The sequence below is a fragment of the Glycine max genome, chromosome 11 (genome assembly GCF_000004515.6).
Source record: "Glycine max cultivar Williams 82 chromosome 11, Glycine_max_v4.0, whole genome shotgun sequence".
In the NCBI taxonomy this organism is placed as follows: domain Eukaryota; kingdom Viridiplantae; phylum Streptophyta; class Magnoliopsida; order Fabales; family Fabaceae; genus Glycine; species Glycine max.
Genome location: NC_038247.2, coordinates 36,128,474 through 36,272,652, shown reverse-complemented (window position 1 = coordinate 36,272,652; position 144,179 = coordinate 36,128,474). Strand labels below are relative to the sequence as shown.

Genomic DNA, 144,179 nt, shown 5'->3' with positions numbered 1-144,179 from the left:
AATGTTGTCACTAAATAATTGTACTTTTTGTATGATATGGTTAATGTGGTGGTGAATGTGATTGGGTGTGGTGGGATGCAGGGTGCCTTGCAGGAAAGAGGGAGGGATGAGGTTCACGATCAACGGGTTCCGTTACTTCAACTTGGTTTTGATCACCAACGTCGCGGGTGCAGGGGATATCATGAGGGCCAGCGTGAAAGGGTCCAAAACGGAGTGGATGAGCATGAGCCGCAACTGGGGGCAGAACTGGCAATCAAACGCAGTTCTGGTTGGTCAGTCACTCTCCTTCAGGGTCACAGGCGGTGACCGACGCACATCCACCTCATGGAACATTGTCCCACGTAATTGGCAATTTGGCCAAACCTTCGCTGGAAAGAATTTTAGAATCTAGTTACTATACCGTGTTTGGATCATTTGCGTTTTTGAAAGTGTTTTCTTTTCTTTTGCCGCCTTTTTTTTTGTTTTGTTTTTGGTTGTTTGCTATCTACAATTTTCCTTCGAATGTGGATACATATGGAGAAAATGGTAGTGAACCTTTTTGACTTTTGATCATGTTTTCGGGAGTGGAGTGAAGGATCAATTATCAATTATCATGGGGCACAGTGTACATCTTGGAGAGAAAATGAGGGTAACGAAGTGTGATTTTTGTCGGGATCAAGCTGAAGTGGCTGCAAAGGCAAATTCATAAGCCCGCAGCAATGCTTACTGCATATTTATTAATACTACTATATGATTTCATCATTTGAGGATTCATGTTTGGCTTTTTCTTATATTATTAGTAATATTGATTTTTTAATCTTGTATAATTGCCATGAGACCCGTGAAGTAACTAATGATTTAATTAATCAGTAGCCATTATCAAGTATTTTCTTTTATTATAATTATCTATTGATTAATTTCATTTCTTTTGCCTAAAAGTTTTTCTTAACCATTAATTACCAAGTTCTCTGCATGTGTCTGCACCACATGAAGGTCTTCTGCTCTCATGGACTCGGGGTGAGGGACCCAATTATGGGAATATGGTTTTTCTTTTTTGGTACAAAAGCCAGGGATCAAAACACAGGGAACTATGTAATTAAAGTAGAGCATACAAAAATCATATTTGAGAATAATGTCTCAGCTTAGCATCAGTGACCACCTCTATATCCTCTAATGTTCAGCTCCCTGGTAACTCTTCTAAGGGAGTTAGGTCTAATTCCTTATCTGATTTTGGTATCCTGAAGAATTTCTCGGTGGACATTCACCCCAGGAAGGCCGAAATCATTAAGCAAGTTATTAAGTGAAATTGAAATTTTAGTCTAATCTATCATCCATAACTCAACCTGAGTTTGAACTTTTCATAAACTTAAAGCATAAAAAACTCAAGTTGATTTTATATAGTGCTTACTCATTTATAGGATCTGATAAGTGGCAACACCTATACATTAAATTGTATAAAAATTGGATGGTATTCTTATATTTTTTACAGTTTCTATTACCCCAAGTCCCCAACTAATAGTAAGTTCATAATATAGGAATCAAGGGAGTCAGCAGTGATAAATTTCTTATTAATGAGAGGACGAATCACATTTGGTGCTATCAGAAGCCCAGGAGGGTTGTATTGGGCCATTGTAGTTGGGATGTCAACAATCATTTGAAGTTGAGTCCTACCAATGATTACAAGCAGGCCTAGCAATTCAAGTTTTAGTACCCGATATTGAAGTTTAGTCCATTTGTCCTTGACCATTTATAGGGTGAGAGACGGAAAAAATACAAAGAAACTGAGAAAGTGGAATATCTTTTTCTTTTTAGTTGAGATGGAGGGAGGCAAAATAAGTTAGAAGACAAGTTTTTATTCCGCAAAGTAGAGTGAATTGAAGGATAAGTGAAAGGTTGCATTTACTCCCATTTCTTTTCTTTCTAACTTCAACACAGAATGCAAAGAGAGTGCAAGATGGTACAAGTATATCCAATGCTTTATATTTGTCACCTTGTCTTTGGGGAAGAGATCATTTCACCTTAAACTTTGCATACTCACTCCACTAATCAACGAAAACTTTCAAGTTTCAATTCAACAATTAATCATAAAATCTTATGTTCATAAAAAGAAATAAAATAAGTTTGGCAAGGAAGTAAATCTTCACCCCTGTATTTATATTTTTATTCGTTTTATGATTACAACTTCTTGCAGTATGTTCAATCCACCATTAACCTCTGAAATTTATCTACCACCAAAGAAAATTTGTGATAACATTTAATTCATTTGTGATTATTTAGAATAGCGCTGCCCTGTAACCCTAATAAACCAATCAAATTTGTGACTCATTAACATTTGCGATTGAATATACTCTAACAAAGTTCTCTCTTTGTCTCTTAATATTGATTTAAAGGGCTGAAAGGGGAACTTTCGAATTTGAATATAATAAATTAGGTATCTGGAGAAGCTTCGTTCAACTATTCAATCCCCAATCTAAATTGAACCTATTTGTCTTCAGTCGGTCAATGTAATAGATGGTAAATTGATGGCATCTTACAAGAGATTAGGGGATTAAACTTCTCAAACTTGCACTGGCAACTGCACTTAAGCAAACAACTTCATTGAAATAGATAATTTAAATAACAGACAACACTCCCAACCAGCTGCAAGCCTGCAAATCAGTCACAGGACCTCATGGAATGTTGAAAATTATGAATTGTCACAACTCAGTTGTAGCGATTACCAAATTTCACAGCAAATCCTTTTCATCTCCACAACTACAAGCAACACAATCTAACGTATGAAATGAAATTGATTCCAAATTTCCAATTACAACAAACAGGCAATCTAGCACATGATGTCTTCTTTCTTATCACCACAGTTCAAGATTCATGTCAAAATAACACAAATCACAAACTACAGTGATCTAACATTTGGGTGATTTATGTTATTTTGATTCATGTCAATTATTTCAACATTTAGGTGTCGAAAAGATTAGGCTGTAATGTAAAAAAAAAAAATACACTATTTTCTTATATCAATTGAATCCTTTTGTTATATCAACTTAGTACATTCACAAACTACATTGATCTGACATTTTCATTTTGAGAAAAAAAAAACAAAAGGACCAAAATAACATTCTCTACTCAACATAATTTGATTAGAGATTAAAACAAATTTAAATGTGGGATGGAATCAGTAGAGAATGAGGGGAAAAAAAGCCCATAATCTGTGGATACCATCCCTACGGTTGTCTGGCCGCTGCCCAATTACAACACACACACCATATTCCCCAAAACGCTTCCTTTTGCGAACAAAGGGAAAACCTCGGAAATAAGCAGTGTGGCTCTAACTGGGCTTTCTCTGTGCGCACTGAGATTTCAACGAGAAAACAAAATCAAAGTGTTTCCTCGTACATAATACAAACAGTGCAAAAATATAAAAACTACGAGATTGAACAGAAATTGATAAAATTAAATTAAAGAGAATAAGGAATGTGGAGGGCTCATATCAAGTGTAAATTTTGAAAGCAGCGTCACTGTGGGAAGAAAAGAAAACCGAATTCAATTTGCGAGAAAGAGATACCAAACCAAAAGAGATGGTGGCACCTTCAATCATCGAATTAGGTTTCCCACTCAAGCCTCTCTCTTTGTAATCACAGCCCTCTTGGGGCTCAGCGCAACCACAGATATATATATACCACCACGCTTTTTTTTAGGGTTTCACTTTAGTTGGGTTTTTTTTTCTTTATTATAAATTGACTGTTGCCAATTACTTTATTAATGATGTAAATATTTTATAAATTGATGACTTATTTTTTTTAAACATGTTCTTGCTATGAAAATATAAGTGAAATATGGAATGATATATATATATATATGTGTGTGTGTGTGTGTTTGTCACTATAATATCAATTCAAAGTTTTCATTAACTCTAAATTTTACTTCAGAAATCCTATATTTCTTGTTTTAAGTCAATTTTGTTTTAAAATATTTTATCAACTAATCTAATTTCATCAATTATTTTAAAAGATCAAATTTTAAAAATATAATTTACTAAAAAATATTACACAGGCATGAGATTTCTTAATGATGTATAAGTCACAAAAAATTCAATATTAGTAGGATGATAACGTTATATGTTAACGTCGTTACATAATAATAACAAAGACTAAAATAAAAATATTAAAATTTATGATCTTTGTAATTTATTTAACGTTATTACACATAAAATATACAAGTAATTATATGTAATAATGTTAACTGAACTACTTGATAACAATATTAAAAATAACAAAGGCTGTTACAGATAATTACTTGTATATTTGTTTTCAATATATTATATACATTAACATTTATTATTTTTAATATTGTTCTTTTTTTTAATTTAATAATTTACTTTTAACATTGTACTTGTTTTAAAAAATATATATAATTTACTTAGACACTAATTTAATTTTAGCAATAAAAAATTAAAAAATAGATTTTTTTATTGGTTGTAAGACTTACTTTTTTCATTATTATTTTCTTCATGTTATAGTTTTTTTCAAAATTAATTACATTTTATAATTTTCATATAAGTAAATCTAATAAAATAAATTTCATGGATTGGATAAAAAAATCAAAATCACTTAAGAAAATAAAAAAGGACCACGTTTTCCACAGAGGAACAACGATTTAAATTTAAGAGAAGGGATAAAAAAAAAGACTTAAATAAATCTTTTTAATGATAAAGACGAAAAAAAAATAAGAAAATGAGTAACTAAACAAATTTTGATGATAACTAATTTCTTTCTATGGTTTTTCATACCATGCCCAATCTACCCATGTAGATGTACTATCCCTTTTGATATATTTTCTTTTGTTTTGTTTTCTTTGATTCAATAGGAACTCGACTTCTCCTCAAGAATTTTGTAGAAAGTGGCTTATTATCATCATCATCATCGTCTGAACTCTCGTATAAACTGATTCTAGAGAGCACAAACAATTATCTAGAAATTGGTAAAACATAATGATCTGAATTCACGCATGCACTATCACTCGTTTGCTGTATTTGGCTATCTTTTGTTTTCCCTCAACTCCTTCTTCCAAAGTAGCTCTCCTTCCCTCTACTTTGTTCCATAATTCTGTGATCGTAAACCTTCCACTTGGATTATATTCATTAATCTCCTTCAAAGCTCTCACCACTGCATTGTACGCTCCAACACCCAATTTCTTTTTAGTCCTTTCAGCTTTTCATCTTCCTCATCCATACTTTCCTGAAATATAATGACAAGGTTTACATTCATTTTTGTCCTAAATATTCATTATCTTGTAAAACAAAATGCAACATACATATATTAACAAAATGAGACAAATTCTATTAAGGATTAAAAGATACATGACTAGTTCAATTGGTTAAATATAATGTAAGTTATTATAAAATTCATTTAATAGTTCCTTAATCCCTTTTTTTTCATTTAGGGCCTTTATATTTTAAAAATTTCATAATATTTATTTATCTTTTAAGATGGTTCAAATTGATCCTTCTGTCCGTTATAAACTAATACCATTAATAATTTATAAATATTGTCGGCTAAAAATGATTACAAAATTTGTTGTCGATTATTTTTGTTTAGGAAGGAATAGAGGAAGTAGAAGTGAAGGAAAAATAAGAGAGAAAAAATTAAGTTTTGTGATGATTTTTAGCCATCAATATATTTATCTAATTAATGACGTTAATTTTAGACTAAAGGAATGATTATTTTAAAAAGATAAAGAAGTAATATAAACCTTGGGAGATCTTTCAGGAGATCAATGTGTCTAACAAAGTTTCACCTTTGATTTCCCATCAGCTGTGATTATTTTGAAGGGATGCCAATTAGGTTCCTCCAGATCCTTTTGCCATAATGAACACATTGCTAAAGCTCTATGCTCTGCTTCCGCTTTATTGTTATATCTTCTCTTTGCACTCAATGCTTTATGAACTGGTTCAATGTCTATTTCCCCCATTCTCTTCACACCTATATTACCATGATGACTTGACATCCCCGCAATGCTCTGCAGTAGAGAAAGAGATTTTTAGTACATCATACAAACAATAATGAAAAGAGAAAATTAAAGAAATCATAAAAAAATGAGGATAGTTTTCATGAGAAAGAGTTTATTCATTATAGTAATTTAATAAATGGCAAATGTAGGCTTCTCTAAAATGACTCAGCAAAAAAAAAAAAAAAAAGCTTCCCTAAAATCAAATGAACTAGAAAAGAAAATTAAGTACTATATCCAAAGCAAATGAAATTTTTGTTTTTTCTGAAAATCAAACTGGACAAGATAAATGCACAAGACAAAAAAAATGTTAATTTATAAAATCATATTGTTTATTTAAATCAACTTTCGCTACCGCTGTTGCAATAAATCCAGTAGAATTTCATTAATCAAATAAACTTGTAATTCAAATTCAAATCAATAAAACTTTGGACAAAGCAAGCAAAATCATCATCAAATACACGATTAAGGCCATAATCTTCCAAATTCCAATGACAGCCAAATAATTCAAATAACTGATGGAATAAAGAATCCTTACTCCATAGCAGAAGATAAATTTTGCAAAAAAATAAATAAAAATACTTCAATCAATTTCTTTCGAGTTTTCTGAAGCTCATCATTGCTCTCATGCTGCTTAATGATTAGTGATTGGTTGAACTCTTCCAAGTCTTTAAGTAACCCTTCCTTTTCAATTTCTTTCATATGTAAAGTACCCACTGTTTTCATACATTCATCTTCCGTGTGCTTCATCACATCTAACTTCCCTTTAAGATGCTTATCCTCCAATTCCAGCTTTTGATTGCATTTTAATTGGTTTTCCAGCTAAACTACTTTCATATTGAGTTGTTCCTTTTGAGCCTAAATAGATAATAGATAATAAAATACAATTAATAATAATACACTATTTTGATAATGACCAAGATCCTTACCTCATTTACAAAGCTTAAAAACAGGTAACACAAACCTTTAACTCTTCCGTCAATTTGAAAACATTATTATTATTATTATTATTACCTTCTTGCAGCTTCATAGCTTCCTGAAGGGCCAAAATTTGCCTTTGTTTCTGCAAAAGCAATAAATGCCTTCAGTGTTGAACAAAGCCTTCTAAAATTATTTTAAGCAAACTTAAAATTCCTACAAATAAATAGACAATGGGTATACATAATCATGGAAAACCATACATCCAAAGGTACTGATTGCTACTGAGTGCTTACCTCTCGATTCTCCACAGTAATTTTCTTAATTTGCCTTTAATTCTGAAAAAGCAATAAATGCCTTCAGTGTTGAACAAAGCCTTCTAAGCAAACTAAACTAAAATGCTACAAATAAATATACAATGGGTATATATGATCATGGAAAACCATACATCCAAAGGTACTGATTGCTACTAAGTACCGACCTCTGGATTCTCTGCAGTAATTTTCTTGTGCTGAATAGCATTTAGGACCTTACTTTCTTTCAGTTCTTTTGCAATCAGCCCATGTTCTTTCTTTATACACTCCATCTTACGACTCGTATTAAAATTCAAGACTTTCATGTTTTGCAATTCTGAAAAGAATCAAAATAAACTAACGGAACATAATGGCATTGGAAACATAGAAAAGTGAATTCCAATAATAATCTACAAGAAACTCATAGTAGTACAGGTGAAAGTTTATATTGTGCCACAGAAAAGAAGTTCAAAGATGAAAAGATCAAGCCCTGATTCACGAAAAGTAGATACAATGCATATATAATCCAATGGTAAATTTTAATTTTAGTTTAATCTTCTGCATAAATAGTGGAAAACAATTCAATATTAGTAATCAAGGTATGGCTTCGAATTTGTTACATATTTTTGTAAGGATCAGTTCAGTAAGGTAAAGCAATGTGAACAATAGACATTTTTTATATAAATAAAAATTGATGACAATGCCATTAATCAATCACATTGACCGATAGAAAACAATTGAGCAATGTTTTCCAATGTAGCTATAGAGAAGACAAAATGAAAGAAGTAGCCAGAGCGAAGGCAATAGCAAAGAATGCATTGACAAAGGATATCTACATAAATATATGATCAGTGAGCACCATGCAAATAATTTATCAATGTGAAAACTATCAAAGTAAATTCAAATACCAACTGCATGCAGAATCTGCAAAAATAATAAAGAAAAAAAATTAAAATATACCAATATTTTTTTTGAACACATCACAAAATAGTTTTTTTTTTTCAGAATAAATATGATATACCTTTCTGACATTCCTCCTGCTGCTGATTTTCCTTCTTCATCATTTCCTTAACCATGTTCAAAGATTCATTGAGTTTGTTCATACAAACATCTTTCTCAATATTCTTATTTTCCACGCCAATAATGTTCTGTTTCTGGCTTTCAATTTCCTCCTTAAGGCTTGCAAAACCATTGCTTTGCTTACTCATAACCTCCTCAGAAATATGGTTCGCCATCTGCATATACAATTTCAAAGTACCTAAATAAAAAACTATCTAGTTTTTGGACAAACCAAATGACCTAAAACTAAATATTAAATTGTCAACAATTTTTTCCACCCTTATCTTTTACATTCGTCTTACACCCTTATTGCATTTAGTAGTATTTTTCTTTCTCACTTTTGTAAAGAGATAAACATAAACAGAAGCAAACAGGAATTACCTGAGGAAGAGTACAACGTGTTCAAGGCTTCATGCAAAGTTACAGTTTGTGAAAGAAAAAAAAAAATTAGATGCAGCTCTGTAGTTGTTGTTGGTGTTTTGGTCTTTTGGAGTCTCACCTTGGTAATAAGGGATGACATTTAATGGAATTCTTTAATATGTGTATGTGTATTATCGATGTGAAATTTTAATTCTGATTGTTCAAAGCACCAACAACAACACAACTATGATATACTGCATGTAAGTTTAAGGTTTTGTCCTTTGAGAAAGTACCAGAATTTATAAACGATGGAAAAGGAGTTGGAAACCGGAATAGTCTCAGTCGTTAAGATCGGAAAACACACTACAACTTCACATCACCACCCAATAGGGACTGTAAGGGGGGGAAATAATTTATATACTTTTGTTCTTAATATTTGTTTAGTCCATGTAATTTAGTCATCTAGTTTTTTAGTCTATAAAATTATTCCAATATTTATAATCTTTCAAACATTATTACTACTTTGTGTTTTCGTGGAAAATTTTGTTAAAAACCCTTCATGGAAACATTAGTCATCAAAAAGCAAATTTTATTTGCTTCTTAAAAAAATATTTATATAAAAAACACTTATTTTAAAGTTATTTTTTAAAAATTTAAACAAACGCATCCATTATTTACCCAGTAATCTCATTTTTTTATAACGAATATCAAGCATGAAAAACTAAAGATTCTCAACCCAAAAATTCTCATGAAACTCAAAATTCCTTCCCTATCAAACACCTTAGTAATGAAATATTTTTTGTTATTACAATGTCTTGCAATATGTTCAATCCACCCTTAAAACCTCTTATATTTAGCTACCTCTTATATTTAGAATACTGATGCCTTGTAACCATAAAATTAGTGACTCATCAATTATATATGCGGTTGAATATACATACTCTAGCAGAGCTCTCTCTGTGTTTATGTCTCTCAAGATAATATTAAGGATGAGAAGGGAACATTTGAATAATCCAAATTAGGCATCGGGAGAAGTTTAGTTCAACGATTCAATCGCGCCAAAAGCTGTCAAGATTAGGGGATTGAACATTCAAACTTGCACTTGCAACTCAGACAAAGGACCTCATACAATGTTGAAATTTTGAATTGTCATAACTCCAACTTGAATTTGAGGTCAATTGGCAATCCCACAACTACAAGCAACACAATCTAACATAAGCAGTCAATTGATTTCAAATATCCAATTACAACAAACACAAATCACACAAATTGAAGAAGAATATGTCAAAACTTAATTGAGTAAAACAATATTTAGGTGTCAAAAAGATTTGGCTCAAATGTAAAAAACCACTATTTTTTTCCTGAAAAAAAATTATAAATTAAATCCTCTTGTTATATCAATTTAGTACTACATTGATTTAACATTTTCTCTTTAAGAAAAAAATAAACTCAAAAGGACCAAAATAACATTATACTTAACATAATTTGACTAAAACAAAGTAAAATGTGGGATGGAATCAGTAGAGAACGAGGGAAAGAAAAGCCCATAATCTGTGGATACCATCCCTACGGTTGTCTGGCCGCTGCCCAATTACAACACACACACCATATTCCCAAAAACGCTTCCTTTTGCGAACAAAGGGAAAACCATGGAAATAAGTAGTGGCTCTAATTGGGCTTTCTATGTGTGCACTGAGATTTCAACGATAAAACAAAATCAAAGTATTTCCTCGTACATAATACAAACAGTGCAAAAAAATATAAAAACTACGAGATTGAACAGAAATTGATAACATTGAATAAAAGAAAATAAGGAATGAGGAGAGCAAATATATACCATCACGCTTTTTTTTAGGGTTTCACTTTTTTTTGTTACATTTTAGGGCTTCACTTTAGCGGTTTTTTTTTTCTTTCTTTCTTTCTCTTTTCTTATAAAAATTATTAGAAAGTAGTGTAAATATTTGAATAAATTACACTCGTCATCTCCCGGAGTTTAAAGCTTATTGTACTTACGCTCCCTCTTAATTTCATCCCTATACAAATCTGTTTTGGATTGTGTTACAGTAGCACCCCCCCTAACCTCAAACTCTGGTAGTTCGATTACAGCCCAAAAACATGTGACTTGAACATGCTTTTTAATGATTTTTTTTCTTCTCCAAAATACCCTTACCTTCTTCGTTATCCAATTTACATGTCACTCATGTCCTTCCCCAAAAGATTCTTCATAATTTTTATTATTTTTCCAATTTGGATTTGGCCAAGAATGTTACGAAAGAAGTAAAATTTAATTGAAGGAGATTTCACGTTCGGGAGTCTTAATTTAATTCTCAAAACTTTTACTTTTAGCAGGGTATATTCAATTAAGATTAGATTTTTAAATAATAAAAATAAATTTTGTAGTATTTACTCAAAATTATTAGGATTTTTAAAAAAATTAATAAAATTCGTTAGTATTTAAGTAAGATTTTATACAACTTAAAAGAAGTCTTGTGGTATTTAAAACTATATAAATTTTGATGAATTCGATGAATTTTAATGGATTTTATGAAATTTTTTTAATAGAAAATACATATTAAATAATTTCACCTTCATGAATTTTTTTTCTTTCTTTCTCTTCATGCAAATTGATATGTTTTTTTTCCACACATAATCTTTTGTCTCTCTATTGAAAATGATAAACATTCATATATTTTTTTTTACTTTTTAGATCAATGAACAACATGCCTAGAAAGTGTGATATGAGATATCTTTTCAATTTTAAATTTTGGACATCTTGATCTTGTACTTATACACATAATGAACGTGAACATATATATATATATATATATATATATAAACATGAAAAATATATAGTTCTAATAAATGTGAGAAATTAATTACTCGTATATAAGTACATAAATATATAAATAAGGTTTGAAATAATTATTGAACATATTTTTTGTTTGATGAGATCGTTATTGTGGGAATGACTATAAATATCCATTATATTGGAAAACATTATAGTATATAATTTTATACCATTAACACGATTGATGATTGAAAGAGAATAAACCTGGGTGTCTCTAAATATGTTAGAGAAAATTAACTTATTATGTAGCAGGTTTAGATAAAAAAAAAAATCGTGTAACATGTTTAGAGTTCTTTGCATAAGATAAATTTTATTTAAAATGTTATGTAGACAAAATTCATGAATCTTTATCAATAATTTTAAATTATTTTTTAAAAATTCACGTAGTTTTTTAAAATCTTAAAAATTTATATACCCTTTCAAATCTTATGGATTAACATTTTGTAAATCCAATAAATTATAAACCACAAAATTGTAATCATAAAAGTCTTTAAAAAAAATTAAAAATCATTACATTATAACAATATTTTTTAAAATCCACATAATATTATGCAAAAATAATCTTTTAAAATTCTAATTTAATATAATATCTGATTTTTTTTCCTTCCACACACACAAAAGCAAACCCTGTGTTTTTTTCACAAATCCATGCAAAATCTTTAGAAACTCTAACGCCCCAACCTGTGCACAAGCAAATACCAAAGTCAATTCATAGCCATAAGTCACACCTTGGAACTAAAAATAAGAATTTTATACCCGGAAAGAATGCAAATCCAGGTTGATCTGGAACAACAGTAATTAAGCCGAAAAGCATTGTAACAATTTCATGTTTTTGAACACTGCAATAACATCACTCCTAATAGATCCACAATTTCTGAATCTTCGTGTCCCAAATAGGGCCGGCCATCAGCGTCGCCCAGTGAGACGTTATTGGACCCACGACTAAAGGAGTCCAATTTCTTAAAAAAAATATTTATAGTTTTGTAATTTTTTTTTAAAATTATTCTATATTTTTTTATAAATAAATTAAAGTTACTATTTTATTTATATCTCTTTTTCATTCAAATTAAAATGTGAAATGCGATTAAAATATATCACTTTTTTAGTTAATTTTCCCAACATGTTATGATCATATATTCATGTTGAATGAATTTTCAGTTCTCTAATATATTAACGTATTGAAGGAATACAAACAAAAATTAAAATTATAAAGGAAATAAAATTAAAATTAGTATTAATAAAGAATAAAATATATGTAGGTTTTAATATGAAATGATATGTTGTCAATGATAGATGATAATGATGGAGGTAAAAAAATTTCTGAGAGTTTATTCAATTTCGATAAAATTTGACCGTGAATAAGTTTTAAAAATATAATATCACATTTTAAATCAAATGTTTCCTAATCTTATGAGGGAACAAAATTGGGAGAGTTGAACCTACATTTCGCTCTATCTTTGGGTCATGCCTACTTTATATAGATATTCATGTATATGTACTTTTTGTTAGAAATATAAATTGAATAATAGAAAATAACATACGAGTAAATTAAATAAAAATGTGATATATGTTTTTCATATTTGTTAAAATTATGAATTTACATGCATATTTTTAAATACTTGAATATAAGAGGGTCTTATTTATATTTCGCCATGTACCCATAAAATCTGAGGATCAACCTTGGTATCAAATCTTAGTTATTGCTTCAACTTGCTAATTTTTACACGATCTCGAGTTCGTCCTTGTCCCATGCGTGCAAATTAATAACTCTTAGATCAATTCGAGCAATGCCTTCAAGAATAGCTAATTTCAAGGAGCGACAATGAACATCGATGTACTCAAAATCATTGTCATCAATGTCTTACTAAAGTAAACAACAAGACCTTTCAAGATCTTAACACATCTCCTTGTTGTAGGGGTGAGATATGGTGGTGCGGGAGATGAAAGGGAGACGAAACTAGTGGTGGTTGTGGAAGGGACACAACACAAACGATGAAGGGAAGTCAGAGGGTTGTGGTGGTGGTTGTAAAATGGGTGACAGTGAAGATGGTGGTGGTTGTAGAGGGGGTGCGACAATGAGGGTGGAGGGTTAAGGAAGGGAAACAAAAGAGGAAGAGGAAGTGACAATGAGGGATATGGGATATTGTTAGGGTTAAGTTGAAGGATTTTTTTGACCTTTCACTACTTATTAAATATTAACATAGCCCGTTAACAATGTTAGCTTAGGGAGACTCAATGTAATATTTCAACACAAAGGATGTGAGTCAAAAAGTGGAAAACACAAGAGAATTAAATGTAATTTGCTATAAATATTTTATTAATTAATTGTTGACAACTAATTTATTGATGATGTAAATATTTTATAAATTGATGACTATTTTTTGGGTTAATTATGTTTTTAGTCCCTAAACTTTTTAGGTTTTCACTTTTGGTCCCCGAATAATATTTTGACTAGTCTTGATCCCTAAACTTTTGTCTTGTTAATGTTTTTAGTTCCTATTGTTAAATATTTCAGTTAAATGATGATGCGGTGACAATTTGTTAAGTTAAAAAAAATTTATGTCTTAAAGACGAATCAAGACTAATTATTTTGATTAAATGCAAATGAATGCAAATGATAAAAGTTATGTTTGATATGCTATCAGATCCTGATATGTGTCCGTGCGTTTAAAGTTTCGAGCGATGCATTCATAAGAGAATTTAATATTAAGTTGTGCATTTAAGACTTTCATTTAATATTTTATGTTAGAGATTTTTTTAGGTAGAAAACATTCTCTTTAAGATTTGTCAAAGTCCTGTGAAGAATAAATGAAGTTTACAATCTAAAAGACGTTGATCCTTATCAAAAGACGTGTTTTGTTGTTGCAAACCTGCTATGATGAAAGAAATGACTTTCCTGTTGGAGTACAAGGCACGCTAGCCTATCAACATAGACTTTGCATGAAGAAGTCCAATGGGCTTAAGACTTCATATGAATAACATAGTAAAGAATCCAACCGTTGTGAAATAATGAATACTTGAAGATGCATATTATATATAGAAGCATCTTTGAAGAAACAAGATACAAATCATCTAGGTGAACATATTCTTTCATTTTTTTAAAGCTTTCTATAAATTCTTGTAAAGTTACTAAGCTCTGAAAATACCTTATATACCTCAAGAGAAAAGACTAAAAATGTTGGGTGATACATGCGTCTGTACGGCAATCACATATTTAATCAGTGTGCAAACTTCTAACAAATCTTGTTGATTTGTTTAGAGCCAATAGTGTCTTGAAAGGATAAAGAATACTGGATTTAAGTCAAATTTGAAATAGAGCTTACAAGTGAAAGAACCAAATTGACAAGTGTAGAGGTGTTAACATAATTAAGTGAACTAGAAAAAAAAAATCAGTAATATGTAAAATAAATAAAATACAATTAAAATGAAATTTTCATTTTTCTTGAAACTAACTATAAAAGAGGGATTTGCTGCTATACAAAAATGTAGATGAGGTATCGGTTGGGATCAACATGAAAATTTACAATAATAACACACTCAATTCAATCAACTAAATTAGACTCCCTTAATAACTATTATTTGTTTAGGTAAACTTTTCTAAAAAAAAACTTCTAATAAAATGAAACACATTTCAATAAGTTAAAATTAGATTATACATAAATTAATGAGAAGAAGCTCTCTCATACTTACTCTGATTTTTAACTTCCGTATATGATAGTTTTAGCTTATAAACAAATTTATTATTTTTTTTCTTATTTTGTTCTCCTAAATATACTTTTGCATAAATTTATCCAAATAGTCTTACGAAATCAAGAGTGACTACATCATTCAAATAAAATCATATTCAAACCAGATAACACATCAAAACAAGGCAAGCAATATCATCATCAGATGAATGACAAAAGCCCCTAATCATCCGATGACTGCCAAATTAAAAATAACAACCATAAAACCGAACCTTATTGTACATATGCTCTACCAAATTCATTCAAATAATCATCACCCTAAAACCGAATATAAATAACACCTTACCAATAACAACGAAATGCCTTATTCCATTAGGAAAACCGAAGATATTTATAAAAGAAAATTCTTACCTCGATCAATTTCTTTCGATCTTTTTGAAGCTCATCATTGATCTCACGCTCTTTAATAATTAGTGACTGGTTGCAATCTTCTGAGTCTCTAAGTGACCGTTCCTTTTCCACTACATTTATATGTAAATTAAGCACACCAACCATATTCAGAAATTCATCTTCCATGTGCTTATTCACATCTAATTTCTCTTTAAGTTGTTGATTCTCTAATTCCAGCTTTGGAATGCTTTCTAGTTGTTTTTCAAGCTGAATCACTTTCGCATTGAGTTGTTCATTTTGAACCTGGGGATAGGTAATCAAATGCCAATGAAAATATACTATTCTGATACCAACATTGATGCTTACTTCATTTACAAAGCTTAAAAACAAGTAGCACTGACCTTTAGTTCTTATCCAATGCTGAAACATTATTATTATTTTTTAGCTTCAGAGCCACCTGAAGGGAGCCAATTTGCATTACATTCTGAAAACACAAACAACTTTAGTCAGAAACATCGACCTTTTACAAGCATCTTAATTAAACACACTTATAAACAGATAAAATAAATAGACAAATGAGTGTTTTTGATTAGGAATGTTATTAGGATGGATATATAATCTTAGTTCTTACTTGATTTGGAATTTTGATAGATCATTTTTATTTATAACTGAACCCAATCCAATCAAAGATTAGATAACATATGGCACAAAACTAGCCGCTGCCTCAATTTTTTTTGACAATCTTTACGTTATATTTGATAAAAAAAATAAACTGAAATTAAGGTATATTTCGAAATTCATATTTTAAAACAAGTAATATCAATACCAATATAATACTCCAGTACATCAAAACGTCTAATTAATAATTATTAATTCCATTAAAAGAATAAGTTAAAAAAGAACCAGTTTATTGGGACATGTCAAGTCATATAAATAACCCTAGATTTGATTATAGAATACACAAGCTTCCGTTGAGTTAACCATACATCCAAAGGTACTAATTAATAATTGTTACTAACCTTTCGAACCTCTTCAGTGAATTTTTGTTGTTGTATATCATTAAGTGCTTTATTCTAATTCAATTCCTTCATGATCAGCCCATTCTGCTGGGTAATTTTTTTTTTCAGTGCTTTGCTCTCTTCAAGTTCCTTTGTAATCTTTTCGTTCTCTTTCTTAATACATTCAATGTCACGACTCACTTTAGAGTTCAGAAATTTCATCTGTTTTAATTCTGAAACATATGAAGCTAAGTTTAATTTTTATGGTACAGTAAACATGTAATACAAAATTCCAATGATATTGTATAAGAAACTCAATCCAGAAAAGAAGCTCAAAGATGAAAAGATCATGCCTGAATCATGAAGAAGAGATGAGATACCGATACAACATATAATGCAAAGTAAAATTAAGAAGACAAGTCTTCTGGAATAAATAGCAAATAACAACTGAAGATTACTAACCAAATTATGGTTTAATTCTCATTTTATATTTACTTAAGGTTGAATTAACTACGGTAAAGAAATCGGCACAATAGACATTTGAAAATAGAAAGGAAAAAAAAATCAGTTTATGTGCATAGAACCAAAAACAGTTGTACGGCACAATTAACATAGAACCAAAAACTGTAGTATGGCAATCAGTTTATGACCAAACAGAGCTTACATCCATAATAGGTTATCTTTGACTTGATTAATATTGCAAAAATTTGTCCCATAATTAGCAACCTGTCTCTGGCTCCTAGAAACAGAAATCGAGGAAGAACATACCTACATCAGAAAGAAACAGTATCCAAATAAATTCAAATATTGCAAGAAAATTTCAAAATCTCCAAAGTTTTTCAAAAGATATAACACCTCACAAAACAATAACTTAATACTACTAAATTACTAATGATGACCACTATTTTAGAAAAAAAGATATCATATACCTTTCTGACATTCCTTATCTAGCATAGTTTCCTTCTTAACCATCTCCATAACCATTTTTAACGATTCATTGAGTTCTCTCTTGCAGTCAGCTTTCAAAATATTATTATGCTCCACATCAATAATTTTCTGTTTCTGGCTTTCAATTTCCTACTTTAGGCTCACAAAAGCTATATGTTTTGCTTGCTCATAGACAAACTACTTATTTTTTGGACAAACCAAAGGTATAGCAATTGGCACAATAGACATTTGAAAATGACAGGAAATTTTTTAATATTCAGTTAATGAGTATAGAACCAAAGTATTAAATTATCAACAATGTTTTTTTCACCGCCACTTTTTACATTCACCTCACACTCGTTTCTATCTCTATACAAATCTTCAACACATGTAGAGAAACACTAGTATAACAAATTACAAAAGGAACCGAAATACAAATACTTATGAAATGAACCTTGCATGCAGCATAAAACTGAAACGGAAAAGCCGTAACTCTGAATTAGAAATATATTTAATTAAAGATATTGTTTATTAACTATTTGAATAAAAATATATAAATATAATTATCAAGTTATAATTTTTTTTTAATAGTATATATTTAAAGATTTATATCTTAGAATATTTTTCATCATTTTAAAATAAATTAAAAAAAATATAGATGTAAATAGACATTATACTTTTATTATGTTAATTATCATAATAATTAAGATAAAGCGTCTAATATAAAATTATTTTAAAAAATAATTAAAAAAATATAACATGTATCATTGTCAATTTTGTTAAATATAATATTAAAAATAATAAATTAAATATTATAAAAAGTACAATAATTAAAATAAATAGTATAATATAACAAATGTGTAGGATGAATGACTACATGAATAAATAAATAATAAAACTGTTTTATTTAAAAATGAGAGTAAAGAAATTCAATAAATAATTTAAGGACAGAAAAATAATAGAATATAAAAAAATTAGAAATTAAAAGTTAGTGTTTTAAAAATATAAATATTTTTTATCTATAAAAATTAAAGATAAATATGTAGAGTTTATAATAACTCACATATCATGCTGAATTAAGATTTAATTAAGATTTAAGGGAGTTCAAAAACGAATTCAATTCAATAGAAGCCGAAAAAAATTGAATCGAAAACTGAATATATAAAAAATCAAAATATATTATTAGATATTTCAAATTTGATTTTGAAAATCAATCCAATCTTTTTTTTTAACTGACAATCAATCGAATCTAATTCAAACTAAACTTATAAAATATTATACCAGTCATACCACACATGTCTACATTTTATTCTTATTATAAAATTATCACATAAATTATATTTATTTATAAAAGACATATTTAATTAAAGATATTTTTTAATAACTATTTGAATAAAGATATATAAATATAATTATCAAGTTATAAAAACTTATTTTTAATAGTATGTATTTGAAAATTTATACTACTATTATTATTTTAGTTTATTATAATCATAAAAAAAATATCCATACAATTAAAGTACAGATTCCCACACACCCATGCAAACACACACATGTAAACCTAACTTAGATAAGGGATTCTGGAGAGAGAAAAAAGAAGAAAAAAAGATAAGATATAAAAGAGTTTGAATTAGGTAAGAGATAAAGAAATTTCAATTCATAGTCAAGTCAAAAAGAGATAAAGATAATTTATTCCCAAAGATAAGAGAAACCCCATGAATTATATAGATGACAAGGATAAATTAGTTTATGTAAAAAAGAAGAACGATAAATTAATTTAAATTAGGAGATAAATGAAGGAATTTAAATCAAGATATAAGAGAGGAAGAGAGATCATAGGAGAGAATTTTTTTAGAACGATTTTTTTTTTAATATAAAGTGAAATTAAATGTGAGAGAGTCGAGTTCTTAGTTCTTACGAGCTAATTAACTATTCAAATTTAGAAACATAAAGGATTAGTCATATAATAACTTAAAAAATTGGATATATATTTAAATTATTTTTTATTAGATTATTTTATATCTTACCAATTACTTTAATACTTATTATTTCAAAGAATAACAAATAAAAATATCACCAAACACATGGATTAACGGACGTAAAATAATTCCAACTTAATCCACCATAATGCTCCTACTAGTAATTTAAACATTTTACATCTGTTACGATAATTTTTTAATTGTTAGCCACTACATTAACAAAATAGACAAGAATTAAAAGTGCACTTTTTATGTACTTTTCGTATATTTTAAATTTAAATTAAAATTTTTACCTCAATAACCAACACTAACCTCTATTAAACAAATTATTAAAGTAAAACTCTACGTTAAATTAAAAAATAGTATTAAACGTAACTAAAAAAACCTATGGATAAGTTCTATCATAATAAAATTAATTCTCTTTGCAATACTCTGTGCGAATGGGCCAACTTGTTTGGTTACAAAGTATTATTATATACTTTACAAAAAAAAACATGATTATTTCTCAGTTTTTCCAAAACAAAACAACAGTTTTTACTATAAATTTATTCATCATCGGCAGCATCTTATAAATAATTGGTTTACATCTCATTAGAGCATCCATCCAGTAGTAAAGAGACCGTAAAAAATAAAATGAAAAAGAAAGAAACCGTAAAAATTGTAATATCGTACAACAAATCACTTTGTTGCCTTTAATTAATTAATTTTACATTTGCACAATCTTCATTAAAACATGACATAATAACTTATTAACCCGTGATTCCCTTCGAGCATAAAATGAATTTCCCATATCATTTTATTTAGCATTCTAATGATTTCAAATTTCTTTCAAAATAAGATTAAAAACAAACTAACAGCCGTTAAATTTAGTAAAAGGATTTTTTTTTTACAGAAAATTTAATGCATGTTTAATTTGGCACCGGAGAAGAATTCATTAATTTTTTGGCTAAAACAACTTTGAGTAATTTCTATATTGGATTCAATGTATCATTTCAAAATCAATTTTAATTAAAATTAATTTTACAAATTTTTTTCTCAAAACTCATCCAAACACTTAGTAAAAGGAATTAGTCCTCTCTAAAACACGTGAACCATAAGAGAGTGTGTTTGATTTTATTTTGGAAAATTGATTTATGTCTAAAACTAATTTTAGATTGATTTTATTTATTTATTTTAGGTAGCAAAAGATTTCAAAATTAATTATGGATCCATAATTAATTTTGATTTAAAAACAACTTTAAATAACTTTTACCTTAAATCAGAGAATTTATGCATAATTTTACTCTTAACTTAATTTTAAAATAAAAACATTCAAACATAAATTATATCATTTCAAAATCAATTTTAACCAAAATCAATTTTACAAACATTCATCCAAACATATTTTGCCAACGTTTGATATTATTTATGCCGTTATAAATATAAAAAATAAAAATAAAAAATGCTAATATATTAAAGTACATGTCTTAGAACATGCATTTTGAATACATATGAAGTGTTCTCCATTGCATCCTTCTGCTGATGCGATCAAAGTGATATTAAAATTGAAACCTATCTAAAATGGATTGGACCATGACCATCTGGCAAAATTATTTCGCAAGATTTCAGTTGTTTTTGTTGGAAAATAAACTGATTTAACTTGTGTGAAAATAATACAACAGACAGATTTTTATATCTAACAATAGCCTTAATTGAATCAAGGTGGAGGGACTGTAAAATATAATTTGTACCAAAAAGGCAATTACTCAAAGAAGCATGTTAAAATTAAAAGCCAAATGATATAGTCATATACAAGTTTAACTTCAATGTCTTCTGCCACACAAGATTACAAAGTGCCAAGTGAAATTAAATAGCTTGACATTATCATAAATCACTTAACCTAAAACACAACCGCTAGGTTTGCTGCTCTCCCAATACGGATGCATGCTACCAGGCTGCAATGCATAATTCTCTCGCCAAAACCAACATCAACCTTTCAGAAATACAATCCTTAGTTACACGACAATAATTGAAACAATAACACTAATCATATAAAAAGGTGGGAGTTGTGAATAATGTAAATTAACCACTAAGTTCAAAAGACAAATGCAATACCTAATATACTTATAAACAAACCTTCATGTCATTCCCTTCTTGCGTTTAAGGACTTTCCATTGATTCGATATAAATTGTACTCCTTCTTTCAGAGTTGCTCTTCTTCCTTGTTTATAGTTCCATAACACCGAGGTTAAGTATCGCCCACTAGGATTATGTTCATTTATTTCCAACAAAGCTTCCACCACTGCTTTATATGCCCCTTCACCCAAGTCATTTTTCAACCCATTCAGCTTTTCATCGTCATCTCTAATAATTTCCTGAAATGAAAAATGCACGAAGTCAGATTACAAAGTGCAAGAGTCCATTTTAATATAATTATAGACTAAAATGAATTAAAAACCCTTGTATACATCAAATTGTTGTATTAGAATAATATTTGTCATAAAGCAGTAGAAGAATAATTGGAGGGTGTACTTCTGTTCCTGCTTAAAACAAATGCTAGCAAGCAATACACTCTAATACACTATTTCAAACACACTCCACCATTTGGTCAAATTTATGGGATGCCCACTAAATGATGCGAGTCCTATCCCCTATTGAATGACTGCTATTTATTATTTAGTGGGACTCACATGAATTTTCACCCAATAGTGGAAATGTTAGAAAGATTATGTTATATAGGAACGAAGGCAGGTAATATAATTAATTTTAAGGTGGCATCCTGATTTTCCAAGTATCTCAGGATATGTTAAGAACTGGAGGAATCTGATATCAGTATCCCCCTCTTCATTGATATTATTAATCTGTTACAAGTATCAATGGAGGGATTACTGAGTGCAGCTCTCATTCTCTCTGATGCTGGAAAACAGAAAAAATACAAGGTAGAAGAAAATGCAACTTGGTCGAAGGACCTGTTTCCTCCCACCTAACTTAGGTGGGGCTTGGTTTTTTCATTTTCATTGAAAACAGAAGATAAGACAAAAAGTATTTTCAAAAAGAAGCACAAAATTGAAAACACAAAGGTCGTTTTCTACATTTTCAGATAAAATGAAAACACGATGACACTTACAGTAAAATAATCACTAGCTTTTCTTTTCTTCTTCAAGCCTTTCATCGATCTCCTCACCTCCCCGGAACGCTGGTTATTTCTTAATCTCTTTTCTCTTCTGCAACCTCTCCATCCAGTCCATCTCTGTCACTGGGAACTTCGTCTTGCTTGTCGCCATTGTCTCACAATCTTTCACCCCCTCTAATTTTCATCCCCTTCACTTAAACATGGGTACAAGACAAGAGTTTCGCTCGCATAGTCACATGCGAAGGCGAGTGAGTACAGATCGACTCTAGGCTGATGTTACCACATATTCTCGTATAGGTACCACACAACCACCCCTAAAACGTTTTTGACCAACACTCTCAATGACGAGGATGAAGGCTTCAAGTGAAGTCGGGGTGTGAACCTTGGTGGGTATCCTCGGTTTTTCAACGACAACAAGTAGATGATGGAGATGTAAAAGAGACGTTGAGATGGTGTTTCAATTTGAATCTGTGTTGATATTGTGTTTTGATTTTGATCAAATTTGTTTTGTCCAATAGTTGCTGATAAGGTGTTTGTTGAAATGCTTCAATAAATTTTTCAATATCTTTATATTTTGAAATCAGAAATTAGAAAAAACAAACCAAACACATTTTCTAAATCCTAAAAAATTGAAAATGAAAACTATTTTCAGAAAATGAAAATAGAAAATGTTCACTCAAAGAAAGCCTCACCTTAATATCCCTCACCGATCCTTATCAGCACGGTCTACACTTATGTTCTAGATTATCGGCATGATATTCACTTTATTTCACATTGTATTCTCCTTTATCACCCACCCTCTTCTTGTACAATACACTTAATAGGGATATATCAATAAAATACAAGTTAAATACTCGCCTCCCATATTTTACAAGCACCATCATTTGCATATTTGAACATAACATTTTTTTTGCAATTTTATTTTATACTTCAAGCCTTCCAGGCTTACAAATTTACACAGAGAAAATTCAATTCCGGGGGTGGAAATGAGCCAGGCTAGGCAAGGCTTGGCCAATTTACCAGACTTGAGTGTTTTTAGAAAGGCCTGACCTGGCCCTTTAAAACAGACTGGCCTGGCTTAAAAGGTTATTTAAAAATTTGAAACATCAAAATTGGCTGCTATTCTTAGTTGCCAGGTCATGCTTTCTCCAATTAAGATATATTCACCTATGACTCTTCTAAGTTCTAATCAGCACAAACCTTCCTCTACTCCATTAAACATCAGACCCTAAGGGTGCATTCTTGGGTTTCAGTGGGGAAGGGAGGGGAGAGCAATTTTTTATTTTTAATTAAAAGAGTCATGTAATGTTTATAATAATAGATAAAAGATTAGAACATTAAGTTTATGCCAATTCAATAATTTATTTTCTCATTTTAAAAAATTATCAATTTAGAGAATATGTATTAAAAAAACTGCACTCCACTCACCCTCCAAAACCCAACTTCCAAACATACCCTGAAGTGAAAGGATCAATATAAAGAATACCCTTAGATGACACCAGGTGAAACTACGAAAGTATTACAGGTTCAGAAAGACAAATAGTATTCTAATCCAGAGAATGGAGATTGTCAAAACATTTATTCTCATTAAGAGACAACAAAGATAAATAACAGAGAGAACCAAGTTTGATTGAGAGTGACAAGCAATGAAGCACATAGACTTCAGAATAATTTCAGGAGACCTATAAATATGTTTAACATAGACACACCTTTTCTTTTCCTTCAACCATGATAACTTTGAATGGATGCCAATCTGGGTCCTTTAGATATTCTTCCCACAATGAACACAGCTCTGAAGCTCTCTCTTCAGCATCCTCCTCATTATATCTTTGCTTCATTGCTTCAAGGAATGGTCTAGTATCAAGTTCCCCCATTCTCTTCAAACGAATATTTCCATGAGATTGTAACTCTTTAATGGCCTACAAGCGAGAGAAAAAGATTACTTATAAATCTTGAAAGCAATATTGGACAGTTAAAAAGTCCGAGAAAGCTTTAAAATTGCAACAAAAAAAAAATCAGTGCATAACACCCATGATAAAAGTAATGAAAATATAAGCAGAGAATATCCATACAATCATAGTTAGGACTCGTCTGGATAATCAAATGAACCATTAAAAACATTTTGATTTTATTCAAGTCACTTTGCTACCTTGCTATGAATCATAAAAAGGAATGCTCTATAAAAATGTAAATTTATAACTTAATAACTTATGAGACCTTCATATAACACTTTAAATGGGCAAGTAAAATCATCATAAAAAAACACTACCAGCCCTTCACCCAAGTGAAAGAATAGTTACACTCGACTCAACCTCATTGAGATGCTCTAGCAAATTAATTTGAATAATTAGGAGGAATAAATATTTGAAGAAAAACGCTTACATCAACCAATGCCTGTCGAGCTTCCTGCAGCTCATCATTACTCTCGCGCTCTTTAATGATTAGTGTTTGGTTCAATGCATCTAAGTCTTGAAGTGACTGCTCCTTGTCTCTTAAATCCTTTTGTAGTGTATCTACCTTGTTCAGAATTTCAGCATCTTCGTCATCTTCCATGTGCTTCAACACACTTAATGAACCTTTTAATTGCTGAATCTCCAACTCCAGCTCTTGTTTCACATCAAGTTGTTTTTGAAGCTGAATGATTTTAGCATGGAGTTGTTCTTTTTGCCTCTGTATAAAATATAAATAGCATTAATACTTTATACTATGCCATTCTGGTGCTGATGAGGACACTTTTGGTTATTAACAAAGCAAAAAATAGGTAACACACCTTTTGATCTTCAGCCAGTTTCATAACATTTTCATCAGCTTTCATTTGCTCTAAAGCAGCCATCTGAAGAGAGCTATTTTTCGATGCATTCTGCAAAACCAATAAATGCCAGCAGTGTTAAACAAAACCTCCACAAGCTTCATAAGCAGATTATTATTTTAAATGATTTTAAAGACACAGAAAAAACAGATTATGTAAAAAAATAAATTGATTTACAGTCATTAAGCAAAATCCTTAATGAGAGTAAACAGAATCATGGAAAAACAGAAAACCCATGGCATGAAATTCTTTGGCATACAACTCTAGAATAGATTGATCACTCTTGTCCAATTGTTTCTTCTCACTCCCCCAAAAACAGAAAACCCATGACCATGTTTTGTATTCATGACCTTCAACAGCATACACCTCAAACAGAAACCAGATTCATCAAATTCCCAGTGTTATAAGAATTCATTATCCACAAATTCAATGGAAAATAATTTTTCAACCAACCATTTCATGATCATCCACCCTAATAAATAAAAATGGGAAAACGATTGATCTTGGTAGCAAACTCCTTCCTTGAAAGCACTAAAACATCTATATATCAACCATAATAATCAATCAACCTAAAACAATAAATATTATTTCTTCAATCTTAATTTCACAGGAATTTCAATCATAGTATAATACAGGAAATGCAGCAAAAAAAGAAAAGCACTATACCTCCTCAATTTCCTCTGCCAACTTTTTCCTTTCACTTTCGTTATGTGCTTCGCGTTTTTCCAATTCAACTTTCCGCAACTCAAGCTCATTTTTGTGAGATTCCAGTTGCAATTTGAGCTTTTCATGGTCAGTAAAAATCCTTTGGAAGTGATCCCTGGCACTTAACTGTATTTTCTGTATCTCTGAAGACAAGGAATCATACCATAAAACAATGTGGTTACAACAGATCGCCAGCATTTTAAAATAATAGTCAATTATTAAGATACAAAATTGAATTACAACACAATATTCTTAAGAAAATAATTTAGCAATTGCAAATCCTACAGTGCCAACCACTGCAACGATTCAATCAATAAATGGCAATTTGGTCCTAAGGCTCAATAAAAATAGATACCTTCATTATAAGCTTGAATGAGTTGATCTTTATCCTTCATAACAAGGTTCATTTTGTCTGTAGTCTCGTGGCATCTCACTTCTATCTCTTTTAAGTGCTTATTTTTTACCTGAATAATGTTAGTTAAATTCGAGACAAGCTTATCTTGCCTTCGAGCTTCTTCTTCCATAAGCTCAGATATGGTTTTGACATCGCCCATCCTTCGCAGATGTTCTCCATAGATACTATTGATCTTGTAGTCATCTGCCCGGGCAACCCATGCATAAAGGCCAGACTTCAGCCCAGAATTAGTAAACCAATCCTTTTTTCCATGATGATCTAATTCATATGCTCTTTCAAATGCCAATGCATTATGTAAGCCTGGCCAGTTTTTATTGAATTCCACAAGAGCAGTTCCAGAGTGGCCACGGAAATTCCACAAAGGATTGACTCGAAATGGATTGAAACCCCTGCTTCTGTACTCATCCCTCAGCCTGGAACCGCTCTCACCAACACAGCGTCCATCTTCTGTCCGTCTAGTTGGAATATTAACTACAACTCCAATCCAAGGCCACACAAACTGATCATTAGAATTAACAGAAGGATCACTTTCATCTTCAGGTTTTGAATCATTTGATGGAACATCTACATTCATGAGATCCTTTTCCAAATATTTCAGTAAAGCCAAATGATTAGCCTTGTCTCTTGCTTTTCTCTTTTGGGAACTACTCTGACCCACCCCAGAAGCATGTTGAAGGAGCTCCTTGTATAAATAATCCCGTTTTCTCTTTTTAGGGCAGTAGGGACAAGTGAAAGTCTCATCCGATGTTTTCACATCCTGGCTTCCACTTTTCAGTTCTTCATAGGATTTATCTTCATACTCACTAATTTCAGATTCACTAATATCAGTATCCTCATCAGAGCTGCTGTGAGCCATTACAGTTCCTGCAAGGCTTATTATTATTATAATTATTACATCACCTGAAAGACAAATGTAGTGTTAGAACTGACTGTTGTTCTGTTGCAGTGCAGACAAATTTCATTAAGTATTGCATTCAGAGCCAGGGAAAAGCACTAAACTTGAACAGAAATTTTATTACAATCACTTCATCTAATCTAATCCTCCAGCACTAGAAAAATAAGAAATTATAAGGTTCCTACAAATGTGAAACTGGAACTGCACACTATTAAACAGATCAAGCATGAACATATACAGCCTGCTGGAACCACCGCAAATAAAGAAATAAATACAGTGTAATAAAAACAACACAAATAGCATTACAAACAAAACCGTTCAGATTAGCAAGCTGCACCAACTTTCCCACACTCAAAAAGGGGCATACAATATCCATATTCAGCAGCATTAAAACGGTTACAGTAGCCACAAAGTTCCACATCAACCAAGGATCGATTATAAACACCGTCTCCTCTCAACCCACCGAGGTGTGGACAAAACCGTGATGGTCCACCGAGCACTTAAGCTGACAATACAAAACCGTGATGGTCCACTGAGCACTTAAGCTGACAATACCTTGAATATAGGAACCTAATGATGTCAGCGAACTTGAAGTTGGAACAGAAACATTGATCACAGACAGTCCCAATTTCTTAGACATGCATGCATTAATCAGCAAACAACACATCAATCACTGTAAAAATTCAAAACAGCCGACAAATCAACGCCTCTAGCACCACAAAAATCAGTAAGTAAGCCCTGATTCTGTTTTCCCCTCTTCTCACTCTTAACACTACGTCCCACTAGTCCCGCATTGACCAAACCCCAATGTAGTTCAAAACAGCATTCAATCAAAACATTACACAGAGCTTTGGAAGAAAAAAAAAACATTTACCGCTAAAAATTAAGCAAACTCAAATATGCACCGATAACAGTGGAAAGTATGAGAAAGACATGCACGAGGGGAATCCAAGTATAGAGGAAAAACTAATGACAAATAGGGTAAAAATGCGAGAGAGAATTTGACCTTTGAAAAAGGGAAGTTCCTTAAAAAATATTTTCCCATTTTCCCCTCTATTCACTCTAACAACATATTACAGAGAGCTCTGGAAGAAAAGAAAGAAAAAACACATATCACTAACCAAATATGCACCGATGATAACAATGAAAAAGTATGAGAAAAACACATGCATGAGAAGAATTGAATGCAGAGAGAAATTGACCTGAGAAAAAGTGGAAGTTCCTTCAAAAATGGATCTAGTGTGTGAGACCTAAGATAAAGAAAAGGAATCAAATGAAGTGAAAATAATCGTAAATTCTGAATTTGGGGTTTTGTATTGTATTGAGTGATTATTGACTCTCAATTCTCAACTCAACAGTATTAGTATTAGTCAGTACTCACTCATTCACTGCTGACTTGGGCTTCGTGCTGCTATTGGTTCTTCAGATTATCCATTTCGCCACGCGCACCTATGACACGTGTGCGAGTTTGGGACTTCGAGTTGCTCATGTAACTAGATGACGTGGAGATTTTTCATTGGAGCGTGGATAGCATGGCCCTATGCGCGAGTGCGTTCGTACGTGAAAGGAAACAAAGTGCACTCTGCACAAAATGCGTTACAATTGTCGTTGCCGTTCCCCCAACACAAGCCAAATTAGTTATGTTTTTTTTTTTTTTTTGTTGATAAAAGTAAATGTTTTTTTTTATATAACAGTTACTAATTGTTTAGATAGGTCATTAAAGAAGAAGAATATCAGTATACTTTCATGTTATAATTACCTATTTCATACTGTAATATTTTATTTCGAGTGAATTTCACTAATTTTTTTTAACAAATCTTATTGTATACAATTTTATTTAATTTTTTGAAGTTTACAACAATTTCATTAGAAAAATATATGGCATAATGATTTTCAAATAATAAAAAGGATTAGTTTAATATATAAAAGATGTTAATGTGATATTTTTTAAACAATTAAAATAATTCATGTAAAGGTAAAAAAAAGAAAAATATCATAAGAAATTTGACAAAATCACAGAGTGTTAGTGTATTAACTTTTTTTTCTTTGTATTATAGTTAATTTTGTGTAATAAAATTATTTAAAATACAAATAACTATACAATTTTGTCATGAGGTTTATGATTTTTCACATCAAAATTCTATGTGATGAAAAATCAGCCTTTTGTATTAATTTTTTAGACTGTTTATTGTATGATTATAAATACATTATAAGAAACGAATAATAATAATAATAATAATAAAATATTTAGTATATTAAAAATTAACATTTATTCAATATTCATTTTTAAATAATTTAAATATAAGAAAAAAGGTTATACCGGTAAAAAATTTTACACACTCATCCAATCACAACCCATCATATATGGAAAGTTTTTTTACTTCTCAAATAATTATCTTAAACTTTTACGCACATTAAAATCTTTAAATATTTAATAAAATATATTGAATACTTTAATATCATAAAATAATAAACCATTTGCTTTTCAATGAAAAGGATGATAGCAAGTATTATGATAAATCCTTTATTTTGTAATAAAATGGTATTTTAAGTTAAAAATATTAGTAATTGTTTTAAAAAAGATTAAAATATATTTGATAATGTATATTAATGTTTTCAAAATTCAAAAGTACTTGTTATAAAATTCATTTCAAAATAAATATATACCAAATAAATTATTAAATAATATTTTTATATGTAAATATTAATTATTAGGACTAATATTAATAGAAAAAATTAAAATAAATAAGAAAAAAATCAAGGTTGTGACATTTTCCAGGAAAGTAAAATATAAAAACATTTAATGAGAATCCAAAAAATAATTAATATTTTCTCTTCAGGTAATAAAATAGTTAAAATATAAGTAATTATGAAAAAATTTCAGGTGTTTTATATTTTTTTAAAAAATTAATAAAATCAAGCTTTCACTTTAAAAAAATATTAATTCTGCGGTGAGCGTGGATCGAACACGCGACCTTCAGATCTTCAGTCTGACGCTCTCCCAACTGAGCTATCCCCGCAATTAACATTAAAACTAAATATAAAAGTATATTATTATAAGTACAACAATAATATTTAACAGGAAAAAATTATACTAAACCGCCGTCTGTGGGGATCGAACCCACGACCACGTGGTTAAAAGCCACGCGCTCTACCACTGAGCTAAGACGGCTTATTATTTTATAAATGAAAAACATTATATTTGTAGTTAAACACAGGCAGAAATTTTATTTACATGCATAAATACTAACGATGCTCGGTGTACTCGCGATAGCCTTTAGTGAAATATTTCAGCTTTGGAAATATAATTGGACTATAACTATTGAAGCTGATAAGCCTGTAAATTGATCCATTATGTTTCTAGTTCAATTATTTTTTTTCTTCATTTATTTTGTGAAACAATAACAATTGAATCACAAATAGACTGGTTGAATTTTAGATCATCTTATATTAACATGATAAATATTATGGCGAAGAAAGACATCAAAGCTAAAGTAGATGACTTTTTTGTTTTGGAATGGAAAGTAGGATGGCTTAATTATATCTTTTGTGGATACAAAAACGTTTTTTAACCAAAATGCTTTTAGCTATGTTATTTAAGGTGTGCTTGGATATAATTTAATTAAAGATTATTTATTTAATATAGGGGTATCAAATAAGAGTCTATTTATAAATTTATTGAAATAAGTTAAAAGCAATACTTATTTTGATAAGTATCTATATGAAATCAACTGAAATATTTTTTTAAAAAAAAATATATTAAACTTATAAATTATTTTCATAAATTTAAATATACTTTTATAAAGTTTTCTAAATTCCCTTAAATAAGAGGTGTATCCTCCCTTATTCTTTTTCTATTTATCTCTCTTGTTTCACTCATAGACTACCAAAAATAAAGTATTAGTAACAAAATTTAGTGACAAAAATAACTTTTTCGTTACTAGTATTAGACCCCACCAAAAAAATTAGTGATGAATTTCGAAAAATTACATGTGAATTGTTTCGTCACTGATATTAATTTTTCTTGTAGTTTCAAAAAATTGGGTATACCTTATCATTACTCTATCTTATTTTATCAAATAACATTAGTACGCTTTCATAATTTCTAACTAGATTTTAAACTATTATATTTTTAAATAAAAACTAATTAATATTACTACTACTAATTTAATTAATAAATTTTTAAAAAATTGAATAATTTTGTAAACACCCTTTTGAAAAAGAATGATTGGGATTAAATTAGTAATTTAAAATTTTATTATATGACTTACAACAATTATAATAATAATAACTATTATTATTATATGATGTATAACAATATTTAAAATTTGAATAAAATAAAATGAAAGATGTCATAAAATTAATAAACCATTTATCACCGTAGGAGGCATAACACTTACCTCGTATCAAGTTAGCACCACCCGAATCGGAGTTGTTGTAAGTTCAAAGGTCTTTTCGAACATCTCGCACTTTCTTTTGTGATGTTCCCTCACAAACCCCTTATGTAACCTCATCTTATCACCATGTATCTTTCTTGTCTTGATTATCTTCTATTTCGTCTTTCTATAAAAGTAGGTTTTGATCCGTGTGAAATATGGGATAAACAGGATTTGTGTATATTTATTTGAATCTTTTTTTTTATTTAACTGTGAAAAATGATTATAGACGTCCACTAAAGAATATGACACTCATTATTTGATTTTTTTAAAATTTAACTTATGATAAAAAAAATTATCTTAATTGTGATTTGTTTTTGTTTAGTGCAACTAAATAATTGAACAATATTCACTAAAAATATATTTGAAATATATAAAACCAAAACAAAATTAATATATTTGACATGGTATTTAACCTGTGGATAAATATACATAAAATTGATACATTTATTATTTTTTCATGTGATTAAGATATTAATCTTAAGTATGAAAACAAACATAGGGAATTGTAAAAAATTATGATAAATTTTACTTGATTTTATTTTTATAACAATTTGACGCCACAATTTCATCTTAAAATGTGATTATCTTTATTTAATAAAAAATGAACTATTGAGCAACATATATTAAAAATATGTTTAAAATATACAAAATCAACATAATTAGTATATAAGCATAATATTTAATCTGTATTATTCATCTAATATGTTTTGTCCAAATGTAAAAATAAGCATAGCACTTGCTAAAGAGTAAAAAAATTTAATTAAATTTTATTTATTTTTATATCCAATTGACTCCACATTTTTATGTTGATTTTTTTAACATAATTTACGTAGGTTAATAGAACAAGAAGTTAATATAGAAGTAGAACAAAAGGGTGAGAGACTGTACTGAAACCCAAGTGAATAAAAAAAGATAAATATTTTCATAAAAGCAATGAACTATAGTACTTAGCCAACCAATGTTATTCATCCGAGGTGTTTTGTCTAAGTGTAAAAATAGGCATGGCACTTGGCAAAGAGTAACAAATTTTAATTGAATTTTTTTTATATCCCATTGACTCCACATTTTTATGTTGAAGTTTTTTGTAAAAAAATTTTTTGAAACATAATTTACATAGGATAAGAGAACAAAAAATTAATATAGAAGTAGAACAAAAGGGTGAGAAACCACTTTTTATGTTCTAAATTTTTCTTCTTTCCTTTTTTAATTCTGTCCTATTATTTTGTGACTATTTATTTTTTCTTTAAAAGAAATTTGAGCACAAACCCACAATATAGTCTTATCACATTGCAAAAGCATCCGTCACGTAAAGGTTTGTAACAGTTTAACCGCAAAAACCATAACTAGGATAACCACGAGGGTTTTTTTTATTCTTCTCTGTTTTGAGTTTTTCTTTCCATGTGAAATCAATTAAATTGGGAGAGTTCAAGATTTGATAATAGTGAGTACTAAAAGATGTATGCATATCCTTCTTTTTTTTATCAATATAAATTTAAATTGTAACTTCTTAAACAAAAATCTTATTTTCTTTTTACCTTTGTGCTTGCAATTTTGATGAACAATTGTTCCAAAATCTTTTATTCTTTATTTTATTTTTCCTGTAAAAGCTTTCGTTTAATCAACCCTTTTCTTCTTTTTGTTTTTAGATACTCCAAAGGAAATCATTAATTTTTAATACTGTTAAGTTTAAAATGTTACCTATTTTTTTTAAACCTAATTTAAGATTTATATTAAAGGATTAATACAAAGACTATAAAACAAATGAGTTTAAAATTTATGAGTAAAATACACAAATAATAATATTAGTAATTTCAAAATATGTGTTAATTTACTTAATTGATATATAGTTGAAATAATTGATAAAATACTTATTAAATTTGTATATTGAATAATCCAATTAATTATGAATTATAATAGTATAGATAGATATAGATTTTTTAATATACGAAAAGAGACATGCATTTGAATCTATAATTTGTTTATTTATTCCACAAAAATCATATCTTAACTATATATAGTTTATATATAATTGTATGTTGCAAAACAATCATATTGAATGTTAATTTGGATGATCATGCTTGAATATATTGTTAAGTTGTTTGTATAGTTTAGTGTGTGCCTTTGAATGCATAGTTGTGGATGTTATGTTGTGCATTTGGATGATGTTTTTAAAAATAATAGGATTCAATAATTTTGATATATTTATATAATTTGTTTTTATTTTTAAATAGACGTGAAATTTTATGAAATTTGATGAAATTTCTTATGATAATAAATTTGATATATCTGTTTATTCATTTAAAAAATTCTAATTATGAACAATAAAATAAATAACTAGAGAGTGTTGTAAAAATTCCATTGTATAAATTTATTATTAATTAATGATATTAATCTTAGTAGAAAATTGATCAATAAAACATCAATATTAATTGTATTAATAATAGAATTTTTACTAAACACTTGCTTCTTACTTGAATCATTTAATTTAAATTGTAGCATATAATTTATTGTTAAGGATTATTAACGTATGATTAAATGATATTTAAGAAAATTTGATCATTTAATTCACATTTAAATATTTTCATAATAGTTAATTTATTTATTAAATCCAAAATTTATTTTAAAAAATAAATTAATTCAGTATGGGATAGGTTAGATTTTATTTGCAAATTATATTTCACTAATTAATGGTATTAATCATAAGACAAAAATGATTAACAAAACACTAATATTAAATGTATTAATGGTAGATTTTTTAATAGGTTTATTTTTACAAAACATTTGTTTCTTATTTATATCATTTAATTTATATTGTAACATTCAATTTATAGTTAAGGTTTGTTAACGTATAATTAAATAATATTTAAGATAATTTAATCATTTAATTCTTATGCAAATATTTTTATAACCATTAATTTATTTTTTAATTTCAAAATTTATTTTAGCAATTAAAATAATTAAAAAAATTGTATAGTTTAATGTTAAAATATATGAATAGGAAATGTTATTTATTTACGTATTTAAGTATGTTTATAAAATATGATTAAGAAATATTATTTCATCATGTATTGAAATAATTTAAATAAAATTTATTATTTTAAATAAAATTTATTATAATAAAGTGTGTGAGGAATATGTTAAATTTTTTTAAGCAATATAATTAAATTTTTTATATTTTCATTAAGTTGATATATATTGAAACCTAAAAATATAAAAGCAATAAGAGAATAACTCTTTACTTTCAAAATTTTAATTTAATTTGAGTATTATCATTATATGGTGTTGATCATGTTTATTACATGTTTAAGAAAGTATAATTAAATTTGATATATTTATTTAATCATTTGAATTTTTTATTCTAATAATTAAAAATAAAATATATAGTTAGTTACTGTTGTAAAAATTTCATCACATAAATTAATTATTAAATAATACTATTAAGCATATGAGAAAATTAATCAATGTAACATCAATATTAATTGTATCAATATTAGGATTTATACTTGGGTTTGTTTTTACAAAACGCCTCTTCTTATTTGTATCATTTAATTATACTAAATTATACTCATACCGTGTTTTTTTCTTCTTCAAATTACATTCGATACCCCTTCATTTTTGCACCCTACAAAAAAAAACTCATTAATTATTTAGCTCACATCACACCTAGATCCTCTCCCTCCTGAACACTGTTTAATAATTTAACAGAAAAATATACACGGTCATATGACTTTTAATGAAAATTTATGTTTAAAATATTTTCATCTTCTTTCTCTTAACTCCATAAAAAACATGACACAAATTTCAACATGAAAATATTTTAACACTCTTTCTTCTTTTTCTTTTTTCTCTAATTGGTCATGAACCCAATTTTTTGTTGCACATGAACTCACCTTGTTGGTATGTATGTGTTAACACCTTTTCTTCTTCTTCTTCTTTTTAGTTCAATTTTTTTGGTGCGCATGCGTGTTAGGTCGTTTGGTTGCTGCGTTTTTGTTTGGCGTATTCCCAATAATGCATATTGATTGAATTTGGTCATTTGCTTCAAATTTTAGTGTTTAATTGGCTCCCGCATTTGTGTTTTTAACTCTTTTCTTTGAAATATTTATTTTTGGTACGCATGTGTTAACACCCTTCCTTCCCTTTCTTCTTTTTAGTTCAATTTTTTTAGTGTGCATGCGTGTTGTGTCGTTTGGTTGCTGCGTTTTTGTTTGACGTATTCTCAGCAATGCCTATTGATTGAATATGATCATTTGCTTCAAATTTTAGTGTTTTGCTCCTGCATATATGTTTTTAACTCCTTTATTTGAAATATTTATTTTTTATGACTAGGTGTTTGATATAATGTTTCATTCAAGAGGTGCATCTTCTTCAAGTGTTAGCATTAATAAAGTAAGAGTCAAATATTAAAGGAAAAACTGATATTACCTTAAGAAAGGCCCATTCACAGGGTCAATGGTTAATTTGTTATTGAGTATTTAACAAAAATATTACAACAATTTCATCTGTTCACATATTTCAATTTACGGGGTGCGACTGTAACAAAGATGTTAAGACAATTTCATCTGTTCATAAGGTTAATAAAAGGGGGGGTAAAAGTAGTATAAAAAATGAGGGATATCAGGTGCAATTTGAGAAAAAACACAAGGGTGCAAGTGTAATTTCCTCTTTAATGTAAATTATAACATTTAATTCATAGTTAGGCTTATTAATGTATAATTAAATAGAATTTAAGCTAATTTAATGATTTAATTAATATTCAAATATTTTTGCAATTATTTATTTATTTATTAATTTCAAAATTTATTTTAGCAAATAAATTAATTCAATTTTTTTGTATATTCTAATGTAAAATAATATAATTAAGAAATATTGTTTTATTTATGTATTCAAGTTTGTTAATATGATTATTCAATCTTATTTCATCACTTTTACTTTTATTTTTAAATTTTTGGTACAGTAGAATAAGTTATATATCTATATTAATGGTGTGCTGTATTTTTATCTTGTTGATTTTTCTTTTATATATCATGCAAATTTAGTTTCTTTTTTATATTTTAATATTTTAAATTTATCTAAATTATGGACTATAGAAAACTACCAAATTACTGAAATGATGGTAAGTGTGTGGATGCTGCCTTTGAAGAATTTTAATGACAATATTAAGGTTGTTGACTTCTACTTTTTTTTTAAAAATGAATATTTGTATTTATGGATAACTTTTTTTTGTATAAAAAAGAAAATAAGACAAAAAATTATTAACGTATGAATTTTGTTGATATTTTAAATGTGATTTTCAAAATATATTTGGGTATAACTTTTATAACATATATGTGATTTTTTTTTGTGTTCAACAATTTTCCTAAAGCAAATATTAGCTTTAAAAAAATAAAAAACAAAAATATATATGTTCATAATTGTAACATCTTTATTATTAGAAACATACTGCAACAAATGTTTTCATTTTGTTACAATTCAAAATACAGTTCAAATCAAATATTCATATATATAAAATCATTTAATAATTTTATATTATATTATGTTATTAATTATTAATATTATTACCCAAAGATTGTGCGTAAGAAATGAATGGGACCATTACCTTGGTGGCTTGAACATCTTGGCTTCATGCATGTTGTTCCAGACCCGCACAAAGCATAAGCATAGGGACTATTGCATGCGCTTTCATGGCTAAAGGAGCAGAATGTAGACATTGAAATGGTGGACGCTAAAGCTGTGCTGGACCAAATAAACCATTCCTCAAATGGGTTGCTCTCATTTTCAGTTCTCATTAATAAATGTAAACATCTTCTTTATAGTTTTCCAAACTTTATTATGGTGAGTTTTGTTTGACAGAAAGCAAATCATGTCGCTCCCAAGTTAGCTAGGGTTTTCTAGCAAATTCCTCATTGTATCACTCCTATCATTATGAATGAAATTTCTTAGAGTGTTTCTTTAAAAAAAAATTATTACTCAAATTTTACATGTATCTTAATTTCTAATACAACACTAAATTATTTTATTATTATTTTCTTTGATCAATTGTTTGGTATGTTGAAGAATAAATGAAGAATTACATACATTTACAACACATTAATTGTAACAACAATAATTGTTTTGTTTACTTTTATTAGATTGAATTATTTATTTTAAAAATAATTTAAATTTGCACATAAATTATAAAATAAATGGTTTAATATCATTAATTTAATCATAATAGCAATTTTATTCAATCAATTAATGAAATTTTACACTACATTTTAAAAATAATCATTATTTTAATTTTTTTTGTTCATGTGTTAGAGATCATAAGTATTTCCCACCCACTGGATTAGAGACTAATCCTACTTGCAGTTGGTGGCTGTTGTTGACTCAAAAAAATCTCACACACAGTGGGAATCGAATATGAATTCTTCCATTAAATTGATCGTTCTCACTCATCTGAATGCAAGATAGTTTTACACCGGTACATTAATCCTTTGGGTTTCATTATTTTAATAATTAATCATAAGATAGAAAAAGTAAAAAAAATGTTTTAAAAATATAATTTTTAATGTTATTGATATATATGTACAATAATTTTTAAGTTAAAAATATAATTTTGAAAATAATTATGATTGTATGATTATATTTATGGACATTTTTTTAAAAAAATATATAAAAAGATAATTATTTTTTCTATTTAATAAATATATAATTTCTGTAAAATAATTTTTTGATTTTATAGATGATAATCACCAAAGATGCTTTAGTTTTACATATAGTTTGAGGCGATTATTTGACATTTTTGATACATTGAACCATGTTTTGACTCAAATGTAGCAAATTACACTTAGATACCTTAGGTTTATAAATTGTTAGGATTTCTTAATGTTTTGTAGAGTTTTTGCAGGAATTAAGTAAAAAAACTACAAGTGAAGATCTGTTTGCTTAAGTGCAGCTTGTTGTGCACTTAAGTGAGCCAAGACAGATTGAATTAGAGGAGCCATTGACATGCCTTGCTCAAGCGAGCCTTCCTGGACGCTTAAGCGAGAGGACTTAGAAGTTGTTAATGGAGCCAAGTTCGCTTAAGCGTGACATGTTATGCGCTTAAACAAGCTAAGTCAGTAAATACACTTGAAACCACAAGAGGTCCTCGCTTAAGCCTAAGCCTCAAGATGCTTAAGTGAGACAATTAAGGCCAATGGAAGGACACGAAGACCTCACTTAAGTGCAACATTTTGTGTGCTTAAGTGAGGAGATATAGTAGCTGAGTTATTCCAATTCATAAGACCTTGCTTAAGCACAACATTTTGGACGCTTAAGCGAGCAGATACAATAGCTAAATTATCCCAATTTAGAAGGCCTCGCTTAAGCGAGAAAGTTGGGTCAGGTCTTAGCCCATTGCAGTTTATGAAAACCTAGTGCGTGAATGAAAAATTATCTTGGCACAAAACAACAATTTTGTGTGAGAGAGTATCATTCTTAGGGCTCTAAGCTTGATTTGATTACACATTGTGTGATTGCTATTAGCCATTGTAATCAAGCTATGAACAACTAATCTCCTCATTTGTTGGGGTTGGAAACGATTGAACTTAATTTCATGTAATACTCCTTTTAATATAATTGTTCATGTTTTTATTCTTCTTCTTCTACTCTTAATGTTTGTTCTAGACTGATCACCTATTGCATGATCATATGAACCATTAATTTAGTTAACAAACACTCTTTTGGTTCTTGAACCGAGAAGAATACCTAATTGGGATTGTCACTAGACACGGGTCAATACCGATTAGGTATAGGCCAATACCAATTAAGCTCCTTTAATTCTTAAACGTTAATGTTGATTATTTAGATTAATTTGCCAAGACATTGAGAATAAATCTAAATAATTTAGACTATTCCGCCAAAGACATCAGGGTTAGAATATATTTGTGGATTGGGGATAAATTGCATGAATAATTAGATTAATTACGTTTATTATATTGAAAGAGGGGGAAACCAAGTTTAATCCTGGTTGTTCAAACCTCTCAATTCTCACAATACTAGAATCGTTTTAGTACTATTCTCTTTTACATTACTATTGTTCTTACATTAGTTCTTTAATTAATTAGTTTTACTATTCATTGTTCTTTATTATTCAAACACAAACCATTGAGAAAACACTTTTACAAAACCTTAGTCTTTCGATTAGAATTGCTTGAATAAACACTAATCCTTTGGGAGACGACTTGAACGCAAGTCCTAATATTATTTTGAAAATTGTGATTTCACTCGACTATATGAAAAATCCTTAACAATACATTAATGTTAGATCATATAGATTCAAATCAACGACTATTATGAAATATAAATTTTGATCAATAGTTGTAATAGTTCCAACTAAACTTGAGACTAATAGTTATTATGGAGATAAAATCTCAATCAAATGGCTCACAAAAGTTCAAACCCATATAGTATATAGATGTTAAGGAAGTACAAGATTGAATCATCAATGAGATTAATTATGGTGAAGATAAATTAGAAGATTAATAATGCATACTATTACTAATTTGATGGCATAAAATTTAGTAAATTTATCTATGCATTGATCCTACTTTCCAAAAGGATCATATACAACTAAAAAGATGAAACTAACTACATGATGATGATTCCAAAATCTCCATTGAAATCAATTGATATTCATGTTGGCCAACTGCTATTGCAAATACTATTTACTGTCCTTCGATCCTCGTTTAGCTTCTCCATTGAACTCTTCTTCCACCTATGCATTAATTCCCACAATTAACAACATTATTCAAATAGGCAACCTATGAATTCCATTACCACTACTACAGTATAAGATAGACACAAAACTTCCATTGCCATTCATCAAAGGTAACAAAAAAAATTAAGGTATTGATTTGCCTTAAAAAGAATAACTAACTAGCATGTCATTTGTCCATGTGCTTAAGGTATCTTCACTAAATTATGCTTGTAAATTTTATATCTTGTAAATGTAACATACATGCATTTGAACTTGCAAGCCATTGGTTCATTCGAAGGTTACCTTAAAAGTTATACCAAGATCAATTTCTCCACAATAAGATTGATCTGCACGAATTACTCTGTACTTTAGAGGTTGTAGCTCAGCCGCACCATCCTCTACCCCTATGGCTAATAAATCTTCCACATAGACTCTACACACAAAGAAAAATAGCTTCCTTAAAGCATGAACATTTATACAAAAAAGAGTGAGATTTGCTTGATTAAATAAATAATGAATCTATCTCCAATCTCTTGGTAGCATATATTTACTATATAATGAAGCTATTGAAGTCTTACATGGCTTGACCAACAAAGTCATCTGCAGATAAAAGATCCTTGTCCATGATTTTTAAGATAATCTTGTATGAATTACTCAGTGTAGGATATTCTACCTTGAACACAAATTTCTCATTCCATACCGGATTATTGCCCTGTCCTGCATTGTCAATTTGTCACAAGAACCATTAAATCATTTTTCTCTCTTGTATCCTTAATTATTTTCTAGAGATCATGAAAAAGATTTAAATGATAACATTTTAATAGTAGTTGATTGATTACATTTACAGGTCAAATTATTATACCCTATATACTGACTCTTTTCAAAATACATATTTTGTCTTCATCAATAGCCATCGATCAAGTCTATTTTCATAAGTCTATTTAACACAATTAAAATGAAGTTTAAGGAATTCCTCATATATATTATAAGAAAAGTACTCACAATATATTAATTTTATTTTCTATTTAACTTCTCTCTCATTTTTCTCTTTATTTCCATTACATCATTTTCCCCCTGTATTCCTCATATAAAGCTCTATAGTTATTTAAAACAACTGAATATGTTTAGTTTTCTTGTAATTCAAAGCAAAAAGAAGAGACTATACCACACTAATTTATCGAGTGATTTGAATTTCAACTCAACTATGATATACGATAGGATATAGAACTAACCCTTAGCAACACTACTCCTTTGCTCTTGGCCGTTGTATTGTATCACAACATACGGGTCCATACTACCTATTAACAGAAGAGAAAGACAAATAATAATGATATTGTTAGAATTGTTAAAGTATGAGTTAGGTTAAGACAGAATAACTTGAACATGAACATGCTAAAAAGAACAAAGAAGAAGAAGAATGCAAATCAAAGGAGAACCCGGTCCATAGTACATATATTGGTGTTTCATAATATTTTTTTGGTTTGGTTAAAGGGTTCATGGAATCAACATATATATATATGTTAGTTTCAAGAACATCATGTAGAAAGAAATTAAAAACACATTTGAAAACAAAATGAGGCAATATATACCAAAGAAATCAGTGTCACACAACTCCTTTGCTTTCACAAGCTGCACCTCCATGAACCCAATTGCCATCTCTTTCTCACTCTAACCGTGTGTCTTCGTCTCTGAAGCTTACAAGTCAGCAAAATTCTTACAATTTAATGTCTAATAAGTTTTTTCCTTCGACGTTGGAATGGGTGGTACTTGCTTTATGTAGAGGATTCATAATTAGTGGCATACTTTGGCATTCACGGGGGTGGTCAACCACACAACCACCCACCTTCATCTTAAGTCTATCCATTTCCTAAACCACAATAAACAATTGTCGATTGGCACTCGTAGATGATATAGTATAATAATATATGTCTCGGTAAGCCTTCATCTAGGGATGCTACCTTGGATAATAATAGATAATTGTCATTAGTCTTTTACTCACATCACGTGATAAATGTTTATCTTATTATATGAAGTTATGTTCTTGCTAGGACCTAGTAAAGTGTAATTTAATTATGAATATTTATATCCTATCTAGTGGTGGCTCAACTTTAACCATAGCTTCTTTTTTCAACAATATCTAAATTCGAAGGTCACCTACTCGGAATCTTATTATTCAATTCAGCAGTCCAATAAATGTATAAAGGTCATTCAAAAGGGACATGCATGTCAGTTTGGACGAACTCTCGTGGAGTTAAATTAAAATGGTTTCACGACTCAAGTTGCAACATGAATGAATAATAAGGTGATGTTATTATAATCGTGTTTATCATTTTCCCCACGTTGTTACCAACTTTAAGGGTGGTTTTCTAGATTCATGAATTTGGAAATTTGAGAACCAAGAGTCAAATTTTGAAGGCATTGGCACTCATGATGATGCTCGTGGATCGTTGCAGAATTTTGTTGAAAATGAAACCATTCACGTGCACGAGCGTACGTCGGGGCAAGCAAAACTTAAAAAAAGAAAAACGTTTTTATAAATAATGAATTGTATCACTTTATTTTTACTTCACTTCTTATTTTAAAATTTTATATAAGATTTAATGAAATTAAAAAAATCACCATTTCTTACACAAATATTTCAAAATAGGTAACACTTTTATAATTATTTACAAAAAGAAAAAAAAATCAAATCAAACAGTTCTTAATTTTTCAAACAATACCAAGTCCAAGCGACAATTTCTATCAATAGGTAGTGCATTATGGGGAGCATTCTAGAGCACAACTTGCAAACCTACGAAACCACGCGCACAATAGAAAGATGACGGAGATTAAGGTGTGAAACTAAAACATATTTCGCATCGTGTGGAAGAAAAAATAAATTCTTTTAACTCTTGAATTTATTAGTACTTGTATATCTACAATGTACGAAATAAATTATATTCCTCAATTTAATTAGCTGGTTATTAACTTTTTTTTAGTAACTGAAAATTTTGTTTGATCCTATTAGTATTATTTGTTGGTAGATTTTTTTTTACTAGCTTGTTGTAAGCAGCATTTTTTGAGACACTGACTTCTTATATTTTATTTTCTTTTTACTCTCAAAATATTTATATATTTACCTCACAATGGTATTTAAAAGTGTGCAATGATATTATCATACTAACTAGCATATATTCATTTTCTTTGTTGGTAGAGTATAAAAAGACTCATATAAAATTATGCTAAACACAAACATAGCCATCCTATTTTCTATTTTACACTCAAGTCTTGTTGATTATCTTCTATTAACACCTTTAAAATCTTGTTTTATGTTCAAATGATTAGGATTTAAAATTGATTTTGGTTGGAAGATAATTTGATTATTTGAATCAGAAGTTGGAAAATAACAAAAACAGAGAAAGGATCGAACGACTAAACTAAGTTCTTGCAATCTCAGCAAATTAACAAAGACAGCTGACAGATGGATCCAAATTGCATGGGGGTCCATCTTAGCCTTTGACACCAATGTTAGCCATGAAGAACACGTATCACCTTAACATTCCTTTGCCTTCTCAAAATATTGAAAGAAGCCTCACAGGGAGTTCGAGTCTCACAAAATTGATTATAATAATAAAAGCTGAAGGCCTAAATTTAATTAAAAAATATTGAAAAATTAAAATTATACATTGATGATGGTATAGGGGAAAAAATTGTTATTAATCTTTTAATAAAATAGCTTATGAACATTGTTGGTTAGTTACTTAGTTGTCAAGAACCAAATCTAACACGTGTCCGCGATTGATTCATTTGATTGTTGTTTATCTTCTGTTTCTCCTAGAAGAATACACAAGTTAGAGAAACTCATATTGCTGGAGTGTCCATAACAAAAGTATATGAGCTCCAGCATATACTTAGTGAGATGCCAGAATATGCAAGCTAAATATGTGCAAGATTTGTCATTAAAAAAAACAGATCAATATTAATGTCCTAGTATTAAGTTTCTTGATGCAATTCTCATTCAAATTTTGCCACATAGGCTCTTAGAATGATAGTTGAAAGAAATGTGAGGATGGAAGAAATAAATTTTCTTTACTAGTATAGTAGTATTAAGGAACCAAAATCTGTACAACAACCAGGCATGCTTTTCATTTCATGCTATACAAAGTGGCATCTCTATATTACTTCAAAACAATGCAAAATATGTGTAATATTACGTCCAATGTATTTCCTCTTCTCCTATGTATGAAGAGGAGAAGGAGATAAACTTGGATTAGGAGTACCGCTGCTGCTTGAGCTTGTGTCTTTGGAATCGTGAAGATTTTCCAATGATCTCACCACCTCATATATGTTTGGTCTAAGTTTTTGTTCTGTAGATAGGCATTGAATTGCAAGGTGAGCTATTCTCTTTGCTTCGCGCTTTGAGTATTGGCCTTCTATGCGAGCATCCATAACTTGGGAGATCTTGTGTTTGTTGGTGAGGAGTGGTTTGGCCCATTCAACTAAACTGTGCTCCCCGCTTGGCCTGTTGTTGTCCAGTGCACGTTTCGCTGACATGAGTTCCAGAAGAACAACTCCAAAACTGTATATGTCACTCTTTTTGGTTAGGTGACCTTCAACAAAAAAAAAAGACAATGGGAAAAAGGTTAGGAGTGCAATTGTTGGAGATCTCATATCGATTACTGATATGACAAAAATAGTATATATAAGTGCTCGACAACTCTCATTTTATGATACTCATTTAATAAGCTGTCATCTGTGATTAAATTAGGCCTAAACTCAAATTTTAAGAGAGTATCAGAGACAATGGGAAAAAAAGTCGGGAGTGCAATTGTGGGTTCTTCTTTTTTGGTTCTGTTGCTGTTGGCTTCTTTAGTGATTGCTGATTTAGAGACCTTACCATGGAGAGGTCTGAGGAGTAACAGAACAGCAAAGATGGGAAAGGGAAGTGTAACTCATTTACTTAAAATGGAAGGTTCTGGTCAAGCTAAGGTTTTGAAATTTGAAGTAACTTTCTGGATTTGAGTTGAATTATGGAGAGCATGTGAAATCGGAATGCAGTTATGAAAACTGCAATTTTTAATAGGTGGAAAGAACTAAATGATAAGCTGAACAGATGGAGAACAACTTAATTTTTCCTAGTAGTCTCAATTCAACATATTGGAACTGCCAGTGCAATCAAGATTTTGGATACACACTATTCAGGTTTCTGCATTAAACCTCGAGGTTTAAATGAATATCCACTAATGCAAGGTATGATCATAGGATGAAATGTGATACTGGCTTGAAGAAGAATTGAAATACCTGTGGCTATATACTCAGGAGCTGCATAGCCATAGGTGCCCATTACCCTTGTAGAGACATGGCTCTTATCACCTTCTGGTCCATTTTTTGCCAACCCAAAATCCGAGAGTTTTGCATTATAATTCTGTCATTGACAAAAAGAAATTTTAGAAAGCCTATCTAACTGATACTATCTAATCTCTTAAGCTTGTATGATCAATGTGATTCACTTACAGAATCCAGTAAGATATTAGAAGTTTTGAAGTCTCTATATATTACATCTACTTCATCACTGTGAAGAAATGCAAGACCCTTAGCAGCATCTAGAGCAACCTTCATACGGATGTTCCAAGAGAGTGGTTGAAAGTAAGAACCCCCTGATCCAGAAACATAGGTTGATAAGAGATCTTGAAGTGCTTAAGGTACTAAAAAATAAACAAAGTCAACCCACAAAGAAACTTACTCCTGAACAAGTGATTATCCAAACTACCCTTGGCCACAAATTCATACACCAAAATCCGGTGATCATCCTCTAAGGAGTAACCAATTAGTTTCACAAGATTAGGATGACTGAGCTGCCCCAGGTAGTTGATTTCTGTCTACACGGTACGAAGTTAATCAATCACAACATTCACAATAAATATCTAAGCTACCACCATTTGTTTTGCTAGAAGAAATGCTAACAACACATTCTCTAACACGTTCTTTTAAACATACTTGTTATTGTTGGTTGAAATTGATTGGAAATCATAAAATTTGGATGTCTCACTTCTCATTTAATGAGTTCTGCTCATAATTTTGTAATTTCAAATAAATTTTAACCAATAATAAAAAGTGCTAAAAGGACTGCATTAGAGAATGTGTTGCTAGTACTCCTTAATTTATCACATGCATTACAAAAAAAAAAACAAGGGTCACACTCACAAGAAACATATCTTGAAACTAACTTGACTTCCAAGCATTGAGCAAAGTTCCAAAGTGTAAAAGACCATGCCAAGTGAAAAGTGACACTCACCAACCATTCAATGTGTCCCTGGTTGCTTTCTTGGTTAAGTCTCTTCACAGCAATGACCATTCCTGTCCCTGGTTTAGTAGGGGCAAGTGTGTGCTCATCAATCCACCCCTTAAACACAGAACCAAACCCGCCTTCACCCACCATACTATCCGGACGAAAGTTCCTTGTAGCAGTTCTTAGCTCATTGAATGTGAAGTTCTTCAAATTGCTGGCCTGCAATATCTCATCCTCACTCTGAGGTGTTAGAAGCATAGCTGAAGAGGACACCTTGCTGCTTAAACCGCTCAAATCATTCTCTTCTTTGCTACCATCCTTTGAATTCAAACCTGCCCATATCAAAACAGAAACATGGATTCACTTCAGGCCATACATAAGCACTCTATAGACAAACTCAGAAAGGGAAACAATTTTTCTACCAATCATCTCAATAATGTTATTGCTGCAATTTAATTCATACACTTCTCTTTTTGCACTTATCATTTTTTTATGGTTGTGTAGAAAACTTAAAATCTTACATTACAAGAACTTTTTTCTTACTTAAAAAAAAGGAATAATCTCTACCATATTATTGAAATTTCTCTCACAACTTTCTTCTCTACTTTTCACTTCTAGAACCAACGGTTGGAGAGACCACGTTCGCTGAGTTCTCTAGTGAACTGCGTAAATTACATTTGTTAATTTTATCTTATTGCATGATAAACTTATCCTTTTAAACTAAATTTAATAATTTCCAAATCCTTAGCTCCTTTAAATGTGCAGGGGATCCAACTTCCAAGTTCACGGTTGAGACACTGCAGGTGAAAGAAAGACTCAATTGAAAGGTATTTATGGATAATGGGAGACATTAGTTTAATAAATTTTTAGACCAAGTTTCTCAATCAAACCAATAAACGGTGGCATTTGATATCAGGGTGTTTCTATTTTTACTTCTTTTTGGGATAATAACCACATATATCTTCACAGTTCTGCTATAGGATTATTATAGAGAACAAAAACTCGAATTGAAGACAGACTACTTATTAAGTTAGAACAGTCTCGTGTTAGTTGATCCAAAGTCTTTCTATTTTGCTTTGGATCTGCATAACTCATCATATATTATTCATCTGAAGCAAGTCTTCTGTGGTGTTTGTGAGTCAAACATTAAACACATACAATACAAGCAACACAATTTTATTCACAAAAGCACACAAAGGTGGAGCATTCAAAAGTGCAATATAAGCAAAGAGAGTTCAGAAACAAGCTGATCGATCAAGTTGAAAAAGGATGAAGGGAAGAATAGAAAAAAGAATGATACCATTACGTGGAGGACTCTCAGCTTTGATCTTTGAAGGTACACTAAAGAAGCAACCCATGAACACAGAGCTAAGCCAGAGAAGAAAAAAGTGTAACTAGCTGTGCTACAAGTTGGAAGTTTTCAATTTGGAAGAGAGAAGAAAGAAAGCAAGTATGTGTGTGTGGAAGCGTGAAAACAACAAAGAAAGTTTCCACGTGAAAAGTAGTTGTCAGGCGAGGACTTATGTTATCTGCAAAATTCAAAGGCACTATTGAGTTGTGTTGGAAAGTTATGGTGTGAATGATGTTATGGTATGTTATGGAGTTGTTTTCTTGGAAATTTCTTTCATTGCACTTTATTAGACCATCCAGAAGAACAAATCAGAACCGTGTTGTCCTGGCCGCCACCTTAGTTTGGTTTGAGAACAACTTGGAGGAAAGAGAAGCCCTCACATACATATTTAATTACTTATTGCCTTGCATTGACTTAGCTTTTTTTCCTTTTTAATCTTTTTTCATCTGAATTTATAGGAATGAAAAACATATACAATTGAGTTATATATTTTTAATATTTTTTAATAATTTTAAAAAAATTATATATCCAAGACTCATAAAAAAAAAAAGGTTACAACAGTCCTTCTCCAATTGATTTATGCATGGGTAGTTTTGCTTTGACTTCTTTTGAGCCTTACTAATTACTACTTTCTATTAAGCATAATTGGATTTTCTTTTTTCCAATGTTAATGTTTCAGTTGAATTGACAGAATAAAATTGTACAATTAAAATAATAAGAATTAAATTTGTGAAAAATATGGGAAATAAATTTAATTTTGAAAATAATAAAAAATTAAAGTATAATTATAAGTTTTTTAATCTTCTGTTTCTCTCTATGCTTGTGCAATGAGAAATTTTTTCAATATTTTTCCAAAGTTACTACTTTCTCTCAAAAATCATGTCTTGTTTGTGGATAAATTATTAATCTCTAATTTTTTTTCCGAATGACACGTTCGCTTCATTATTGTTTGGACACGTTTTTACAGTGTATTCTCTAACCAGTTAAAGTGAGTTTTTAATAAATTTAATTAAAATGTATTGATAATATACATTTTTATACTATCATCTGACTGTAGATTATTATACTGTCATCTTTGTTACATTAGATTTAGTGTCAATATAAAATACAAACTAATTTCAATAATTTTTTAGTTAAAAACCTTGAAATATGATACAAACTAATTTAAACTAAATACATAGACCATCATAACTATACACGCTTAGACCATTAGATTCGGCATTACATTTCAAAATTCAATACAAGAAATCTTAACGCACGTTTGTTTGTGTTTTTTTAATTATATACTTGTTAAAAGAATGCAAGTTACGCCAAAATGCCTCGACTAGACTATTTTACACTAAAATATCCAGGGGACAGAAAGATAACTTTTGGACGACATTGTGTTTTTAATTAAAATAATTAATATATGTACCTAGCCAAGCTTATCTTTTTCTTTATTTTCTTTAATGGGTTTGAAGTTTGAAGTCAAACCAAGACATTAATATGTCCCCTTCAGCCGGGAGCAATGTTATTATGACATTGGCATACTTTCCACGTCCTTTATAATAGAGTAACTTTATATCTTAATACAAATATTTCTAGAAATTCACTTTATATAAGAAAATGTTAGAGATAAAAAGAATTCATTTAATATTTTAAAAATATAAAAATATTCAATATTTATCATATAGAGTAAGTCCCCTAAAAAAAATCATATAGAGTACGTAAGAGGATTGATAAAAGGATATTTTATGAAATTTAAAATTATTATAATAAAAAAATATAAAAAATATTATCAGAATAATTTTTCTCTTTGCATTATACTATTACATTGGCTGCGGCTGCTGGGCACGTTATCATAATTTAGAGCATGAGATGGAGATTGGGAGAGGAAAGAAAGAATTTATAATAATGCATCAATTGTTTGGGGGGCAACCATTATTAATGACCCATAACGAAAGGGAACTTGGCTTATCACTCTAGGTCCTCATTCTGAGGTCGAAAACCATTTTTTTTTTTCTATTGAATAGGTCGCAAATCATCTGGGTCAACGTTTTATTGATATAAGATGATTTTTTTTCTCCTTAATTACCCATATTTTTCTATTTATAATCATGAATTAGTCTATTTGTTGCGATTCATGCATACTGGCTCAAAGTTGGTTTTCTCGTGACCAGAAAAGCGATAAGGATGATCATTGTGGAAAACATATTGTTGAAAGAGGCATTGAAGGATCTCTCTCTCTCTCTCTTTTGTAGTAATAATTTATAAACTTGAGGATTAAAAATTTAATTAAAATCAGAAAAAAGTTATTCGTTTAACGATAGAATACTAGTAAGTATATATTTGATTCAGTATATTTTTCTAAATAATAGCTTATTTTTTTTATCAATTTTATAAAAAAAATTAAAAAATGAACAACTATTACTATTTTTCTCTCTCTCAAGAATGCATTTAACAGAAATGTTCACGGTTCAATTTAAATATAATATTAAACATCAATTTAAAGCTCTTTGTGTTAGATAATTTTTTTCGAACATCTAATTAACATTAAATAAATTAAAAATACATAGTCATATTTATAGAGATGAGTAACAATTATTACATCAAAATTTTACATATTAATAAAAAATAATTAGCTTTTAAAAAAGTAAATGAGGAAATGAAACTAATACACACAATAATGATGTGATTGACATAACGAAATTATATAAAAAAAATTAATATAATACTTTTATAATTTTTTTACAAATATAAGTATGATTGGTATAATAATTTTATAAATATGTGCGTGTTGTAATTCAGTTTAATCAGATGAATTTTAAAAATTAAATCTACAATTGGAGAGAGAGAAAAATGACTTTACGAATTTTAATTCATTCAATTAGATTTTAGTAATCTATGGAGTATATTAGATTTGATTCATTCATGACCCTCATTATTTTTCTGGTTTTGTATATAATTCTTTCGCAAAGAAAGTACGTATTCTACATTTGAAAGAATCAAACGTCCCAAGACTAGCACATCTGGGGTATGACAGTACTGTATCACAAGATCAGTGAGCAGGATTGTTGCAAACTAAAGACAACCATTTGAACTCTGCCTGGCAAACTAGCCAGTGCTCTAAACCCAGTCAAATCACAATTTTCCAACCATCTATCTCTTCCTATCATGACAGAACTTGTGAGTTTCTTGTTTTGTTTTGATTTTTAGAAACTTGTGAGTTTATAGTACTGCCCCTTGGTGTTCCCCATTGGATCTACTTTACCAATTTAGCACTCACAATTCATAAAGGGTGCTGTGAAACATTATTTTCTGATATCTAGCCACAAGCGCCATAAAAAAAAATGTCAACAAGTGATTACGAGTTAATAAAGATTGAGGTACCTGCATCTTGTTACAGGTCCTTGTAAACATTTTGTTTAATTTCTCACAAATTTATTTTACATTTAATCTAAGATATATGTTCGTATTTGGCTTGCACAGACGTTTGTTCTTAAAGTACGCATGAACTGTCAAGGATGTATCAACAAAGTAAGGAAAGTACTCCAAAAAGTTGAAGGTAAAGTCGATTTTTTTTCTCTATTTCAAAGTTCTATATTCATCTCTAAGAACCATTCAATCAAAATTATGTATAAACTTCTCATGTCATATAGCATATATGTTGTAACTATTCACAATACGACCTGCAAAAAGAAGTGGGAAGAAAAAAAAAAAAGTTGCAATAAAATAGGGGCTATTGTATCCTACACCCTCATTATTACATCCTGCACCTCCCATTACATTTCGAAAAGCCCATTCTGAAATGTAAATTTGTATTCTGGAATGGAATTTCTGGAATCCAATAGGTGTCCCATGCAACAGGAGTACAGATATAAATGCCTAAAATATGTTACAAAAAATATAATGGACTGATAGTAATTGAAATTGAGTCCTAACAAGCCATTGGTACTTTAAGCTTTAAGATTATATGTATTTCTTTTTTATTTTTCAATAAGATACGACTACTTAAGGTAAAGGCATCATGGAGTACGAAATCCACTAGCAGAGACTTTCTTCCTTTGCTTCGTGGCCATGAAAACTCTTTCATGTTGGGTGGTTAAGTAATTTGGAGATTTTGAACTTGGAAACTAGAAGAAAAAGCGTTTTCCTAGAAGCAATTCTATGTTTTATTCTTATTTTCTTGTCAGTTAGTTGGAAGTCATGCCAACATGGTTTTCAAGGCAAATTCCGGTGTATGCATGAATCATTTGTTTTTCCACCCGCATGATCAAAGCTAACGGCAATCCACAATGGTAACAGCCGAAAAAAGTTAAAAACAAACCTATATTAGAGGTTACTTGTGCAGCAAAAGATCTAAGGGGAAAAGGAAAAGAGTGCTGATACAATAAAATGTTTGGGGTAGTAAGAATGGCGTAAGAGAGCGGGGAAAAAACAGAAGAAAATATAAAAGTAATACCTTTTGAATTCTATTTCCCTGTTTGGTTTCTAATTGCACATGTGCAGGTTGAAGATGTAAGTTAACCATTTTCCATTGTATATCTCCAGGTGTCTGCAAAGTAGATATTAATGCAGAAGAGCAGAAGGCAATTGTCACAGGCATTGTCGATCCATCCACTTTGGTCCAGAAGTTAGTCAAATTTGGAAAACATGCAGAGATATGGAAAGCAGGACACAACGGTCATCAGGACAATAACCAAACTCAAATAATAAACGGTCCTAGTGACTCTGAAAATTAGTATATGATTACCACCTTTGGTGAAGATCACTGGGTACCCCAACGGGGTTTTAATCCGGTTACGGGTTTCAAAACCATGGAAAGTAAGATTAATCATCATTATGCAGCACCATTGTTTTTGGATAATGTTAAAAATAGAACCAAACAAAATTTCACCATAATTAATGAAAATCCCAGATGGGAAGAGAGTATGATACCCGTGATGAGGCCCGCAAGTTTTTATGAGAATAGTGAAGCTATTAATTCTGGCTTAGAGAACCAAGAATGGGCACGTAACTTCCCTGGAGTGTCATCAACTAGCAAATATGGTCATCAACCATCTCCTATGGCCAACATACATGGATACCATCATGAATTTCATCCATCAAATATGATGCAGTTTTCGTCCTATCATCATGGACCTGAACAATTAACATCCACATGGAGGATGCCAACTGATGTGATGATGAATGCATACATGCATCATTAGCATGTGACAAACCAAAGTCATTTCTCATTGCCTTTTAAGTTTGACTCTTTCAAGTTCTCCTATAAAGCTATCATTTACATGAAAGCATATCAAATCAATTATAAGAACTTTATGCCAACATAAAAAATTAGACAAGATATATCCATTTTTCCACATTCATATCTAAACTCTGCACATTCTGATTCTTATACAAATTTTTCAAACATTATCGCTAAAACTCAAAAAATATATTCAAGAAAATATCATCACAAAAGTTTTCATACAATAAAGATGAAATTCAAACTTCAAGCTCATTAAATATAAAGTCCAAACTCGGTGCAAGAGTTTAAGAATCCTTATTAGTTAGACTCAATTGGCATCTCAACCTAGTGAAAACATGTAACATTAGCAATTCAGTCTCCTGTTTCCATGTCAGTGCAAAGATAATTGTATCACACATTTATTTTACTTTCTCAATATTAATTAAAGTTGGGATGTAATCGCTAGATATGAAATTGTGAAGACAGTAAAGAAAGGAATAATAAATTCAACCAGCTAATCTTTATTTCAACCTTTACCAAACGCAACATAATTGGGTCATATTGGTAAATAGTAAAGTTAGCTTTAAATAACTTTCCAATTTCTATATTTGATCAATAAATAGGAGACAAATGAAGCAACTTTATTCTTAATTTCTTGTAACTGCCGACATCCTTTAAAAAAATTTTAATAATACAGGCAAATACATACATGTTCAATTTGTATCACCAATTTAGCTGTATATTTCAGCTTTAAGTTTTACTTGTGGGGTGCGAATATCATCCTGACTTTGAATTAATCTAATCTCTAAACTGGTTGACTCAGAATCATGTCCAGCGCTTTTGTAGTCACTAAGTGTCCTGTGCAAAACTGCCTGCACATATTGGTGAACCTTGAACGATTAATTATCTGTTACTAAAAATTGGGGGCTCATTAAGCAACATGAATGCCATAGTCTAAAAATCTCAATTAATGTCACTAGTAAGAAGTAATAAATCAGTCAAAATATTTTGAATGATAGAGGGCCTTTGTTGATCCAAAAGTACATGTACGCAGAAGAAGAAAAAAAATAATGAGATTAAATGGCACACATCAAGAAAATAAATACCTGCAAGCTTGACACTGCAAGTTCTGCAGCAATCTCAAGGTTGTCTGGGTATTTCTGAAATTAATAAAGGCAAATATCTTATCACTAATATGAAGTTACTAGTAAGACCAAACAATAATCACAACTCTTAAGTAAAGGTAATACATTGCTCCAACCAAGAAGAAGTGCAGTCATGAGATCTCCCGTTCCCTACAAACATAAGAAAATAGTTAAGGTTCTAGTTATTGAATGTTTGAATCTAAACAGAATGGATTGAAGAACTTTATTGAATAAATTTATACGTTGGTTTTTTGAAAATTTTCTTGAATGAAACTTTTTCCTATTTATCCTTTGGGCTTTGGATAAACTTCTTACTGTCTAAGAAGCACCAGGTTAAACGGATTAAGAGCAATTAAAGTAATATGTCCTGTTAGCTGTGCTGAATTTTTGCATGCAGAAACATGTGGCAGTCAAACAAGGCTTTACATGGCAATGATGATAAAAGGGTGAAAAATTTTGGTGGCATTGGTGTTTATGCTGAAGATTCACCCTAAACCATTGCATTCTTCTCTATTTTTCCAAGGAGCATATAGCTACTGCAATGAAGATGAAGTTTTTTAAAATGAAATACATGGTGATTTTTAAAATTTTACACAATGAAAACAAAGCCAAGGTGATTATTGGAGCTCTAAATGCTAATGAACAGGAGATCATGCACAGCTCAGATCTATTTAGGGAAATAAAGTGATACATTCTTTGATACTCCACAGATTACAGATGTAATATCATAGAATAGTTCAAGCTGAAATTATCCATATTCGACTCCAAATAAATTTTTGCCTTTCACTTCCCAAAAAAATTAAAATTGTAAAGATCAATATTGGCAAAACCATATATAAACAGAAGTATTTATGGAATATTCATACCGTAAAATAAGCTGGTATTTTTGGAATCACGATCCTAAATTGTCTAGGAGGCTCTCCCTATCAGACAAAGATAATACAAGTTAGGTTGTTACCATGAGAGCACAGTGTGTAGAGAACAAAATCATCACTGAGTATCAAGCTATATAGAATTTAAAAAGTGGATGAAAGATGGAGAAATGTATAGACTTAACCACTGAATGTATATAATAAAACAATTAAACAATAACAACGAAAGACAAAACAGTTTTTCATGCATTCTTAAAAACAGAATTGTTCTCACTTGATACGCTTCCTATGATAAAATAAGTAGTTATAAATACTATTTTATATATACAAAATACAAATGCCCAATAATTAAATTATATCAGAAATTGAAGTCAGGGACAATTAGGAAACAAATATTAATTTTCAATTTCTTTTATAAGAGATAAGAGATTTTAAGAATGTGATAACATAATCTCTAGTTGGATTGTTGTTAAAATACATATGCTGGATTATTAGTTGATGAAATGACATGTACACACATTAATAATATTTTAAATTCAATTCAATAGTTTGTATGATTATGCAGAGGCACATATTATATTCCTACTTGAATAGTGTATTACTCTCAAAGTATGTATACATTTGAGGAACAGGTCCAATATGCATGTACATTGAATTTTACTTCAGCACATTGTTGCAAGCTGCAACGTGATAATGATGTGGTTTGTCCACTAAGGGTGTGTTTGGTTTAACATTAGGTTGAACAGGTACACAATCCCATGCATGTTTTGTGAGAAGTAGGAATTTGGAGCTTTTGATTAAATGGAAGTTTGGGGGTCTCCCAACGGTAAACCAAACACGCACTAACTGTCACCACTCACCACCATTTTGTGAGCTACCTCAACTGATTCATTCGTTTGTCTCTAGACTGGCAATACTCGGCATCATTTGTTTATAACAAGTGAGGTACTAACTGAACCATGCAGCTAACCAATTCACCAATTTTTGGTTTAACAAATGTGGTTTTCAGAAAATTGTGGAATTGTGGAAAATAAATTTTACAAATCACTGTCAATGCTCAAGCCATAAGCAAACAATATTATGCAAGAAAACTATGAAAATTTAGTAATTTTTATCTCCATTATCTCTCATATTACAACAACAACAACAACAACAACAACAACAACAAAGCCTTATCCCACTAGGTGAGGTCGGCTACATGGATCACACAAGCCATTCAACACAATTAAAAACCATTATAAGCCGCATTTATTTCACCTTTTCTTTTTGATGACTGCCAATGAGGAGAAGAATCCCGTCTATATTTATACTTGTAATTATGACCTGAAGAGCATATACATCAGCTAAATGATTGAGTAACAGACCCAAATCTACACTTTGGAAAATCATCAAAGAGTTATTGTGAGTTGTGACATCAGATGCATACAATTTATTGGCATTAAAAAAGAACACTAAGAAAAGGAGTTAAAAATCTACAGACCCAAGCATGGAATTCACATATGCAATTTACAAACTTAGATTCAAGCTTTTGTGAGTTGATTGCAGGTTGTCTGTACACTAGAAGTGTGCCACTTTAGGACATTGCTAGATACAAGGATCCAACCCCTCTACTGGTGTTTGTATGTACTAAAATCCAAAATTTTAAGGTAGTGAAGAATCTGGTGGAATTTTATTAGCAGAATAAACAAATAGCCAACTTGCACTGAGAGGAGGGGATGGGAGATAAGAGCTAATTTATTCACACACAAAAAAAGAGATATAAGGATTATTAAAACCAGAATCATAACTGAAAAAAATTACAATTAAGCTTAAAAAAAATTAAAGCAATCCAAAATGCCAAGTATCCATATGCCATGTTATACCATTCAGTAAAAGAATGAACATGATAGAAGACAGGATAAAGTGATTTGGTTCCATCTATCTGAAGGGCTATATGACAATGAAGAATGAAATTTGTGTAACTGCAGCACTACTAAATATTTTAGCTGTCAAGAAATACTGAAATAGAGTAAAAACTTATTTTGGTCCTCCAGAGATATACATAACATCACATTGGCCCTCCATTTTGATGTCATTTTAAGGGCCAAATTGATAGCAAAAATGTGACATCGAAGGACTAATTTTCAATGTTGCATATATCTTGAAGGACCAATCTTTATAAATGGAGAACAGTGTGACATCACATATATCTTTTGAAGACCAATTGGACATCCAATCTGCAGAATATAATAGTAGTTCACTAGTTCCAAACTTCCAATTTGATTATGTATACCATATCAGGGTTTTCCATAAAATAACACAGGCCCATATTCAAATTATTAAAGTGAAACTTCAACAGTATCTACTGGAGACCGATCAAAGGATTTCTGAGTTGCTTTGGGAAATCCTCAGCGCGATTAATTATATGTACATGATTCACAGTCTCTAATATTAAAATACTAGGAAAATAAAGAAACTAGGAAATTAGGAAAACAATACAAGTCAAACCCTGATTATTTGCAAAAATAAATAGGTTAAAGCCCAATATACAGGGCCACTGAATAGAAAATGTTAAGGAGTTAATATCAAAAAAATGTTAAGGAGACACTTTCCGACAAATCCAATTGGTGAATCTTTTCTTTACTATCGGAGTCAAAACATCTGAATACATGGTTTTAAACTTAATAAAGAAATCAATTTGCATAACTTGAAAAACTATAAAACATTTGTGACTAATTGGTCAAAACAGATGCCCTTGACTACAGTAATAAACAGTTTCCATACACAGATCAGAAGGGAAAAGTCATGACCAGTACAACAGCCTATGTTGAAAGGAGAAAGGTTAGACCAAGAGGTTTCAAGGATCCCAAATAAGAAGGGTATTTTTCAACATACAACAATAAAAGCAAACCTTTGAAGGCCCAGCTGCATGGAGAAGCCTACAGGCCTCCCGCCCATGTCCTTCAGACTGAATCCTATAATAAGTATAAAATTTGAATACTTAGAAGGCAAAACAGATATATTGTGGAGAAGCTCAAACAGAATGTATATGTACTAAGCTGATTGTAGCAGTGGTGATAAAAGATAAAGAAAAATCAAAACAACGAACTAAAACTCAAAACTACCTTTGGGTGATAAAAAGATGTAATCTTAATTGTTATATAATTACCTGAAGCCTGTCAGTAGTTCTGCCTCAAACTGGTTGGGAGTCAACACTGAAGCTACTGGGACAACCTGCCAAAATCTGTGTTACTCAGATGCCACAAGGAATATACTTCTCAAATTAAAAATAGGATACACGAAAGGGAACTATGCCTGTATCATCCTATAAAAATAGGAACCTGTTAACCAAGCAATAAAATAGAATTTTCAATTATAGGTGAAGGCATACAATAGTTCAGTCAAATAAGTTTATATGTTTTCAATTTGCTACATTGTATATGACTATACAGTATATATTATTTGCACTTGCACACCTGAAGAAACATCTTTGAAGAACAGTCATACCTTCTCACGATAGACTGATACTAGCTCTTGAGGAACATAAAGCTTTCCTTCATCACCCATCACTGGATCACATACTGACAAGGAAGCATAATTTTATTAAATACAAATATACATGTATAGATTTATTCTCTAAAAAGAAAAAAAAGCTTTAGGCTCAAGTGCCCAACACCCAAAAAAGAAAAAGATTGAAATCATTTTCCCAGGCTTCGGCTGTCTGGAACACAAACTGTAGTTGAGACTTAAAAAAGTGTAGTCCCTGTTGGCTACAACAGGATGTAAGTTCATTCTTCAATTTCTCGCTTTATGTATAAAGACTTAAATTATGTCTTCCATTGTTCCTTTTAGTAATATCTAAACACTCATAAAAGCTAGGTCAATATAAGATGGTCTGATGTTAAAACTTAAAAGTAAACCTGAAAATGATAAAGGAAAGCACAAACATTGTATAAGGCCAGATCGAACAACTTATTAGTGCAATTTTATGCAGCATATCAAACAAATCCCAAGTATTTTCAATATTCTCACCATATGTAAGACCTGGGTTTGTTGACCGAAGTTTGTTGACAACTTGCAATACAGTGTTTAGAAAAGACTCTGAACCAATATAACCTGAAAATACATGGATTGGAATAGGTAATAAAGGAACTAAGGAAGTAATGAAAATAGAGAACAAAATAAAATTGCAACAAAGTGACAGGTTAGTGATTGAACACAACCAGCAATATTCAGTAGAGTGCAAAAGTATATCATAAATAGCATAATGATTATAATTTTAACACTAAAGGAAATATTGCAGGATGGCTCAACAATAATACAAAGTAATGATTTTGAAAAAGAGAAACTTAAGTTTGTCACCCAAAAAAAATTAAGAACACAAGAATTCCAACATCCAAACAGAATATGACACTCAATAGACAGTCAAAGAATCATTTCGTCTATTTTCAGTAAGATCAATTGAAGCATTTTATCAAGAGCTGCAAAAAGAAAGTTCAATAAGACAGGTTGCCACCTATCATGACAAAACTTGAATCAACTGCCTCATTTACCTATTTAATATACAGTTCATGAGGTATTTAAAAATTAAAATACCTGTTAACAAGTGAGTATAGAACAATAAATCATTTCCTTCAAGGCCTTCTATTAGATCCCAGAGTTGCTGTCCATTCAAAACCTGACCCTTAAACGTTGGGTATCCTGCATTATAACCATCAAATTTATCAAACCACAACTGCAGAATTACTTAATCAAGCATACCATACCACACCTAAACTTATTCACATTGACAGACAGCGTCACACCGTATATCAAGCCACAGAATCCTGAGAAGCTGAATGAAAAATTAAAGACTCAGCTTGCCTGTATGATTCGAAAACTGCACAGAATTAATTGGATCCACATCATATCCCAGTAATTGCAGAGGGAAGACAGCGGATTTATTACCAACATACCCCTGAGAATAATAGCAAACAGCCACAATGTCAAGGTAATTAATTAGTTAGCAAGCTGCATGCAACTGACAATGACATTAAAGGGTATTGCCAATTGCCGAGAAGAATAACGAATTCCATTTTTGTCAATCCAAAACAACATGCATATAAAAACACATCAACCATAACATCTTTTCACCCTATTTTAATCAGTTATGAAAGCATTTGATGAATAATTAAGAACATGAACATCTCAATGTATTGATTTTAATATTGCTAACATTGCAGGTTATCATTCTTCATTTCTACATACGATTAGCGACATCTTAAACGAACATGTGATGTGTTAAATACGTATTCGATGTAAAACATGCTGAAGAGAAGAAAGAAAAAAAAACCTGAACGGTGTGAGATTGAATGCTGAGAACTCGACCGGTGTTTGAGGGAAGAGCGAGGGAGAGGATGGGAGGCGCCATGCGCGAATTCCTCGAGTTTCGTGCCCTTGAAAAACGAAATCGGTCAAAGACGACGAAAATTGGAATGAAAAGCGAATGCGGTGAGGTTGATAAAACTGAGAATCAGAAGAGAATGATAAATCTACCGGAAAATGCGAGTTTGACAGGAAAATCTGAAATTGAATCGGTGTGAGAGTGTGAACGGAGGCTTTAACAGCATGGAACAGTGTTCAACGCTGAGGCAGCCAACTCCTGCGTCTACATTCATTCATTCGTTCATATTATAATATTGTGGAATAGATTATAGATGACGATGACACACATTTCATGTGTTAACTTGTATTATTGCCAAAGTGCCATCACACGGGAAGGGAAGAGAGATTCCAATTTTTTTGTTTTATTTGTTAAAAATATGATATCGAATATGACACACAACAAAAATATATGTTAGATATACGTTATAAGGATAATTTTCTATCACGTATATTGTTAAGATCTTATGTTTTTTTAACTGATTTTTATTATCTTTTTTCAGTTATGAAAGAGATAAAAATATTAATATATGTATCATTTTAATATTTTATACTTGAGTAATAAAAATTAAAGATTTTATTTAATTATTTTCAAATTAGAACAAAAATATTTATAATCTTCGTTAACATTTTTTTACGAATCAAACTCACCATCCAAGTTTGGTTAAGTATCCACAGTGACAAAATAAGACGACCTAATTCAACCAATCTAACTTCTTATATTTTTTTTTCTTGTATTTTCGATCAAATTTGATTTAACTCCTTATAATTTTAAGTTGATTAATTCGATCCATGTATTTTAAAAAATAAGTATATTTAGTCCCTATATATTGATAACCAAAGGATCAAATATAAACTAAGTTCGCCTATTTTTTTAAGTATAAGAATCAAATTGATTGATTTGAAACTATAAGAACTAAAACTAAGTTTCACTTGTAAGTACAAAGATTCAAAAAAAATTTGAAAATATTCTTAAGTGTCTTATGTTTTCCTTTAAGTAAATCTTTTTTACGGTAGTGCACTCATTTGTTTGTTTTCTCGATTTCTTATGATTTTTTCATTGTCGTGAGAGATGCATTGTGTTGCTTTGGTCGAGGTGAAAGTTTTACAGAGGTAAGTCAATGGTGGTTGTGGCGGTGGTTGGTTTGATTGTTAACGGAGATACTTCAGAGGTACGTCGGCATTCTTTTTTTTTTTTTCATAAAATATGAATTAAAGAATCCATAAGTTATATAAAACTTACAAGTTGATTAGTCCGTAAGTTTTCTATAACTTTCGAATTGATTAATTTGTATGAGTTGTACGGATTGGTTAATCCATTTGAGTTATACGGATTACGTAATTCTTATAACTCATACAGATTGGTTAATCCATACGATTTATACAGATTACATAATCCGTATAACTCATACGGATTAACCAATCCGTATGAATTATACAAATTTTTAATTTTTTTAATTAAAAGAAAGATTAAATTTTTGAATTTTTTAAATTATAAATATGTTAATATGATTGTTAAAGAATTAAATTAATGTGTATAAAAAATTTATTTGTTTATTTGAAATGTAATTCATATTACTATTTTAAATATTTTTAAATAAGTGTAGATTGATGATTAATTTGTAATTATTTATTTTTATATTTTGGAAATGGTATTAATTGTAAAATAGTTTACAATTGTAATTTATGTATAATTTATTTGAGTTGTTGTGGTCTAGAATTGATTGTTTTTTGTGGTCATAATTTCATGAATTAGAATTAAGTTGAATAATATAATTTATTTTACTACATATGGTTCGGTTATAATTTTTTATGTATTATATGGTTATCAATTGAAAGTAGAAAAAGTTGATGTTATTGATTTTTAATATATAGGGTTATCAATTTTAATGTTTTATAATATTATATGCAATAAAAAATGACGTAGAGTTTTGTGTGATAGTATATGTATGGTGTGGTTAGGGATTTTTTGTTTGTGATGTTGAAATTTTTGAATGTCTTGTTAAGATGGACAAAGATAAATGGATGTATGACAATATAATGTTTGAAGAAGTTGATATGAATGAACAAAATGAAGACGAAGTTGGTGTGAATGAAGAACATGTTCATTGTTCTGATGTGTTCAATACTTTTTAGGTATTAATGTGATTTATTGTTATTAAATTAATAAAATGAATGTCCCTTAAAGACTATACTTGTGTGAATTGCATTGTAGGTGTTTGCTACCCGAGATGATGTTCTGCATTGGGCTGTTGCTTATGGAATTGGATTTGTGACAGTGATTATGAGGTCAGATATAAACACTGGTATGAGAGGAAGAATTTCATTTGTCTTAATTGGTTGTGAAAGGAGTAGTAACTATAGGTCTAGGAAGAAAGATTTTGAAAGAAGAGATATTAGCAGTAGGAAATATGGGTGTCCCTTAAGTTTCATGGAAAACCAGTGGCTAGAGATCAAGGATGGATGGTGAAGTTAATTTGTGGGAGTCACAATTATGAAATGGCAAAGCCATTAGTTTGAAATCCATACGTTGGTCAATTGACTAAGGATGAAAAGACAAATATTGCTGATATGACAAAGTCAATGGTGAAATCAAGAAATATTCTGCTAACGCTGAATGAGCACAATACCAATAATTATACAACAATCAAACAAATATACAATGCAAGAAGTGCATATCGTTCTTTCATAAGAGGCAACGATACTGAAATGCAACAACTAATGAAACTTCTTGAACGGGATCAATATATTCTTTGGCATAGACTAAAGGATGAAAATTTTATACATGATATCTTCTGGTGTCATCCTGATGCAGTGAAGTTATGCAATGTCTGTAATTTGGTATTTTTTATAGATAGTACCTACAAAACAAACAGGTACAGGCTCCCGTTATTTGACTTTGTTGGTGTGACACCAACGGGGATGACATTCTTTGTTGGTTTTGTCTATTTGGAGGGAGAACATCTAAATAATGTGTTATGGGCTCTAGAATGGTTTCGAGGTCTTTTTCTAAGACGTGATGTCCTCCCTAGAGTTATTGTTACTGATAGAGACCTAGCATTGATGAATGCAATGAAAATTGTATTCCCTAAGTGTACCAACTTGTTGTGTAGGTTTCACATCGACAAGAATGTCAAGGTAAAATGTAAATCCCTAATTGGTCAAAAAAATACATGAGATTATGTCATGGATGCCTGGGGGAGTTTGGTTGATTGTCTTTTCGAGCATCAGTTTGATGATTTCCTTAAGAAGTTTGAAATTACTTGTTCACCATGACCAATGTTTGTTGACTATGCCAACCAAACATGGATAATTCCCCCACAAAGAAAAAATTATTAAAGCCTGGACGAATAAGGTGATGCACTTAGGTAACACAACAACAAACAGGTATGAAAATTGTCATTTTTTTTATTAAGGTTTAGGAATTAATGGATAAAAATTGTATTTGTTTATTGTTTTTTTATGTATTTCATATGCAGGATTGAATTTTCTCATTGGGCTTTAAAAAGACTATTACAGAATAGCCTTGGAAACCTATGTAGTATTTGGAAAGCCATGAACAGCACGCTGTAACACACTGAAATTAAGGCATCCTTTGAGACAAGTACACATATGGTTGGACATGTTTTTATAGTTAGCTTATATAAGAGGCTACTTGACATGGTATAAGGTATGTTTCAAATCAGATTGTTGCTGAGTTTGAGCGTGTATATTATGTTAGCAAAAACTCTTCTCGTTGTGGATGTGTCATGAGAACTACTCATGGTTTTTCATGTGCATGTGAGTTATCCAAATATGTTGTTAGTACCATACCACTTGAGACAAGTCATATATTTTGGCGAAGACTAAGTTTTTCAGACCAAGGGTTATATGAGCCCCAAGTGACCATAACCAAAGATATGGAAACTATATCCAAGCGATTTGAAGAGCTTGATGTTTGTGATAAAGTTACTTTAAAGAGTAAACTCCGGGAAATTGTTTATCCTAAGCTAAACTCTATGTGTCCTCCTCCAGAAAAGGTCAAGACCAAAGGTGCTCAGAAGAAACCGATGACTAAATATCAAAGATCAATAAAGCATGATCCGTCTTACTAGGAATATGTTGATGTTTTACATTCTATGCAAAATATTAATTATTCAGTCAAACGTAGTGCATCATCATCTGACCAGACAATTCTAAGAAAGACTATGCCGATGTTGGATCAATTTCATCTGTGCATTCATGATTCAATTAAAAATATTGTCGATGTCAAAGCTAATAGTAACGGTGGATATCATGCAATTGTTGTCTTATTAAGTATGAGTGAAGATTCATGGGCGTTGGTGTGCAATCATTTGCTTAAAGAACTTGCCAAATGGTCTGATAAGTATATCAACCTCTTTGGTGGCATAGATAAATTTGAGGAATTAAAGAGGTCCCTACTTGTTGATAGATTATCCATAGTATGTAATTTATGTTTTATTTTTTTTATTTAAAATTAAGTTTAAATAAATGTAATCCATATAACTGGTTCATGCAGGTTATTATGGATAAGTGAATGAATATAACCGACATGGGATATGTCATTGCATCAAGGTATAATGTTGTCTTTGTATCTCTGTCTCTGCAATAAAGCATGACATTTTTTTCTCTTAGAAGTCAACCACCAACAGATTCTTCTGTGCATCGTGTAATATGTATTGGTCACATGTATGAAAATCATTTTGTTCAAGTAGATTCATCATAATCTTGTTTTTTTAATTTATGAAATTAATCGTGTTATAATAACTTCAAATTGTTTGTGCATGTGTAACAAGTTTATTTAAGAGACCATTGTCCTTTATTGCCTGTAGCTTTGTTATGGTCTAGAAATTGTCATCCTCAAGGAAAGTAGTGGCCAACTCTATATATTAGTAGAATGCAGCAGTACAGCAATTTGATGATGTTAAAAACAGACTATGTTGATTTAAGTGAAGAGTGAACATTTAGGTGTCTATGTCATTGTCATGTACTACAATAATATACAGTTGTTTCATTGGAAACTCACAAGTATATCTATTATACCTTACGTTCAAATGGTTTGGGGTTATTATAATACGTAGGGTTTAGTGTTACATGTGTTGTTAGAGTTAATTGTGACGTGAAAACCAGGGTTTAGTAGAAAATCAAAAAATAGGGATTTTGTAGACTAGGGTTTAGTGTTACGCTTTAGGGTTAATTCAAAACTTATTAAAAAAATTTAATGTGTGGAAAATAAGGTTTATGGTTTAATTCACGTGTGTTGATATAAGCGGTTCCATAGTAATATAAAAAACATTTCAAATAAAATTGGTAAAATAAAAATATTGTCAAATAAAATAAAATGATAAACATTGTGTGTACATATTTGCTAAAAAATTCTAACTATCTTTATGCGTCCTCCATGCGCCGCCTTTGTCGTGACCACACATATAAATTGTGATCCACAGTCACACCTCTAGCGATCCTTAGGCAGTCTTGCATGACATCGTATGTTTCTGTGCCTTCAGTCACTATCCTTAGGTTGAACAATCGCTCCAACCTTTTTCTGCTATTGCTTGACAAGCCTCCTATGACATTGACAACAACAAATAAGGTATAACCATATTGCATGTTTAAATAAAATGAAATTAAGAGTAAGATGAATATATAGTTACCACTGCATGTCTAGATTGCTCCACATCAGAAGGTGCATGCGCAAGTGCTTCCTCCATAGTTGTTGTTGCCGTCGAGTACTAAGGCATATCTAGTTCAACATATGTGTCATCTTGCACGACAAGTGGATGTCTGATTGGATCCTCGGGCTGTGCCAGCCTCATGAATGGATGCGAAATCATGTAGAACTAGTCCATGTAGTTTGGTGCATATTGTTCAGGCACAAGAAAAATCTGGCCCACCGGTGCAAGGTAGTCAGAGAAGTGCATCAATATGTCATCAATATCTTCTAAGCATAATCTTGAATCCGAAGAGTGTGGAGAAATCGCCTAAACATACCCAAACTTCCGCACAACCCTCTCTGATCGGTGTATGACAACAATGAGATCCCATCGGATATGTCCAGAAAAACAAGAAATGAGCTTCAACTCTCTAACTGCACGATGGTCACCGCAAGACATCCAACAAACATCATTAGACGTCAGTCAATCTAGACGCTTTTGATACGTTGACACTAGTAATGCCTTCATAGAGGTTCAGCGATAGGCACATGGTTTCCTTTCATGAAAATCTTCAGTAGTAATAGCCTCAAAAATAGATGAAAAATGCTCATAAATTCAACACTACACATATTTTCAAAACGAAATAAATATCAAATCAATACATAAAAAAATCAAAAAACAAAAAAATAAATCAAATTCAATTACAATTACTTGTAATAGTGTGATATATTCAACAAGTTGTCTACCGCTGCTCTTAGACACATCATTCAAATTATCGTACATATGCACTAAGGCAGTAGCTTCGCATGTGTAGCTTCCACTCTGACTGAGGTCTCGAAAGGCGTCCAAGAACACCACATGCACGCGTGTTGCACTCTTGTTAGCAAAAAGAGTGCAACCTAGCAAATGCAGCAGATAAGCTTGTGCTGCTACAGTCCAGTGTGCAACATCACATTTGCTACGATAAATGTCTCGTAGCCATGATAATCGTACATATGCCCCATGACACTGTACTGTTTTAGCTCTGGCTTCATTTGCACCGACTTCAAGTAATTCCACTAACATCAACACCGCTTCATCGACATAAAGAGTCTCGAAGCTATGGAAGACGCCTGTGATGGGCATATGAAGCAAAAAGGCCACATCATCGAGGGTGATGGTGACCTCTCCCATTGGAAGATGGAAACTGTTAGTTTCCTTATGCCACCTCTCCGCAAACTTTCTTCCGTGAGATGATAACTTCAATTCAGGATGTTCCTAAAAAAATTAAATAATTTTAACAATAATAATAAATACTTATTAAAATATAATTTATTTTAAACTATAAATATCTCTCCATTCCAAACAATGTCTGCAACATGATCAGCATAGACAATTAGAACTGATGTGTCACACGACCTGTGTGGAAAACCCTGGGCATCAACAACTGTCTCTTGACGCTAGCTGTTGGAAGACCTTTTCAAATGCGTCATCCACGTGATGAACATCCTCAGCAACAACGATAGCTTCCCGTTGCCCACATGTGGATGCTGTGGGCCTTCGCCTCTAGGGAGCTTCATTTGAATCATGATTATCTTCTTTTCCTAGGGTTGTTATGTAATTCTGCCTAACGCATAACCAAAACCTCTAGTTCTAATCATAATATGTAAATTTGAACATACATACAAGTTTATGTCAAAATTCAAACAATACTTCAATCAATTAGCATACAATCATTCATAAATAAAAAATTATTATATATATATATATATTTTCTTCAAATTTTCTTTTTAATTAATTTTATGTAATGAAATAACTTCTTTATTAAAAAGCAACTTTAAAAAAACACTATAATTAATTAATTACATAAAAAAATAATATATAATAATTATAAATATGTTTATAATTAAAAATAAAACAATAAATTTTTCAAAACAAAAATGAAAATAATATATTTTTTATTAAAATATATTAACTATTTAAAAACATCATTCTAAATAATATATTTATAATTAAAAAAATACAATAAATATTTAAAAGCATAATTCAAAATAATATATTTTAATTAAGACAACAATAACTATTTGAAAACATGATACAAAATAATCTATTTTTGATTAAAAAAATTACTATTTCAAAAACAAAAATCAAAATAATATATTTACAATTAATAAACAACAACTATTTCAAAACAAAAAATCATAATGATATATTTATAATTAAAATAACAATAGCTACTTAAAAACAAAAAAAATTATTATATTTACAATTAAAAAAATAACTATTTAAAAACATAATTCAAAATAATCTATTTTTATTAAAAAAAGAAACAATAACTATTTATAAACAAAAGTAAAATTAATATATTCACAATTAAAAAACAATTACTATTTAAAAACATAATTTAAAATAATCTATTTTTATTTAAAAAAATAAACAATAACTATTTACAAACCAAAAACAAAATAATATATTTTGAATTAAAAAAAATTACTATTTAAAAAAATAATTCAAAATAATCTATTTTTATTTAAAAAATAAACAATAACTATTTTAAAAAACAAAATAATATATTTAATAAATAAAATAACTATTTAAAAACAAAAATCAAAAGAATATATTTATAAATAAAAAAATTTACTATTTTAAAAAATAAATTAATTTATTAATAATTAAAAAAAAACATATGAATTACGTAATCCGTATGAGTTATACGGATTAGTTAATCCGTCTAACTCATATGGATGAGCTAATCCGTATGATTAGTTAATTCGTATAACTCATATGAATTAACAAATTCATATATTTTACACGGATACTAAACACGATCCTAAACTACGAAAAAAAAAACCTTACCTTGACGGCGGAGAGGCACGTCGATGGTGTAGACGGCCTGAACGGAGATAATGGAGGTTGACGATAGCAGCGACACGAAAATGATAACGTAGAGATGGAGGAGGAAGAAGGTGCGTTGCAACAGTGGAATACACGAGGGAGCTGACTTTATAAATTTAAGTGAATGACATTTTTGTCATTTCACTTAAATTGCTGAGTGCACAATCAATATATCTAGGTGCATCTAGCAACAACCCCAACCTTATCTGCAATTTGGGCGCATAAAAAAGAGAAAGCTTAAACCATTTTTTGGACCTTTCATTAGGCCAACATTTTTTTTCTCTCCTCATCTAATAATGTGTGACCATTTCTATATTTGTGATAGCAACAATACAAAAATTATTGCGATAGCTACAGAACTTGATACCGTTGGTTTATGATAGCATTATTATTTTTTTAAAAAACTAGCACTAATTTTTTTATACGCCTATTATGTGTAAAATCGATATATTCAATCTTCTTATTTATGAATCTGCTTTACTCATAAAAATTTCAATTAAAAAGTATATTCTTTTAAAAATCCCTGATATAAATTTGCAAAATACCAGAATAACATGTTTGTTGTCAATTACATATAAATTTTTTATCCGTCTGATAAAATGCATTTTATTCCCCTAATTTTTAACTTGATATAACCCCCTAAAAATGTTTGATATTTCATTTTCCATCCTAATTTGGAGAAAAAGGGCTCAATACACTCTTTGTCTCTCTTCACTTTTTTTTCCTATTAATTATTCAAGTAAACAGAAGCATCTTTAATAAAGTATTTCACCTCTACAATTTGAAGCAGGTCACAAACATGATCTGTTACGATCCATGTCATATATAATTAGGCCAAAGATGATAATTTCAGCAGCTAAGAAATGGAACAATTATATCGTTTTCAAAGAGACTTTTTGGTTGTTTGAATAAATATCTCAGGTAGATTGTAGAATATTATTGTTACTTGTTAGAATTCTGTTAGCAATTGCATATGCCCTGCTTATATATCTCACTGTAATTTCATTGATCAGTGCGTAATGAAGAATCAGAATTGTTATTGTTTTTACCTCTTTTAGTTGTAGAATTAGGAGTAGTGATATCCCATTGCATATCATGATCACTCGATTGTTAATCTCTCCTTCCCGGACTTACAAGAACTGTTGTGCCTTTAAACAATTTATATATATAGTCATCAATAAACTAAAGAGAAGCAAAAACTATTTCAGATAGGATTTCATGCACAAGGCAACTGTACCAATTGGAATGTATTGATGGATCCAAAACCCCAAATCCGTAAAGACATTTTTAAAAAAAAAACTAATAATATACATTATTGTTAAAATATAAGGGTGAGATTATAAGAATGAAAAAAATTTAATATATCATAAATGACGATAGGATTTATAAATTTAAATTTAACATTTGATTTTTTTTATTAAAATGTGATGTTAAATTTTTTTATATAGTGTATCGAGATCCATTGATAAAAATCTACTTCATATTTATCCCATGCACAACATTGAGTATCTCATATATTGGACATTAATTATTACTTGTGTCATATGTATCTAGTAACATTTAAATCGATCTGAAAAGGAAAAAAAAAAAGTAGCATCCATACGTGAGATAGTGGCGACGTGTTTCACATAGATGCTCACTGCAGAAAAGTATATGTAGTGATATGTAACAAAGGCGAAAAAGATTAGAGATGGGACAATTTTGATCGACGACTTAATTAATTACGTCATAAAAGATATGGCCATACAACGTCGGATATTATAATAAAGTGTTTAGGTTTTGTCGATATGTAAAGAGCCGAAAGTTGCTGGCTTTTGGTTTTGGCTGTTCAATAGTTTGTTGCTAGTAGAAGATAATCCTAAAAGATTGGATAAACCAATCACAAAAGTACTTATGTTCTTCCTATTACAAAACAAGATGTCGTTTGTTAAGATGGTTATGAGATGGTGAGCTCTAAATGTCAAGTTAACAAAATTTAAACACATAAAAAATGAGTTATCAGAGAAATTGCCAACTTTCAAGTAGTTGATTATTTACCGTATATGTAATGTTTCTCTATTTTGAATTTAATGTGTATTTATTTATTTTATTTAGGATAAATGATATCATTTCAATTAGGACAAAAGTTATTTTGCTATAATCACGGTGGTTTTTCTGTCATGACTTCTGAATAATATCGGAAATCATATATATACTACTACACAATTCCATTCGAAATCTGTTATCTACCATTCTTATCTTCTACAACACTTTCATGTTAGTTAATGTAATTTAAATTTCATTTCTTACATTATTAATATCTTTCCAACTCTTTAATTTTCAATTACTCTGATTTCTCCTTCCATTTTATTCTTAGTATTTTACCTTTAATTTCTATAGATTGTTTCTTGTCTTTTACTCATGCATGCTTTTAATTCCAAAGCATGTTATCTTTCTTACAACTTTACTTTCTAGCACCTAACATTTATTGCATTTTATTTTCATTGCATATTTAAATACTTTCTCTTCATCTTCTTTAAACTCATTTACTCCATGCATGCATTTTATTTTTGATACACTTTTAGTTTCTTCTCAAACTTTCAGTGTCCTATCAAGTTAATTCCAACACCTTCAATCCTTTGTTAATTAATTTACTCTTTTTACCAATTTCACTATTGAAAGTCTTACATCGCGTGATTAATGGACATGATAAGTGTTTATATAATTGGGTAGGTTACTCCCTTATAAACTGATTTTTAAGGGGACCTTTCAAATGTCTTTGTTTCACTTTAACATGATATCAGAGTTAAGTTTTACACACTTTCAAAAGATTAACGGTAAAGTAAGAATAATTTATAAATTATAAAAAAAAAATCATATCTTGAGATAGATTATAATATAAGAAAAAATCTATTATTGTTAAGATTGAAGATTTTATTCTAGAGAAATAAATTATATATTTTTTTTAAAAAAATTGTTATATAATAGGAGTCATGAAATACTCTCACATGATATCATCGGTCCTACTCATCACGTATGCTGATTGTCTCACTGTCACTCACAATATTACAAAAGTAGCGAAAATATAAAATAGTCATTAGGATTCACAACCTTAAATCTCTTTTCTTGGCTAGAGCATGACTTATCACCCTGACAGCGTATCAAAAGAGGAGTTAAAAAAAATTACACAATTTTTTAGATAATTAACTTCTAATAAATAATATATTGAACATGATAATTTATTATTAATTTTATGTGTATAATTATATATATAATCTACTACTAAAAGAAAATAAAACAAATATTATTCAAAAACCTTTTTTTTAATTTTATACATTTTCCTTTATCAGTATTTGTTTTTTTTTTCTTCTTTTTTTTTCTCATATATAAAGGATGCTAAGGGAGGGGACCAAGGTCCATGTTGGCCCCCCTTCATCTTTCCCTGCTTGTCATACATAAGACAAACTTAATATTTATTTATTTATGATATTATATAATTTTTATTGATTTATGTTATTTTATTAGTGACTTATTGATCCCATCAATATTTCGATATTAATCTATTATGCTGTGTTTGGGAGAGGTAAAATGTACTAAAAAAAATATAAAAAAATAATTCAAATATTTTTTTTCTCAAATTCATTTCATTTCACTTTATTCCAGTATACAAACACATATTAGTGCTACTGAATAAATGATAAGTTCGGTTGTAATAACACAAGGCAAGCCTTAAGTTTGTTATAGATTGGCATTGGTGACACCACACTCATTTAAGACAAAATATAACCTTATTTGGTGTATTTTCAACGTATATATGCATTAGAAAATAGAGATGATAGTTCAGTCTCTCAAAATTCTACCAAGTATCTTTGATAACGTAAGGATGTGATGGATTTAATTATTTGAGGATAAGAAAGAAATGTCCCATAACCATAATTAAGTTGGACTTGGACAAATTTCTTATTGGTGATGCAACATTCAGCATGATGAAACACAAGTAGAGCTCGATCGTTTTGGATGTAACAGAACCCAGGGGAAAAAGAAAAAAGTCGTTTTAGCGGCTGCAAAGGATTTGACACAGCATTTATATCAATTGAATACTACTAGTATATTGTTATTTTCAATTGACCCAAATTAATAATGAGAGAGTCTTACAAAATTGAAGAGAAGTAGCTTACCCGTTAACTGATTCAAAGTTCAAACAACATGAAATGAACCAACATTTTGGGCGACTACTCTCCTTGGAATTGACACTCATTAATTAGCATTTAATTTTAATTTGGTCATTTTCATCAGCGTTGGGAAAACAATTAGTATAATTAATAATAATGGGTGATTCATTTTTGCTTCTTACTTTTTCCTACGAATGTCAGAATCCACCTTTGGTGGAAGTGTGATGCACGTCATTCTCTATGATCAGTTGCAAAACTCGGACAATAATTCACGTACTTTCTTAGTTTGTGGTTTGTATGGATCTAAAAAAAACGGACTTTGCATTAATATGAAAGTGTTTAATTAGAAGTGAAATTTGAAAATTCTTCATATGCTTTGAACTGTTTATTTTAACTTATTTGTTAAAAAATATTTTAAAAAATAATAAGTAAATTTTCATTTTTTAATATGTTTGTGTAAATTATTTTTGCTTAAAAAATCAGTTTTTTATTGTTGGAAAAAAAATAAATTCTATCTGTTTCTTAAAAAACATTTTTTTATATTTTTGTAAAAAAGTTTAGACAGTCGACTCTTTCTTGTATAATTTTAGAATATGTCACGTCATTACGTTAGTTTTGAATTCCATTATTTGAAATTATATTGGCTACGAATTGATTTTTTTTAAAAAAACAATTCTCTTTTGTATCTCCTGTAATTTATTGGTTTGGGATTTGCTGTCCGACGTTTGGTTCGATTTTAGTTTCTTTGTTTTTGTTAGCCTTTTGCCCGCTCCCTCCAAAAAAGAATTTTAGTATTCTAATTTAAAGAAAATAGAAAGAAAAAAAATCTTACCCTCCCAAATATTTATTTCAATTTATAATGTGAAAGTATATTTCATTCTTAAAAGGCATGGGTAAGAAATTTAGCACCTTAGATAAATTTTATGTAAGATCTAGTTCAATATCTTATCCATCTTTGTTTTATTCTTTTGACTTTTAAAATTGTAAAATTATTTATTAAAATTTATTTCTTAATAATTTGAACGGTTTACTCTTAAATGATATAAGCAAGGTTTAGCCTATTTATGAATGTTAGTCTAATTTACAATGTAAGCGAAAGAAAACAGCAGCATAATTAATAATAATGTTAGTCTAATTAAGAAATAGAAAAAAAATGAAAATCTTACTCTCCATGGGATTTGAAAGCAGCACTACATAGCGGCAATTAGGTTTAGCTAGCCTCCTTGCTTCATGAAGTAGCCTCCTTAATTGGCGAGTAGGAGAGGAAATTAGGATTAACAATCTTGGAATAAAGTCTAGAAAAAGTAATGCATGCAATATCTCTCATTTCACGAGTTGAATAAAATTGAAGTTTTATCTTTATTGTGAGTGTGAGATGATTATAAACTCTAGAAAAAAACAATTAGGCATAGCCATTTTGGTTCTTGGATTAGAACATCCTCTTGGTATTTATCAAATTTCATTCCTTTATGACAAATCCTTGTGTAGATTATCACCCTCTAATAGTGAGATGACTTCCTTCCCTTCTCACTCTCATCTCTAGCTATCTTGTTCCTGTCTCTTCTTTCATTCTCTCCCTTTTCTCTCTCAAGAAAAATATACACAAATAATTCCTGTCCTATAGTTTAAATTAACCAAACTGACTTGAGTGTATTTAATTTCTTTAGTTATTACTCGATCAAGTTTCCTTGTTTAACATGAATATGTTTTTTTTTTTGTTAAAAAAATATTCTACTCATTAAACTATTTTATTACTATTTTTTATAAATGGAAAGATTTAAATATTTTTTTATCATTAGAAAAATAATCTTCCATGAATTAATTAAATATTCTCTTAACTATTTTAAATTTATAATTTTTATCTTCTACTTATATTTATAATTATATGTATATAATGTAGGGGCTAGCATGACACAACCCATTCCATTGAATGGGTCTGGTTTGAGGTTAATTTTGACATATTCTTGAATTGAAATTAAATCTAATGTATTTTGAGAACAAATTCAAGTAATGCATCGTTCTAACCTGATTTAGTGTCCTATTGTCTTAAAAAAAATAAGTTTTTTAAATAATTGTATATTAATAATAATTTTTTTATTTAATAGATAATTTTTAATATAACGTGATACTATATTTATAATGACATTATTTATTTTAAAATATCCCTTAATTTAAATTTATACTTTTATTTTACAATTGAATTATATATAATGTTAAAAAAAAATATTAACCAGGTATTGTTGTGTATATTTTGAGTCTTGATTTGATCAAGTAGAGACAAAGATTATCCCAACCGGTCGCTACTCACCCGTAATGTATGAAATATTTACTAATTAATTTATATATATACATACAAATATTTTATGGAGGAGATGCAGCATGGCTCGTATTCCTACCTATCCCATCTCTCTTTCACGCATTTCACCATTTCTCCATGTGCTCCTCTGAATTTTTGTCTTAGACTTTCACCTTTAATCGCTTTCCATCCTTTTACTTCCATATATTTTTATCACCGTTATTCATGATCGGCTACACACTATAAAGTGAACGTTATATTAAAAGGTATACCTTAAAGGTTAGGTTGGGGTTAGGTCTAAGCTATAAGCCTCCATGTCCCTACTGAGGTTTGATTGGTACATATTTTCAGGCTTGTTGAAGTGAGCGTAGTTGGTAGGTTTTAGTTTGTTGAAGTGTAGGATTTTCCAATACTGGAACTAATTAAAGAAGTCAATGTCCCTTCGAACTGAAAACTATATAAAGATGATTAGAGGGGTAAAAAATCTTCAAAAAGCTTTGGATACTGTGCTGGAGTCCCCTTAATTTTTTTAATCACGTTCGTAGAATAGTATATAAATATATATAGTAACTACAAATCAATAAACTGGGACTTACCATATAGTTCTAGAGAACAATTATTATTTAAACATCTGAATTAATTTATTGTTTCATATGCCTTATTCATTAGACCTAGTTGCATGGTAGAAGACTAGTTGTAACTACAGACATCAGAGTTGTTGTTTGGTGAGATTACTTCAAGATATGTCTCTAGACTTGGATGCCTTGAGAGGACGTGCATGTTTACCAATTGGGTCAAAGTTCACCGGTTTTTTCACTATAGTTATGAGCCTTTTAGCATCTTAGCAGATATATTTTTTTAATAAATATAATCTCTTGTTGAATATTAGTTTAACATACGTAGTTAATATGGCTAAACTAATAATTTTTTTACAAAGCAAAAGTGATTTATTGTTGGTATCACATCAATCTACCTACTCCTTTATGTTGTTCTAATTAAAAGGTATTAATTAGTATTTAATTGAAAGAGTAAGAAATGGCAGGAAAATAAGACAAGTGATTTGATACCATAAATTTACACCTCAAAGATAAAGGTTGCATTGTGATATATATGTGCTGACAGAAGGCATAAAACGAAAGGGGGAGAAATTAAACTGATCAAAGTAAAAGGGAGAAAAGCTGTTTTTAATTTGAAAATCCAAATTGGACATAACCATTTAATGTAAGTGTGATTGTGTGAGCACCTCTATGAAACAGACATATATCTATTAATTAATAAATGCAGAGAAAAAGAGTTGAAAATGTAAAAAGGCCTCTTAAGCGCCTTCTCCCTTTCATAAGTTGCCTAAAATGCTAGAAGTCATGCAGCATACTCATATACGTAGTTTTTTGAGATCCTAGAAGTGTTCTCTACGTATGTTAAAACTAAACAAAGTAGTGCTTGATTGATTGCATCATGATCGATAGGTTTCATTGTTATATTATTAATATTAAAACAAAAATGTATATTGAAGTCTTTGTGAAGATCAAAAGATTTCGACAATTTTATGTAAGTTTGTTTTGATGTTGTTTTGTACCATCAAGTCACATTAGTACATTGGATATGTATAAATTACATGTCTGCATAATTTATTTTTTTTTGGTAAAGACATATCTGTATAAATAGTCAAGATAATAATTACTTTTTTTTCAATTTTGTTTTATTTAGATGTAAGTATCGGTATATACAGTATCAATTATACACCACTATATTGGCAGTTAATTAAAAAATTATTGAAGTTGTTTTTTTCGTAATGATATAGACAATCAGATCAGATATGAAAAGAATAAAAAGAGATCTCTCTTCTTTTTTCTCAATGCAAAGACATGAGTTGGATTGAGATTTAAAGTTTGGCTTGGCTCCACTACTCATATATCTATAAAGAGCAACGACATTTTTCGTCATCTCTTTGAAAAAAATCGGTAACGACCCAATTAGGACAAACTAATTTAGCATATATATATATATATATATATATATATATATATATATATATATATATATTACACTTAGCTGCGAATTCGATCGGAAGCAGCAGGCGTTGATTATAAATATATCATGAGTTGCTTAATTGATTGATCATATAAATAATCAGTATTTAAAAACTTTCAATATTCAGAAATCATATTGAACTTTAATAAATTTGACCGAGTCAAATAAATTTACTTAACGAAACAAAAAATTTCTAGTATATATTTTTTCCATTCATAAAAATTCATTAATCTCTAAATCCCACTAACAAAAAAATTAATCTCAAAATCTTATTTACTAATTAAGCATGCAGGGGAGATTAGTATATGAATTGCATGCATTAAAAATGCGGTCCCCGCTTATAACCATCGAAGTGAGCTTAAACCCCACCAAATTCAACTTTGTCTCCCGTTAATTAATTAAATCAATGGTTTCAGAGCACTATTATATGGAATCTCTAGCAAAATTCCACTAATTCACACACATCTTCTAATTCGCTTTTGTCAACTATACTTGTTAATTTGCACAAGCCGTGATGGCAATATAAATAGCAAAACCACCACCCTTTGTCCACGAGAGAAATTAATCACATCCAATACAAATTGAAATCAAAGCAAAGCAAAGTGAGTCACGAAGAAGAAATAAAAAGGAAGAGATATGGGAAACGCTATGGGGAGTAAAAAAGCCAAGATAATGAAAATAGACGGTGAAACGTTCAAGCTCAAGACTCCAGCTAGAGCAAACGACGTCGTTAAGGACTACCCCGGACACGTTCTCTTGGACTCTCACGCGGTGAAAAACTTCGGGCCTCGTGCCAAGCCACTTGAGCCTGACTACGAGCTCAAGCCCAAGAAGATTTATTTCTTGGTGGAGTTACCCAAGGTTAAGCCCGAACCACTAGGAACAAGGAGGGTGCGATCCAGTGGGATCCGTGGAATGAACGCCCAGGATAGGCTCGATTTCTTGATGCTGTCCAAACGGAGCGTTTCGGACCTTACTATGGTGAAGCATGGGCCTGGCCCAGAAAATGGTGGGCCCACCAGGCTCAAAATGAGGCTGCCCAAGGCTCATTTGGAGAGGCTCATGGAGGAGAGCCACGACGGGGGCGAGGTGGCCGAGAAAATCATAAGTTTGTATATGGGGAACAATGCCGCCGTGGATGGCAGTGGCGCAACCGTGGAGGCTCACAATCGCAAACCAAGAAGGGTATGTTGTGTTTGTTTAATTGTTTTCTACTATTGCACCAGAAAAACTACCTATACATTCTTTAACATATTCTTTTTAATGTATAGTTTATTAAAATTTATGAAAATTATCATTTTTGTATAAGTCTTACTTATTATTTAATTATTTTTAATAAATTTTAATTAATTATAGAGTGCATGATCAAAAGAATACATTAGAAGAAGTATGACTAACACTCTTCTTATTGTATTCTTGAATCTTTGACATTTTTGTTTGAATGTTGGTGATCTTCTTTGGCTGTTTCGGTACATAGCAAATTGCTTGATACCGAAGTGCACAAAAGTTTTGTTACGTTCATACACATGATCCTATCTTGTGTGAGCTTGGGAAAATGATTTATTTGAACATTCATTTAATAATAAGTTTTTATCATATGAAAATTTATATCATCAATTTTATCGAAATCAGATAGAAGTTGTGTTTTATTTTACTTTATTTTTATCTTAAACATTATTTCAAAATTTGAAAATTAAAGTTAAAGTTATTGAATGTTTTTTAATTAAAAAGTTACAAATTCTTGAATAATAAAAAAAGATAACAATGAAGAAAAATTCCTAAAATATAAATGCTTGTTTGCTATTTTTTTCACTATAAAAAACTCTTCCTATTGTTTAGAATTTTTGTATAATTTTGTTTGTAAAAAATTTTTCTTTTAAAGAAAGAAAATTTTACAGTCAATTGGATTAAATATTGCCCAAAATAGTTGTTATAATAAATTTAAAATGCGAGTAAAAAAATTATAATAAATTTAAAATTATTACAATAAATAACATTGAGAAATTTTAAGTAAATTAGATAATAGTATAAAAAAGTTGTCAGTATGTTCCAAGTGAATTCGTTAATTTTTTGTTAAATAATGCGATATTTTAGACTGACTTGATTGGTTTTATTTTAATAAGTCTAAATTTTGCACTTCAAACTTAGATCTGAAATGCTGTTTTTAGTTTACCACCTGAAAGATGATATCAAATTGGAAACTATATATATATATATATATATATATATAAACACTCAAATTTGAATGTCAAGTTTTTGACATTTTCCAATTCACGAATCTAAAGACCGGCAACCCAAAAATTTGAAGCGAGAATGAAAGATCTTGTGAACGAAAGCATAATTGAGACAAATTTATACTTAATGATATTAGTAGCAATCAACCTTAGTTTGCTGATGCTAATGATAGTGTTTGTTTGGGGAAATAAAATTATATTTGATAATTTTAACTGCTCAGATAAATACATTCACTATTGACTCGGTTTTTCCACGTTGTTTATGAGACTTTTTTTTTTGTTTTCTTCTCTTTTGGTCGTTATGAGGTTTCTTCGATCTTAAGCCATCTAACATGGTACTAAGTAACATGCCTCGCCGTATTCTTAGTTCTCATTCATTTTGGAACATCGAAAGATGCAAAATATATTGAGGCAGAAGTCAAAGGTAGAATCGCATCATCAGAAGTCGGTGCTTATTTTTTAATTACATTTTTTAAAAAATAAGTTAGATCATAGTTGTACACTAAACTAAAGCATGCTATATAAATAATTACTTTTTACAGCAAAACAATGTGTATTAATATTAAGTTGGTTTGAATAAAATTAGACTCTAATTTGTTAAACAAAATATTGGAGTCAAGTTTTGATAAAGTTGATAAATACTTTCCCGTTACTCTCTAAATGGTTAAAAAAATATAATTTATTATTAATAATAATTATTATTATAATAATTTTTATCTAATATTTTTATAAAGTTTTTTTGAGAGTGATATTAAACCCGATCTTATTAAATAATATCTCGGATACAAATGAAAAAGAAAATAATTAAAATGAGATTCTAGACTAACTAAATTTTTCGATCCGGCCGAGAATATGAGACTCCATCCCTTATCCTATCTTGAAAATTTGATAGTGATAAAATCTAGAATGGGTTGAACTTTGGATTTAAACACTTGGCAGCCCCTTTTGCATACTTGTCTGCCACAATGCATGAGGTAACAGTGACCTTGCCAAAAAGTCAACATTGTCGGTATGTCAGCAACTATGCCGAGAAAATGAAGAATGAGGACTCAATATAATTGTTATTCCTCGTTTACTAGTTGTAGCACCTTCATAAAACGTGTTGTTGGAGCATTACTGAATGTCTTTGAAAAAGTTGGCTAACAAGAGTAGAATATTTTAATGTCGGTTATAATTAGCCTATGATATTTGTAGTTTCCTAGTAAATGGCTAGTTCAAATTGCAATATTGTATCTCAATTCACATATATTAATTGTACTAGTTAATATGTAACTCTTCAGGGAATTAAGCTAATGTTCTTTATAAAATTTTTTGTTTCAGAAACGGGTGAGTTTCAGTCCAGTGGAACAAGGGGAAATTCATGAAGAATCAGCAGCTCCTCAACAGTCACTAGTTTATAGCAGTCCTTCTAGATAGTCATTTATGCAGAACCAAACCATTATTTATATGTTAGGTGCTTCTGAAGCAATGTAATATATTGCCCTAAAATCTGTAGCCTATATATTGATAAAGGCATGTCCATACATTTATACACTAGTAGTGCTCGCAGATCAGAAGGTGCAAATGTTGCTTCAATTTTTCGCCCCATTTGTAGTCAAATTTGGAAGATATTTTCTAGAGATAAGTATTGCTTTTAATTGGCTTGATTACACTTTTAATCTATTTACTTTCTGAGTTTCACGACTTTTGTCCCTCCATAATTGTGTAACTTTGATTTATTTAGCAACTTAATATCCAATATTTAACAGAAATACTAAGATGACATCTTAAAGTGGTCACGTCAATACATTCATGCTATTTTGACACTATAGCACTGTCATATTGGCATTTTCGATAAATATTGAAGGTTAAGTTTATGAATAAATTAAAAGAAAAAAGGTAAATACTAACCGGGGTCTTTCGGATATTAGTTAAAGAACTGAAACAAAACAGGTTTTTATTGGAATGCACAAAATTATGCTATTCATTACTCTTTTATGATTTTCAAAATAAATATTTTTTTCCGTTTAACTTCTTATCCAATATCCTAAGAGCACTAGGTTAGCACGACCCAAGAAAAAAAAAAAAATAGAGAAACAAAATTTGCAATCCAACAAGAAAACCAAAGGTGCAATTAAGCATTTTCAATATAACCCACAGAATTTAGCACGTTATCAGTTAAGTACCCTATAATCATACCTAAATTTCTCGCAAAGTAATATAACATCAAATAGAAGAAGAAACATCACACTAAATTGCATTAATAACGAGGGTTAAGTATTTCAAACCGGTTTGATGCAATCATTGGCATTATTCCATGTCAAATAGTCACAAAGTTCAAACAAATGCTTATTTAGGCACCCTAGAGTCAAACTTATTTCTAATGGCATCCCAAAAGGCAGGAATAGAGATGTCATCAGGCACTTCCTTAAATGATGGGAGATAGTTTACATCCACAATAACATGGTCATGAGTACCTTCCTGAATTACAACATCAAAACCAAAGATGGTAAGCTGAAGCCTTCTCCTAAGCCAATTTGCAGCATCTGTAACCAGCTTAAGGTCAATGGACACATTACTTGTGATACTGTCAGCGGTCGGCATAGATTTCAAGCTATCAAACAGTAGAGGTTTGAGCTCATCACCATCAGATGATTTCCTCAAAATATCAGCATTTGGTATTGACTTCTTGACAGCATGGAAAATCTTTTCACCCAAGACATAAAATTTGTACAAAGTGGATGAGTGATCCACATATTCCTGAATAACATTTGGAAGAGGAACACTTAAATTCTTAAAATCATCGACTCTGAAAACAATTGCCATCTTGTGTGCATCACTGACACCACAAGCAACCTTAGGTTTCACTATACATGGAAGAGACAATCTAGCTTCAGCTAGTCCAGTTGCAAAATCAAATTCATCAAAGTTATCAACCTTAAGAAAATGGGCCCCTCTGATCAAATATTTCCCTTCAGTGTTCAGTTCCACCAAGCCAAGTAGAAATTGTTGAATTTCTAGCCTGTCCAATAAAGGATAAACATTACTCAGTGGATCAATAACACAGAAATCCTGGTGCTGATCCAAGTATCTTTGCAATGCTTGCATGTTCTGTGTAAAAGTAATTTTATTATCTTCAACAGATAATATTTCATCGGTGGCTTTGTGAAGAACTATGTCAACATCCTTTAACTGAGATGATAATGGAAGCTTGGATGTGAGAGGAACAAACATCAACCCATTTTGAGTAGGACACAAAGGAAATGCACCCCTCTTTGCAAAATCTTCGACACGAGAAGGCTTCATTGTATAACCCACAGTCACAGCATTGGTTCCAATTGATCTTTTATTTAAGTGGCATATGGTCAATGGCAACTCCTCTAAGTTTTCAATCTGAAGTATATTTGGAGTGTGACATGAACTTTCACCTCCAACATTCAGAACAACAACCAGCCAATTATAGCTGCTTAATTTAGGTAAGAACTCCTTCTTATTAGAAATCAGATAAATAATAACACTGCCATCATCAGCATTACTCCATCCAGCCATAACCTCACTTACATGATCATTTAAGATAAAGCAATCAAGTGAGTTCAAACTAGCAAATTTTTTAAGAACACTCACCTTGTCATCTGGAAGGCCAACACCATGAGCAATTCCACTATGCGTTCTGGATAGAACGAGTGTTTGGATGAGAGACTCAGCTCCTGGTCGGAGTAAAGATACAGTTTTATCATCATCACTTTCAGCCAAGAGTACTGATTCATCCAATATCACCCCCCTCACTACACCCATCAGAGAGTGGATGCAACACTACCAAAAAAAAGAATGAAACAGTTATTATCATAACCTTTTTAAAGTAAAAAAAACATACAGAGTAGAGAAATGTGACTTAGTTACCATCAAACACACAATACATAGATATATGTGAATTTTAGAATCAATCTAATGAATTAGGTTCATAATGATCGACCCACAAATCATAACTTTTCAGAATACAAGATTTTTCTACTTCCATATTTAATATGCCAAAATGTCAAATATATGAGAACATTATTGGTTAAAGGATTTCCAAAGATTACAATAACAGATATAAGTAGACGGCAATCTGTTTGCTGAATTAGCCACATGGCCTACATCTCATTCAGTTTCATTTTTATCAGAAAATGAGGAAGCACTCTGCTTCCTGATAAGATTACTATAACCAAAAATTCCTCCAAAATGAAATAACAACTTCTATTGTATTAATCCTTCAGCGGGAAGGACATATTCTATTTCCCTTTTTCAAAGATGTCACTTCTTTTGATATAGTTCTAGAGTGAACAATGTGACCTGTACACAAGCTATTGTCACAATGTACATGTAGCTAGATCAGGCCTAAGAGGAAGGAGAGCTAGCCCAAAAGCATTCAAGTGTACATTGCAATCTCCCTTGCCATCTGGGTCTAGTATGAGTTATATAGTAACGTATTTGGACCGATCGTTCAGCATCCAAGTCAATGGGCCTTGGGTGGATCGACCCAATACCAACCGAATGGTACACAACCCCTCATCCTCAAGTGTTGTGGCACAAAGAGCTAAATATGTACCAAGAGGGCCGGAGGGGTGCATGACCTAAAGTAGTTCAAATTGAGATCAATGTTAAATGCCATAGAATTTCGAACACCAATAGTGCTTGCCATTTCTCCACCCCATATCCCAATCTCACCAGCTTTTGCAGGGCAAGCTTTCACACCACAAAGAGCTGACACTCCAATCATAGTTAATATTACCTACCTTATGGGGCGTAGTGAAGTTCAGCTCCTAATTGCTCTTAGTTCTTCTATGGGTATAATAAATTATGATCAATTCTTCTTTTTCAAACAGTATATATGCATGTTCTTTGGTTTCCAGATGAAAAAGTACTTCTGAGGAAAAAGTAATTTTGACAAAGGATCAAGAATCTTGTTTTTACTTTCATTTTGCATTTATCTGTTGAATTTACATTGGATTGTGCACACACCATTTCTAACTTCAATCCAACCGTTGGACTTACATTGGAATGTACACACAACATTTCTAACTTCAATACATTGGATTGTGCACACACCATTTCTAACTTCAATCCAACCGTTGGATTTACATTGGAATGTACACACAACATTTCTAACTTCAATCCAAACATGCATGCACTATGTATGTGGATATTGCAAGGCTTCACATCTGCTGAGATTCTCAATCCAAGATCAGCATATCCTAAAGTTATAATGCATCCCAATAAATAGTAGACAATTCCTATTTTCCAGACCTCAAGGCTTCACAAAACTCTCACTCCCTATTCACCATGACATGATTAATTCCATAATCTGTCTCATTACCTTATACTCTTCATTTTAAAAAAAAAAAATTACCATTTCAGAAAATGGGTAAATGCCAAGTTTCAATTTTTGACAATTGATCCAACTTCTAGCCAAAAATCTCACAAATTTACAGCACACTATGAAACTGGGTATATCAAATCGACCAAAACGAAAATTTAAAGAAATAAAAAGAAGGAACTTTGGAATAGAGCAGGGACAAGAAGAAGAAAAAGCAATGTAAAATCACAAAAATGAAAACAGAATTGCAAGAAGCAGAAATGAATCAGGTAAAGAAGAAGCTCACACCTGATACAAAGATGTTCTTCTCTCTCTGACTTGAGAAAATTGCCTCTTCTAATTGGTGGCTTAATTAGAGGTTTAGGAAAATGGGTGAGAAGTCTCAGATCAGAGGTTTCACAGGTTAATATGTGAATGTTTTGTAGAAGACAAGGAAGAGGAGCAAAATAGGACTGAACTCCTTAAAGCAAAAATGAAAGCGGGCTCATCAGACATCACTCACTGATTCCTGATTTAACACGAATAATTAAATTTTAGATTTTTTTTATATTCTTAATTTTTTAAACTGAAAATTAATTAATATTATAATGTTTGATTTTGTGTTAGCAAATTAACCAGCGTAAAAAAAATCAACCAACATAAAAAATTGTTTCGTTAAAAAATTAATGTTTGAGGACTAAGGATATCTAGCTATTTTTTATTTTTATGAATATAAAAATTAATGTTTGGGGAGGGCGTGAATAAAATGCTGTAAGATTATCAAGTAATCATCAATTGGAATACAATTATCTTATATGAAAGATAGATGGTAGCTTGTGCTAACAAAATAAATTAATGTTTTAGATGCTTTCTTCTTGCTAAACATGATAATATATTACTCGATTCTTTTATATATCATTCAATTAAGTTAGATTATGGCATACAAAAAATAATCATATATATCACCACCGCATAGTGACATAGATGGTCCAAAAATAAAAACTTTTGCCATATATCGTTGTAGAAATAAATAAATAAAATTAGCCACAATTAATTGTTAAAAATACATGCAATAGATCGTAAATAAATGTTAGAGAAATAACTTTTTATTTTTTTGAAGTGTTTATATTTTGATTAATTAATCTATATAATGATAATAGAAAGAAATTTTGTACTGATTTTTTATTTCTTTATTATTTTAATTCGTGCAATATTATCAGTGTGATTTACCTTTTAAGTCATCATCGTTATTTATTATCATCATCAAGTTGGATCTCCCTAAATAGTTTTACATGTCATTGCATTTAATTTATATTTGTATTGAACATTTAAATTCTGTTACATAAAAATATTATAACAAAAGTCAATCCAACATAATAAAATGTAGTTTTTATGTATTGATACAAAATTAAACCTATCGATAGAAACCCTGTTTCTTTTTTTCACCCAAAATAGAAAAAAAATACCCCAATAAAAAATCACACGCATAAAGTAACCCTCTTCATCCATTTCCATGAAAACACTGCCAAATTCAGTATATATATAAGCCACAACAAAGTCCTTCCATAAGTTTATCAAAGTAAAAAGAGGCAAAAAAAGATTGCTCAAGTTTATTATGTGATACATACCTAAAAGGCAAATTAACTGAACAACTGCGTAATCCAAGCGTTACACATAACATGCATTGGTACGCAACTGTAAGTCACTAATTAAAAAAGGAAGGACAACGTATATAATAGATTAATACAGTCGTAAATACCATGCATCAAAACCATATACTGGTATATAACAACATTATTAACATATATATATATATATATATATATATATATATATATATATATATATATATATATATATATATGTATATATAGAGTTAGAACTTTAATTAGATGGGGATGGCATTGGTGACTGAAGGGTATATGACGGTAGCGGGATGACCCATGATTTTGCGACCCTTTGAGTGGCGAAAGCAATACACCAGAGCCCCCACCGGCCACTCGACCACCGCCGCCGCCGCAAACGCCAGGAACCCCAGCGTTGGCCCCACCACCTTGCACCGGCAGGGGTTGCTCGTGTTGCCACATTGCACGCATATTGGAACTCCAATTCCAACCATCTTCAATCAAGTTACTTTGTAAGTTTACTACAATACAATGTGTTAATACAATGTGATGTGTTGTGATATGAGTGATAACTTTATTAGTACTATGTAACTTTGATTTTTGTTCATGGTGAAGATTAATAAGACCTTGGTCTATTTTTATAGAGAAAAAGTGTTAATTAGGACTTAGAAGGAATGAGATTAGTTTGGTGCTTTGATTGGAGGACTTGTGGGTTAAAGAGCTACGTGTCTGCATTTGAAGGCATTAGTGCACGTGTCAGTTTTTGCTTGACCTATCTTAGACACCTGTTTTTTGTTTAGGTCTTATCTAGTTTTTGTGCAAAAGTTATGAGACATGTGTCGTTCCTAAGGACTGTTGACGACTGTTATTAATCATTCCTAATATTTTTTTTTTCAAAGTAGTACATAGTCAATTAGTATTTGAAAATGAAAAAAAAAATATCTTTGAAAATATAACTTACAATTATATTTAATTCTCAAATTATAAAAACTTCATTTAAAGTTTCAAAATATGTAAAGTATCGGTTAAATCAGTATCGTATTAAAGATAAAGATTATTTAATAAAAAAATATACATGAAAAAAGGACTATTTAACTTATAAAATACATATTTAAAAAATTAGTTACAGTTTCTGTCGTTTAAAAATTAAAACTCAACAACAAATATATAACAATATAAAAGTAAGAGAATTGTTGAATCTTGCGAAATTGTAGGACAAAATTAGTGTACGAAAATATCTATGCCTGTGAATTTGTATGTTTTCGTGCGTTAAAGTTTCATAGCAAATAGTGTTGCTCCAATAATAATATCTCATTTTCAAAGAAAGATATATCTTTTATTAATAAAATTAATAAGTTCAGCTAAACTTATTTTTCGCCCAAACTCCATGCATAATCCCGCTCTTTTATTAATAAAGCTAATAAGTTCAGTTAAACTTATTTTCTGCCCAAACTTCCATAATCCCTCCCATATTAGACAAATAATCACGTAAACTTCTTCAATTCCATGCATAGTGTCTGGTTATAGAATTAATTTATTTCAATAATAGAACTTTAATTTGGGTGGTGTTCATTGCAAATGACACCAATTAGTAGTGTTCAATATAAATTACTTTAATTTGGGCTTCAAATAAGACGGAACAGTTATCAGTTTTCAATGTCAGTTAAAAAAACTCTATGGGTAATCTCCACTCATATCTAAAATATGAAGAGTTATGTATTATAACCTAGGGAATAAGATTTAGCCTTTCAAATTCTCTTCCAACTCTTCAAATTGGCAACCTGTTTAAGGAGGTGCTGCAAGTTCATCGGGAATATGTTTGGCCAAAAAAAATAATTAAATACTCCAGGAGATACATTCATGGCACAAGAGATTATATATACCCATCATCTTTTCATTTTGGGTTCTACTTTGGAGACAATTCGATCTCTTTGAATTCCACTACCAATCTCGCCAATTTATTGCACCGTTAATATCTAGAAATTCCCTCGATCTATTTAATGCAACATTCCATGATTTTATGTGTTAAAAAAATTCTTTCTATTCTTATTAAGCTTATCGTTATTGGAATTAAGAATAAGAATAAGAATAAAAATAGATAGATTTATGCATAACGGTGCTTAATTCGAATAAATCTTAATTCCAATAAGGAAGTGGAGAACATAGCTATTTAATGCACCTTTAAAAACATTATCTCCCATCTGTTTGTATGAGCAAGTGAAGAAGTGAATGGTCTTGATCATTGCAACGCTAATTATTGATAAAAATAAACCAAATAAATACACTATTGGGAATGCATAAGGCCTTGAAAAAATGCAAAGCATTTCGCATAGCATCTAGTATTATATATACCCATCATTTGTTCATTTTTGGTCTAATTCAGCATCAAATTTCAGTGAGTATTTCTTTTCGCAAATGGCGAAAAGGGTGACAGAGATTTTAAAAATTGCTCCTGGAAATATTGGTTGAAGGTTGCAGGTTAGAGTAATTCGTTTGTGGTTTTTCTTTATGGATATGTAGGAAATAGTTGGTCTGTGGTGGCTACAAGTCTTGTGCTTTCCTTTGTTACGTTTTATTTATTAATTACCAAAAAAAAATTCAATGTGATGTAGGCACCACTAACATGTCAAACAACAAGGGATGAAACAAACAACACATGAAATGAAACCAATTTCTGAAATTTGATAACGCACAAATACGTCAATAATAAAGATGTCTTGAGCGTGATTCATAGGTTTGAAATTAACGTAATATGATTATTTTTGTCTAAAATTCAATTTGCTATGTGTTATGTTTCTAAAAAACGTTGTAGTTTTCTTGTGTGTAGCTTTCTTTCTTTGTAGGATAAAAAATAATGAGCTTTTCATGATAAAGAAAAGTTGGAGAGAGCCGTAATCTTGAATGTGCACTAATTTTCATTACCTTTATTTTTATATCTCAAAGAGATTTTTATTGAGGAAAAAAAACATCAAGGAAAAGAATAACAATACCTTTTTCCCTTTTCATTCAAATTTCTTTTATTGATATCAACTAATCTATTTTCTCTTAAATTTTCATTTTTCATGTATAAGTTCAGTCACACTTTTTTTCTCATAATACAAGTTGTTGTTTAACTTAAAATCCTAGAAATGGTAATTTACGTTACTCATGTCTATATGATAACTGCTAACATGTTTTGTGTAGTAATTCATGTTTCTCATTTATTTTCACTGCACACCAACATAATTATTTATTACTTCTAATGTTTTTTTATGCATTGAAAATAATCGAAGTTTTCAATATATAACCAGTGTATTGGATAATATGGTGAAATTCAAATTAAAACTTGCACCCTTAATGAAAGGTATAATTATGAATACTATTTGACTAATGACTTTCTTCTTTTGTTCCTGATTTTGTTTACTTCTTTGTTGATAATGTTTTCTAAAAAGTGTTTTTAAGTTTTAACTTTTTTTAAAACCATTTAGTATTTCCTTAGGCTGCTAAAGGCTTAGACCTGCACTCAATGTTATACCTTAACAAATGCAATCCCACTTTAAATGACATAATATTATGCATTTTGTTCTAACTGGATTTAATATATGAACAAGATATTATATCAATTCCAGAAATTTTGAGGGCAATCTAACTTTGTCTCAATTCATCAAGATTATTTAAGTGTGACTGGAAACTATATTCTCTGTCTTTTTATTAAATAAATTTTTGTTGGCTTTTTACATCACACTGCTTATCTCAATTGGAGATTCAAATGTAAAAGATCATAGTTGTCTTTCTTTTCTAATAATTAAAAAAAATACATCAAGAAGTTAAAAAATTAAAGAATGAAAGACTTGCAATATTGTTGGAATATATATATATATATATATATATATATATATATATATATATATATATATATATATCACAACTTTGCTGCTACAGAGAGTACAATTAGTGCCAGCCATATCTAAAAAGTACTTAGACAATAAAGTAAATCATATTCTTAATTAAATAACATTGATTAATTAAATAACATTGATCAATGGATATCGACTCTGCATTGATTAGTCTCAAACCATATGCTCTTTGGAACATTAGATGCCTCAACTTGAACATATTGACAGTACCTATTCAAAATATACGAGACAATCATTTTTAAACACATAATAATGTCTGATATCTCTATGACTAAATTTTCATTTTGATATTCTACTCAATTACTTTGTATCTTTTGCAAGAACTTAGAGTAAAAAGATCAATAATTAGGTGCGTGGTACCAACAACAAAGTGGGCAGGTTTTGAATAAATATATAAAGTGCTAGAACTAGAAGGCGATGGCTTTTGAATTAGCATATAGTTGGTGTGTGGGGAAGGGAGGTTTCTTTTAGGTTCAGTATTTACATCGAAAGTTTTGTAGTCAATGGATGTGAAATTGAACATTATGTTGCATTGACAGCTAGATTCACCAAATATAGCCATCACACTTTGATGATTCATGTTTTGTCTTGGGTTAGAGCAGCATTTTTATAGTTATCTAAAGTTGTTTTATGTACAGTACTACTTAGATGCTTTCAGCAGTTATCCGCTCCGCACTTGGCTACCCAGCGTTTATCGTGGGCACGATAACTGGCACACCAGAGGTGCGTCCTTCTCAATCCTCTCGTACTAGGGAAAGGTCCTCTCGATGCTCTAACGTCCACACCGGATATGGACCGAACTGTCTCATGACGTTCTGAACCCAGCTCACATACCGCTTTAATGGACGAACACAGCTCACGTACCGCTTTAATGGACGAACAGCCCAACCCTTGGAACATACTACAGCCCTAGGTGGCGAAGAGCTGACATCGAGGTGCCAAACCTTCCCGTCGATGTGAACTCTTGGGGAAATTAATACTCGGTAAATTAATAAACTCTCTAAAATAATAAATTTGTCCGGTCCCGACTTGGGCCAATGTAAAAAATTGAAAAACTCGATAAAATAATAAGATAATAATTTTTCGTGAGATCCCTTTATAATTTTTGGTCCCAAGAAAATCATAAATTAATAATTCATAGAAACTGAAACTGCTAAAAAGGCTTCTTGTACTCACACAACTCCTTACGTATTTGATTTGACATAGTTGATTTTGCAACACCTTTTAGATGAGAAGCCATCTTGTAATATATGGTTTGAATACTCTAACACATTCATGTAATTTATATATGTCAAACTTGCTTAAGAATACATTGAACACATTTGTTCTTCTTGTTTATATTTAATGTACTTCAAAAGTCATTATTGATTTACAATGTATATGAACACAATAGTTACTAATTTACGTTGAGTCTCAAGGTTCACTGCAATGTAATTCTAAGAGGCATAGACTAATTTGTCTTTTTGTTTGGTATGTACAGTATAATTACTTAAAAACTCTTTAAATTAATAATTATTAATTTATTGACAAATTAATAACTCTCTAAATTAATAAATTTCTTCGGTCCTAATATTATTAATTTATAGAGTTTTAACTGTATTTGTTATCCTATAATCTTGGGTGGGAGCATAGATGTAAGTTATAAGTTCAGGTTATACAGATTGTTAAGTTTGGTTTTTCAGGTATGCTGGTGAGGTTGTGTTAATTTATGGATGATGTTTTGAAATTATTAATTACTTTTATTGCACTCTTGATGTTATGTATGTTTTAAATTAATATACCTTTTTGTTTCTATATATAAGATCTAATTATCTAATTTATGGAATAACATTTTTTGGCTAATAAATAAATTAAGGTGTTGTTGTTTATGGTCTTAGGTGGGGAATTGAAATTGAAAATTGTTTCCTTGATAATGCCCTGCTACTTAATTTCAGAATTAAGTTTATAAGACAAAAGTCAACATCTAATGTAGTTTTTAAACTACATTAATCACAACTAACCATAATCAACAAATGAGTCAATTATGATTCCGATGTAGGGATGCTATAAAGACCTCATGATGTCTTTGTTTACGCTAATTAGTTAGTGATAACTAATATGTATAGGTATATTTTGGAATTAAATTATATAGGAATTAATAATTTTCTCTCTTATTTCTTCTTTATTGGGCAAATAATTGAAATTTTAACGTCATTTAAGTTTTTGTGCAGAAAATATTAAAAGCTCATGAATTTATAATGTTTGGTGAATAATTGGCCTAGAAAAACAAAGTAAAGCCCAAGAAAATTGAAGATCCAAAGTTGTTCACTTAGTGTGTCTCAGACGCTCAGTGTGATACACATGCTCAGCGGCAACACACGCTTAGCGCTAGGATGTATGGATAATTTTGGAAAGTGAAGGTGTGCTTAGCAAGAGATAATGCTGAGCATGAATACCACCATACTTGCTAAGCACGGCAATCGCGCTTAGCGCCAAGGTTGCGTGAAAATCATGTTGAACTGCACCTATAAAAAGAGAGAGAAGAAGGAAAAAACACAAAAAAATTCAAGAGATTTCAATTCCTTATAGAAAGGTAAAGGGCAAAAGTTAGAGAAACAATCATTAGAAGTCATTCCTTACCTCCATTCCTTTCCTAAAGTTCCTTTTTTCTAAATATTATCCCCTTGCAATTGTAAAACCTCTTATGACAATGAAAGACTAAACCATTTTTGTTGGGAGCTTAGTAGTCAACTGCTCTTGATATAATTTCTTTTCCTATCTATTTATAAATATTATTTTTCCACCATTATCTACTTAATTTTATTGTTTGTGACGATTATCTATTTGCATGGTTAGTTTTAGGGATAACGTTGGGAAGCATTATTTTCTAATAGAACTGGAATGGGTATCTAAATAATTCATCACTAGGGATAGGTTAATTTTGTTTAGTCTGTTATACATCTTTATCCTTAATGTAATTTATTGTTATATTTCTGCAAAGGGGTTTAGAAGAAAAAATAGATAAATTAGGCTCTTTTACTTGAGGGATCATGGTTAGAGTATATGAGTAGATACGTGAAAATAAGAATAAACATAAATAGAGAAAAATTATTAACATTACATCAAGAATAGCTTCAATAGGCTAAGTCCTCAACACACTCATCTTCTGAATTAACTTCTCTCATCTTTTTTGTTTTAATTAATTAATTCCCTTTTATGTTTATTTTTCTCTCTTGTTTATTTTAATTTGATTTATGATAATTTGTTTTACTATTTTCTTCACAACCTTTTAAACCATTTTATTTATTGCTTGAAAAAATTATATATTCATTTACCTAAGTACAAACAAAATCCATGTGGATTCGACACTCAGACTTTTCACTACTAAAAAAGCTATGTTCTATGACTACAGTACGACATTGGTGCTTGGGCCACCGTTGTTGAATATAACACAGTGGCATTTTTGTAAATACCATGAGATGAACGACAACGTTTTCAGCCAAAAGCGAAGTGGTATTTGAGGCTGTTCATTAACGACCATGTTTTAGTACAAAATGTCGTTGTATTTAACTACAAGCATTCAATACAACCTCGTTTTCTAATACATCACCATGGTTGTTGCATTTTTAAAATTAATTTTTCATTAACGAAAAAATTGTGCTGCCATTATCTATGAAATGGCCTTTCTTTTTGCCCTTGATCCCTAGCCTTAGAAAAACGATACCTACCCTCTTCCATTACCTTATTTTGGAAGTGAGCATCGAGGGATCGGCGATGATCCAGGTGGTGGTGGTTCCAATCGGAACGGTGCCGTCGAACGTGCTGCGAGACTATTACTCTATGCTGCTTCCGCTGCACACGATCCCGCTCTCCGCGATCAGCTCCTTCTACATCGAGCACCAAAAGTCTCCCTTCACCGTCCAGCCATGGGACTTTGGCTCCCTCCTCTTTAAGTTCGTCCTCGGTGGCGAGCAGCCGAGTCCATGGGAGGACTTCCAGTCGCACCGCAAAACCTTCGCCGGTGAAGGCGCCGACACCAGAGTGATGGAGGCTACAGAGGCTCTGACGGTTAGAGCATAGGGTTTTAATATTAAATATTATGTTGAAGTTGCATTGGAAATCTCAGGAGAATTCACTGCTACACTTCCAATAGAAAACTTTCCATTTTTAATTCATCAAGGCACTGATTAGCATTTTCCTTAATGAAATCATCCCAAAAATATTCTTTATTTAGTTCAGATTTTATTTCCAATGATTCTTTTGATTCCCATGATATTAGTTTATTTTATCTTATATTCAAATTTGGAGGAGTTACATTTTATTCACTGAGTAAATCTATTTTCCAACATCCTTGTTCCATTAATTTTGTCTTGTTACCAGCTCTGCTTTCATTTTTCATGCGAGTTCTTTCGTTCAGTTTGTTGCAACTTTGTACTGAAAAGAAATCTTTGGTACGAATGGGTCAATACTAAGAAGATTAACAGGGAACTAAAAAGACATGATTTGGTATGCCTTTTTGTTATTCGTGCAAATAACTTTAAACAGTTTATCAGGAATACCCATATATATCCTTCAATTCCTCTGAAAATTAGAGTCCTTGACTCCTTGGTATGCGTTTGAGCAAACTTCTTGAGGCTGCTTATTTATTAGGAAATAATATAACTTTGTCCAATAAATTATTGACTAAAAGGAAAAATAAAGAAAAGAAAATTTCCTAATATTCCTTTGAATGTGTTGAAATCTGATCCTGACTTTATTGAGGAACAGGAGGAAGATACACATGGATTGACTTTATCTTATTATCCTTTTTATTTGTATTTTGTAGGAAAATGGCAATCGTTGTTGTGATATGTCAACTTTGTGACTCAGGTACCATTATGCCTAAGAAAAAGGGACGAGGACAACCAAAAGGATCATATGCGAAGAATTGTCAAGAGAGTGCCCATGGCAACTTGAATAGTTGCACTAATCCATCAAATATGGTTGAAGTTGATCCTGGATGTGAAGAACTAGAAGATGAAGGTATGTTTAGTGGTTTTTATTTTCTCAAGTTAAATAGGATCTTTTAATACAATGAAAAAAATGGTCTTTCATTTCATACAAATGAAAAGCATTATCTTAAGAAGATACCTTTACTGATAGTCTGATATTGTTTACCTTCCTATATTTTTATTCATTATATCATATTTTGCTCCTCACCCCCAACAAAAAGGTAGAATTGTTAGTGTTATACCATAAAATTTTCCACACTATACCATTCTTACCTTTTTTCGAATTTCCCCTTCCAATGATCACTACTAGCAAATAAATCCATTATTTTGTTCTGATATAATTTATTTTAATTGGAATGTCTATTTACCTTTGAGATAAAAGCCTTTCCATAGACAGATAGATCTTATTGTCAAGATTTAATATTTTCATTTTTATTTATGGCCCTTATTCGCTTCAAGTGGCTTAGATACTTCAGTCTTGTAACCTATTCCTTTAATTATCACTGACCAGCAAATACATAAAAATTGAAATGTACAACAATATTTCAGATATTCATGTGCTGCTAGATTAAACTTTGTGGATCATTTTACTTCTTAAGTTGTAATTTTTTTACTTTTTGCCACTAAGAAGTGAGCTTTTTCTAACATAATTATTATTTTCACCTGTCTGAAATTTTTATTGATAATGATAAATTCCAGTTGTTCAATCAATTTTTTATCTACTATTTTACTCATTAATGCATTTTTTGTGACTGTTTCATAAATTTAATACTATTTTTTTATAAATATTGCTACTACTTTTATAAGTGGTAATGTCATCCTTCATAATATCGTTTATTTGTCTATACAAATTTTCATTTATATTGACTAATGGAATTCTATGGTTGATTGTCACTGTCGGTGAGGATTGTACATGTCGTCTATGGGGGAGTTGATGGTAAACAACTACAAGTTATTAAGGAGCACATGTAAGTTATAAACATGAATTCTTGATTGTTGAAAGTTAAAATTTTAATTGATATTATTTGGAATTTTTTGTGGCTCTAATTTAATAAGCATTGAAGATTATCTAGATTTTTGACATTCTGTGAACTGAGTATCTACAGGAAATTGCCATTGTAGTTTGTTATCTTGAGTTCCTTGAACCCGTAATAAAAGTCATTGATTTATGTTAAGTTGTTAAGCCTTGAAAGACCTAACTCAAATATCATTTGTTAAGTTGTATAAGCCAGTTCTATTTGCCTTATATCTTGCAATTCCAACGTTCTACTACTTCACAAGAGTCATAACCTGAGTACTACCTAAACTGTTTTAAGGTCAAAGGAATGAGTAATGGTTACATATTAACAATTTTTTGCCATTGATTAAAAAAGAGGTTAGATGAGAAACAAAAATGTTATACTCTTTCTTTACACACTCTTTTAAATATAATGTTTTATTAATTGAAATTTATCAAAAATAATAAAATTATATATCTCACAAATTTTTATTTTATGGATTAGTTGAAAAATTCATGACTTGAGCTGGTGTATAGCCTTTCTCTAGTACCATCTTTGCTCCAAACCTCTATTGGTTACAACTTATATACCCCACTTAAAAGCAGCTGCTGAAAAAGGATCACTTGTTTGAGTTAGCAACTTATATTTTTAGTATTTCCATCAAAAGTCACCCCCTGAAGTGACTTATGACTGTTTAGACGTAAAAAACTACAAAAAAACAACTCAAATTGGAAATTGCATGACTTAAACAAATTCAACAATAGATAGGAATGAAGATCTAAGAGTGAAAGAGAATAAAAAAAAAACTTAGCAGTTAGTGAACCAGAATAGGAAAACAGAGGAAACTAAGATGCAAGGTCCACTTGTAAAACCAACATGAGTGATCTACGAAGCTTTCCTTATTTAATGCAAGTTATATTTAATTTAATTGCTTATTTAATGCCAAAATTCCTAATATTTTTTAGAGGCATTTGGGGAAGCTTTCCTTGAACACAAGGACTGTTCTACGGAGTCCAAAGTGACCAAGTTTTTGGTTTGGCTGTGGCTGGAGGCTTCTTTGTTCTTTTCTTTCTGAGACAACTACATATTAGTGAGCACCATGACTGATGATATTGGCTATTTGTACTGTTAGTTTTTGGGCTGGTCTGCCTATTAGCATTACTGGAGGTATGAATCTTAGACGCCTCATTATTTTGTTGTATCTACTTGCTACATTATGTGTTTGAATCCAATATTCACAATCCAATTTTTATGCTATAAAAGTCTTTTAAAATCTCAATCCAATATATCCCCTTAAGATAGAGGCCAACTTTGATTTATAAGGTGTATGGACGAATTGTTGCTTAGCAACCCCATTTAAATTTCATTGAATGTCTGTATTCCTTACTTTTACTTATACTTGGAAAATGTTGCTTTGCCTTCTGATAATTTCATCTAGGCAGTTACAAAAGTACTAATTACTACATAAATTAGCTTTTGTTAATTTCACTTTGAAACATTTTTTAATTTCTGATATTTCATGAGATGATGATGGGGTGTCTGGCTAGGATGATACATTTGAGAAAGTTATGACTTTCAAGGGAAATTTCAAGGGAAATTTTAGCAGTTGATCCATAATTTAGGGTCCCTCACTCACTGGCTCACTCCCTGACCTCACACAGTTCCCTTTTCTTTCCTATTGTGAATTCAATAGACAATAGTAGTGTTAGGTTAGGAATGGAAGGTTGGTATGCTCATATAAGTGGACACATGGCACAGTGAATGATGGGAACTCCTTAGCAAGCAAAAGCTTCGAACCCTTTGATGGGGCCATGACTGGATGTGCGTGTATCAATCAAAGGTTGACACTTGTCGGCCAATAATTAATATTTACACTAAATTTAAGTGAGGAGGCTAGTGGTGTGGGGTCAACAAGAAAGAGAATATATGTGTTTGGAGTGGAGTGGGAGAAAAGGGGGGGGGGGGGGGCTGGAAAATGAGGTAAATTGGTGAAGAGATCTTTTGATCTTTCAATTTCCCAGAGCAAGATCATGTGGGATGTGGTTTTCATTGGAAAGTGAAGTGTGATGGACCTGCACACTTTATCTCTAATGGGTTTTGGGTTTAGGTTAACTTAAGTGGTTTGACTAAGGCAATGGTGCTTGTCTACTTGCCAAATCACCAAAACTAACTCTCCTTCACTTCACATGCACTTCCGAATCCCTTTCACTTTTTTTTCTTTCTTTTTATCCAAGGGATTAATTTATTATTTTGTCATATTTCCTACGCCATACATATATATTTGGTTCAAATATGCTTATTCTTCTTCTATCCATTACCACAATAATATGGTAGAAGTGTTGGTAACACATTTTTTAGATTAAATTAATCTAGAGGTCCTATAATTTCTATAATTTTAATTAGCTTTCTATAATTTAGATTTTTCATAAAATCTTTAAATTATAGAAAGCCTGAAAAATCTTTAAATTAATCTAGAGGTCCTACCAAGCCTCTTACAAGATCACCTCACACAGAAACATCAGTAATTAATGGAACTTATAAGGGATTTATGGAAATTATACTGTAGAACAATGATACTAAGATGCATACCTATCACATGAATGGATATGCATTTTTTGTAGTCGGGTACTGGCTAATTCCTTCTCTTTTATGTGCCATTCCATGTTTCTGGAACCAATAACACAACTTGATTTTGTTGGCCGCAGGATGAATTTTGGTGATTGGTCTGAGAATAGCAGGGGTACATATAACAAGTGGGATGGAATAGCTCGCGCTACAACACAAGTATGCATATATTTATCTTAGATATGCTATATATTCACATCATAGGTCAATTATTTTATGTTAATGATTTCACCTTCTCACTCATGTTCTTGATGAAGTCTTTGTTTAAGGCATTTAAAAAGTTGAAACCTTTTGTTGCAACTCTAAACCAATAAACTCCTGCTTATCATGTTGCTGACTGGCATACTAGTTTCAGGTTAGGTGTTTTAAGGTTTTCATGTTTTGTTGAGGTGCAGGGGAATTGATGATGTGGTGGTGAGAATATATTGAGCCTAAAAAGATAGTATTTCTTTATTAGTACTAATGTAGATAATATTGTAATATTATTATTATAAATTGATTTTCATATTATATAATAATATTTATTCATTATTAGCAATATTGATAATATTGTAATTATAAATATTGATTTCCATATTATATAATAATATTTATTGATTATTAGCAATATTGATAATATTAAAAATATAAAAATTGATTATTAATTAACCTAAATTTTAATTGCAGGTTATTCGATATTTAACATCAGTGGTGACATAAGCACCGATGTGGAAAACCTCCTTTTTACATCGTTGATGAATATAACACAGATGTAGAAGGTCTAATTTCTACATCAGTGGTTAGTATAGCACCGTTGTAATAATTACTTATCAAGGATAGTTGGTACATTAGGCGCAATGTAGAAAACGTTGTCTTTCTACAACAGTTATTTTAGGACCGATGTTGAAACTTTTAACTTTCAACGACATCTTATTCTACATCGGTCAATCACCGATGTAGAATGTCATTTTCCACCGATGTAAAAACTGCGTTTTGTATTAGTGTTTATTTTAATTTTACTACTTGGGACATTTTGGTGCACTTGCCAATAATTCAACAGTTAGTTATTTAAGTAGTTAGATGGTTAGCCTAATAAGATCTATAAATAGAAGCCTGTGTAATTCATTTGATTATCTTTTATCAATCAAATAATATGTTACCTCCTATATTTATTTTTTTGCTTGGCCTAACAAGATCAATAAATACGAGCATGTACGTGTAATTCATTTAACAATCTTTTATTGATCAATATGTTACCTCTTGATATTTATTCTTTCTATTTGGCTTGTGCTTATGATCTTTATCCTTTTCATCCTCTAATTACCAACATGGTATCAAAGCTCTCTCATGAAAAGAGTAATGATTTCACTCCAAAAGAAGAAGAGAATTAAAAGAGATGGAAGTTAAAAATTTTGACTGTTCAATATTTGGCATCAACCTATTATTCTCCTCCATTAGAAGTGATACAAACTCTAAGAATTCTCCATTTGAGGTACATGCTTGTCAAGCACTGGGTACTCTAAGGAGATACACTAGCTAGGTGGTTAGTAAGAAGATGTTTTATGGAGTGAGGTGCCAGCCTGTAAAAAGAGAAACAATAGTAATAATGCACTCTCTAAGGCCAACTTCAATAGAGATATTTTTGTTATTTTTGCTTATTAAGGGTCGATGTCTCTTATGAATTTTCTGTTGGAGAGCATGCTTGTCAAGCACAAGGTGCTTATTTAAGCATTGATGTTCATTTTTACGGGTTCAAAAATAAAAAGTTAATATTAATAAAATATTTGTACAACTATTTATGGGATCCGTTTAATAAAAATGTTTAATGTTGATGGATTGGAGAGAAGATATTTTTTTATGCTTAGAGAAGAGTTGTTTAAGTGTTAAAAAATAAAAGTAAGTGATGATATGAAATGATAGTACGCAATTAAGATGTATAAAAAGTATATATACAAAAAAGGTGTTGGGTTGAAGATGTTCCAACACTTTTTATTATTAACTGAAATTTATTAGAAGTCATAAATTTTGTGATTTTTTCTTATTTAATACAGTAAGTTTCACCCATATATATATATATATATATATATATATATTATAATGGTTGATAAAATTTAACTAATAAGAAAGTTATTAAAACAAATAAGTTTGACAAAAATATATATGGTGCTCTACACTCTTCACTACTACAAAAGTGACATTCAAAGATGGTTGTGGAATCGTCTTTGAAGTCAATGGTGTTGAAAGTGTTAATGAATGACGACAGTTATGTAAAAAATCGTCTTAAAAAAATGTATCTTTCTAGGATGGTTCTTTATTAAGAACCGTTTTAGAATGTGACTCTTCTAAGATGATTCTTAGCTAAGAATCGTTTTAAAATGTGACTCTTTTAAGACGGTTCTTAACTAAGAATCGTATTAGAATTTTTTTTTTTTTGCCATACCATTATTTTTTAATTTTCCCCATCAGGTACCACTACCTCTTTCTATGCACTTAATTATCATTTTTGGTCATACCCCAATTGGTGCATGCATGAAACATATACCTTATCCTAATTGAGAATAACATATACCTTATCCTAATTCACAATAGATTCTTATAGTAGCATACCTTGCACCTGCCAACCTACACCACAAATAATTGTGCCCTTGACACCTGCAGTGTATCAATAATGAAATCAGACAGAATACTTATTAATATCATGATAGCTGAAAGTAACAAACCAAACAGGGTAAAACTACATGCACAAATTAATATCATGAGCAGTCGATAGGTTAACTAAGGTACAATGTTCAGGAAGAATTATATCAATAAGGAGCATTATAAATATGCATCATCAGTCAATGAATACTTGCCTTAACTGATAAGGAAAGTGCCAAGGCAACTGTGCCTCACAGTCCTGACCAGATGAGAATAATAGCTTCTTTGCCGGTCAAACCATATCCAAAATATCTTAGAAAGGGAAATAATGCTCCGACTACAATGCATCGGGACACTTGAACATATGCATAGAGAAGCAAGAGGTGGGTCCATGATGTTCCTAAAACAGACCCAATACTTTGCAGCCACTCTTTTAAACTTTACAAACATGAGTGCTTAAACAACATAATAAGGCAAGCGATATTGGCAAGAGCTTCTAGAAAATGTAAGCTTATCAAAGCATTGAAATTAAGTTATTGTTGCGTCTTTGAGAAGAACATGATCATCATAGTTATTTCTTTCCAACTTTCATAGGCCTATCTCATTGAATAAGGTTTGTTACTAGAGGGAAACCAAGATCTAAAACACAAATTATTTATCAATTTTAATCTTGAGATTAAAATCCTTCTAACATGAGAAGATGTGTGCAAGAGCTCTCATGCACAGTAACATTATGGAAGACATAGTCCAAGGATATGTGATTAAAAGGTAACAATTTGAAGAAATTCTATGATTTTCATTTTGAATATGCATGGACTTGCCAATCCCCCCTCCCAATAACTCATAGATACAAAATATGAAATACAACTTTCTTTAGCATAATTAAAATTCATCAACAAAGTAATACAAGATTGCAATGAACTCCCATTAAACAAAATCTAAGAATATAATCCATGGCATAGTGCAAAAAATAAGAGAATATATGAAGTCATGATAGAAAACATTTTTGTCACTAAGTATTCCGTCAGCTATTACAACTCCACTGCAAAAAGATATAAGAAAATATTAATGAAAGTGATATACTAGTAAGAATATCCTACATTTGTTCAACCATAAAACATATTTTCTATTTTTTTAACCCAAATGCATTAAAAGCATGTTTCACAAGTTATGTCAATAGATTATGATTAAAGATTCCAACTAAGCTCTTACCTCAGAATGAAAATTAAGGTATTAGCAATATAAGCGATCATTTCCTTCGAGAAAAATAAATAAATGATTAAAACTCAATTACATTTTCATTACAAAATATAAATACATAAAATGAGGAGATTTGATATGGAAAATCCAAGGTGTGACCTTGTTGCAGCAACAAGACATACAATGATTAACAGTTTTAGGCTTTTAGCTTAGAGTCATATTTTTTTTTCTTATGTCTTTATAGAGATAATAATAAGACAAAAAAAAAAAAACAAAAAGAGATAGACAGTACAAACAAACATGAATTGGTTTTACAGTTATTATGATAGTGTATAGGACCCTTAGATGAAGCATTAGCTGAAACGAAACACACAAAGAGGCTACAACCCTTAAACTACAAGAATATCCAGGGAAAGGGAGGGGAGCCAATAAAATATATGTTTAATGTTCCACATACAATAAAAAATCCCTTTCTTTTATTGCCATTATATCGAGTGTAACACTATAAATTAAAAAAAAATTCTCATACAATGAATTTAATTTATATACCCAATAACCACTAAAAAAAGGCATACCAAAAGTGATGTAAGCTTTGTTGACTTTCACCCTTAAAGTGTCACAAATAAATACATATCTTGGAAGATGATGACTAACAACCAGAAGGAGTGCGATGATGCAGTGCTATAGTATAGAAAAATGTCGACTTGATTACACGGGTAATTCTCAAGAGCATGTATAATCTGTAAGATCAATGGGGGAAATAATCAGAACATGCAGTAAAACAATACACACTCTGGCACAATGCAACAAAGTATATTTTTCACTTCCATGTGTTATCCACACAAGTGCACAATAAGAAGAGGGAGGGAAATACAATTCATTGATGCAAAAAAAAAAAATGAAAAGAAAAATACATTTGACATAGTCAACTATAACAAGTTTGCCTTACCTCAGTTGCAAGAAGAGAGCTGATTCACTCAGTTTGTGATGACATTGTGAAATTTCAATGCATAAGCATAACATTTAAATTAACAACAATCATTCAAACGATAAAGAACAGATGACACACCTTTTATGGGATTCACATTCAAAAAGGCACCTTTTCCACGGATTCCAGTAAAAACCTACACACAACAATCTCAATTTTAATTTGTATACTAAGCAACAAAGGAAAATTAAACAACAAACAAAATAAAATACATGCAGAATTTTAACATTGTATAAAACTTTGCATGTTTCTTCCTACACCTTATTCCTTGTCACTTATGGCCATTTTGGATGAAAGGCTACCACCATTATTGTTCTACCTACATTGTGCAGTATATGGAGATGTGTACTACAATAAAAATGAATTTCTTTCATAATAGTTGACATATTATGGTTTCTCCATTTAATTATTAGTGATGCCTACTATTAATATAATTTCTTGCTGAGCTGCATTTACTTTCATAGGAAACTGCTGAAGAAAAACAACAAAGAAGAGTAGAATATGTCTTGAATTGTATGCTGCCCATAGCTAAGAAATTTAATCTATTCCCTTATTATTAGAGTAGAATTACTCTCTATTCTTTTTACTTTGTTAAGTAGAGTTAGTTTGTTAGTTAATGCAATCCATCACGTAGCACATGGATCAACTCACTTGCAATTGTTATGATTTAATCATTAGTCTTGAATTATGAACCATTATAATATATTAATATGGTATTAGAGTTAGCTCAAGGGGTGGGTGGCCCTTTGGGTTAATCTTGAATAAGCTCTGATACCATCTTAGAATATTAAGAATGTGAATTTAGACCAAACTCAACCCCAAAAACTAACTCAAAAGATGAGGGTTGTCCCTCACTTATATATTTTAACTTGGCTTTATTTTTAGTTGATGTGGGACTTGGATTTTTTCCAACATTCTTTTTCTTATTTAATTTCTCTTTCAATCATTAATACTAGGATGGTAACTTCAAGAAATGAAATGTACTTATATTGCTTTAGCAAATTACTGATGTGGTACTGATTATAGGCATTTGTATTTTGTGTAACAAAGACAATTTAATGTCTGACACGTCAGATAGACTACTTTTTATAATGCTGATTTTCTACCTACTGACAGAAACTGGTTCATGTTTTAATTTTCTTATATAAAAGAAAATTTAACCATCCCACTAATTGAATCTGGATCACATTCAAGAACTCTCATTGTGGACTTTAACATTTCATTGTTAAGTACTTGGCCTAGCATAACCAACTAAATTATGGGGTTGATACAATAAGTTGCATAGATTCTTTAGTCTTTACATAGAAATTTCTAGCCATCTATCTGGTTTTTGTAGATCTAAGTAAAATAATTATATCGGTGGAAGCCTTATCAATAAATTTATCTACACCAATCTCCCCTGCATGGTAGTTATAGCACTGAGTTACCATTTAATGGAAACTGCATAGTTCTAACAAGCAAAACCTTCTCCAATCAAGATTTCATGTAATTTAATTAGAATAGTTTGTGTTTGATGGACAAATTAGGGCGTCCAATGAGCTCACAAGCAGCATTCAAAGGGATGCCTATAACTTTTCTAGCCTCATACAAAGGTATTCTTTAAATTATTTATTTATTTACGGCAAAGATATATTCACACATAATACTAAGAACACAGAAGTGGTTGGTTTCTGTAAGGAAATTATAAGAGAAAAAAAAATGTCTACACTTAAGAGTCACGTAAACATGTTCTCTAGATATATCACAACTACAAAGGTCTAATAAAATATTTTAGACAACCCTAAAAAGCGATAGAACTTTCACTGGGTGGAAAATAGGTAGAATAGAATCTAGTATAAAGGTTTTTTACATAGGCAGAACTCATGTCAATGTATAACTTTCATTTTTTGTAACTCAGAATTTTATGCCAGTACACTTCAAAACTAGATATTAAATTTTGCTGAAATCCAAGAGAAAAGAATATATATATATATATATATATATATATATATATATATATATATATATATATATATATATATATAAAGATTTATAGAGGGCATTGCTCAAAACAGGAAATTTGCTTCAATAATTAAAAGTGTCGAGAATGACTTAACAATAAATTATATTAATATTTTTAGCACCACATCTATTCTCACTTTATCAATACACTTTATACTAGAGGGTATACATCCCAAAATAAAACCTTATATAAAAATAATTGTTTGACACTCCAAAGAGTGCGTACAGCCCTGGTAGAAATTAAGAACAAGATAAAAAAAAGAAAAAATATATATATGTAAGGAAAAATTAAAGAGATAAAAAGGAGTGTAGTGTGTAAAATAATTAGAATGCAAAAATGAGTGTACTCTTACATAATCTTGAGGCATCCATTTTGCTATTTTTTTTGTTACTGATTTATGGTCATCATACTTGCCACTGGTGCTTATATACTTATTTTTCGCATTATCTCATAAATCATTGAATAACACTCTTGGGGTCTAATAAAGAATCCATATTTTTTATAATAAAAGAGAAATTTGACTATTATTAGAGTAGTACCCAAAGAAGACACAAACAAGGTATTTTCTGTACATAAGTTGCAGATGTTGCACAACCAAGAGATACTGGAATAGTATCTGAAAAGAATGGGAAAGTTTTACAGAAGATTGGTACAGAGGAAACAGCATCAACAGACACTCATCCAGTAATATGTGATTCTGCTCCTATAAATCCTAAAGAAGAGAATTCAAGTAACATCAATAAGTCCTTTGTAACCACTAAGGAAAAAGAATAAAGTGGTTTTATCAAAGAGAAGCTAACCACTAAGGAAGTTAATAATGTCAAGAAGAACAGGAGCAACCACCATGAGACAAATCTTCTCCTTATGGGTATAATACATCATCAAATGTTCCCCTAAATCATGTTCACTCACCTGAGGCAGATGTTGAGGCTTCTAGTTTAAATGAAGTTCAGATATTTTGAAAGTCATCCTCAGTGGAATCTGGTCTTCATTCTCTGGATGAAAGCAATATTTCTGAAATTCAAAGAGAGTCTAATGATGATAAACTAAGGAGATGAATTGAGTATTACAAGAAATGCAACGATTCTTTACAGAAGGAAGTGGAGGAAGAAAGAAACGCTTATGTTTTTGCTACAAATGAAGCAATGTCTATGATTACAAGGTTACAGAAGGAGAAGGCAACACTATAGATGGAGGCTCTTCAATATTTTCAAATGATGGAGGAGCAAGCAGAATATGATAATGATGAATTGGAGAAAGTGAATGGTCTACTCACAGAAAAGGAAAAAGAGATACAAGATTTGGAAGCTAAGCTGGAATTTTATAGATCAAACATGGTAGATGAGGAGCCTATGGTCTATAATATGAGTATTTACCCAATGGAAGCCTTGAAGATCGTCTTTCCTGCAAGAATAACACCCCTCCGTTGCCATGGAAAGCTCGAATTCGCATTGCTGCTGAAACTACTGCTGCTCTTGCAGCTGCTTCTATGGTTTTTTTAAAAATTGATCCCACCCACTCTTGAACTTTGGTTAGGAGAGCTATCCATGTAAGCATTTGATTTGAGATGAAAACATTATTTTTGGATGTAAATGGAGTTCTTTCAACTAATGCTTATAATCTGATATTATAATTTATGGGTATAGGTTTTCCAGTTTGCCAATAAATATAAGGGACCCTACAGCAATGGCTTGAAGCCTATTGTGTGCCCCTTCTATTGTTCTTACTCTGGTTATCAAGTAAAGTTGTAATTTCTTTTTTAAGTTGCATAGGTTTTGATGTGTGAAGTATAAAGTAAAGCAATAAATGTTTTGTTAATGATGCTTTTGTAAATATGTCAGGATGAGCTATTGTGGGGTGCTACGTACTTAGCATAACAAGGCTACCAAGAACCCAATGTACCTAAACTACATTAAGGTTAATGGACAGACCCTTGGAGCTGCAGATTCTAACAATACCTTTGGATGGGATAACAAGCATGTTGGAGCAAGGATAATGCTTTCTAAGGTCTAAAATGCAATTCTTTTCTTATTATTTTTTGTTGGAGACATGCTACCAAAAATATAAAGGTTTCCAACTCATAATATTTGTGCTGTTGGTTTTAGGAATTTCTTGTTCGAAAAGGAAAATAAGAAACAATGAGTAAGAACAAAGTTCTGAGCCAAATTTAGAGGGAAGTAAGAAACAAGAATGAGAAAGAACAAAGACAATTGCCTAATAAATCAGCTTAGAGAATGAAATCAAAACTTTGCTTCTCAGATAGACTACAATCTCCTATGCAAGACCTTTAGATTATATTCCTTGTTCATTGTTATTATTGTGTTTTGAATCATCAAGTTTCACATAGGTTGCAAAATTGGTGTAAGGGATGGGAGGAACAATAAAATATAGGCAAAATTGCACTTTTGGTCCCCCAGTTTTATAAATTCCTGCAAAATTCTTCATGGAAGCCCGATTTGGACGTTGATCATTAACCTCAGACGTTGACTGCCACGTGTGACTGCCATATGTCAATGTCACGTGTCAATGTCTGAGTGGTTTCCTGTAAATGATTCATTTTTTTAGGTAAAATTGTATTTTTGGTTCCCCAGTTTTACTCCAATTTCGATTTTGGTCTCCTTATAATTTAATTTGTACATTTGATCCCTCAGTTTTATAAATCCCTTTATAAATTCAGCCAAATTTCATTATTGGAGAAGTTTTATTTCAAATTTTAAACAAAAATACCATTGTCATACATAGGCCACTTAAGCAATCATATACACATAATACCACATGGGGGAGCAAAAAAAGAAAAAAAAAAATAGGGGGTTATTACAGAACCTGTTAAAGTAAGAGATCTGAAAATTTCAGACCCAGGTTGGGATTCATGCGCCACTTTCCCAAGTTGAACAATCCCGGAAGTGGGAGAAAGACAAAAAGTGATTTTTCTCTGGGTTTCAAGTGAGTGAAAAACTTGCGATGAAAAAGAAGTGCGAGATTTATCAAGACCTACCATGTCTCTAGCACCAGTGGCTAAACCATTCAAAAGACCAATTTTGTAGGAACAATTTATAAAGGGATTTATAAAACTGGGGAACTAAATGTGTGAATTAAACTATAGGGGGATCAAAATCGAAATTGGAGTAAAACTGAGAGACCAAAAGTGCAATTTTACCTACAAAAAATGAAGTCTTTACAGGAAACCACTTAGACATTGACACGTGGCATTGACACGTGGTAATCACACATGGCATTGACACGTGGCAGTCAACGTCTGAGGTTAACGGTCAACATCCAAATCAGGCTTTCAGGACCAATTTTGCAGGGATTTATAAAACTGGGGGGCCAAATTTGTGAATTAGATTATAGGGGGACCAAATCCGTAATTGGAGATAAAGTGGGGGACCAATTTTACAATTTTGCCTAAAATATAAGATTAAGAAGAAAACAACATTGTCTTTTTCTATCTTCTTTTTATTCACTATTGGAGTTATGTTTTGGAAATTTGCTAGAAATATTAGACAAGAACTACAATTTATTTTATTATTTCAAATCATCCAAGGTGGGATTGCTAAGTTGGTTCACAAATATTTCTTATTACTTGGAAGATCTAAACCCTTATCAATTTTATATGAACCCTCATAGAATAAGAAGCTTTAGTGTCTTAGTGAATTCAGTAATTATTACCTATTCAAACCAGCCAAATGATGGCTTAAGGCCTGTATGCTCAGGGAGTTGTTGGTGTTATGCTCCAGATAGGGCCATGGTACAATCTTATTCTGTTGAGTTTCTCGTTGCTCCCTTTTCTCCTTATCCGAAACACTCAGCCATATCAGACTTCGCCCTCACTTCCACCTCCTTTTGCCCTGGAAGATCAACTTTACACACATTAATATTGAGCTTTTTGGTGTTTTTCTTAACAGTTTTCCTGACAATTATATTTCCTCAATATATATTTGCATAACTAAGCATCTACTAATGTGATTTTGCTTCGAAGCATCTCTAGCATGTGATTGAAACACTGTGAACTACATAATACTGGAGATGAAACACTACGAATTAATTTACAATATAAATAATTAAAATTCAAAAAAAATTGATATCAATAAAAATTTGACAATAATTAGAGTTGACAATTTTTAAAAAATTCTTTAAATTAAGACTGATATAGTAATAGTTCTTAACGTAAAAAGAACTGAATGTGTTCCTCTGGTGCATGTGGAAGTCGTAGAATTTGGAGATTTTTCATGTGCTTCTTGTCAAGTGTTGCTGATCAGATTAATATCATTAATGGAATGATGAACTAACTGACACATATTTTTTGTTTCAGTCAATCCTAGGCTACAACATCGGTGTCAAGTGTTTGACAGCATATTCCTCCATTGGGGCTGCAGATTTTGAAAAAACCTTTGGATGGGATAACAAGTATGTTGGAGCAAGGATACTGCTTTCTAAGTCTTTAATGCAATTCTTTTCTTACTGTTTTTTTGCTGGAGACATGGTAACAAAAATATAAAGGTTTCCAACTCATAATATTTGTGTTGTTGGTTTTATGAATTTCTTGTTCGGAAGGTGCACAAATATGATAGAACACCAAAAAATATTGTATTTATATCTATCTATCATATCTTAAAAATAAGAGGAACTCATGGCTTTTACAAGTAACATGATAAACACTCGAGTATTCAATCATTGTCCACTTTTACCCAATTATACAATTGTTGTTGCTATGATACAATTTTCCTAGTAAACTTCATCATTCTATTCTATCCTAATAGCTAAACTTTTTGTTTTTCTTAAGTGGTTATGTCTTTAGAATATGCAATGAATGATGTTGTCTCAAGCAAGCAAAACAGAGGTATACAACTTTCGTGTGTTGCTACTTGAGATTATTAGTGGGATGAAGAACAATACTTGCATCCACTCAAATCATCCATTCAATCTCATAGTGGAAGCAACGACAATCGAACCTAAGTTCTTGTGCATCTATCACAACCCCCCAACACTAGACCGATCCTATTACAGCAGTTCCATCAAATTTAAATTGAAATGCACGTTTTGTGACTCAACTATATTGTTCTAGAAGCCACACAGGAACTCGTCATTATGGTTGCGAGCCCTATTCGTTCCCCACCAAAAACAAAATTTAAAATGAAACGAAATAAGCCATTCCAACGCTGACCTAGCTTGCAACATTATACTATCTGAAACAGTCAGATAGGAGAAATGAGATACTCACCATGGAAAATGACGGAGGTAATTGAACGATGGTTGAATACGTTCGATGACGGGTGGGTCGGCGTGGAAGGGTGAGTGATGGAGAGGGTGACCTGAGTGAGGGCAGCACATAAGGGGTGAGTGTACTGACTAAGGTCACGAGGCTGACTCAGTCAACGAAACAGGTCCACATGACTAAATGGCACGCAAACAACGATGGTCTCGACTCAAAAACGTCGTGGAAATTGTCGTACCCATAATTCAAAGACATTTTTTTACATAACCGTCTTCGTTTTCAAACTTCATAATTACGAAAGTGTCACCGCGTATTATCTATGACGGTTTAGGAGGACTGAGGTTGTAAGTGTGTCATAAAAAGATATTATTTAGTAGTGCTTGTGCAACACTTATCTCCAAAATCACAATTGCTATCAAGTGACATAGCACGTTGGCCCAGTTAAACAACATATGACTTCTTAATTAATCAATAACAAGTTAATAAATCATAGGTCTATCTGTTTTCACATTAGTAAGTTCACCAAAAATTAGCATACACTAGATTTGATGAAAGATCAGCAATACAAGCAGGTTAATATGTATACCTGGAAGATTATTCCTTGCTATTAACAAAACATCAGTAATAATAAAAGATTAATAATGTAACAGTACTGAAGCAAATATATATTAGCCTTTAAAAGTTGTATAAGAAAAAAAAGGGTTTGAGTTGGGCCAAAATTGAAATGAGTGAGACAAAGATAGAGCTGAAGGTGATGCTTCTCAATCACTCATCAATGATAATGGACTCCGTTTCCTAACTTTTTGTCGTCTTCATCAACCTCTTAAATGTTCTACTCTATAAATGAACTCTAGGATACATCTATACTCACAAATAAACTTATTGTCCTTTGCATGTCTTTAAAAGAACCAAATGTAAGCAATATAATCAATGCCCGGAACATGAAACTAAGCATCCGGTTCCTTCATCTTTATTATCTGTAAAATCAGAATAAATTCTCAAAGTGTCAAAGGGTGTCTTTGTGCAGCAGCAATGCAAATGAAAAACAAATTTACCATAAACGTGTACTGATATAAATTTGCAATATTTTATAAAAAAAAACGTATAAATTATTTGAATACATTAACAAAAAAATATTAAACAATTATTGCACTTTTAATTTATTAATTATAATCTCATTACTATTACCAATTACCATCCAAGATGTAGCATTGTCATATAGCTTCTTCTTCTATGCTGGTATTGTAGTTTAAATTTGTCTCTAATATATCTGATGCAAATGAAGACCATACAACTCATACATGAATGGTTGGCATGCAACTGAAAATGGGAGTGGCCACGAATAATATATCAAGAGGTAAAAAAGGAATGGCTCATCCCATCCAAGAAAAAGTGTGTAAGTACACTTTTTTAATTCGAAATTCCCGGCATGTGGTTCCTTTCTTAAGGTGCTACCCCAAACCATTTTTTTTTTTCTTACATGCAGTCTCATTTTGTTTATAATGTGTCAAAATGTATATGATTGTAAAAATTGCTGAAAGGAACTGAAATAACTCTGAAATTGTTTCTTGGCATATATTTCCCGTTGGTTACATCCAACACGGTGGAGAGAAATTACTGTATGTTGCTTAAGAAGAAATTATATATATATATATATATGTATAACACTAGTGTGGTCTCCGTTAATAAAAACCATGCATAGTAAATAATGTGCAAGAACTAAAAAGTTCTTAAATGAAAAGCTGAGCCTTGATAAATAGTTAATCTGTCTCAGAAAATTATGGAAAAAAACATAATTAAAAGATACTTCTATGGCACAAATGCAAGCTACGTTAAATAATAAGATTCCAATAATTGGTCACATAAGGGGAAGAATAGTGACAGCTTCCCACTTTATGTATAGTGATGGAAGCATTCTATTCTATTGTTAAGAGCTCAGCAAAGAAAGGTTAATTTCCTCTTAAACTTTTCATTTTAACAGATAATAAAGAATGATTTGGGCACAGCAACCCAGAAAAATGGTTTAAACTTCATTTAAGATTTCATTTGAAACTAAAAACTAAAATTAAACCGGTTTAAAGATTTCATTTGCTTCCCTGCCATCCTGCTAAACCCTAAAAGAACAACTAATCGTTGACAGATCAAGTCTTTGTTCATATATTCTTTTTCTTTTCATTTCATTTGTAATAATATATTATGATATGATATGATTAAATACTAATTATAATTTTATGTTATAAGGGAAATGGCAAGGTAGAAATTGATTTTCTTTTTTACTTTTAAGTTAGATTGTTCACTACTCAAGCTAGTTTGATGACCTTATACATCATGCAATAGCCATGAAAGTTAAATAGCATACACAATAGAGAGAGGGAAAACTATGGTGCAATTGAGACCAGAATCTGATCACCATACCTTATGCAAAAGGCAAATATTCTTATGCATCATCCAAAGTATAGGGAATAAAGAACCCACTATATTTCTCTTTGCCATAATGTATTTGGAACATATAGTTTGTACAAAATAATTAACCCTTCTCAGAAAGTGAGGTTTTTTCACTAAACTCTCCAGAAAGCTTATACAAAGATTGACCATTCTCTCATTTCTCAAACTCCAAATTGAAAGAGTCGACACAAGGTCCCCTACATTTACAACAACCACATGCAATTCGCCTTTAAACAGTGTTCAAAGCACACATAATTGAACAAACTAAGTTTGCCTTACCTCAATCTCATACTATATGCAATTTCCAAAACGACCAAAAGTTACCTAATGCTAATGAATGACCTTTGCTTTATCATATCACTCGTGCACTCAACGTGAGACAAGAACATCATCAACCCCTTCAGCATTCTTCACTTACCCTCTCTCTCTCTCCTTTCTCATTCATTTTTATACCTTGACTTAAAGGAGGAAATTCTCAAGTCCCTACTACTCAGAGAATGGCTTCTCCAACACCGAGTTTGTGGCCTCAAAAGCCTACAATAGTGTTGTTACTTATATGCATTTCATTTTCACATTCATATTCTGTTGAAGAAGCAATAACATCTTCTAAGAAGTTAGACCAACCAGTGTTTCCTCCACCAGCATACACTGAAATCAAGTGTGGATCATGTCCTTGTGGAGACACCTGTGGTGAGCAACTTCCACCACCACCACCTCAACCATCTCCTGCTCCTCCTCCTCCTTGTCTATCACCACCACCGCCACCACCATCACCGCCGCCTCCTAAAATTCCCTCTTGTCCACAGAATTGCAACCCCTTGCCACCACCACCACCAAGATTTGTATATGTGCCTTTGCCAGGTGTACCAAAACCATATACTTGGGTGTACTATTACTCTGCTGCTGAAAACAGAGGTGTGGGGTTGATTGTTTTGGCTGGTTTGGGAGGACTCTCAATGGCAACACTACTCTTGGATGACATCTTGAAGCTAAAGCTATATTTCTGAAAATAAAGTTTAGTCTAAACGTTTGATTCTCTTTCTTATTCTTGATCAGATTATTTTTTCTATATTTAGTTTAATTCCCATGCACGTTTTATTATGTCTTTTCTTCAGGAAAATTGATTCTGTTATGTGATGCACAATAATTCAAAATCTTAGCTGAATTTTTCTTCTTCTTCTAATCTTTACTTGTGTGTATTACTTTTCAGTTGATGATTTAGTTAAAGGATCACCAGGTTGCTATAATATAGGTGTCTACATATCATCATCGTCATCATCATCAAGAAATAAAGTATGTAGCTAGAATAAAATTTAAATCCTTTAAACACGACATTAACCATGTTTCTTAATGTGCACCAATTTTCTGTTAGTAAGAAAACATGTGTTTTGAATTTGATGCAACAAAAGATTAAACTAATTAAGCAGTCCCTGTTCTGAACCAATTGGGAAAAAAATGATCTACAAGAAAGGGACAAACTGTAAGAGTCTCTTTGGTGATGGTTTGGATGCTCCAGTTCATTTATGTGTGAAATTGCCCGATAATGCCAAAAGAATAGTAGCTGCTAAAACCAAATTTTCAACCTTCCTTTCCCTCTGTCCTTTTTTTTTCTTTTATAACTTTGTCATCTTTATTTGCACGTCCATTTCCCACCTTGTTGTAGCATGTTTGTTTTCAGTGGTGTCTATTCTGATTCGCATCAAAGAGAAGCTAAACGTGTTTCTAGTTTCTTCCTCTGCCACTAGGCAGATGAAAATGAAAGTTCGAAACACAAATTAAAACTGTCAATAAATACTGGTTTTCTCGCCTATTTTAGGATTCAAAGTGGAAGTTTATGAATTATGATCATTCAGGTGGCTCGATAGTAGAAATATGGTCACAAGGTCTTTCATTTGAATCATTACTTTTCAATCAAATGCAAATATTTTAAAATTAGAGTATGTATCAAATTAAAAAATGACAATGAAATGAAGGGAATTTGCTTCACATACAATAATCATTATACGGCAAAGTTTGTCAAATTCCGAGCATCCCATTAACAGACATATATTTAAGTTTGCCAAAGTTTGTCAAGGTACGCTTATTTTTTTAGTTAAAATGTTAGTAAACTACACCTTAAGTATTTTAAAAAAAATCGCAAAACATGCTTCTAGGAAAGAAGTGAGAATAGATTAGAAACAAAGCTACTCAGGTGAATTTTAAGACAATCCTAACAGGTGAATATGTTATCGCATGAGTTTGTCATGGCTGCAGCTGAGGAGAAATTAAAGCGAAGAGGGTTGGTAAAATATTCACAAACCAAAGAAAAGGTGTGTTTTTTTTTTTCCTTCAATACATAAACTATAAATATTTTTCATTTTTCTTTTATTATCCAACCTTTCCAGGATCCAATATAATTAGCCTACTGTTATATGTTGCGGTACAGATCCGAATAAATAATTGCCAGCCTGAATCGAACGCCTCATAACTTATCAATCATGGCAATGCAATACAATATGTTTGGACAAAATGTTTTATAGTATCTCTCTCCATCTGTTCAACCAATTGAAGTAGACCCCTTAACGGCAAAGCATCAAATTTGCCTCAAATTTGCAACGAGGGCACTGGTAAACCATAATTCTGAACCTGGAAGATGCCTTCCACGAGATTTTTCTATACTCCCGTGTAGCTGCGTACATAGGAATTAGAAAGAATTACATGGTCTGATCATTCATATTTCATACAGAACTGCAGTTCAATCCCTTGATTATATTGCGATGCCACATCGCACTATTAGGATTAAATCTCAATTCCCACGTTGGCCAGTAATGCAAATCTTGCTTCAATGTTAGGACTCGTGGCTTCCCATTGAGGTGAATTGTCCTTACACGAACAAACTCGCCATGTTCTAGTTCCTGCCATTCAATAAATAATTATAAAACATGAATAATTTGGGAGAATACCAAAAAAGAGCAGCTTGGCTAGTCCTAGAATAAATGCGCAGCCAAAAAAACATAATGCCATGCTAATCAAACTGTGGTAATAGATCTTGAGTCATCCTAACAAAAATTACAATATTCTTTACAAATCCAGATTTCTCAGTCATAAAAAGGAAAAAGCTTGTAGTTACAAATTCCTTAAATGTTTCATGTTAATAAATAACTATGAAGCACGGGGATGCATGCTAGGTGGTGTTCCCCGTTTCCGGTACTGCATGGGAATGGGATGGATACAGCTAGGAAACGGCCAAGGGACGTCGTTGACTTACTTATTGGGTATGGCTGACCAAGACGGGGATGACAGCATTTTGTGGGAACGTATTGGGGACGGCGGTGGCCTACACACGTGTCCCCACAGTCCAAAATTTTTTTTAAAAAAAAGGAAAAAAACATTTAAATTAGGGCTTCCTCTCTTTCACTCTCAGACCACTAGCCGATTGCAAACCTTCTGCGTGCTGGTGGAGGGCACGGATCGAAAGTTCGGCCGTCTGCGCGATGTGCCAGCATACGGCGGCAGCACAAGCCAGCATCAGCAGCAGCCCCACGCGTTCCAGAAGGTGTTCAAGGCGTACACGAGGGTCTGGAAGCACCAGCAGGAGAACCGCACGAAGCTGGTGAGTGCAGGTTGAAGCGGTGGGAACTTGACGAGATCGCAAGCCGAATCGGACTGAACCAGTAGAAGGTACTTCCAAGGATCCGAACCCAACACCAAAGATCTCGAATCAAACCACCAACGAACCACCAGCCAGGTTTGCTTTCACACTCTCTCTCTCTTCGAATTTCCATGTTTGCTTCCACCAACCATATTGTCATACCTCATCGAGTAGATGTGTTTAGTTGGTGGTCTATGTAGATGATATAGTCACCACAGGAAATGACTAAGAAAAAATTGAATGGTCTGCTGCACTTTGTTTCATCCTAGAAGCCTGAACAACTGAGCTGAATTTTCCAAACCAAGCTCGTGGGGATTGTTTGAGTCCATAAAGAGACCTCCGAAGTTTGCAAACCAAGCTAGATAAATAATAAAAAATATTAAAAAATTTTGCCATTTCCTAACCGTACCCATATCTTGGGATTTCTAAATTTGCCGTTTCCCATCCCCGTATATGTCCCCGTCCCCATTTTGGTGCATCCTAGAGTAATAAAACAACCTTTATTAAGTGGGTAAATTAATCATATAAAATTTAAAACACACCATAGATATTCCACATGTACACATGCCATGCATTTTAGGGTATTCAAGATCACCACGGGCATCATATCATATTACATATAAATAAGCTCGAAGTTATAAAATTGGTTGGATGGTAAAAGGAGAAGAGGGAAAGGTATAAGTAGGAAGAAAAGAAAGATAACAGCATATAAGTGAGTTCCATCCATGCAACAGTAAATTCCATACCTTTGTCACTTTAACGAAAGAATCTATATTTGGAGTTGGTTTTCCATTAATTTCGACTATCCACTGAAGAGCATATAGACCATACCTATGTACAGGACTCCCATGGCACCACCTGTGAATTTGACAAATTTTGTTGTAAGCAGATGCTGTAGTCATGCAAGCATGCAATGCAAGAACAGGAGCAAGTTATTATTACAATTCAGACCATACATCTAGTCACTAGACCAATATCGAAGGCCATCACATGAAGTTGGCATGACAGCAGCAGTTTGCAAACAAAATACAATAGGCCTTCATACGATTTTACATATAATAATCTACGAAGCACGGACATTGCTCATCATTGCGGTGTCCGTGCGAGTCCAACACCGACACCCGTACAACACGTCTCTGACACTGCTCCGGTGTCGGATTAAAATATTAATTTTTTTTGCAGCTCCAACACTAAAAGACAACTTTGACACGGCTTCAGTGTATAAAAAAATTATTTTGAAATTTTTACAAGACAAATTTCAAATTTAGAAACTAGAAAGACAGAAACTTATCGCATATGCCTCTCTATTTCTCCTAATTTCCTCTTCTTTGCTGGACTGAGGCACTTTTGATTTTGGCTGCCCACTGTTGCACTGACTTCTCTCAATTCTTCTTGTTAATCGTGAGTTTATGACTTCCATAGTTCCCAGACTTCCCACCCTCTTCTTCATTTCTCATTCTCGACTAGCATACTTCCTTTGCTTTAAAAAGGAGTGGCTAACTCTGTTTTTATTTCACATATGGAACCCGGTGGTGTACGATATTAATTTACTTGTTATGTGCGTGTGTGTGTCATATTAATAATGAGACAACAGTATCTCTATTTGATATTTGCTGTTTGTGTGCCATATAGTGTCAAGATAATTGTAGAACTTGTGCTGTGCGTGTGATAGATTGACAGCAAAATGCCATATAAGTCATCACAGTCTCTTTGCTTTTTAGATGGAAGGATGGATTAGATCCCTTTTAACTTAAGGGAACATTGAGCCCAAATTGTGAATGATGTCTGTTTCCAAGTGTATTTTTTTTTTTACTCATTATAATAGGAAAATGTTATATTTGAATTATGTGTGTGTGTGTGTCGGGGTGTCTAGAAACAGACATCATTTTGCAGATGACATAGTCCTCCTTGGAGAGTCGAGGGAGAAGTTGAATGAGAGGTTGGAAACTTGGAGACGAGCTCTAGAAACACATGGCTTTCGCCTAAGCAGAAGCAAATCGGAGTATATGGAATGTAAGTTCAACAAAAGAAGGAGGGTTTCTAACTCAGAGGTGAAAATAGGAGACCATATTATCCCTCAAGTCACACGGTTTAAATATCTTGGGTCTGTAATACAGGATGATGGGGAAATTGAAGGGGATGTGAATCATCGCATTCAAGCATGATGGATGAAATGGAGAAAAGCATCGGGGGTGTTATGTGATGCAAAGGTACCGATCAAGCTAAAGGGAAAGTTTTATCGGACTGCGGTACGACCGGCGATTTTATACGGAACAGAATGTTGGGCGGTCAAGAGTCAACATGAGAATAAAGTCGGTGTAGCGGAGATGAGGATGTTGCGGTGGATGTGTGGTAAGACTCGACAGGATAAAATTAGAAACGAAGCTATTAGAGAGAGGGTTGGAGTAGCGCCTATTGTAGAGAAGATGGTGGAAAATAGACTTAGGTGGTTTGGGCATGTAGAGAGAAGACCGGTAGACTCTGTAGTGAGGAGAGTAGACCAGATGGAGAGAAGACAAACAATTCGAGGCAGAGGAAGACCCAAAAAGACTATAAGAGAGGTTATAAAAAAGGATCTCGAAATTAATGGTTTGGATAGAAGTATGGTACTTGATAGAACATTATGGCGGAAGTTGATCCATGTAGCCGACCCCACCTAGTGGGATAAGGCGTTGTTGTTGTTGTTGTGTGTGTGTCGGGGTGTCCTATATTTTGGACATTACAGGTGTCACAGTGTCCGTATCGTGTCCAATGTCCATTTCTATGTCTGTGCTTCATAGATAATAATCCTACCATGCCACTCCATTAAAAAGGCACTTTTTTACCCTGATGCAGACTTGAAAATTTGCAAGTGCAAAGTTAAAATCATACCTTGCCACATATACACCATGACCTTCTTCGGGAAGAAATCCAAGAGCACGCACTGCTGGATGTGGATCTTGGACAATACAACCACACCAATTAATTGCACGAGCAGTGCCATTTCCATCCCTAACATCTGTTCCCACAAAAAGTTCAACCTCTTGTCCCTGACACAATCACACAAATCAATCAGTAAGGCACAATCATAATCCATATGCCACAAATAAAGAAAGATAAAGTTTCATATTTTGCAGGCTCCACAAACTCAATCAAAAAGAAAGAAATAAAACAACTTTAATCAGGGAGAGCAGATATTGTCACATACCTGCCGGAAAATAGTCAAGTGAAGCTTCCCATCATTGGCGTCGGATTTGTCTAAAGCTTGGCAAGCATTTTCAATGTCACGGAAGCATGTGACTGGTTCTTTGTTGATTGCTAAAACCATATCCCCTTGTTCTAAAAGATTCTCAGCCTTTGATCCAGCCAAACAACCTTTAACACGTAAAACCTGACGTCTTACTGGATCTTTCTTAACAAGTGCCTACAATAATTGTGACCAAATCAAGACAATGGTAACATCAAAACTAGTTCTTTCATGTTTCAAGAAGTGAAAGAAGGTAAGGGAATCCAATAAGTAAACAACAAATAAACAAGAGGCAATATAAATTATCCTCTACTCCTCTTGCTTGAAATATTTCTTGAGGTATTAATGGACAACTTATCACCAGTACCAATCCATAATGTCACTTTTCTAATAAACACCCATGATGCCAATTCTAGAACATAAAAAAAAATCATTTGGGTAAATTATACTGTTCTGGTATTAAATTATAATGTAAGGGGAAATAGAGTGAAGCCACCATGGATATGTTTCTTAAAGGGGCTTTTCCAGATAATGAACTAGTCTTATTGACCATTCCTCATGTGCTTAAGCCTCAAGTCATAACTCATAACAACATTCATCACAATTCACAAATAGCATCTAATTTCATATAGTAAAACCAAAAAGAACTTCTACAGTAATCATCAAAAGAAAACGAATTTTCTACATGTTGGAGGCATCAGATGGTACTGCATTCAGTTAAAATGGAATGCTATCTATGATCATGGATATACATTAGTATTTGTTGTTGCTTCTATCTTATTTAGTGCAGGAAGGACTACACTAGAACCTTAAATCTGGTTCATATGCAGAAAGAATAAAACCTTAAATAGCAAATTCAGCCATGGACAGGTAATCATATATATATATAAGGTTGTAATGTAGCATTTTTTTAAAATTTTAATAGCTAAAGTGAAAAATAGTATTACATATTGTATGCATAAGGAAAGTAGATATCCTACAGGTAAAAACTCAAAACTATTAAAAGCAAGATATCCATACTTGAATCCAATCATCACTTAATCCAAAACTCCGAGCCTTTGAAAGCAATGTTGGATAAAGTTCAACCTCTAGAATTCTCACAAGTGGCATAGGCCTTTCGACACCATTTATAAGAAGAGGTGACCCATTTGCACCTGATATAATCTTGTCAAGAACCTGACTTATTGCATAAATTGGAATACCCCTCACAAATTGATGATCTTCTGAGGTGCTGCAACCAAATTTCAGCTGGAACAGAGAATTTTAGCATCCACATAAAAAGTATGTCACAATTCAGTCAGGGTTCATCATAAAAATACTCCCCCTCCCTTTCACAAGAAATGAAAAAAAAAAAAAAGTTATATGTCATGGCCCACCCTAGGCCATGACCCACATACAAGCTAGTTAACCTGGCAAGCCTTCAAAATAAAAGACTTAACAGTTTAGCAAGAAAAAGGAAGCATAATAATTCACGAGTCCTATATTTCAACAAAATATCAGTCAAAATTTTGGCAAAGTTTCTCCTATATTTGTTTTCCTAATTATAAATGAAGAGGAATAATGAAATAGAATTCAAGGAACAAATTTCACACTCTAGGCCTTTCTTAATTGATATTAGAATTTTAATTGAAAAGGAATAATGGCATTATAGACTTCAAGGACCAACCCACCATCAGGTAGCCTTTTGAGGTTTGTGTAAAATTTGTCTTCTCTCGTCTCTTTCTAGTTTTCATCTTTCTTCTCTTGTACTTCTTCTACGAGGACACAACTGTTTGAAGTCAGGCTTTATTATATTAAACAAATGAATAAACCAAAAACCATAGTATATGACTATATGTACATTGTTTCAAGTCTCCCATCAGGAATTTTACTCATGACTGGATCATATAGACAAGGTCTAATTCTTCTTTAATTTCTAATTTTCTATTTGGAAATTAGTATTAAGGTAGCATTGGCCACATTCCTAGTTACCTCAGTGGTCCTTCATTAGTAAGTCATTTATAAGTACAAACGTAAGCCCTTGTTAAGGCTTGTTGTATGTCCTAACCTTGAAATGGGGCAACCTTATCCCCTACTTAACTTCTATTCACTAAAAGAATAGAACTTAAGGTTAATTAGCATCAACTGTGAAGCAATCTTGCTAAAAGTTTAACCTGTTAGAAGACTTGGGAGTAGTTTTAAGTAAAATTTCTAACACACCCCCTAATGCAACAAAATAAAAAAAATAAAAAAAATAAAAAAAGATTAGGAGTGTGGACATTGCACAGACTCACCCAAATCTTGTGCTGAAAATTAAATTAATCTAATAATAAAAATAAAAAAAAAGCAGTACAAAGTTTGAACTTCGGATTATCTAGTCTAACTAAAAGCCACTCACTCATATTATGCCATGCCAAAGGATGAACCCTCCTGAAAGCATAAGCTGTTCAAAGAAGGCTCGAGAAAGGTTTTTATTGACGTCATTAAGTATTAGTTTTATCATTCAATTTTCTTATAGCAGTTTTTCCAATAGTGGCCCTAATGAAAAATGTCCAGATCCATCCCAGCAAGCAGAGAATAAGTAGTATAAACCTGAGTTGAGAAGCTTCCCCATATAGCTTGGACCCTTCCTTGTTCGTCTGTTAGCACACCCGAAAATGTACTGCCAAAATCTGTATTTTAACAAATGAATAGTAAGACCTTTTTATCTGTACAAGTAACATGATTTAACAAACAAACAAACAGCTATCCAAATTCACCTGTATCAAGCTCAATTACTTCCATATTGGTTGCTCTATAGCGAGGGGAATCAGCAGATCCTATATTTAATGCAGCACAAGGATTGGTAACAACTGATTTCCTAGAAGTTGCTTGCAGACTTCTACTCAACCCCACAAGATAAACAGAATCCCCCCGGCGTAATGCTGGCTCTGAACAAGAAAATGTACTAAACATGAGTCTTTCAACAATATAGATAAATAATTGTAAAAGCCCTCAAACTTCTGCCTTCTCTCATCATCTACATCTAAAATGTTTATATCTTCAAACAAAACATTATTTACCTTTAGAATATTCCCTCATCCCTTGTTAGAGTAATTTAATCATTTACCAGAAGCAATTAACTTCAACTAGAAAATGTAAAACTATATCAACTACAAATATATATAGTAATAAGTTCATACAGAGTTCATCACCTCCACACATATCATGATATCCTCACAGGTAAGATATGTATTCCTTGACAGAAAGGGGACATGAGAAATTGGAATTCATAACAACAAATCATAAAAAGATTTTTCTTTTATTATTCCCAGTCCCATTCAACCAAAGTATGGATAGTAGTCTTTAGTCACAGGTCAATGAGAATGGAACATGCTCTTCATTCCCAAATCTGGATCTGATAAAGATGAAGTCGCCTTAAAATAGTAGAAATTTAGCAATTACATGTTGAAACCCACCTGGAAGTAACTCTGCAGCACGAACAACTGAACCCCCAACAGGTCCCAATGCAGAGGGATCATATGATATAAGGGCATAATTGTGAACAGGATGGAGAAATACCACCTGAAATAAGGAAGAGGGACAATAAGCTAAAGAAAGACAACCTTCTTGTTTATTCATTTATTTTATTGGTGTCACATTCTTTTAGAAAGATTTACCTCTCCTGGAATTTCAACTGGGAAGGCGGCGAAAGATAGCATTACATCAGAAGCAGATATTGCAACTGTATTCTTGTCAACTGCAACTAATCCCATATCTTGGGAATGATAAATTATGACACCAGTTCCAAAAAAGTGCTGTGAATGAACACCATCAAGCATACAAGATGGGGGAACATGAACCTGCATATACCACACGATTTTAGAAAAACCATAGGAAAACCAGTAAGTCGGCACCGGTTCAGTGCTACAACATCAAGCATTGTTGTCATAACTCATAAAAGTGATTATATAATACAGAAATTTTTCATCAGAAAAATAGAAATGTCCCAGATTAATGAACTTAAACACTTAAATATGACAGTTATGGGTGGGGAAAAGATGATTTAAAAAAAAAAAAAATCAAGGGACACCGGAAGCCATATTGCTGCATTCCCATCAATCAAACAAAAGGCTGATAGGAAAAATTTGGACCACATATCACAACTAAGACTAAATTATTAGATGGACAAAAATAAGGGCAGCCTGTTTCTATAAAACTCCCACAATGGCAGGGTCAAGGGAAGGGTCAGATCCATTATGGGTCTACCTAGTCAGCCTTTGCATTTGCAAGAGACTAATTACCCAACTTGAAATCACACAGCAGCAACTCTAACCGTTCCAAGGCTCCCCTTAACAATTAGACTGACAATAGAAACAAATGAACTATGGCAAACCACAATTATAATGACATCAGTTTTTATACTACATGGAAATTCACTGATTGTCTACTAGGACTGTCCAAAACAAAAGGTAATATTTAGTTAAGGGATTAGAAAAGGAAAACATCAAGGAACTTGTGCAATCCTAAAATTGATCTCAGGCTCCATACATCCACCGATTGTCTACTACAACTGTCCAAAAACCATACTTAGAGGAGAAATAAGAGATATATTTAAAAGAGAATCACATATTGAAAATATCCTTCTCAAGAAAGTCCAATGTAGTCTTTATAATCTATGACATCCACCTTACATGCAGAAGTGGTATTTATCACTGACAATCTAAGAAATACAAATACAATGTTTTCCATTTTACCCTTTGTTGTCGCAAGAAATAATAAACCAAAGAGCTCGGTCAAAATTCGGTTGCCAACACCTATATCTTATCTATGCTGGGTACAAATTTTCATACCACACACCTCACATGAATTCATCATACAAAAAAATGCTTCAAAACATTTTACTTTTTCTTCAATGTTTTGCTCGAAAATGATCAAAAATCAAAATGGGAAATTTTGATTTCAAAACATTTTAAATGCTCCAAAAAAAGAATTTAGGAATCTTACAAAAAAAAAACAAATTGCTAAAAGTAAAAATTTGTTTTGGATCATGAAAAAGAACAGATTTTTTAGATCCTTTAAAACATTTAGGGAAAATTATACTCACACCTCTCAAATTTAATGAAATTACACTTGATCATCGATACTCCTCCCTTTTTTAACATTACATTGATCTTCCCTGATTCATATCACTGCATAAGAAATCAAGGGAGGTCAACAGGAAGGGTACCCAATGCTGTTATATAAATTGACAGGATTTTGTATTGTCAAAAAAAGGAAGTGTAATTCTGTTAAACTGAAAGGGGTGAGTGTAATTTGCCCTAATCAAAGTCTGTTAGTTTTTTGTACTTTTTATAAGAAAATATTTATTAGACAATGTATTTTTTTTTAATATATAACTGCATATAAATTTTATAAAAAAATTTAAATATATATTCTGCTGAAGTGTTTATAGATTCTTTAAAATTTATTGTACCCTATTAAGTATTAACATTTCCTGTAAAATTGACATACTGGCCTGTACAAGAGTAACTTAGCTGCCAACAATTTACATGTACATCATAGTATACAGAACAGATTTTGAAAGTTTTAAAAGATTACTTGATTATGTATAAAACTGATGAGTTGAATATCATAATACAAAATAGCAGGACAGCTTGCTGACGAAAAACAGGTGGGTTACACATGTAGATCAGTAAGGTAGGAGACTAGGAGTAAATGTCATATGCATCAGCTCTAGAAAATTGTAGGATATGTCAAATCAACTATTAAAAACATATACCTAAGTATATTATAAAATAGCTGTAAAAACAAAATTAACATAGCTAGGTTTATTCTATAATTACATAAATAATAAAAAATGCCTCAGTCACCTCCGCCCTCCAGAAAAAAACTTTTTGAACTTCAATGGTGACAGCTTCTGAGTTTGCTAGAAAAGTTCAAATAATGAAAATGTTCCCTGTTTCCAAATATCAGAAACACACACCAAACTGCAACAATTCATGATAGAGACATTTTGAAACACTTCCTAATCAGTTAAGATAACTTCCAATCAGGCCAAAACAAGAAAAAAGAACGGAAATTCATGTTAAGACCACAAAAAATTGTTAAATTTCAATAATTTAAAAAAGGAACATATATTGTATGAATTTTATATAAAAAAAAAGAGAAAAATTCATCTTAAACCTCCAAAACAACAAAATTTTTAAAAGTTTTGGTACTTTTTAATGAGGGCATCCCAAAACTTATGGAGGATACACCATAATGAGGGCATCATATAATTTTAGTATCATTCACGCACTCTATACATTCCAGTGAAGCCACTTAGCAAAATTGTGATAAAATTTCTACAATAATACCTCAAACATCACAAGTGTAGGCTCGATCACACGTTCAGCAACTGATGCATTTGCTGTAGCTGCAGTTGCACCCTGATAGTCCATTAACATGTCATCCTGTATAATACTTGATTTTTCTAGCTTAGTTTCCCTTGAGTCATTTAAGGAAAAATCAGCAACAACATTTCCATCAGCTGATAAATCTTCATCCACTTTTCGTTTTTTCACCACACCATCAGATGCATTGTGGTGAGATACACACTCTGAGGGATCTTCACAATTGGTTTCCATGCTAGTGACACCATCAACCAACTCCTGACTGTTATCTCCACACACATGTCCCCCACAAGCATGCTCACCAGTTAGTGAAACTGACTGTCTAGATAGATTTTCAACATCTTTAGCACCCAATGATAGGAAGGGGGAATCAAGCTTAAAAGCAGGCTTAGCATTCCAAAGACCAGTACTGTCATCACGAGTGTATATCTGAGGTGGTGCATACCATTCATGCCGATCAACCGTCACTAACACAGACTGCAGCCCCATCAGCCATGTTAGTGAAACAATCAGAAATTTGTTATACCTTTTAAATGACCTCCGAGCACAAATGCAAAAGGAACATAGATACAAACATATAAATAAACCACTGCTTCTAACATGAAAATACTATCTTATCAGATCGGAAAGTCAATCCATTTCTAATATCAGCCACAAATGTCAAGTTCAATTATCCACAACAACATATAATATTGAACATAGATACAAACATATAAATATACCACCGCTTCTAACATGAAAACATTATCATGTGATTCATGTCGGATCAGAAAGTCAATCCGCTTCTAATATCAGCAACAAATGTCAAGTTCAATTATCCACAAAAACATATATTGAACATTGTTGTAGTGCTGACAATCTGCTAGACTAATATACCAGTAGACTCCAGTGTAGAGTTAGAATAAAGTTTACATCATTAAGCCAATTTTCAATAGAATAAACTTTTCATAAAATCCACCTTTGTGTCAAAAAACTTACAAAATGTAAACCATCCCTGTATAGTTAGATGCTTATTATAAACCAATAACATATAGTCATATACAACCATAAAAGCTGACTTCTACAAAATCTAAGTAAAATAATCTAAATATGTATACCAATCATATGTATAAATAGTAACAAGTATACCATTGCATACCCTAAATCTTATAGACCAAAGAAAAAGAAAGATACTAATAAATAGAAAAGCTCATTGTTTTCTTTGAAATATCCTATACACAATATAATCAATGAGGGGTTGTTTTCTATTCATGAACCACTAGGAAAATTTTATTGCAAATACATAGATCAAGGTTTAAAAAGGCCAAACAATACCATTTGAAAGTTATGACAAGAAGTAATAAACAGTATCTGCATTGTGCAAATATACATTAATTTAAAACTATATGTTATTTGCACAGTAACCATTACCTTCCTTCGATGACGATCCATGTAGCTTATATATTCCAATGGTACTCGAGCACCCCTGGATAGCTTAGAAAGAACTGATATCAGTTCGTCAAGACATGATATTTCTTCACCAGCAAATTTCTTAATTATTGCATGGCGAGGAACTCCTGCTCTGAAGAGCATATATCTGCAAAAGGTAAGTATCACATGTTTAATAAAGTACATGATATATGCCAAAATGTTAAATAAATATCAGAGGGATCCTCTCCCTCATCCCTCAAGGAACAACTCTTGCGTATGAAGACAAACTTCATGCTAGACTCAGGGTTATTTGCTAATTTGTCAAGTGATGAACAATTTCAAGGAATTCTAAAATACAAGAGATAAACTTACAAGATCATCATAAAGTTATAATAAATTAATAATCTCACTCACATAGCTCTATACATAATTTGGATAAGCATAACCTATCATCAATATAAACTACAATTCATTAATATTTTCTCTGGCCATTAGGCTGTAAATATGTATCAAGTTTGGTAAATTCAATGCTTATCAAAGTACACATACCCTGGTTCGGCCACATAAACAAGCCCACAATGGAAACGGAAGTTTCTAGCCTGCATTAAAAAGATGATAAACATAACCAAAATGAGGCAGTTAGCTTAAATTGGAAGAGTAATGGAAGCAACCTTGGGGAGGGGTGAGTAACATATTGGGAGTTTTATGACACAGTATATTCTCGAATAACTATGTTACAGTAACCACAACTGGAAACAAACTGGTACCCTTGAATATACAATAAGAAGGTAAATCAACCATTTAGAGGAAATAGTAATTTAGTATAAGACCAAAAACATCTTAAATAGAGACAGATGGACCAATAGAATGAAGGAAAAAGGCCAGCACACAGAAATAGATGGACCAATAGAATAAAGGAAAAAGGCCAAACACTTCTCTAATAATATCTTAAATATAAAAGAAACATGGTGAACATTCAAGACATATTTCTTCATTTGAACAGGCACCTCCTTCGGCCTCTCAAACAGCAAGCCAAATCATATTCAACTAAGTTTTCTGTAGAGAGCACAAAATAAAATAAGTAAGCATTCCAATTTCTGAGTTCAGTCCAACTAACCTGCTGATAAGAAAGAGGATGTATTACTGCCCCACTAACTTCTAAGAAATAATCAGGCGTTATTGAGTGCAAATCTTGCACCTGATACAAAAAAATTTTAAAAAGAAAAGAAGTTAGCACAATGGTAAGCAATAATTGGATTTTCAATAATCATTATTCAAGCAGCCAGTATAAATCTTGAGCCAGGTTCATGTTAGTAACTAAGAACCTACTTTTATGCTTTCATCAGATTCTTTCTGTTCAATATTACTTCATGGGTAAATATTTTCCCTATTTCATGGGTGGCACGATGCAGAGTGCTAAGTTTGGTTCGTCTTGAGTCCATACTTCATAAACCTCTTTTGATGGGCGATCAGGCCACAAGTCAGGTCAAACCCAAAATTATAACTATCATGCATTTGATTACAAAGAATTAAAGAATCACAAAACTTCAGAAAATTACTATCTAGCCACTGTATTGCTTTCAAACAAAATTGTTAAACCAGTATAATTCTAGTCTATCATTGACTGTATTTTCAGATCTTCAAAAGCTAAGTTTTGATGAAATTAGAAGGATATAAAAAGTAAAAGTTTGATGATGCTCTTGATTTATTTACCATTTTATACAGTTAGGTTTCCTTCAGCCCCTCTCTTCAGAAAGAGTGGAGGTTGCAAGTAGATCACCATGATGCCCTTCCCATAGAAATGATAAGCATTTGGGTATGTCAACAAGTACAAAACTACTGATAAAGTAAATATCCAAGAATAAGAATCTCACCAACAAAGTTAAACTTTTTGATGTGCCACCCCTTTCAATTTGTAATTCAATATTCTTATTTACACTGTCATCAAGTAGAGTCTCCAGTTTCAGGAATTGAGTAATGACCTGCAATGAATTTTACAGAGTCAAGTTCTAGAAAACAAGCTCCAGTGTCTAATACCAACCACAAACAGTACATGGACAGCAAAAGACCCTGTTTTTACTAAAATACCCCAGTGTTAGCCCTCCATAATCAAGTATTACCTTTTTATGACCAGTTCATTCTTCTAGTTCTAGATGAAACATAAAGCCCAGTGTTTCACCAAGGACGATAAACAAACTAAATCTATATCAAACAAAAATTAACAGAGAAACAAAATGGGGAGGGTAGGGCAGGGGAGCAAAAATTTGCCCTTCAAACAAACTTACTTCTCCATTGACACGAACAAGTACATCACCCGGTTCCAAATGTTTATAACCCGGACCACCTGGAACCTAAACAAGTCAAGGAGTAAAGCCAAAGAAATTGAAATGGAATATCAACTCAAAAAACATTAACATTCTACATAACAATTTGTTCACCACAGAGTCCACAACAAGCATTCCAGTTTCACCAGCTGGAGAAGCATGACGGACTATCTGCATAATTTAAGAGCAGTGTATATAATTCAGGGGATTTTTGAAGAAAACTGCTACTGAATAAAGATAACCTCAAAAAATTATATAATAAATAACCTGCTCTGTCTCACTTCTAAGGCCAAGTCGACGAGTCTCATCAAACCCTTTATGGAGAAATGTCATCTATATCAAATTTTACACAAAGAGGAAAAAAATAAGATTGTGGCATACCCAAAGGTAATGTCTATTTACTGAACCAAGAAAAAAAATCTGTACAACCATCTCTAATCTCATCCAATATATAAGAAACAAAAAAATTAGAAGATCAGCAGATTAAAGATGCAGGGAACAAAAATATCTAGAAATTACAAAATGATAAGTGTGAAACCTCTACAACCAAAGCACATCTGTAATGAGCAGACAAACAGAAAAAAGATGGGGGGATCTTGAAAGCACTAATTACAGCAAGTGTCTCATGTTCTATAACAAGCAGCGAAGAAGTAAATTAAAGATGTAAGAAATAAACATTATCTTGAGATTACTTAAAGATACAACATATGTCAGTATTTTCATGCAAATCCATCACCAAAATTTAAAAAAAAAATAAAAATGGTTGATTCAATAACAATGGCAAAACTGTAATCAAGAAATCATATAGTTAGCATTTGACATTTTACACAATATATAACTAGTTGGTATCACTTTCAATGTCTATAAAGTATAAATATATGCCGATAACCAAATATTTCATTTCATGTTCTAACAGTCTCAGATGCAATAAGTGCACTGAGAAACTTAGCAGAAAAATAAAGTGGACAAGTCTAGGCAAGTCTGGACACCAGTAGGCCTTATTGCCATTTGCCACAGCAAAATATTTCAATTTACCAGGAAATTTCCATTGGAAAGAAATTTAATATAGTCAATATTATTGACTGCAATGCAGCATACAAAATATTTAAGCTTCAGTACCATGAAATAGATTAATACTAAATCATGAGAAAAACACAAAAGGAAGAATCTGCAAAGAATAATTGACAGACCTGAAGCGTACCACGAGGTATAGAAACTGCCTTCCATTTATCAACATAAGTTTCACTTTCCTTTTGAAGAAACCTTAATGCCCTCACAACCTGAAATGTAAATCACTGTATTTAGTTGTTCACTTGTCCTAATTAAATTAGTCCATCCCCACTAGAGGAGCTGAATTTCTCCTTGATTACAACAGGAAGCGTCAGACAAATTCAGCAAAAGTATATATCAAGAGCTCACTCGTTCTAGAGGTAGAAAGAATGCTGATGCACTTGATGACTTGCTCCCAGCATTGAGGGCCACTGCCCTGCCTTGCCAATCTATAACTGGGGAACCACTTGACCCTCCTTTGGTCCCAGATGCTGCCTGAAATGTAAAAATCAGGAGATATATGGTTGCAATAAAGGAATGGGCAAAGGCAGGATATGCATATCATATACAGTAACTGTAAATCACTTCTAAAAAGGACTTCAAAACCACATCAGACAAATCATTTGGTCTACGAAGTTGCCCAGTGCTGGTACAAATTGATTTTTAACCCCTTGAAGTTGATTTTCTTTCCCTACCATTTTTAGCAATGAAGCCTGCTTTCAATTCTAGCATATTTCCACATAAAGTAATAAAAAAAACTGAGGAAAATTCTAGTATAGCATTGGATAAATTACAAGACACCTAAAAAATTAAAATACAAAATAGGAAGGAAATTAAAGGATGTAAAATTTGAAGATTAAAGAAAATAACATGAACAAACTCATAATTTGAAATTTTAATGTAAATGAATTAAATAATATTTGTTCTCACTTACTTGCATATAAAATGTGTTGAAGTCATTATACCCATCCCTGCATTATATAATAGCTTAATTATCTAAATTCAACCCGTTCACAAAAAGAGCACAAAAAAGTTACAGATATTCTACAACATACTTCTTATAATGAGGAGCATCCCTATCCAATCGAGCAAGAGTACCAGCCAAAATGGAAACCTGAAAGCAAAAGCCAAAATAAATATACCAAAGTTATTGGGAGAAAAAGAACCAAGGTAATGTTAGAAGTTTAGAACACGTGATTCTTTTACATCAATAAAAAGCAGTGGCAATCATGAACAGACTTAACCATGAAGTAATGTCTTAGGCCCAACGGTGAAAACTGATGGGTGTCATAAGAAGGAACCCCTATCTGCAACCCAATCCATAAAAGAGACCCCAGACAAGTTCTCTAAAGTCTATTCTCGACAAAAAAACATCTCTCACTTTAGGGCCCGACCCTCTCAGATTGAGGTAAAGCATCCTCAGCTTCAAGATGGCAACCAGGCTTCAGCAGATCAACACGCCACTCAGGATAAGGTTCAAAATCAGAGCTTCGTGGACTCAGAAAGGAGGTTAAAAAGTGTAATACAGTGCAGTGATGAGGTGCTGCAAGAGGCTCAGCAATTATGGCGCCTTGGAGAAAACTTAGGTATGGAGACAGCTACAGATAGCCTACATTTCCTCCACAGCTATGCTTCTATGGAGTGTAGAGACAGAAAAGAAGCTAAGGAGTTGGGGAATAGGAAACTTCCTCAATGAATATCCTATCCTATAACATTAGAGGGTTGGGTGGAGGTATTAAGTGGGCCTCTATCAGGAATTTGGTTGGGAAGCATAAGATAGATCTTCTTTGTTTGCAAGAAACAAAGAGGGATTCCATTTACAAGGCACTTTGTCAGGCTTTGTGGGGTCACTCAGACTTTGATTGGGAATGATTTCCTGCGGACAACACAGCTGGGGGGCTCCTTTGTGTCTGGAATAACAATAACTTCCAGGTTGATATTAAAAGAGCTGAAAGGGGTTTTATCATGTTGGAGGGGGTATGGTTGGTAGAGAGTCAGAGGGTAGTGGTGGCCAATATTTATGCTTCTTGTGAGCTAGAAAGTAAAAGACAGCTATGGCAGAGGCTATACTTACTGAAGAATCAGTCCCAGGTTCAGTGCTGGTGCCTTGTAGGGGACTTCAATTGCATTAGACACCCAGCTGAAAGAGTGGGAAGCAATCTCTGTATTCCAGACACTAACCTTATCGCAGAATTTAATGAATGGCTAGCTGAAATGGAGGTAGAGGATATTTCTTGCTTGGGCAAGCCCTTTACTTGGGTTAGGCTAACGGTTCTTGTAAAAGCAAGTTAGACAGAGTGCTGGTCTCTGATGATTGGGTCTCTAAGTGGCCTGATAGTTCCCAACACAACCTTGAAAGGAACTACTCATATCATTGCCCTATCATGTTGAAGTCTAAAAATATTGATTGGGGCCCTAAGCCTTTTAGGGTCTTTAATGCTTGGTTGCACAATAAGGACTTCAATAAGGTGGTGAGGGACTGCTGGTCTGCTAACCAGCCTATGGGATGGGGGGGATATGCCTTGAAATGCAAACTTCAGAAAATTAAACAAAGGTTAAAAATCTGGAGCAAAGAAAATTGTGGAGACTTGGACAATAAGGTGAAGCTAATCCAGCATAAGTTGAATGACTTGGAGAATTCCCTCACAGCTCAACCTACTGATCAGCAAGTTCAAGAGCTCAAGAAAGCCCAATCTGACCTATGGGAGCAATCTTTTCTTCATGAATCAATATTGCGACAGAAATCCAGGTGTAAGTGGATTAAAGAGGGAGATAGTAACACTTCCTACTTCCACAAAATCATCAATTCCAATAGAAGGAGGAATGCTTTGAGGGGGATGCAAATCAATGGTAGTTGGGTAGATAATCCTGCTGCCATTATGGATGCAGTTCTTCAGCATTTTAAAGGCAGGTTTGTTGAACCCTGCCTGCACAAACCCAACTTAGATGGGGTCTCTTTCAATGTCTTGTCTTCAATCCAGAGTGAGGTGTTGGTGGAACCATTTAAAGAGGAGGAGATAACTAGTGCAGTGTGGGCTTGTGATAGTGATAAAAGCCCAGGGCCTGATGGGCTTAATTTCAGCTTCATTAAGCACTTCTGGAGGGAACTGAAACCTGAGTTCCTTAGGTTCTTCTCAGAATTTTATGTGAATGCAGTCTTCCCCAAGGGTCTCAACTCATCATTCATTGCTCTCATCCCCAAGATCAAGGATCCTCAACTTATTAGTGATTTCAGACCAATATCTCTAATAGGTTGTGTCTACAAAATTATTGCAAAAGTACTATCTAATAGGCTCGCCTTCCAAAAAAAAAAAAAACTATCTAATAGGCTTAGCAAGGTTATGAACCATCTCATAGATGAAAGGCAATCAGCCTTTGTTAAGGGCAGGCAGTTGCTTCATGGAGTTTTAATTGCTAATGAGGTTGTGGAGGAGACTAGGAGATCTAAGAGACCTTGCTTGGTGTTCAAAGTTGACTTTGAAAAAGCATACGACTCTGTGTCTTGGCATTTCCTCTTTTATATGATGAGAAGAATGGGGTTTCATGAAAAGTGGATTGGCTGGATTAAGGGGTGTCTCTCATCAGCATCAATATCCATACTAGTGAATGGTAGTCCTACTTCTGAATTTAAACCTCAAAGAGGTTTGAGGCAAGGGGATCCATTGGCTCCTTTTTTGTTTGACCTAGTTGCTGAAGGCTTGACAGGCATGATGAGGGAAGCTGTCTCCAAAAACTGCTACCACAGTTTTATGGTGGGAAAGAAAAAGATCCCAGTCAATATACTTCAATTTGCTGATGATACTATATTCTTCGGGGAACCATCTATGGACAATGTCACAGTTATTAAGGCCATTCTCAGAAGTTTTGAGATGGTATCTGGTCTTAGAATTAACTTTGCTAAGAGCCAATTTGGTGCTATCGGCCAGACTCAGCAGTGGTGCAGATCTGCAGCTGATCACCTGAACTGTGGCCCCCTGCAGTTTCCATTCACTTATCTAGGGATGCCCATAGGTGTTAATCCGAGAAGGAAGGTGGTGTGGGAGCCCATAATTAGAAAATTCGAGGCTAAGTTGAATAAATGGAACCAGAGGAATGTCTCAATGGCAGGCAGAACTACCTTAATAAGTTCTGTCTTGACAGCGTTGCCTTTGTTTTACATGTCTTTCTTCAGGGCCCCTATAGCAGTGATAAATAGGCTAACTTTTATCCAAAGACACTTTCTATGGGGTGGAGGTGCAAAAGGTAAAAAGATAGCTTGGGTGGCTTGGGATCAAGTCTGTGCTCCTAGAGATAAAGGAGGCTTGGGAATCAAAGACATCAAGGCTTTTAATAGAGCCCTTCTTATCAAGTGGAAGTGGCTGATGTTCCAACAACCAGACCAATTATGGAGTAGAATTCTCATTTCAAAGTACAAGGGATGGAGAGGATTGGAAGAGGGCCCTCATAAGCAGACCCATTTCTTTTGGTGGTTTGATTTGAAGTCTATAATTCATCACAGCAGCATGGAAGAGGTCTTAAAGCAGTTTCTCTGGAAATTGGGCGGTGGTGATCAAATATTATTTTGGGAAGACTCTTGGGTGGGTGATGGAATAACTCTTAGAGATAAATACCCCGAATTGTATCAAATATCCTCTCAAAAATTTCAGTTAGTGGGAAGCATGGGGTCCTTTGGAGAAGAAGGTTGGGAGTGGGAATTCTCATGGAGAAGAAATCTTTTTGACAATGAGCTGGGGAGTGCTTCAGACTTTATCGATCGGGTCACAGCTCTAAGCCCTAATGCAGCTTTGAAGGATTATTGGGTGTGTGGAGCTGATCCAAAAGGAATTTTTACTACTAGCACTGCCTACCTTTGTATTAAAGGTGATCAGCCAATAGGCTACCTAAATCGTGGCTTCAGCCAGCTGTGGGAAGTCAAAGTACCTCCTAGAGCCCATCCTTTGCTTGGAGACTACTTTGGGATAGGTTACCGACTAAGGAAAACTTAACTAGAAGGCAAGTTGTTATTGAAAATGATCTCTGCACCTTCTGCCAAAGTCAAGTTGAATCTGCCTCTCATCTCATTTTCACTTGCAAAAAAGTTATGCCACTGTGGTGGGAGTTCAACTCTTGGGTCAAGGAAGACAGAGTTTTGCATTGTAGGCCTGGGGACAACTTCTCTCAGCACTTCTCCTTGGCTGCTTCGAGGGATTCTAATAGAAAGTGAAAGATTTGGTGGATAGTAGCAACAGTATCTATTTGGAACTTTAGAAATGACATGATTTTTAAAAATCAACCGTTTGTCATCTCTAAGTTGGTCGATAATGCAATCTTTCTCACCTGGTCTTGGTTGAGGGGGTGGGAAAAGGACTTTGTTGTCCCTTTTCAGCAATGGTCCTCATCTATGTCTTTGGCCTTTACCTAGTGTGGGATGTATGGTTGGGTTTTGTAGCTTTCATTGGTGGGGTGTTATTTTGTTTCTTATGTTTTCTTGTCTCAGGAAATGGCATCTCCTATATATCTTCGTAGTACCTCTGGTACTATTTATATCTAATATATAAAATATTTTTGGCTGTTCAAAAAAAAAATGAAAGACTACCAATTTTGGTCAGTATTTTAGGAAAATAAATTTTGATATATAACTTGATTTTAGAAATCAAAGGCCTTATAGAAGACAACAAAGGAATGTAACTGGACATATGTTGAAAACAAACCATGATCAAGATTAGAAATCAAATTAAAAAAAAAAAAAACTCAGCATACATCATTCTGCTTTGTGCAACAATGGTCTATTGATTTGGTCAATTTGCCAAGAAGAACATCACTTGCTAGCCATTTGATGAGTTTGATATAAGCATAGAAACCATGTAGCTTTGTCATACGAGAATTAACTTTAAAAAAAATGCAAGACTGAATACAGGGAATAAGTGGAATTGAACTATCAAATGAAACATGTTTATCCAATGCATCTTAAGTCAAAAACCGATTGCATAATGCAGACACAAATCATAGATGTGAATTTAAGATAATACCTTTTCACCACTATCATTACCAACAACTCTGATTTCTAGTCCTACACAGGCAGCTTCAGGAGCAAGAGGTATCTCCTCATAGTTCAGAAATTGTATAGCGCCAGGATCATAACAAAAGAACCCAAAATCATGTACCTAAAGAAGTGTATGTATTTAGTTGGTTGCATCAACAGGCATCCAGCGAAAGTGCAACCTCAGCAAGAATTTATTAATCAAAAAAATGAGAATAAAAATACACAGAGACACATACAAGAACTCTCTGAGGACCATAATAATTATTTATAAATTTTAAAAATATCTCCAAAGTACAGTTTAAAAATACAAGCTCTATAGCACAAAAAAATGAAATGGAGTACAGTAAAACAAAACAAAAAGGGGAATCATTTTGTCATTTCACAATTTAAAAACAAACGGAACTTAAGTAAATAATAACAGTGAAGGTGTTTTGAGATGATAAAACATTCTTCCCATGTGTTTGGTTCCACATCCAAACCTCAAGACTTAGTTAGAAACATGGAAATAAGAAGCTACCAGGGGTAGCTTTTTGCCTTCAAATGGAAGATGGATGTGATTATTAATTGACATGATGCAGTTCCAAACTAGTGTTCACGTTAGATGATCCAGAATCATATTGAAATATTAGCTAATCTGATTTTAAGTAAATGTTCACATGTTTGGTTCCACTTTAAGGATTGAAGCAACTTTAAATAACTGTTGAAACGAGGAGTTTTACTAATAACTTGCTTTTAGAATAAAAACATTCAAAAGCATAAACTAAACCACTTCAAAATCAATTTTGCAAGCACACACTTCGTTTCAATAACAATAATATCTTGATCCTCCTAAAGCAGGTAATAACAATATAAACATGTTTTTATATTTTAAATACTTGTTATTGAAAAACAATAGCGTCGTGATTTTGCATGTTCGTAGCAGCTACACCTACACACGATTTCCCTGCCTTCATAAAGAAGCGAGTATTCGAGCAAAGAAGTTTCTAGGAAGCAGAATGCATGCATAAATGACTAAAAAAAAACAACCGAATGAAAGAAAGGATTGAACTAGATCGCCAATTATTCAACGGTTCACAGCATCACATTGAGAAACCAAAGCGAAGACATCAAAAGTTCACTCACCGGATCTCTGTAAATCGGATGCACCGGAACCTCTTCGCGGTTCAGAAACATCGCTTCTGCAACCACCGGACCTACACATTCGAAACAGAGAGATCGTCAACGCGAACCGAATTCATAAAAAAAAAAAAAAAAACAGAAACAAACAGCTAGAGCGAGCGAGGCGAGGTTAATTAATTACCTGGCTTGACGACGTGGCGATTGGTGAGGATGATGCCGCGGCGCTTGTCGACGACAAAACCGGTGGCGTAGCTGGCGGCGGCGGACTCAGTGTCGAAGGAGCGGGTGGCGGTGGTGCGGAGGACGACGACGGCGGGGACGACTCTGTTAAGAGCTTTGCGCCAGTCCTCGGCGGTGGCAACGTTTTCCTGAAACGGCGGATCGATTTCCATGCACAGGTCGTCGGTCTTGACGGCGGCGCCGGAATCCAATCCTTCCGATCCCAACCTTTCCGCTGGATCTCCCATTTCTCCGATCAGTAAAGAATGCTCGATCTTCTTCTTCTTTCAACTGATTGAAACTGTTACTACTTCTCTTCTCTTTCTTTCTTCACTCTGAGCTCAGTGTAGTGTGTGTGTGTTTAGTTAGGGTTGGGTAACTGACGCTGCACACACACAAAAACAATTACTAAAGTGTTTTCTAATAGTCCGCCCCAATGACTACTACTCAGTGAGGTGAGGTTTGCGCGTTGCCACGGAATTCAGTGCCTACGTGTAAGTAACGTGTTTCGGGAAGAAAGGCCCGCTCGCTCAGAACATGGCCAATCAAAAATCCAACCCCAACTAACTAGGCTTTCAATAATTATCCAATCATCGTCGCAAATTAAATCATTTTCTTCTTCCATTACTCTTTTTTCCGTAACTTTTTTAATTCGATTTTTCATTTCTCTCTTTTTTTCTAAAATAATTTATTCATTAAACTTAAATACAAGAGATATACTATGACTTACACACACAATGCTCAAACTTAAGATCAATGAATATAATTAAGTTAATTAATTTTCATTAATAACGTCATATTTAATTATGATTCAAAAATGTTTATAAAATTTAATGGCTCAAGTAATAATTATATTTTGATTCAGAAATGTAACAGATTTCATTCTGAGAAAGGTTTAACCCTAATTGGGAGTGATTTATGAGTGCACAATGAGGACCTAGAAGCTTTGAGGTTGGTGCAAATGGGGGAGGAGTTGGGCATTAAATTTGAAGAAGAAGTGAAAGGAAATTGTCTCGAGATGTGCTAAGATGGAATAGAGAAACAAGCAAGAATTGCAGTAGTAGGAGGTGGTTCTTAGGGGGGAAGATATGGTTTGCTACGAAGATACATAGTAAGAATATTAGGGGTCCTCGGGGCATAGGAAGTGGAGAGAATTAAAGAATTTAATAAAATTCGTACAACCTAACTTTGTGTGTGTTTAAGAAACAAAACAAAACTAAGCTCTATGGATGATAAGATTTGCTCAATTATTTGGGGCGATTAAAATGTTGAATGGAAAAATGTTCCTGCAATTAATTTGTTTGGAGGGTTGTTATGCCTTTGGGGCTCAAATTCCTTCCACTTTCATGATGTGATCTCAAGTAACGGTTTCTTAGACACAAGGGGTATCTTAAAGGTGGATATGTCACAAGTGATAATCATTAATGTATATTCTCCCTACTCAATTAGGGAGAAGAGGTTGTTCTGGATGAAACTCAAAAAGTTGAGAGATGACTTTGGGGCTGACTTTGGTGCATTATAAGCGATTATAATGTTGTGAGGGAGCAAAATGGGAGACAAGGAAGAGGCATTGTTTATGCACAATCTAAGTCTAATATGAGTGAACTCAACTCGTTCATAGAGGAGATGGAACTATTTGATGTTTTGTTGATTGGTCGTAGTTTTACTTGGATTAGTCCAGCCAACACGACGGTCAGTTGTATTGATAGGGTTTTGGTAGCTCGAAATGGTTGTCGCATTGGCCACAATCTGTTCAATACGTTCTTAATTGTTCAGTGTCTGATCATTGCCCTTTGGTACTGAAACATTTGTAGTAGGACTGAGGCATTAAACCTTTTAGGTTTATTAATGTTTGGCTAACCCATCATTCTTTCTATAACTTTGTGAAAAAAGCATATGGGGCTATTCAGATAAAGGGGTAGGCAGATTATGTCTACAAAGAAAATTTGAAGAAGCTAAAGTTTGAGCTGAAAAGGTGGAATTATGATGCTTTTGGTGATCTTGAGGAGGCAAAAAGGAGGTCAGCCATGCAAATAGGCACTTTGGATGATATTGATGAGGTGAGAGATATTTCCACCCAACAAGCACTTGATAGGAGCAAATTATTAGAAGAGCTAGCTCTTGTCTCCAACGAGCAAGAATCTCTTATGTACTAGAAGTCAAGATTGACTTGGTTAAAGGAAGGTGATTTTAAGACATCCTTCTTCCATAATACTGTTAATTGGTTCAGAAGGGTGAATGGTATAAGGGGAGTAAATGTCAATGATACATGGGTTGAGGACCAATTACGTTTAAAGCAAGAAGTTAAGAATTTCTTTGAACAAAGGTATATAGAACATGGGGGGCCGAGGATGTCTTTGGAGGAGGTTCCTTTCAAACAAATTGATAGTGAGGATAATGAGATGCTTTGTGCAAATTTTTTTTTTTAGGAAAAGATTAGGTGTGCAGTATGGGAGTGTAACGACAACAAGTGCCCTGGGCTAGATGCCTAGAATTTTAATTTTATAAAGGGGTGTTGGTAGGTGATTAAGGAAGACATCTTGAAGGTAGTCAATGAATTTCATCACAATGGTACTCTACCGAGGGGTGTGAATGCAACTTTTGTGTCTTTGATCCCTAAAGTGAATAAACTGGTGAAGTTGTGTGAATGGAAACCCCACTGACGAAATCAAAAACCAAAAGGGACTGAGGCAGGGCAACCCTTTGGCACCATTCCTCTTCCTTATGGTGGCAGATGGTCTAGGAGGTTTGATGAGAATGGCTACTGATAAAGACCTCTTTGTCAGGCCCAAGGTGGGTAGGTAGAATTTTAGTATTATTGCATTGTAGTTACGGATGATGTTGTGTTTATAGGATGACCTTCAATTCAAAATGTGTTGACACTTAAAGTTGTACTCAAATGTTTCAAACCGGCCTCAAGTCTGAAAGACAACTTCTTTAAGAGTAAGTTGGCTGAAGTTGCAGTGGCTTCGGATCTTCAACAAAGATTGGCAGCCATTCTAAATTTTTGGGTGATGGTTATTCCATTCATCTACTTGGGGATACCAGTGGGTGCCAACCATAGAAGGGTGAATATGTCGACATGAAAATATTAATGGATTGTTGGACTAAAAATAGCACACCTCTTCATTGTCTAACACATTCTTTAAACCCAAGGCAATACTTTATATCCTTAAATTAATTTGATTATATTTTTTTGCATGCATTTCTTTGTAGGTTATATTAATTCATGTTTATATTTTTTTAATTGCTATAGATATTATAGTCATGAATGGTTAAGTAAAGATCCATCAAGAGTTCCCCCACATCAAGATGTGAAACTTACTAATGAAAGGAAGAAATGCTTTAAAAGATACTTTGATGATGTGGATGTAAGGAGACAAGTTAATTTGGAGTTTGCAAATTTTTCTAATGGAAGAGAAGCCTTTCATAATGTTGACTCTTTAAGAGATAAAGGTGAATTGGATGCAAAATCTTGGTGGCTTGCTCATGGTGCTTATGCACCAACACTTCTAAAAATTGCCCTTAAGCTACTTGGGAAACCATCTTCATATTCTTGTTGTGAAAGGAATTGAAGCACCTACAATTTCATACATAGCCTGAAAAGAAATAAGATGACACCTAAAAGAATGAAGGATCTTGTATATGTTCATAGCAATCTTCGCCTCATTTCAAGAAATTCCTCAAACTACAATGAAGAGGAAACTAGAATGTAAGATATTGCAGGAGATAGGTTTTCACTTGATGGCGATGGAATCCTTGAAATATCCAATTTATCTCTTGACGAACTAGTTTTAGAAGCTGTCTTTTTCAACGAAGATGACCAAGGGCTTTGACAGACTAATATTTAAACTTTTTGTTAGACTTGATGCCTCTTAGTCTTAGTACTTTTTGTTAAGCATATCTCTTGATGTCTCTTAATAGTTAGTACTTTTTCTTAGATTTATTATCATATGAATATATAAATTTTATTATCATGTTTGATCATATTTAAAATTTTGTGATGTTGATATTGATCATATTTTACATACATACAAGTGTGTGTGTGTGTGTCCCATGGTTTTGATTATAGGTGTGTCTCCATGTCCATGTCCGTGTCGTGTTTGAATATATGCTTCTTAGGTTGTTAACAAGCTCACTAGAATACACTAAAACTTTCTATAGGGAGCAAAAGGTGATGGAAGGAGAATGTATTGGGTTAATTGGAAGAAAGTGTGCTCCTCAAAGGATTTGGGATGCCTAGGTATCAAGGATTTAGAGACTTTTAATAATGCATTATTGTATAAGTGGATGTGGAGGTTTTTGGTAGATAATAATTCGACGTGGGCTAGGACAATTAGAGAAAGGGCTAAAGTCTATAAGGATATTTTGTTATCTCCTTCTACGTCACTTGGTGGAAGAATGTTAGCAAGGTATGTAGTACAAGGAATAGCCAAGACTAGTTCTGGAGTAATACTAAAAGAGCGTTAAGGATGGACAAAATATAAGTTTTTGGGGTGATTACTGGTTGGGTCATGAGAAATTGACAATCAAATATAGTAGACTATTTTATGTATCTGCCCAACACAACTGTAAGATTAGTGATATGGGCGAGTGGTCAAATGACAGATGGAGTTTGAATTTGTTGTGGAGAAGGCCCCTTTTGGTATGGGAAAAGGAGTTGGTAGATAATCTGTTGAGTGAATTGAACTCTGTAAAACCAAATTTTAGGGAAAGGGACAAGTGATGTTGGGGGGATGGAAGGGAGATTGATGGTTTCTCTGTGGGGAAAGCATATAGTATTATGAAAAATGTAGTAGATTTGGAGGAGAATGGTTTTTATAAACAATTATGGGCAGTTAAGGCTCCCTCAAAGGTTGTTGCACTTACCTGGATAATTGCCCTTAATAGTGTTTTGACTAGGGAGAAT

The 144,179-nt window shown here is 31.9% G+C and overlaps 11 protein-coding genes, 2 long non-coding RNA genes, 4 other non-coding genes and 1 pseudogene across 24 annotated transcripts in view; 5 read left to right on the top strand and 13 right to left on the bottom strand.

Annotated features, from left to right (window-relative positions):
- LOC100812894 (expansin-A6) overlaps nucleotides 1–741 on the top strand; it is a 2,253-nt gene extending 1,512 nt beyond the window's left edge. The window contains exon 3 of the mRNA XM_003538361.5: nucleotides 82–741. Within this exon, the coding sequence (XP_003538409.1) occupies nucleotides 82–391 (310 nt within the window). The 3' untranslated portion in view covers nucleotides 392–741. The remainder of the gene's footprint in view (nucleotides 1–81) is intronic.
- Nucleotides 742–3,136: 2,395 nt separating this feature from the next.
- On the bottom strand, nucleotides 3,137–3,290 carry LOC112998429 (small nucleolar RNA snoR143). Its single transcript, XR_003263530.1, has one exon. It is a non-coding gene; the product is annotated as a small nucleolar RNA snoR143 (small nucleolar RNA).
- A 1,687-nt stretch (nucleotides 3,291–4,977) lies between these two features.
- On the bottom strand, nucleotides 4,978–8,428 carry LOC121173072 (factor of DNA methylation 1-like; annotated as a pseudogene).
- A 1,686-nt stretch (nucleotides 8,429–10,114) lies between these two features.
- Nucleotides 10,115–10,280, bottom strand: LOC112998431 (small nucleolar RNA snoR143). The gene has a single exon (XR_003263532.1). It is a non-coding gene; the product is annotated as a small nucleolar RNA snoR143 (small nucleolar RNA).
- A 10,901-nt stretch (nucleotides 10,281–21,181) lies between these two features.
- Nucleotides 21,182–28,729, bottom strand: LOC100812353 (protein INVOLVED IN DE NOVO 2). 5 transcript variants are annotated; one of them, XM_006591277.3, is made up of 8 exons: nucleotides 28,579–28,729; nucleotides 26,422–27,381; nucleotides 26,028–26,209; nucleotides 25,323–25,412; nucleotides 24,935–25,222; nucleotides 24,262–24,471; nucleotides 21,535–21,794; nucleotides 21,182–21,412 (listed from the first exon to the last, which is right to left on the bottom strand). In XM_006591277.3, the coding sequence occupies exons 2-7, from the start codon at nucleotides 27,335–27,337 to the stop codon at nucleotides 21,558–21,560; spliced, it is 1,923 nt and encodes a 640-aa protein (XP_006591340.1). In that variant the 5' UTR covers nucleotides 27,338–27,381; nucleotides 28,579–28,729; the 3' UTR covers nucleotides 21,182–21,412; nucleotides 21,535–21,557. The 5 variants fall into 5 exon arrangements, with proteins under 5 accessions (XP_006591340.1, XP_006591339.1, XP_014619703.1 ...); XM_006591276.3 differs by having other exon boundaries at nucleotides 21,556–21,794; XM_014764217.3 differs by adding an exon at nucleotides 28,383–28,461 and having other exon boundaries at nucleotides 21,182–21,794; nucleotides 28,579–28,708.
- Nucleotides 28,730–30,323: 1,594 nt separating this feature from the next.
- Nucleotides 30,324–30,396, bottom strand: TRNAF-GAA (transfer RNA phenylalanine (anticodon GAA)). The gene has a single exon. It is a non-coding gene; the product is annotated as a tRNA-Phe (tRNA).
- An 80-nt stretch (nucleotides 30,397–30,476) lies between these two features.
- Nucleotides 30,477–30,548, bottom strand: TRNAK-UUU (transfer RNA lysine (anticodon UUU)). Its single transcript has one exon. It is a non-coding gene; the product is annotated as a tRNA-Lys (tRNA).
- A 9,727-nt stretch (nucleotides 30,549–40,275) lies between these two features.
- LOC100526962 (uncharacterized) lies at nucleotides 40,276–42,284 on the bottom strand. The gene is given in 5 exon segments (NM_001249616.2): nucleotides 40,276–40,555; nucleotides 40,841–40,970; nucleotides 41,116–41,254; nucleotides 41,770–41,835; nucleotides 42,127–42,284. Coding segments are annotated over 5 exon segments (456 nt in total). The 5' UTR covers nucleotides 42,194–42,284; the 3' UTR covers nucleotides 40,276–40,501.
- Nucleotides 42,285–44,477: 2,193 nt separating this feature from the next.
- LOC106795104 (receptor-like cytoplasmic kinase 176) lies at nucleotides 44,478–48,513 on the bottom strand. Of its 2 annotated transcripts, XM_041006902.1 has the most exons (7): nucleotides 48,106–48,239; nucleotides 47,373–47,602; nucleotides 46,812–47,137; nucleotides 46,260–46,395; nucleotides 46,031–46,173; nucleotides 45,818–45,941; nucleotides 44,478–45,126 (listed from the first exon to the last, which is right to left on the bottom strand). In XM_041006902.1, exons 3-7 carry the CDS (start codon nucleotides 47,061–47,063, stop codon nucleotides 44,753–44,755), a joined length of 1,029 nt encoding a protein of 342 aa, XP_040862836.1. In that variant the 5' UTR covers nucleotides 47,064–47,137; nucleotides 47,373–47,602; nucleotides 48,106–48,239; the 3' UTR covers nucleotides 44,478–44,752. The 2 variants fall into 2 exon arrangements, with proteins under 2 accessions (XP_040862836.1, XP_040862835.1); XM_041006901.1 differs by lacking the exon at nucleotides 47,373–47,602 and having other exon boundaries at nucleotides 48,106–48,513.
- A 2,972-nt stretch (nucleotides 48,514–51,485) lies between these two features.
- On the top strand, nucleotides 51,486–52,978 carry LOC102664468 (heavy metal-associated isoprenylated plant protein 37). Its single transcript, XM_041006861.1, has 3 exons — nucleotides 51,486–51,521; nucleotides 51,625–51,700; nucleotides 52,687–52,978. The coding sequence occupies exons 1-3, from the start codon at nucleotides 51,486–51,488 to the stop codon at nucleotides 52,875–52,877; spliced, it is 303 nt and encodes a 100-aa protein (XP_040862795.1). The 3' UTR covers nucleotides 52,878–52,978.
- A 1,007-nt stretch (nucleotides 52,979–53,985) lies between these two features.
- On the bottom strand, nucleotides 53,986–61,110 carry LOC100811288 (pyridoxal kinase). Its single transcript, XM_003538358.5, has 13 exons — nucleotides 60,897–61,110; nucleotides 60,694–60,796; nucleotides 60,225–60,318; nucleotides 59,958–60,062; nucleotides 59,394–59,477; nucleotides 58,869–58,942; nucleotides 58,531–58,595; nucleotides 58,273–58,336; nucleotides 56,640–56,705; nucleotides 55,377–55,433; nucleotides 54,616–54,660; nucleotides 54,472–54,525; nucleotides 53,986–54,237 (listed from the first exon to the last, which is right to left on the bottom strand). Exons 1-13 carry the CDS (start codon nucleotides 61,016–61,018, stop codon nucleotides 54,097–54,099), a joined length of 1,074 nt encoding a protein of 357 aa, XP_003538406.2. The 5' UTR covers nucleotides 61,019–61,110; the 3' UTR covers nucleotides 53,986–54,096.
- A 17,048-nt stretch (nucleotides 61,111–78,158) lies between these two features.
- Nucleotides 78,159–81,705, top strand: LOC100779537 (uncharacterized protein At1g66480). The gene is made up of 2 exons (XM_003537405.5): nucleotides 78,159–78,973; nucleotides 81,343–81,705. Exons 1-2 carry the CDS (start codon nucleotides 78,425–78,427, stop codon nucleotides 81,436–81,438), a joined length of 645 nt encoding a protein of 214 aa, XP_003537453.1. The 5' UTR covers nucleotides 78,159–78,424; the 3' UTR covers nucleotides 81,439–81,705.
- Nucleotides 81,706–82,292: 587 nt separating this feature from the next.
- Nucleotides 82,293–86,769, bottom strand: LOC100810742 (inositol 1,3,4-trisphosphate 5/6-kinase 4). Its single transcript, XM_003538357.5, has 2 exons — nucleotides 85,646–86,769; nucleotides 82,293–83,814 (listed from the first exon to the last, which is right to left on the bottom strand). The coding sequence occupies exon 2, from the start codon at nucleotides 83,794–83,796 to the stop codon at nucleotides 82,351–82,353; it is 1,446 nt and encodes a 481-aa protein (XP_003538405.1). The 5' UTR covers nucleotides 83,797–83,814; nucleotides 85,646–86,769; the 3' UTR covers nucleotides 82,293–82,350.
- Nucleotides 86,770–86,916: 147 nt separating this feature from the next.
- LOC100810219 (uncharacterized) lies at nucleotides 86,917–87,847 on the bottom strand. Of its 2 annotated transcripts, none has more exons than XM_026124481.2 (2): nucleotides 87,205–87,847; nucleotides 86,917–87,142 (listed from the first exon to the last, which is right to left on the bottom strand). In XM_026124481.2, the coding sequence occupies exon 1, from the start codon at nucleotides 87,453–87,455 to the stop codon at nucleotides 87,225–87,227; it is 231 nt and encodes a 76-aa protein (XP_025980266.1). In that variant the 5' UTR covers nucleotides 87,456–87,847; the 3' UTR covers nucleotides 86,917–87,142; nucleotides 87,205–87,224. The 2 variants fall into 2 exon arrangements, with proteins under 2 accessions (XP_025980266.1, XP_040862856.1); XM_041006922.1 differs by having other exon boundaries at nucleotides 86,917–87,146; nucleotides 87,209–87,847.
- An 8,863-nt stretch (nucleotides 87,848–96,710) lies between these two features.
- Nucleotides 96,711–100,559, top strand: LOC121173083 (uncharacterized). Its single transcript, XR_005887230.1, has 4 exons — nucleotides 96,711–96,795; nucleotides 97,791–97,992; nucleotides 99,531–99,609; nucleotides 100,117–100,559. It is a non-coding gene; the product is annotated as an uncharacterized lncRNA (long non-coding RNA).
- A 1,728-nt stretch (nucleotides 100,560–102,287) lies between these two features.
- Nucleotides 102,288–112,421, bottom strand: LOC102663473 (uncharacterized). Its single transcript, XR_416951.4, has 4 exons — nucleotides 111,478–112,421; nucleotides 109,926–110,104; nucleotides 104,336–104,390; nucleotides 102,288–104,006 (listed from the first exon to the last, which is right to left on the bottom strand). It is a non-coding gene; the product is annotated as an uncharacterized lncRNA (long non-coding RNA).
- Nucleotides 112,422–114,413: 1,992 nt separating this feature from the next.
- LOC102663346 (zinc finger protein 341) lies at nucleotides 114,414–114,923 on the top strand. Its single transcript, XM_014763648.1, has one exon. The coding sequence runs from the start codon at nucleotides 114,414–114,416 to the stop codon at nucleotides 114,921–114,923; it is 510 nt and encodes a 169-aa protein (XP_014619134.1).
- Nucleotides 114,924–116,252: 1,329 nt separating this feature from the next.
- On the bottom strand, nucleotides 116,253–139,778 carry LOC100809144 (protease Do-like 7). 2 transcript variants are annotated; one of them, XM_014764215.3, is made up of 25 exons: nucleotides 139,233–139,778; nucleotides 139,055–139,125; nucleotides 137,919–138,053; nucleotides 132,966–133,024; nucleotides 132,845–132,881; nucleotides 132,280–132,405; nucleotides 132,051–132,140; nucleotides 131,128–131,193; nucleotides 130,975–131,031; nucleotides 130,822–130,887; nucleotides 130,411–130,518; nucleotides 129,654–129,734; nucleotides 129,086–129,135; nucleotides 128,537–128,702; nucleotides 127,091–127,603; nucleotides 124,412–124,594; nucleotides 124,211–124,316; nucleotides 123,512–123,682; nucleotides 123,345–123,424; nucleotides 122,444–122,527; nucleotides 121,794–122,021; nucleotides 120,735–120,950; nucleotides 120,419–120,576; nucleotides 118,294–118,405; nucleotides 116,253–116,810 (listed from the first exon to the last, which is right to left on the bottom strand). In XM_014764215.3, the coding sequence occupies exons 1-25, from the start codon at nucleotides 139,516–139,518 to the stop codon at nucleotides 116,634–116,636; spliced, it is 3,426 nt and encodes a 1,141-aa protein (XP_014619701.1). In that variant the 5' UTR covers nucleotides 139,519–139,778; the 3' UTR covers nucleotides 116,253–116,633. The 2 variants fall into 2 exon arrangements, with proteins under 2 accessions (XP_014619701.1, XP_003538402.1); XM_003538354.5 differs by lacking the exon at nucleotides 122,444–122,527 and having other exon boundaries at nucleotides 139,233–139,773.
- Between the last annotated feature and the right edge of the window lie 4,401 nt (nucleotides 139,779–144,179).

Bases quoted from the DNA above. Each gene is read 5' to 3' on its own strand.
- LOC100812353 (XM_014764216.2), bottom strand. From the start codon at position 27,337: ATGGCTCACAGCAGCTCTGATGAGGATACTGATATTAGTGAATCTGAA. The intron at 26,210-26,421 runs GTATCTATTTTT...CCTTGTCTTCAG, and splicing joins CATTCAAGCTTATAATGAAG to AGATACAGAAAATACAGTTA. The intron at 25,413-26,027 runs GTATAGTGCTTT...TTGGTTTTGCAG, and splicing joins TGGCAGAGGAAATTGAGGAG to AATGCATCGAAAAATAGCTC.
- LOC106795104 (XM_041006901.1), bottom strand. From the start codon at position 48,163: ATGGGTTGCTTCTTTAGTGTACCTTCAAAGATCAAAGCTGAGAGTCCT. The intron at 47,138-48,105 runs GTATCATTCTTT...TGATATGGGCAG, and splicing joins TGAGAGTCCTCCACGTAATG to GTTTGAATTCAAAGGATGGT. The intron at 45,942-46,030 runs GTAAGTGAATCA...TGTCAATGACAG, and splicing joins CTAATATCTTACTGGATTCT to AATTATAATGCAAAACTCTC.
- LOC102664468 (XM_041006861.1), top strand. From the start codon at position 51,486: ATGTCAACAAGTGATTACGAGTTAATAAAGATTGAG. The intron at 51,522-51,624 runs GTACCTGCATCT...TGGCTTGCACAG, and splicing joins ACGAGTTAATAAAGATTGAG to ACGTTTGTTCTTAAAGTACG. The intron at 51,701-52,686 runs GTAAAGTCGATT...GTATATCTCCAG, and splicing joins AGTACTCCAAAAAGTTGAAG to GTGTCTGCAAAGTAGATATT.
- LOC100811288 (XM_003538358.5), bottom strand. From the start codon at position 61,018: ATGAATGTAGACGCAGGAGTTGGCTGCCTCAGCGTTGAACACTGTTCC. The intron at 60,063-60,224 runs GCAAGCTGAGTC...GTTATAATGCAG, and splicing joins GCAGTTTTCGAATCATACAG to GATACCCAACGTTTAAGGGT. The intron at 56,706-58,272 runs GTTTGCTTTTAT...TATGCTCTTCAG, and splicing joins ATGCAGCTGGGCCTTCAAAG to GTCATAATTACAAGTATAAA.
- LOC100779537 (XM_003537405.5), top strand. From the start codon at position 78,425: ATGGGAAACGCTATGGGGAGTAAAAAAGCCAAGATAATGAAAATAGAC. The intron at 78,974-81,342 runs GTATGTTGTGTT...TTTTTGTTTCAG, and splicing joins ACAATCGCAAACCAAGAAGG to AAACGGGTGAGTTTCAGTCC.
- LOC100810742 (XM_003538357.5), bottom strand. From the start codon at position 83,796: ATGGGTGTAGTGAGGGGGGTGATATTGGATGAATCAGTACTCTTGGCT.
- LOC100810219 (XM_026124481.2), bottom strand. From the start codon at position 87,455: ATGGTTGGAATTGGAGTTCCAATATGCGTGCAATGTGGCAACACGAGC.
- LOC102663346 (XM_014763648.1), top strand. From the start codon at position 114,414: ATGGCTTCTCCAACACCGAGTTTGTGGCCTCAAAAGCCTACAATAGTG.
- LOC100809144 (XM_014764215.3), bottom strand. From the start codon at position 139,518: ATGGGAGATCCAGCGGAAAGGTTGGGATCGGAAGGATTGGATTCCGGC. The intron at 128,703-129,085 runs GTATGTGTACTT...TACCTTTTGCAG, and splicing joins GTTTATGTGGCCGAACCAGG to ATATATGCTCTTCAGAGCAG. The intron at 120,577-120,734 runs GTATGTGACAAT...TGATTGTGTCAG, and splicing joins ACTTGACTATTTTCCGGCAG to GGACAAGAGGTTGAACTTTT.